The 117,264-nt window shown below is 47.6% G+C and overlaps 2 protein-coding genes across 6 annotated transcripts; one reads left to right on the top strand and one right to left on the bottom strand.

The window, feature by feature from the left end:
- Positions 1 to 955: 955 nt before the first annotated feature.
- Positions 956 to 22,025, bottom strand: C7H3orf18 (chromosome 7 C3orf18 homolog). 3 transcript variants are annotated; one of them, XR_004001286.1, is made up of 7 exons: positions 21,550 to 22,025; positions 15,198 to 15,324; positions 13,698 to 14,105; positions 8,339 to 8,364; positions 6,380 to 6,509; positions 2,832 to 3,163; positions 1,999 to 2,078 (listed from the first exon to the last, which is right to left on the bottom strand). XR_004001286.1 is itself a non-coding variant. In XM_030569675.1 (5 exons), the coding sequence occupies exons 2-5, from the start codon at positions 13,929 to 13,931 to the stop codon at positions 1,998 to 2,000; spliced, it is 471 nt and encodes a 156-aa protein (XP_030425535.1). In that variant the 5' UTR covers positions 13,932 to 14,105; positions 21,550 to 22,025; the 3' UTR covers positions 956 to 1,997. The 3 variants fall into 3 exon arrangements, 1 of the variants encoding a protein (XP_030425535.1); XR_004001285.1 differs by lacking the exon at positions 15,198 to 15,324; XM_030569675.1 differs by lacking the exons at positions 2,832 to 3,163; positions 15,198 to 15,324 and having other exon boundaries at positions 956 to 2,078.
- Positions 22,026 to 23,999: 1,974 nt separating this feature from the next.
- Positions 24,000 to 75,452, top strand: HEMK1 (HemK methyltransferase family member 1). Of its 3 annotated transcripts, none has more exons than XM_030569547.1 (11): positions 24,002 to 24,273; positions 26,182 to 26,685; positions 27,212 to 27,303; positions 28,359 to 28,452; positions 46,874 to 47,035; positions 49,932 to 49,996; positions 65,588 to 65,637; positions 68,664 to 68,769; positions 71,570 to 71,665; positions 74,502 to 74,615; positions 74,958 to 75,452. In XM_030569547.1, exons 2-11 carry the CDS (start codon positions 26,434 to 26,436, stop codon positions 75,055 to 75,057), a joined length of 1,131 nt encoding a protein of 376 aa, XP_030425407.1. In that variant the 5' UTR covers positions 24,002 to 24,273; positions 26,182 to 26,433; the 3' UTR covers positions 75,058 to 75,452. The 3 variants fall into 3 exon arrangements, with proteins under 3 accessions (XP_030425408.1, XP_030425407.1, XP_030425406.1); XM_030569546.1 differs by having other exon boundaries at positions 26,179 to 26,685; XM_030569548.1 differs by lacking the exon at positions 71,570 to 71,665 and having other exon boundaries at positions 24,000 to 24,273; positions 26,179 to 26,685.
- Positions 75,453 to 117,264: the final 41,812 nt, after the last annotated feature.

Genomic DNA, 117,264 nt, shown 5'->3' with positions numbered 1-117,264 from the left:
GATTAGCTGGATCTCTTGAATATATCTATATCGATCCATAGGTACAGACCCATCGTCTAGTATTACAATCTACCTTTGGCATGAATACATCAATCAGGACTTTTGCCCAGGGAGTGGAGGGAGTCACTGAGATTAGACTATCATGGACAGGCAGGGGCTCTCTGATTTGCTAGGTTCCGCCTGTTTCCCGTTTCAGTTTCAGGCTTGGAGAATGGAGCAGGAAAGATAGGGTAGTTGTCTTGTGATCTGGCTGTGTTGGGGAACATGGGTGAAGGAAAACTTACAGACAAGCCTGTTTTTATACTTTCCTACTATCATTGCTTAGGGCCTGCTACTTGCTTTTGATGTTCTCCCTGCAGTGCCTGGCCATATTGCACTTGTTCTTGGTGACTGCCAGAAAGCTCTGCTCATTACAGTGCCAGCTCCATACTGTAGCGTACCAAGGTGGCCAGTGGCAGTGGGGCCTGACAGGCCCCATAACACGACTCTTGCCCAGGGGCTTCCTCTTCAGCACTCATCACTCACCGTATCAGTTAACAATACAGCTGAGAGAGAAGTGCACTAGTGATAAAGGCGAACTGAAAGGATTTGTTTTTACCTACCAAGACCTGAGTTCAAGATCTGGCATTTCATCTGCATTGTTGGCTGATGTGACTGGGACATAAAGCAAAGCATTTTCTTATACTCTGTATGCTGCTTTAGATGGGGTCACCTATTTCTGTAGAAGAAGCAAAGACCTGAATGCAGGTTCTGGCATATAAATAAGTAAGGATCAGACTTTTGACTCAAATTTATTTATCCTGTATTTTCACTGTGGCACCTTATAGCCTAACAGACTTATTGGAGCATGAGCTTTCGTGGGTGAATACCCACTTAGTCAGATGCACCCTTATGCATCCAACGAAGTGGGTATTCAGCCATGAAAGCTCATGCTTCAATACATCTGTTAGTCTATAAAGTGCCACAGGACTCTTTGCTGCTTTTACAGATCCAGACTAACACAGCTACCCCTCTGATATATTTTCACTCACTCTAAGTGTTCTTCCCTCATAAAACTTTACTCTGTAAAAACCATCTTCCTTGGCCGAAGCACAGGAGTGGATGGGAGTATATCCGAGCCCATTTATTTTTATTATATTAATTCTGTGGTATCTGGTCACCAATCACTGCCACTCCTGGCTAAGCCAGAGGGAGATGAGAGGGCCCAGCTTCTAGGAGCTGAGTGGCTTGTCCCTACATTCTTATTACATCATTTATCTGGGACATTAAACCATTTCCTCGCTTTAAATTTATTTAATCAATTTGTTTCTCCAAAGCTCTTTGGTTCACCTTTAAAACTAGTGAAACACCCATGCTGCAGAAACCCTGAGTGCTACCCTGTGAGTGTGTTTCTGAACAATCTAGGCAGCACAAGAGGCAAGACAGATGAGCTTGCCCCGGGGATAACATCATGTGCTCATGGGCACTGCTAAGGAGGCAGGCACAGCTGCCCTGCCTCCCAGCTCAAGGGGGCTTAAGTCACCTCCAGGCAGCTGTCTAAGCTCTGTGGAAACCATTAGATTACACTGCAGGACTCCAATCGTGAGATGTTATGGTAAAAAATCATTGGGAAAGCCCTTCAAAACAAGTGCTCCCACCCCTACCACGATCCCATGACTCGGTAGGGTCCTGCGTTCTGACCGATTTAGCTTCAAGACAGTTTATCTTCATCCCTGCACAGCTTGGTAAGACGGCACTAACCAGGATCGCTCCTGAAATCTGGGCATGGTAGCTCAGAGCCCTTTGGTAGCGATGGACGTACCAAAAGTTGCTGCAGCCAATCACCACCAAGCATTTGCTGCCTGAAGTGTGTAAATGCCCAGAACTGCTCCCCAGTCGCAGCACAAACTGATGGGGTGCTCAGTAGGCTTAGTATCCTCATCCATGCTTGTGGTATGTAACTGGTTGGCTCCGTTCTCCCTGATCTCAGAGTGATCCAGAGCAGGGGCAAGTGTCGTTCATGCATTGATAGTGTTAGCGACATCTGTGAACACAAGACGGCTGGGTCTCTGGACGGTTCCCTGGCTTGTCAGGAGGATCTGCAAAAATGAAGCAGTGAGAGATGAGACAAGGATCTGCAGGGATATATGCAAATCCACATGTCTGTCCATAAACTTACACACTGTATCTTACCTACATTCATCACTAGTGTTAGTCTGATTAGAAAGCACTGGGCTTAACAAGTCTGTGACCCAAATATATATTGGGCCAGATATTGAAGTCAATGGAGACAAGCCAATTTACACCATCAGACAATCTGGAACCTTAGATGTAGTTTATCCAGGCTGCATGGGTTAGCAACATGTAACACTTTCTCTCTCCCTGCACCTTTGAATGGCTTATCTCTTTATCAATATTTGTATGTACAAGGCAGTCCCTTCCAAACTGTTGCAGCCCTATGGCTCTTGCACCATGGAACCTATGAAACCTGCCACACGCTGAACAGTGGCTCCATTTTGGATGTTCTCTCTTACTCTTTTAAACCTTTAAAATTGCCATTTATCATCAGAGGCAGCTGTGAGGTAGCAGGCCCCATGGTGATCTGAGGAGTCCAGCAGCACAGTCTGTCCTAGGCAGTTGCCTTTGGCATTGCTACTGTGCCATTGTTTCCCTCCCTCCCACACTTTATCACTTCAATGAACTCTTTCTTATGCATCTCTTCATGCATCCTGTATTTCTTCTTAGTAGCATTTCAGTCAGAATCCCTACTTTATATATTATTCCTCTTCTTTTCAAAAATAAACATGTTAAACACACAACCCTCTGCCTCCAACAATCCCTCCAAAACATACCCTTTGTATCACTGCTTGTGTGTAAGTGATCCCAGAAGAACCGGTCACCTCAAATGCGGTAACCCAACTCCCTGCTCCATCCTGTCAAGTAGAGTTGGGTTTGAAGAAACATCCCACATTTTGGGGCAGACAACTGGAATCTAAATCCAGACTTGGGTCCAAATTTTGCCACTGGCCTTTATTCCGACAATGGAGCTATCAAAACCCCTTATCCAAAAGCCCTATGAATTTCAGGGCAGTCAGCCTGAAGACCAGAGTTTTGTAGTTTGTGCCCATGTGTATTCTCGTGGACCCTTTGTTAGTTCTGGAAGCAGAATTTTAAGATGGTGACTCTGTGAAGGAGAATATACAGAAGCAAATGCTGGCATTGTTTATTTGTTACCTCAGATGTCTCTACCTGGTCACATTACAGTTTGACGTTACATTTTTACACGTGTGCTTAGGCAATGGGGGCAGTAGCATAGCTAGCAGAGTTCAGGGGAAGCAGCCGCTTCCCCTCAGCACATTTTCAAAAAGCGGTCCCTGCCAGGCTGGCGCTGGCGGCAGCACAGCCGGAGGAGCCAACTGGGGAGGGCTGGTAGGCATGGGCAGAGGAGCGAGGGGACTGGCTCCTCAGCCCTCGCGCCCCATGCTCAGCGCAGCCCCAACATCGCCGCAGCCACCTTCTGCGGCGGCGGCTCAGCGCTCGGCAGCCAAGCGCTCCCCGCCTCTTGCTAATGTGGCGAGGAGAGGCGAAAGGGCCCCTGAGCCTTTAAGGCTGCCTAGCTGGCGAGCCCTGTATGGAGCGCACCGAGCGCCGGGGACAGGCAGCGGCAGCGCAGGACAGAAGGTGAGCAGCGGGGGTCTGGTGCCTTGCACTGAGAGGTCTGGGCAAGGGGCTCCCTGGGGCTGAGCCCGCAATGCAGGGGCGCAGGCCACGCTGTCTGGACGGGGGGCCCTGGTGCGGTGCAGGAGCCTGGAGTGGGGGGTTGGGACCCCACAGGTGAGGCCAGCCGGCACAGCCCAGTGGGGGACACCTGCCCCCCAGTGCCCTGGGCAGGACGGGGGGAGTATCCGCACCCCCGGGGAAGCCCACAGGAGTCATGAGCCGACCCTGGGGTTAATCTGGGGGGGAAACGGGAGGAGCCAAGGGGGCGTGGCCAGAGGAGGAGCCAAGGGGGCGTGGTCAGAAGAGGAGCCAAGGGAGGGCACCTTTTTTATGTTTGCTCCCCCTACACTTAAAACCTGGCTATGCCACTGTATGGATTTTCCTTTGGGGAAAAGGCTTTACAGTTACAGCTTCTACTTATTTTTCCTCTCTCCCTCCCCATCCCCATTAATCTGCTGCCAGTTACTTAAGTATATAAAATGAAGTATGTGTGTGAAAACAAGAGCACTTCCTGCCCCTAAGGAAAAGCTCCACAGGAAATGGGAAGGAATATATGGGCTGGTGGGAACAGCTGAAGAGGAATCTAAGGAAGGGGAGCTGTCTACTTTACAGAGGGGCTTCACCCTCACATCATTCACTCTGAGACATACCTGTTCCAGCCGTCCCTGATGCCTCTGTATTTCATAAGAACTTTTCCCCCCACAAAGAAAACAAAGAACATTGTGAAACTGGCTGACGGTGGTAAGTAGCCCCTTTCCCTGCTCCTCCCACAACCTGGTGCCCTGGGCAAATTGGCACAGAGCTAACATCTTGGCTGAGATACTGCAAGGACTATACCAATAGCAATTGAAAACCACTAGTGGAGACCCTCTTGTCAAAGCACTCCAGTGTAGCAAATCGGCAGCATTGTGGGACTTTGCAGTTGTCATTGTGGCGCATGCCGTGACCATTCAGAGGTCTGCCGCAGCTGTCAAATGTAGAACCTGGGCGCTTCTGCTGAAAAAGCACAAGCCCATCCCACTTGAGCTAAAGGAGAAAATCGCCTCCCAGTCTTTCTTCTAAAGCCCTGTATGTAGTAGCACTCAGGTAACCTGTTTAGCCAAGTCTGCGCATACTTCACCATCACTTGTCTAGTCAGAGATGCCATGTGCGCTAACTGCTATGGTTGGAAACTCACAGGAAACTGCACCACTGCCCCCCACAGCAAGCCTCCTGCTGAGACACACTTCTCCACAGCTGCCTTGTGGGCCAGCCTGAGAGTTAGATTCCTTCATGCAGAAGAGAAATTGGTTGCTCCCTTTGATGGGGTTTAACCCCCATCAGCAGGGCCGGCGCTTCCATTAGGTGACCCCAGGGGGTCGCCTAGGGCGCCAGGATTCGGGGGGCGGCATTTTGTGTGCTCCCCACGGGGCGCATGGGAGCTTACGGTTCCACTCCCGTTGCGCCGCCGAAGAAGGACCTTCTGCCAACATGCCGTGGAAAACAGCAGCAGGCAATTGAGCAGCTGTATGACTGCCGCTGTCACATGTGGCATTTCGGTGGAGGTTCCTTCTTCGGTGGCTCGATGGGAGCAGAACCGGAAGCTCCCACGCGCTGCGTGGGGAGTGCACAAAATGCTGCCCCCTGAATTCTGCCTAGGGCACCAGAAACCCTGACGCTACTCCTGCCCATCAGCTGCAAAGCAAGAGACAGAACTGCAACTAGGCATGCCTCTACTAATTGCTAACTGGCCAGAGGAGGCGGAGCTAGGCCTTATAAATAGTCTGCGGTGTTCAGTTTGGGAGAGACAGCTGAGGTGGCAGATGCTGGTGGAGAGGTACTCTGGGACAGGGTTTAATAGGCAGAAAACAATGGTAGAAGAACCGTAGACTATAGGAGCAGGTTAGATTCCTACAAGGGAACCTGTGAGGTAAAGGAAAATAAGGGAACTACTCTGAAGCCTGAGGGGGCAGAAGGACTATTAGCATGAAGATTTGTTTGGACTTCTATTTAGATTTTGTTTGTGCTCCTGTGGAGGGGGTTTAGACTCTATTTGGTTTGGCTGGATGACCAACCTGCAGAACCCCAGAGAGGGAGTCAGGAGAAGGTGTGGCCTGAGACTGGCCATTCCAGCCTCAGGGAGAGCCCAGAAGGAGGAATGCTAGAGACCAGGACCCTCTGCAATACTGTCACTAGAGAGGACGTGGTGCTCATGAGGTGAGGATGCCCTACTTCATGGCCTGTGTAAGGGCTGCGCACTTGGCCATGCACGTGCTGGGCTCTTTGTCAGCTCCCACTCCCAGCACATACCAGCTCCAACTCCACTTGATGCTCTGCTGGGCACTTGCAGCATGTTGAGAGATTAGCTATAGGAAACTTATCTCCTAACTGCTGAAACCCTCCCTTCCCCCTCTTCTAGCTTGCCAAATTCTGCATTTTCCCTCCCACCATCTCTCTGTAATGACAACCCTCTGACCTCCCCCTTTCCCTGTTACCCTTCAAGCTGCTCTGGCCTTCCACCCCAACCTGTGCCATGTGGCTAGTGAAGTCCCCGAAGGCTCTGTGTGGCTTACTCCACATGCAGTGTTCATTACAAGACTACCTCCAATGCATTTGCCAAGCGCAGTAATAACAGGCCTGCACATCTCTGAGTGGGTTGGGCAGAAAGAAGGGTGATGTGACTGTGGAAGGCAACTACTACCTTGTTCTGGGTGGCCTGAGAAGATGCAGCATCTCTTCCATGCTCCAGCAGCTCTTGTTCCAGCTCGTCTTGTTCTTCTGTGGGGTCGAAATTGTACATGGGCATGAGCTGGTGCCGCAGCTTCTCTAACCTGCCAACAGAAAGAAGAGCATAAGTGCAGCATCAAAACCTGTGGCCGAGGAAAGCGGGAGAATGAAAAACAAACAGTTAGTCTTCCCTTCCCACTCCATTGCTTGGCAGCTGCTGAAGCGTGTGTATGGATGTGAGTGGAGGCATGTGTGGAGGGGTGTATTTTCTATTCTAGGGTGCTTCTTGCTCTGGAGAGTATTTGGCTCTAACTCACTAAGTGATATGTCCCTGTCCAGGGGCAAGGATAAGATCCAACTGCTGCTACCAGCTAACTAGGTTAGACAAAGTGGAAGAGGCCGGTACTGAATGTGCAAGGTTCAGTTACCCCCGGTAACCTGTGGCTTCACAGCAGAGGCCCATATGGGGATTTAAACTGAGCTAGAATCTCAGGATGAGCTTTATGTGGCAGGGGGAGCATGTAACATGCTGGCTCGGTGTGATGTACACCCCCCACACATCCCGCAGTGGCTAGTCCACATGTTGGATAAAAACCTCCTACTGCTGCCAGAATTACATCTTCAGTTCAAGTGGTAGAGGCCTGTGTCTGGTTCTGAGTTCAATCTCTGCCAATAACTTGGGAAGGAGGAATGTGGGATTGGTACATAAAATCCAAAAGGAGCTCTGGAGGGAGCTGATGGACACACAAACACTTTGTAATTCTGTGTGGCTTACCTGCTCTAACCCTAACAATGCAGCCTGACCCCGCAAAGGGTCTCTCTTCGTGCTGGCCTAGACAAAGCAGTGATGAGAGGGACTGCTGACTCCACAAAACAGGCATACTTGTGTGTAGCTGTTGAAGCCCCAGCATATCGTGTGGGTGTCGTTTTGTGGGGAGGAAGACATTCCTGAGCTGTTCCAGGCAGGGTCAGGGTCCCTTTTGGCCAAGGCTCAGATGACATGTTCTCTGCATGACCCTTGCCTGCCTCTGGCTGGGTTCTGTCTACTAAACCATCAGTGTATTTACAGGCTAAATGTTTCAGCACTGCTTTTAGCCTCTTCTGTTTCTCTCAAGTCTCTGCTTTGAGAACCAGCTTGTAGGTTTTCTGCCTAGTGTGTAGCCCAGCATTGCCCACAGCAATCAGTAAGTGAGGCACAGTCCATGGCACAGAAATCCACCTATGTCTGTGTCCATTTCAAAATAGCAGGCGAATCAAGGAGAGATGTCTTTCCCTGTTTGCCTTTCTTCTCCCGATCTTCAGCAGCAAGCTTAATGGGTGGGTGGATGAGTGGGAGACCACTAAGTCTTGAGCTAGGAAACTTAGTATCTTGCAAAACAGGATCCAGGGGAAATTGCCCTGGAAGGCATGGAGTCCAGCATTTCACCTAGCAGCACTGCCATAAACAGAGGAAAGCAGGGGGAAAGGTAGGCCCACTGCCATCGTCAAAGTAAGCCCAAGCTTTTGAGAACTGGGGTCTGGCAGACATAGCCTTGCCAGGCAAACCTCATTATGTAAGGCTGCTGGAGCAGAGGAGCCCTGCCTGTAAGCGTAGCTTTTGGGATTGGCTAAAATGTGACAGACTCCACAGGTCATAGGATATGCCTGTTATATGGATAACAGCTTCTTTGTACAAACTCTCTCTCTTTGACCCTCCGTATATGAGATAGATTAGGTGTTGTGTAGGAAACCTACCATGCATTCAGAGGACTTTCGGCTTCCAAAATGGTAAGGAACTGGCTTTGAAAAGGAAATCTACAATGTGGGGAAGAAAGATAGGGAACTCTGCATTTCCATCTGACTCCATTCCCCTGGCCTCCCTGTCTGCTAGAGATTCCCTGGCCTTTGCCTTAGTTTTGAAGCATTGAGACTCCCCAAAACAGACTGCACTTACCTCTTCCTCTTTCTGATATAGAGAACCTAGAAGAGAAAGAGAAACACTATTAAAACAGTCCCAGTGAGGAGAGGAGCAAGAGATAGTGCCTATCTTTAAAAAGAGGAACAAGGAGGACCTGGGGAATTATAGACCAGTCACCCTAACTTTGATACCTGGAAAAATACTGGAACAAATTATGAAATAATCAGTTTGTAAGCACTTAGAGGATAATAGGGTTATAAGGAATAGCCAGCATGGATTTGTCAAGAACAAACTATGCCAAGCCAAACTAATTTCCTTCTTTTAACAGGGTTACTGGCCTAGTGGATGGGTGAAATAGTAGATATGGTATATCTCAATTTTAGTAAGACTTTTGACACAGTCCCAGGTAACATTCTCATAAGCACAGTAGGGTAATGAGGTCCAGATAAAATTACTATAAATTACTTAACAGCTTGAAAAAACATACTTGGAGTAGTTATGGTTTGCTGTCAACCTGGGAGGGTGTATCTAGAGGGGCCTGCGGGGGTCTGCCCTGGGGCTGGTACTAATCAATATTTTCATTAATGACTTGGATAATGGAGTAGAGAGTGTGCTTATACAATCTTCAGGTGACAACAAACTCAGAGGACAGAATTAGAATTCAAAACAACCTTGACAAATTAGAGGCTTGGTCTCAATTGAACAGGATGAACTTCAGTAAAGACAAGTGCAAAGTACTTCACTTAGGAAGAAAAAAATCAAATTCACAGCTACAAAATGGGGAATAACTGGCTAGGTGTTAGCACTGCTGAAAAGGATCTGGGGCTATAGTGGATCACAAATGGAATGAGTCAACAATGAGAAGTAGTTGCAAAAAAGCTAATAACATCCCGGGGTGTATTAATAGGAGTGTTGTATGTAAAACATGGGAGATAACTGTCTCGCTCTACTAAGAATTGGTGAGGCCTCTGCTGGAGTATTGTGTCGAGTTCTGGGTGCCATACTTTAAGAAAAGATGTGTGTGACTTTGCACTCTATATGATTTTATGGGAATATGCTTCATGCGAAAGGTTTCTTGTAAGGTACCATTATAAAGTTTATAATCTACTGAGTGTGATCATCCTATTTGTATAAATGTACCACTCTTGTATCTGAAACTAGAAATATGAACGATAACTCTTAGGGCCTATTGTAATTATGCAAAGTGTGGGCCATTAATGGTGGTTTGGAATCTTGATGACTCTCATTAACCAGGACAATTGACTGTAGATGACTCTGTTTTACCTGTAAGTCTTCCTGTAAACCTGTGTGCTGGCAAATGGGTAATGAAGGGTATGGCTATACTTGAAATTTCAAAGCACTGCCACGGCAGCGCAGCGCTTTGAAGTGTGTGTGTGGTCGGAGCGCCAGCGCTGGGAGAGAGCTCTCCCAGCGCTGCACGTAAACCACATCCCTTATGGGTGTAGCTTGCAGCGCTGATTACACTGAGGCTTTACAGAGCTGTATCTTGCAGTGCTCAGGGGGGTGTTTTTTCACACCCCCTGAGCGCGAAAGTTGCAGGGCTGTAAAGTGCCAGTGTAGCCAAGGCCGAAGTCTTACAGTGACATGTGATCATGTCACCTGAACTGGAATCCATCTTTTCATTGAGAAGGAGGGGGTGGGAACCCAGAGAAGGACAAAGGATTCCCACCTTATGCAAAAGATATATAAATGGGTGGAACAGAGCAAAGGGGGCAGCTCTCATGAGGAATCCCCTAGCTACCACCTGAGCTGGAACAAGGGCTGTACCAGGGGAAAGGATTGTGCCCAGACTAGGAAGCATCCAGTCTGTGAAAGAAACGTATTGAAACATCTTTCAGGATGAGATATTACCTGTACTCAGTTGTATTACTGTATTAGGCTTAGATTTGCATGTTTTATTTTATTTTGCTTGGTAATTCACTTTGTTCTGTCTGTTACTACTTGGAACCACTTAAACCCTACTTTCTGTATTTAATAAAATCATTTTTTACTTATTAATTAACCCAGAGTATGTGTTAATACCTGGGGGGAGGGGGCAAACAGCTGTGCATATCTCTCAGTGTTATAGAGGGTGAACCAATTTATGAGTTTACCCTATATAAGCTTTATACAGGGTAAAATGGATTTATTTGGGTTTAGACCCCATTGGGAGTTGGACCTCTGAGTGTTAAAGACAAGTGCACTTCCGTAAGCTGCTTTCAGTCAAGTCTGCAGCTTTGGGGCAAGTAATTCAGACCGTGGGTCTGTGTTGGAGCAGACTGGTGTGTCTGGCTCAGCAAGACAGGGTGCTGGATTCCCGAGTTGTCAGGGAAAGCAGGGGCAGAAGTAAGTGTGGCACATCCCTTGGCAACTCTTAAGGGAGTTTCTGTGATCTAACACATCACAATGTGGACAAACTGAAGAGAGTCCAAAGGAGAGCAACAAAAATAAGGAAAGGTTTAGAAAACCTGACCTATGAGGAAAAGTTAAAAAAAAACCAAATAAAACAAACTGGGCATGTTTAGTCTTGAGAAAAGAAAACTGGGAGTGGGAGGGAGGACCTGGTAAGTCTTCAAATATGTTAAGAATTGTTATAAAGAGGATGGTGATCAACTGTTCTCCATGTTAATTGAAGGTGGGACAAGAAGTAATGGGCTTAATCTGCAGCAAGAGCGAGATTAGTTAGAAAGTTTTCCCTAATATCCAACCATAATGGGGCTTGTCTACATCAGAAAGTTGCAGCGCTGGTGAGGGAGTTACAGCGCTGCAACTTAGGAGGTGTACACATCTGCAGGGCACCACCAGCGCTGCAACTCCCTGTTTGCAGCGCTGGCCGTACTCCCGTTTTGTCTCGGGTGTACAGGATCCAGCGCTGGTGATCCAGCGCTGGTAATCAAGTATAGACACTTACCAGCGCTTTTCTTGACCTCCGTGGAATAAGCAGGTATCCCAGCATACCTGAGGAAGCCTCTGGTAATCAAGCTGGTCTCCTTCCCCGGCTTGCTCTCGCGTTCCCCGAACCCCGAGCAAGCAGGTCTCCTTCCCTGCGGTTTGCAGGGTGGTTCAGGGAACGCGAGAGCAAACCGCGGCGAAGCTGGTCTCCTTTCCCGGTTTGCTCTCTCGTTCCCCGAACCCCCGAGCAAGCAGGTCTCCTTCCCTGCGGTTTGCAGGGTGGTTCGGGGAACGCGAGAGCAAACCGCGGCGAAGCTGGTCTCCTTTCCCGGTTTGCTCTCGCGTTCCCCGAACCCCCCTTGAAGCCGCCCAACAGCGCTGCAGTGTGGCCACATCTAACACCACTTGCAGCGCTGGTTGCTGTAAGTGTGGCCACTCTGCAGCGCTGGCCCTATACAGCTGTACTAATACAGCTGTAACAACCAGCGCTGCAAAATTTTAGATGTAGACATGGCCATGGTTGTTAAGTTCTGTAATAGGCTTCCAAGGAAGGTTGTGGAATCCCTATCACTGGAGGTTTTTAAGAGAAGGTTGGACAAACATCTAACAGGGATGGTCTAGATCAGGGGTTCTCAACCAGGGTACATGTATCCCTGGGGGTATACAGAGGTCTTCTGGGGGTACGTCAACTTACCTAGATATTTGCCTAGTTTTACAAAGGGCTACATAAAAAGCACTAGTGAAATCAGTACAAGCAAAAATTGCATACCACTCGTTTATACTGTTCTATATACTATAAACTGAAATGTAAGTACAATATTTATATTCCAATTGATTTATTTTATAATTATATGGTAAAAATGAGAAAGTAGCAATTTTTTAGCAGTAAGGTGCTGTGACACTTTTGTATTTTTACATCTGATTTTGTAAGCAAGTAGTTTTTTAGATGAAATTAGGGGTACAAAAAACAAATCAGACTCCTGAAAGGGAAGGGGTACAGTAGTCTGGAAAGGTTAAGAGCCACTGGTCTAGGCTGACTTGCTTTTTGTCTTTGCACTTAGGCACTTTTGAAAACTTTACCCAAAGTCTGCAAGAAAATTCTGCAGCAGCAAGTTCCACAAATTAACTTGTTGCAGTTTGTAAGGGAAGCTGACCATAAGAACTGATTCTTGTTGTTACCACCCATCTTCTGCTGAAAGGTAAACTAGTTTATTCTATTAGAGAAGGACCACAGCCCTTTGCGCTGCCCTCTTCGTGAGTGACACACCCATTCAGGGATAGGTGAGAAGAAAGGTTTAGAAAGCCACTACCTATAACAGAGATAGAAGGGTTGGCTCTGTGGAGCAGCTGGGGGAATTTTAAGGGTTTGTTCAATATCCTGTGGGAAGAGTGTGACAAACTCCACACCACACACATGGACATACTCATTGTTATGGATAACAGCATCTTTGTACAAACACAGAACCTTCCTCCTTTCTTTAACTCTCCATATGTGAGATGGCTGAGGTGTTATGTAGGAAACCCACCACACATTCAGAAGTCTTTTGACTTCCAGATTGCCAAAGGATCTACTCGGGAGCTGGCTTTGAAAGGAAACATGACAATGGGGGGAAGAAGAGGAGGGGAAATCATTCCCCCCTTAACACTTCACTGCCTAATAATGCATCACCACATGTTATCTGAAGTGCTGACCCACTTATGCTGTGTCCAGTCATATCACAGGAAGCTAGACAGGCCCCCCTAACTTACCCTCAGTCAAGGGAGACAGAACTTTCTGCAGGGGCACAGACTGTGGAATGAACTTCCCCAGGAACCAAGAGCCATCAGAAATCTCACTATCTGCTTCAAGTGCAAGGCACATTTCTCTGACCTTGCCTCTTCTAACACACATGCAATAACAGGTATATTTTTATTAAAAAAAACAGACACCCTACCAGACCAAGATTTTCCACTGCACATGCATGTTCCTCTGGAGGGAGGATGAGAGCATAAACCACAGATGGATAGTCATGTGGCTTAATGCACTATTGGAAGGTGCTTAGATGCCACAGTGATAAGCATGGTATAAAAACCTACATAGGACAGAATAGAGCAACTCAGAGCAGAATCTGCCCCATTTTCTTTTAAATAAACTCCTCAGTTATTTTTAAAATACTGATACTACATATGGGAACTGGTTCCTGGCATCCTCAAAACTACTAGGCACCCAGTCCTGGGAGATCCCAGCAGCACTGATCATTGTGCTGCAATTTGGGTTTCTACTGGGAGCCTATGCACGCCTCCCAGACTTGATTCGTTCTAAGCACTGGATAAAGACAGTTAAAAGTTGTGGATCTCAGAGACTTTCAGTGCCCATAACTTTTGTATGATTGTCCAGTGTGGTGGCTCTTTCTTGGTTCAATCAAGTTATTGGGATTAAAACTGGTGTTGATAAATCACACCCACCCTTCCTACTTTAGAAAGAGAAGTATTTAGAATGCCTGATGGAGTGGGTCTCTCTTACCATTGCTACAGCCAACCCAATCACAGTAATGATTCCAAATGAGAGGAGCATTGTGCTCAGGCCGGGCCCACTGCTGACCACATCTGGAATTTTGCTGCTGTTAAAGTTGGTGGTTTCAGGGCTTACAGTAGCAGTTTCTGGTAGAGCCCTGTCCATGGTTGACCCTGGGTCTGGTTCGGAGGTGGTAGTGGTGCTGCGGTACAAATCATGTACAGAGGGTATGCTGTAACTCATCCTGGACAAGGGCCCCACGTCCTCTCTGACTGAACTGTCTCCACCCACTCAGGATGCCTCGATTTCTGCTACAAAGTCATAGGGTCTCCCCTTCTGTCAAGGACCCTCCTGTGAGCACTGTTGTGCAACATCTTCCTTGTTGGCTCTTCTTTGAGGGAATCCTGTTGCTTCTCCCTGTGTTTTGAGAGAGATAAGCAGAAGCTTTATGAGTCACAGATGCACAAGGTGACATCCTAAAGATACATGACCAACACTTTCTGAAATGGCAACTGTTTCTGAGTATGAGATAGATTAGATATAATTTTGGGGGAGAGGGGAGGCTTAGAGAGTATTTTTGGGTGCTCAACCTGAGATGGAAAGTGGCTGACTTTTCAGAGATGCTGAGCGCCTCCAACTCCAGTTGAAATTAAGTGGGATCTGGGCATGTCAAAATCAGGCCATGAGATTCTCAAGCTGAGCTTCCAAAACCGAAGGCATCCAAAATCAATTGCCACGTTTGTGCTGGGGTCTAGTGGGCTGAGAGTCAGGAGAGCCTGGTTCTTTTCTCTTATCACTTTCAAATTTGACTTGAGTAGGAGCTGTGGGTGATCAGCACCTCTTAAAATCAGACCATTGATTTACGTGCCTAATTTCAGACACCTAGATTTGCATAGGTGCTGACTTGTTTTTGCCAGTGGGTACTTTTGAGGAGGTGTATGTGTCGGCTAGTTTTTGGGGGGAGGCTATTTTCAACATATTTATATACTTATTTCATATTCTAGTTATTGAATGCACCTATATTGGTATCTTTACTATTTTAATAATGATTAAATTGCTATGAACTACATAATTACATTCTCATGAATTACAGTATATTAAAATCATTGCAATCACTTACAAGCTGTCTTTACCAACCTCCAGGAGTGCAAGTAGGGCGGTACCCTCAAGTACGCAGTACTGGCATGAAATTTTTAGTGGGTAGAGGGTACCGGAAAGACTTAGAGCTAGCTCCCTGCTTCAGTGGGGGGAAGGAGGGGAGTTGCACTCTGCTCCTTAAAGGAGCAGAATGTGGCTAGGGAGGGCATTCATTCTTTAAATGGTTTTAACAGCACAATACATATGCTAACATGTCAGGAGTCCTCAAGAGGGGAGGGGTGGGAGGGACGGAAGGTGTTTAAACAGTGTTTTTGATTCTGTTTCTCCACATTTGGTCAGAATTATCCATGACATCCATACTGTATCACATCAAGTCCAAATCATTAGAGGAATGTCTCTGCTTGTACTGACCAGAGTATGTTTGGATTCTGATGTCAGCCCAGTTCTGCAGCCTTATGGGGATCAGGTGTTGTCCCCAGTGTACACAGAATTCTTCTTTGCAGCCAAAATAGTCTAACATGCATTTTGTTAACTGGAACTGGAGCAGCAAAACAAAGAAAACAAATGCCTCATTTTCCAGCTTTGTAGGTGAGCAAACTGTAAGTGAAGATTATAATGATGGACACTGATGGCCTTAAACCAGCTGACTCAGGAATCTGCCAAGAACTTTGCTGAAAATATGTTCCCCATCTTAGCAAAGGAGCTAAGACTTATCACACATCTGCCCACCTTTATTTGAATGAAGTGCCTTCTGATCTGACAGCTCAGGCATTGTCAGTTTCATCCAGAACAATTTACAGACTTGGAACCTAATCCTGTAAACTCTTAATCATTTGATCAATCCCATTGAAGACAATGGGAGTATTTGCATGACTATGGACCACTCTAGTGGAATGGTAAGAGTTTCAGAAGTCTGTTCCTATAAAGTATCAGAGGGGTAGCCATGTTATCTGGATCTGTAAGAAGCAATAAAGAGTCATAGATTCATAGATTCTACGACTGGAAGGGACCTCAAGAGGTCATCGAGTCCAGTCCCCTGTACTCATGGCAGGACCAAATACTGTATAGACCATCCCTGATAGACATTTATCTAACCTACTCTTAAATATCTCCAGAGATGGAGATTCCACAACCTCCCTAAGCAATTTATTCCAGTGTTTAACCACCCTGACAGTTAGGAACTTTTTCCTAATGTCCAACCTAAACCTCCCTTGCTGCAGTTTAAGCCCACTGCTTCTTGTTCTATCCTTAGAGGCTAAGATGAACAAGTTTTCTCCCTTCTCATGACACCCTTTTAGATACCTGAAAACTGCTATCATGTCCCCTCTGTCTTCTTTTTTCCAAACTAAACAAACCCAATTCTTTCAGCCTTCCTTCAGAGTCCTATGGCACCTTATAGACTAACAGCTGTATTGGAGCATAAGCTTTCGTGGGTGAATAGTCACTTCATCAAACGCATGTAAATTTCCATTACATGCGTCTGATGAAGTGGGTATTCACCCACAAAAGCTTATGCTTCAATACATCTGTTAGTCTATAACGTGTCACAGGACTCTTTGTTCCTATAATGGAAGTTGAATCCCCCATTGAAATGAAAAGTTTAGGTACAATACCATAAAGCAGTTTAGGATACAATTCTACATAAAATTTGTCTTTTAATAAGTCATACATATGCTGAAATGGCTCTGCACCCAACTCCCATATTCCATATAAAAAGACTGAAATACTATATATTTGGGGGGAAAGTGAGTAGTTAAGCATGTTGATGTTTGTATATACAAAGACGGGTGTCGGAGGGGACGGGGAGAGCCTATGGGCCCCGGGCTGGGGGTGGGGAGAGATCACACGGGGAGGTCACATGCCCCCCCTTGTGTCCCTCCCATGAGTGCAGTACCAGCAAGAAATTATTTCTATTTGTACCACTCCTAACCTTCCAGTTTAAAGATATCGTGTCTCACTGTAGCTTTCTGGATGAAACTGTCAGCAATCTTATTTACATCTAGTTCCCTGGTCAGGGCCGGCTCTGGCTATTTTGCCGCCCCAGCAAAAAAAAAAAAAAAAAAAAAAGGTAAGAGAGCCGGAGCACCAAAGCAGGGGAAAAAAAACAAAAACAAAAACAAAAACATGGCACAGCTGGAGCAGCAAAACGGGGGGTAGGGGGCAAACACGGCGCAGTTGGAGCAGCAAAGTGGGGGGGAAACACGGCGTGGCTGGAGAGGCAAAGCAGGGGGGTGGGGGGGGAAACACGGCGGAGCTGGAGCGGCAAAGCGCGGGGGGGGGAAACACGGTGCAGCTGGAGTGGCAAAGCACGGGGGGGAATATGGCGCGGCTGGAGCAGCAAAGCTGGGGGGGGGAATAAAACAAAAATGGCGTGGCTGGCAAAGCGGGGCAGGGGGCAACAGCGCAGCCAGCAATCAGGGGGAAAAAATAAAACAAAAAATGCTTCAGGGCAGCTGGAGCCAGAGTGCAGGGGGACTCCCTGTGCTGCAGAGTGCGTGCCCGGTCTAGTGGAGGGAGGGGGAGGGAGTGGGGGGGGAGAGAGAAGGAGGGTGGCCAGCGCTTCAGCGGGGCGCTCGCCACGCAGCCCCAACCCCTGCGCCACCTCCCGGGAGGACTCTGTGCCGCTCCGGTCGGTGGGGAGGGAAGGACACGGGCTGCCCTGCCAAGTTTGCTGCAGGGCGCTCCCCTCCTGTGTGCTGCTGCCCCTTACAGGGCTGCCAGAGCAGTGAAAAAAAAAAAAAAAAGCGGCTGCGCCGCCCTAGGTTTGGGCGGAATGCCGCCCTGTAGAATCTGCCACCCCAAGCACAAGCTTGCTCGGCTGGTGCCTGGAGCCGGCCCTGTCCCTGGTATTGTTTTGATGCACATTAAGGACAGCTACATTATTCAGTTGTGTCAGTTCCATTGATGACTGGAGATGATTTTTAGATCTTCTCAAGCTGGAGAATGAGTTCAGGGTTATACCTGCACAGTTAGAAGGATTCTTATAAATCTGTAGATGACTCCAAGCTCTCTTTCTTGATGGGCAACAGCTAATTTAGGAACCATCATTTTGTATGTATAGTTGGGATTATATTTTGCCATGTGTATTACTTTGTATTTACCATTTAATTTCATCTGCCATTTTGTTGCCAAATCACCCAGTTTTGTGAGATCCCTTTGTAACTCTTAATTAAGTCCAAAGCAGGCTGCAATCTTGAGTATTTACCACGTTTGAAGTGGTAATGAGAGTGGCCCATTTCAGACAGTTGACAAGAAGGTGTGAGTAACAGTAGGGAGACAGGCCAATCCTCGACTGGAGACAGCCCCCTAACCTGAAGCAAATACTCACCAGCAACTACACACCACACAACAAAAACACCAACCCAGGAACCAAACCCTGCTACAAACCCCAGTGCCAACTCTGTCCACATTTCTATTTAAGGGACACCATCATAGGACCTAACCACATCAGCCACACCATCAGGGGCTTGTTTACCTGCAAATCTACCAATGTGATATATGCCAGCAATATCCCTCTGCCATGTACATTGGCCAAATTGGACAGTCTCAACGCAAAAGAATAAATGGATACTAATCTGACATCAGGAATCATAATATTAAAAAAACAATAGGCGAACAGTTCAGTCTCTCTGGTCATTCAATAACAGACCTAAAAGTGGCAATTCTTCAACAAAAAAACTTCAAAAACAGACTTCAACATGAAACTGCAGAACTGGAATTAATTTGCAAACTGGACACCATCAGATTAGGCCCGAATAAAGACTGGGAGTGGTTGGGTCATTACAAAACCTAAACCTAATTTCTCCAATACTAATTTCCCCCTGCTGTTACACACATCTTCTTGTCAACTGTCTGAAATGGGCCACTCTCATTACCACTTCAAAAGTTATTTTTCCTCCCTTGGTAACCTGTTGTTAATTCAATTGTCTCATTAGACTGACCTCACACTTGGTAAGGCAACTCCCATCATTTCATGTATTTATATTTGCTCCTGTATTTTCCCCTCCATGCATCTGAGGAAGTGGGTTCTAGCCCAGGAAAGCTTATGCCCAAATAAATGTGTTAGTCTCTAAGGTGTGTGATACAGCATGGCCAGAGGGCAGCAGGAGAGGGTTAGAAGGGAGACTTATTCCCTCTAAGGGGAAGAAAGTTTGCTATAGATTAACTAGAGTACCTGAAGCCAATTAGAGCACCTGCAGTCAGTCACATGATAAAAAACCCCTGCTTCAATCAGACAGCATGGGAGTTGGAGCAGAAAGGATTGGTGTTGGAGCAGAGAAGAGTTTGAAGGGAAGCAGAGGAAAGTTTGGAGGAGTGATGTGGTGGGCTAAGAAGTCCAAGACCCTAGGTAAGGGGCACCTGGCTTGTGCAGAGGGAGGGCAGGAAGCCTCCCTCCCCAAGCTGAAGGACAGGAGAGGGAAGTAGCCCAGGGGAAGGAACCACCAGTTCAAGTGGTTCACCACTATCCTCAGGGCCCCTGGGCTGGGACCTGGAGAAGAGGCTGGGCCCAGGTCCCTCCCTCTCCACTCCCCTCCTCAAGGACACTAGTGGGGAAATTTAATATTCCAATTCAGGGGCAAGAAAAGGTGCCCTGAACCCCCCCCCCCCAAAGAAGAGCAAGTGTGAGACCCATCATAATAGTGCTGGCAATTTGCCACAGGTGCCACAAGGACTCCTCATTGTTTCTGTGTAATTTTATATCACATTCCACACTCAAGATTTGACTCATGGGTGCTGAGCACCCACTATTTTTTTCCATGGGTGCCTCAGCCCCAGAGCACCCACAGAGTTAGTGCCTATGCAGGTTTGACAATTTTAATATCTCTGTGCTTAGTTCCCCAGCTGGATGGCAGGGACTGATATTTACCAAAAGGATTTGGGATGTCTGGATAAAAAGGACAAGGATTTATTAGGATGTTCATTATTACTCTGGCTGGAACTATCACCCAAGAGAAGTATATTTAATATCAACCACCATCTCTAACAAGTGGTATTTGGTCATTGCAGCCTCATGGGATGTGGGTTTTCAGAGTGAAACCTTGCGGTTTCCTCCTAAACCACCCTATAGGTGGCTGGCCCCTCAGCCTCCTATGTAGTCCTCTGTGGCACAGCCTGACTTCCACAGGCTCCTAGCTGCTCTGGTTACCATCCTTCCACACACAGAGAGAGAGATGCCATCCCTTGAACAGACTTCTATCCTACCCCTCCTCCTACTCCAGGACTGCCATATTGTCTGCCTTTCATCCACTGCTCTCGGGAACATTCATTGCACCTTAAGAAAATTCACCTTGACATCTCTCCACATTGTATTTGGGCAGCAGGCAGGAGAGGGGCTGCCCTGGGGGTACTATTTGCTCACTCTCTGTCCTGAGGTATAACAGGATCTCCCTTAGAAGGTGGTTGAATGGCATCTGCCCAAACCCTACCCTGCAAAGGCTCACAAAAGTTGGATAATTGATTGGTCTGGGAGATGCTGTTGAGCTTGCCAAGTCCATTTCAAGGACTAGAGGAGACAACTGAATTTTGCAGAGATGGCTGCTACAGCAAGGTGATGGGGTCTGAGCAGAGAGGGTTTCAGGGAATTAGCTTCATGGACAGTCACTTCTCCGAGCACTGGGAAATGTCCCTTCAGACTTTTCCAATGAGCCAAGCCTTCCCAACCTGAACCATTTTGGGGCCTTAAGAGATTCTCTTGTGCAGAGGCTGAGACATGTCTCTCCTGGAGGAGAGACTGTTAATCAACATTGCAGTTCTATCAAGATTATCCATGACTGCTGAATTTCAAACCTGACTCCTCTAAATGTCCCTGAAGGCAAGTCTGCCTGTTGTATGAGAGGGTGTCACAAGGGCAATGGGACCAGCCCTGCCTGTGCCATAATTAGCTACCTTGCAGGCGAAGGAGAGAGGATTAATTAATTAATTGTGGTCAAGTGAAAATCTGATGAATACAAAGTCCTCAAAGGGCAGAGAATGCAGTTTAGAGGAGGAACCACAGGGAAAAAGTTGGGTGTCCATGGAAGGGCCTGAAATAGGGGCTGGAAGGAGCAAGGGAGTCAGGGCTTCATTGCAGAGAGATTTAAAAAGAGCCCAGAAGAGACTGGGAACTGAGCCCGGAGGGCAGGCTGAAGAGGAGTCCAAGGGGGGGCAGAAGAACTTTTTGTTTGCATGGACTCTTGTTACCCAGGTTAAGTTTTGGTTAGTGACTTGGATGGAAGACTAACTCCACCCTGTGTGAGGAAGGCTGAAGGGATCCACCTCAGAGGAGGAAATTGAGGCAAGGAACATCTGCAGAGCTCTCCTTTCACTCTTGGTTTCATTCAGTCTTGGGTGGGATTTGACATACTAGAATAAGGGGGATAGGTGGGGGAAATTCATTGCCTGCCTATATTAACTCCAATGTCCTGGCCAAATTCCAGCTCCATCACTTCTATTTCCCCTACATAAAATAGCCTGCACCCCCTGCATTTTTAATTAAAGTTATTCTTCACTCTCTCTTCTAAAAATATCTTTTTACAGTATTGCTGGTACAGGCTGGCTGTCAAATTCCACCCCAGAAGTAGCTGCATTTCCTTGCTGTATGATCCATATTCACACAGCAATATGCTTTCACTCTTTCCGTCCAGGCTGATGCTACTGCTTCTCACACCATCTTTCAATTCCAGTGGCCTGCTCTGGATTCATCCCCCTCCCACGTACTTCCAGTGTAATAAGCTGGTACATGCCCCTCCAATCACCTGAACAAAACCGTGACATCAGCACTTACTTAATTCCTGCCAGATGAGGAATCGAGTCCCCTTCTGGTTCCAGTGTCCGTCTCAGATTGGAAGAGTAGCCCAGGCCAAGCCTCCCGAGCCGGCATGCAGGGGGAGTAGCCACAACCCACGCAGACACAGTAGCCGCTGGCCTCGTCCCCGGAGAGCTGCTGTCTGTTTGTCTAACCTCGTTGTCACCTACCACAACTAGGACGAGCACAAGTGCAAAAGGTTGGGTGATGTGTGTGTGAATGCGTGCACGCTGGGGGACAGAAGCAAATTGCCCCCTCATACAGATAGCTGCTTCCAATGGACAGCAGAGAGCGACTTTAGCAGATGGATAATTTTTGATTTAGTGGAGACAGGGCTGACGAGCCACCTTTGGCACTGGAACTCAGATTGCTTGTGCCGGAGATAGAAGACCCTCGGCTGCTGTTATTGCTCTACTTGCCATTGTATTTTCCAAGATGCCAGGAGCTGCCCACTCCTCCTCCCCTTTCTCTGATCTCCTGCTTTGATCTCTTTTTTGCCGGGGATTGGCGGGGAGAGGATGGGGCTCTGGCTCAGGGTTGGCCAGCCTGTTTGTCACTCATGAGCTTTTGCTGCTGCAGGGAGATTGAGATTAAACAGTGGGAAACTGGGATTTGTAGCACTATGCACTCTCAGTCTGGAAGATGCCACACATGCCATTGCCCCACAGAATTGGCAGGGGTGGCGTGGGGAGATTTTAGCTCCTGTATAACCTTTAGGATTGTGTTTTGCTTTGCAGTGCTCTTGGTTATATGGAATTCCAGCCTTGCCCAAGTCTCCTCAGGGGAAATCCACCAAGAGGTCATTTGTCCCCACCCATAACCACTGTGCCTTTTACTCAGTGCAATTGCCTCATGTCCCTGCCAGTGATGGTCATGACAATTGGTACTTTGCCTTATTGTCTTGCCAGGGGTGCTGGAACAATTTTTACAGTGGGTGTGTTGAAATCAGAAACCATGTATTTTGTTATTACTCCTTCAAGCGAGGGGGTGCTATCCCTAGTTCCAGCACCCGTGTCTTGCATCTTTCATCTGAGGATCTCAAACCAAGACACACACACATAACTTGAACTGGTGCCTTGTATCCAATCTTGTAGTTTCAGCCTCTGTCTGTGGAAAGGAATTTGGAAGATAGCGGCAGTGGAAATCGAGCTCCTTTACGCTGGGGTGTCAGGAGCGGCTTTATGACATTTCACCAGAATGAAATCAACCTGCTCTAAGTGGAAGCAGCATCGGCATCAGATGCATGCATGTTGCTCACCTGTCTATTTAGAAAACATCACTGGACATTGGCAATACCAGGAGAGAGAAGCTGGAGCGCCTTTGAGAAGCGACAGGAAAGTAACTAAAATACTCATCGGATTGCTTGTCCCTCATAAATACAATCCATCCTAAAGTCTCAATTACTGAGGGACAATCTACACTCAATGCTATATTTGCTTTCCACAAGCTACTCTTGGTATAACCTTTTTATGAGTGATGTACCTGAATATCTGGATGTTAATATCTAAACTGTTTTGTTAAATTTATTAACCTTAATTTTGGATATTGCAGATTAGGTACTATATATAGTACCTAATGTTAGTTTGGATCTGTAAAGCAGCAAAGAGTCCTGTGGCACCTTATGAGCTTTCGTGGGTAGTCTATGCTCCAATACGTCTGTTAGTCTATAAGGTGCCACAGCACTCTTTGCTGCTTTTACATATATATTATGACTTTTAAACTAAACTCTGTACTTTTGGACAATTCAAGCATTACACTCTTTCCTTAACCTGTGTATTTGATAATTTTAATATTAGCTTTAATTAAAAAAAAATAAATCTTTCAGTGGACTAACTTCTGTTGTGAGAGAAACTTTTCAGGTTCCACAGAGAAGAGACTCTTGTTAGTGGCTGAAACCAGTCCCCTGAATTATGTTTATTGTTTGCAGTGTGGCTGCCACTAGAGATTTCATGGACGGCTGAGGATTGGAATTGTGCACGTGTAACCACCAAAGGACAATCCCTGCCCCCAAAGGTCTCCAATCTAAGTAGAACAGATCCCATCAGATCCCATGTCTGGACCAGACATGGGATCTGATGGGATCTGCTCTGGATCATGAGGCACGGGGTCTAGTTTTCAAAGGTGGCTGCCTGAGTCTTCCAAGGAAGGGCACTGTTAATTGCATTATGGGGTTTAATGAAACTGATGAATATCTGTTCTGAACTCCTGAAAATACCCCAGCCGGAATGTGGCAGTCACTGTAGCGCAAGCGCCACTGTTCGGGGACGCTCCCTTGTCACCCACCTCTGCACTGGGACCTATTTTCCTGCGCACAAGGGCCGCCGGGGTTGGTGTAGAAGTGGCCCCCTCCCCTGGCTCCCCCGCGCTGCTGGGCGGGACTGTTCGAGCTGCTACTGTGCCGCCGCTTTGCCCTGAGTTCGCCCTTTTCTGCCCCCTAGCAGCCGCTCTGCCTGGAGCCCTGCCGGCTGGGGAACAGTGCAGCGAGGGGAACCGTGCACGGAGGCCGCGGTTGCACCCTGGGTCGCGCTGCCTGCAGCCCCAGCAGGAAGTGCCCTGAGTGCAAGTCGGGGGAAGGTGTCGCTGCCGCGCGCGCCCTAAAGGCTGCGGCCTTTCCCGGAGAATCCCTGACTCAAACCCGCTGGGCGGGCTCGGGTCCCGCACCAGGGAAAAAGCAGCGGGCGCTGCCAGGAGTCTGGGGCGCTGGTACGTTGTAAATAACCTGGTGGCTTTGCTGTCTCAGCACCTGGGCTCCGGAACAGGCGGGAAACCCCAGACTCCCCTCCCCCCTCTGGCTGGCTGTTCGTTTGTTTTGCGTTTCCCTCAGCGCAGCGAGATAAAATCCATGGAGTCCGCCTGGTTCTCTCTGCTTCTAGTCAGTCTTCCTTCCCCCTCGCCGGTCTGTTGCCGGCTGAATGGGGATGCAAATACTGCACAGAGGGGATGCGACAGTGTGTGTCGTTAAAAGCCACTATTCCCACTAGTCTAGTTTTAAAACAAACCAGGGCACGAACATTTCCCTTAGTGAGGTTAGTAAAACTTCCGGGCGTGGGCAGAGGTTACAAAATCCAGCATTTTGGACAGAGGTGGGTTGAATCTGTCCATTTAATTCTCACCTGATTGGTTCCCTCCTGTGTTATTCCTCATAGGAAAACCTTTGTCGTTGTATTCCAGGCCATATTGCAGCTGGGAAAGGTTATTTTGCTTTTCACAATGACCCTCTATGCACGGGGGACAGGCATCTCTTAGGGTGGTTAAGCAGCACCCCTGTCAACCTTCCAAAAAGAAAATGTGGGGGTAAGGGGAAGCCATAGCAGCTGCAGAGAGCAAGGACTGAGAAGGGAGAGCATCCCCTTTCAGAGAAAAATGGGGGAAAGTTTTGGCCTGTGTCCTCCATTAAATCACAGCTCCAAAGTGTGGTATTGAACAACTGTTTTATAGAGTTCTGGCTCCCTTTCTCTTTTTCCTCCTTTTTCCTTCTGGTCTTCCTGTTTCTTTCTCTTCATTCCGTGCATGGATGCAGCTGTTCTTCTCTCCCCAAGATGTGCAGGACTTCCCTCTGGCAGATTTTCCTGTCCTGACTGGCCTTTCTCCTCATTAGCGTGTTTCTTCCCCCCGCCCCCCCCCATTCCTACCCTTCATGAGCCAAGCTATCTTCCATCCCCTCTCCCTCAACTGTCTGTCCTCATTCCTTTCCCATGCCAAACCTCTTCACATGGAGACTGGAGCCCAACTCCTGCTCACTCTCCAATGCAGCTCATGAGAGTGTTTTGGAGGGTGACTGGCAGTGAATTTGCGAGGCTCTCACTCTTTCACTCCAAGTATCATGAGCTCACATTAAGATGGAGAATTTGGGGCAGATTGGAAATAGAGCAAGGGTGGCAGGATACAGAGATGGTATGTTCAGGAGAATAGAACCGAGGCAGCAGGACGCGCTGTCCAATGCAGCCACCTCGTGCTTTGTGGGACAAAAGTTCCAAGACCAAGAAGTGATGGCTATTTAACCATAGCTGTGTACTGGCTTCTCCCCAACCAAAGCCAGAGCCTGGAATCTGTTTATCCACAGCACAATCAACAGCATGCCATGATCCCCACAGACCACCAGCAACACGCCTCAACCCTGCAGCGACTACCTACAGGGGAGTCTGGACTCTCTATCTATTCGCTGCTTCTTCTGTAACGCCAGCAAGAGGGTGGGGAGCACTTTGATCCAGGGATGGTGGCAGTGGTTTGGTGTGTGGATGTTTGTTCACAGGGCAGGGGGCTGAGACTATGGATTCATTTCACACAGGAGTCACCCTTTGGACTGTAACTCTCAGTTGCTACTTTCCAAGGCGAAACAGAGCTGGTGACTTAAGAGGCGAAAAGCCCCATTTCCCACTCCCCATTCCCAGTGTCCTGCCCCTACTAGTTCCCTGCTGTTTAATCTCAGTCCTTTAACCATAGATTCATTTTGTGATAGCATGAATGATCGTTTGTATTTTCCTGTGCACCATGAGCGCCTTTCTGGCTGGGAGTGGGGAAAGCACCCTTCACTCTGGTGGGTGGATTCCCTTTGACTCACTAGCCCATAAGCCACAAGTGCTCTCACTCTCTCCGTCTCTCTCTCAGCAGAGGAATGGTGCCCTGAGCTGGTGTTGTGAGGAGATGCCTGCAGGACGCCTTTCACAACGCCCATGGGCATGAGAAGACTCCTGAAGCAGCAGAGCGTCTGGTGGGCATTTAGCAGCCATGATGTGGAAGTGTCTGGTGGTGAGACCATGCTGCCGGCCCGCTGAGGCTTGAGATTGACTAGGTCTGGTGAAGGTGGCCTGGGAAGGAAGGACACACCTGGCAGCTTGGAAACCATAAGTGGCCTCTGATGAGATGAGGCTCCTCACCAGCCCATTGCGCCGGATGGTGTTGGGCCTCCAGAATCTCTGTGAAGGAGAGGGAGGGAGTCCTCCCAAATGCTGTGTCCTAAACCCCCACCGCCTGCTTCGGAGGCAGAATTTCAGTGCTGAAGTGACAGCCACTGAGCTGGTCAGCTACTGGCGAGGTGTGTTTGAGGCAAATGGGATCCCTGAAGCACAGGAATCCAGCGAGTATATCGTTTCCTACATCTTGGGAGCAAAGACAGTTAAGTAGTGCGGAAGGGATTATGATTGTGTGGTCACAACACTCCTGATTTGTCAACAAACTTGGCGATCTTGAGTAGATTGTTTAATCTCTGTGCCTCTGTTTCCCTAGCTATGAAATGGGGAGGTTGACACTTTCCTGTCTCATACAGGGATGGGGGGGAGTCTAAATTCATTAATTTTTTTAAGTATTTTGCCCTCCTCTAATGATTTCTGTACAGGGATCTGCCAGGGTTAGCACTTGTTGTAGCATGGGAAACATGCACCCAGATTGTGCCCGGACCTGTGGCTGTGTGGCCTTGAATTTGGCCCACTCTCCTGAACCCCAGAACTTATCAGGGGAACTGTTTGAATCAGTCACTTCTAAGTTTCTATGTAGATTCTGCTAACGATTTGGGATCTCAGAGTCTGGAGTGTTATTTATTAGTGAATGTTCCAATACCCTTTTAAAGGTGCTGTTCAGGGACAGGAGAAAGAGATGAGCAAGCTGCACAGTTGGGCAAGTATTAAAGTGATTTCCTCTTCAGTTTCACAGCTTGGGTGCTGGCAGCCTCTCCACCCCACTCACATTAGTGCAGCGGCAGCAGATCCAGCAGTTGAGTATGAAGCGGCTACAAAGGTAGGAGTGTCCCCTTTTAAAATAATCCAGCATCATCTCCTTCTAGTGGGAAGGAAGTAGCAATGGGGGAAACAAACAGAGCAAGGGGGGTTGTGTTCACACTCAAGTGCTAGAGCAGATGCTAGCACCGTTTCGTTGTTGAATGACCAGGGAGTGGCGGTAATAGGAGTTTGCCATTGGAACAAGGAGGATGCATGGGGTGGAACTTACAAAAGAGGCCAGGCCCAGCTGGCTGTTGGCTCTGAGTATCAGTAGTGCCTTGTGCCACCACTCCCCTGTCAGTTTCCGCTAACTATGGTCCTCTTCTCAGCTCCCTGACCTCAACTCTTGTGCAGTGTTGCTGTGCAGTGTTAAATAGTTGTCACATTCCACCCCAGAGATGGCAGATCCAGCCTCTGGGGAATTTTTCTGATGTTGGGAGTCTCCTTGGCTGTTGTAGAGTTGGCAAAACCCAGTATTCCCCTCCCTCCCTCCCCCCCTACAGGATCTATCAGTACAGGGGTGAATTGGGCCTGGTGTCTGCAAGTCACCTGGAACTGGAGATGGTGGGGCAGTCTGTGAGGAGAGGAAATACTTAGGGACTTGGATCATTGAGAAAACTGAGACCTCCAGGAAGGCATCTGGAGTGAGCCTAGAGGAGATATGGAAAAAAACTTAACCCTTTGGATACTGCAGACATACATCCTCCAAATTATCCATGTGACTGGTGGTTATGGAACATGCTTGTATCTTGCAGTGAGGGTTAGCTCTGCAATGCATGACAGGGAGTATGAAGGGGATTCTAGAAGAGGCACTGTGTGTCAGCAGTGGATGCTGGGCTTCATGTATTATGTCCTCACTGCCCACATGTTCATGGATTATCTTGTTAGACCTCTTCAGTCCCACATCCAAGGATCTTTAGCAGTGCCAGGCATTGCCCTCCATCCCCTGAAGCAAAGGTGCTGGCAGTGACAATGCCTATGGCTTGGAGGTTGATAAGAAGATGGTTGAAGGCTTGTCTGTAACAGGGGAGCCTAGTCCTAATGTGATGCATAACCCACTCCCTCCTGTTGCAGGATGCCTGTGCAGTACGTCCTTGGTGAGTGGGATTTCCGGGAACTGACCCTCAAGATGAGACCCCCAGTCTTCATTCCTCGGCCCGAGACAGAGGTAAGACCTTGGAAAGGAGACGTTTAAACTGCTCTTCCATGCACTGCATTGCTACAGATGTGCCCTGTACTGCATGACAGTCTGTCTATAGGTGATGAGATGCCCAGACCGACCACCTCACACTTGCTTTGGGGTGGGGCAGGAGAGGAGGCAGAAAGGAGATATCTGAGACTGTTGTAGGTGAACTTTGCTTCCTGGCCCATGCTCTTGGGGCAGAGACTGTGTTTCTCCCAGCCCCACACTAGGGCAGGCTTTGATAGCAAATCTATTTCACCTTGGCCAGTCACAAGGAAACCCCAAGTGGAAGTAGTTGGAGCATTTTCCTTTTTTTCTGCGATGGTAATGGCTTTCTCCATATCCTAAGGACATTAATAGAGCCCACTGACTTGCTATTTTGATACCAGAATAAGAAGCCTGCAGCTATTCAGAGCTTATGTTAACAAAATCAGCCTGTGATTGAAGGTAGCAATCACTCATCTTGAAATCTCAGGATATTGGTAGTGGGATACCTGGAGCCTATTTGTGTCTTTGCTGCTTCAGATTGAGTCTGGGTTGGTAGAGGATGGAAGCTGTTCCCTTTGGGCAGCTTCTGCCAGACAAGCACTGAAGAAACTGGACTCAGATCATTGACTCATTTCCTAGGCCACCAAACAGATCATTTCTAGCATGGACTGCATTTGAACCAGTGTCCTAGAGACGGTGGGGTCATACCGATCCCTTGAGTCACTCTGTGTTCCTTATCCACCTGGACTGGTGACAGAGTAAGGAAATTGGGTGGCTAAGAGGATTGGCCATGGAGCTTTTCATCTCTAGCTCTCTCGCTCAGATTTGCTCCCAACTGTTAGTAACTAAGTGCTTTTACCAATTGACTACAGCTTGGTGGCCATTATGAACTAAATTGGTGGGTCACTGCTCAGTTCCTCCTAGGTAGGTGCCCATGTCACAAAAGTGACCTATACAATTAGCATCCTTGCTGGTAGTCTCAGAGATGCCAAAGACAGAATAAGGCACGGAAACTGAAATACATAACCCATATAGGACAGATCTGCTAGCTCATGGGTGAGCTGTATTGGGGATCGGGAGTGGGGGGTGAGGAAGACTGTGTGGAAAGCACCTAGATGTACTGTACCTGATCTGTAGGTAAAGAGAGGACCTCCAGTCCCCAGGGTTGTCCATCCTGCTTCTTTCATTAACCAAAAATAAAATATTTGAGAAAAAAATATTTCTATTATTTGGTCAGGCAAGAGTGTAAGGGTCCGATCCAGCTCTTCCTGAAGTCAGTGGCAAAGCTCCCATTGATTTTAATGGAAGGATGAGCAGGCCCTAGGTGAAAAATCCCATGAATGTTCAGCGCTGGAGTCCTAGTCAGTACTGTGACATCAGCACAACCTCATTAGTTTCCTACTAATAGAGCCCTGGAAATCGGTGGATATCTGCATCCGTGGACCATGTTTGCAGATTGTGGATTGGATGCAGATACACATTTTTTTTTTATCCATGCAGAGTTCTACCTACTAGGCAAAATTGCACCAAGATTGCTTTCTCAAAATGTAGTGCTAGCATCCAAGAGTGGAAACTGCCCAAGTTGTGTCTAATGCCTTGCTTTTATTATGCTGGTTATGATGATCCAGTTTGGAGCAGGTGCCCTGAATGATGATTGTTTTCTTAGAGAGCTGCCCCTCAACAGCTACATCCAAAATCAACAGCCAAAAAGTAGAGTACTCCGCCAGCAGGGCCGACTCTACTTTTTTCGCCGCCCCAAGCAGCGTGCCGAATTGCGAAGGGCGGCACGCATGTTTCCACGGCAGCGGCAATTCAGCAGCAGCTTCTGTCTTCATCCAGAAGACAGAAGCTGCGCCGCCACGGACAGCTGAACATAGAAGCTGCCACCGAGTTGCCGCCACCGCGGAAACGCGCGTGCCACCCTAACGGCACACGGACTGCCCCTACCATCCACAGTGGCAACTCGGCACACTGGTTGGGGCCAAAAATGCATGGACTGCTGTCGCTTGCAGGTTGCTGCCCCAAGCACCTGCTTGGAATGCTGGTGTCTGGAGCCGGCCTTGCCCGCCAGTTCTTAAACAAAGGCCTATTGCATACAGAGCAGGCCATGATTGCCAATGCAAGAGAGCATTGGTGGTTGTGCCCATGTGCTTGCATGATTTGGTAAATGCATCTCCACTGGCCCAAATTACAATGCAGTGTGCTGAAACATCCTACATTTAAAGGTGTTCAGCACAGGCAGGAACCTTGTCTACAAGGGAAATTTTTACCATTTAGACCACTATAACCCACTGTGTGGAGACTCCTATTCCAGTATAAGAGTGGCTTTTTGGGGGGGGGGGGTATAGCTTGAATCCCGTCACAAGTGACATAAATTAAACCTAAAGAAGGTCACTGTAAACTGGAATAAGACTGTCCATGTAGGCGTTGATCCTGGTATAACTACAGTGGTTCACACCTTAGGTTATAACAAAAAATCTTTCCCGTGCAGACAAGGCCATAGACGTCCCAGCCACAGTGCCTTTTTAACCAGCAAAATGCAGCCACATTCTTTCATTCCATCCGAGTGAATCCCAGCTGAATTCTCCTCACGGTCACCCGTCTCCTGCACGTGGGCACCGAACCCTTTGTTGGCGCACTCCTAGAAATTCAAAAGGCTTTAAATTTCCCCTTTGTTGAGGTTCCTGGGAATGTTTCTTATGTCAGTGAATTCCTTTGTAGAGAAACATGGCATGTCTTGCCACCCACTAATTTAGATCTAATTTGCCAAGCCTAACTGGAAGGAGGAAGCAATCAGGCAGGCACTTGTGAGAGGCTGGCAAGCAGGTGGTCTGTGCTGCTGCTGAGTTTGGGAGGACAGAGGAGTTGTCCTATGTATCATTTCATCTGGAAATATAAGAGGAAATAACAAAGGATCTGATGAGTGAGGATGATAAGGAGGAGTAGTGGGAGGGTGCTGATGAGTAGGGGTTAGAGGGGAACCTACCCTGTTGCAGAGTAAGTATCTGTCTTACTCAGAAAGCAGACCAGCAGCAGCATATCCCCCAGGCTGCTGCTGCTTCTCTTGTAGCTGCTGCTGTTTCTTGGCTTTCTGTTGTCTCATCATCGTTTCTGTAACGTCATATGCTGGTCAGCAGTGGCATGGTGAGAGATGGTGAGGTATGCTGAGCTTCACTCTTGCTGCTGTGTAAGTCTGTGTATTGCTCAGGTCTGAGTCTGTTGATAATGGGAGCACCTGCTGCTGGCTCTGATGAAGCTGCTGTATTTTGAGGCAGTCACTTCTGGTATCTGATGCAGAGACGGCTGAAGATCTGTGTGTTCTTTCTGCCTGGCCTTAATCCCATCCTCCCCTGTCACCATTCCCAGCCATGCCCTGTAATTTAATATCAAGCTGACAAAAACATTGGGAACTCAGTTGTTTGTCTTCAGAAGGTGTATGGGCAAGACCATTGACATCACAATCACACCAAACACGTGGCCCAGTTATCAGGCTGTTGACACTATGTGGGAGCACTCATGGGCCAGCTTTGGGGGAGTTTAGTTGGATAGGAAGTGGGTGGGGACAGGTCCAGATATTGAGCACCATCCAGCTGGATGATGCTTTGTGCGTGTACTCTTTCCAACACCACATAGTGTGTATAATCTGTTGCACAAACTGAGTAGGTGACCAGCTCTTTTCACTCTGCTGCTTCAGACAGTTAGCTCTGTGTGGTGTATTTCAGGGGTGGGTGTTGCTTTGCATATGTCGCCAATGTAACTTTTCAGGAATTCTATTTTACTTTAAAAATACAACAGAAAAATCTCTAATTTATTTTTTGAGCAAATAATGTAGTCAGTACATTTGAACTGTCTTCCTGCTTGTGATTTGTCTGGAAGCAATTTGCAATGTTCTTATAGCAATTGGTGGTTAGAAATCATTCACCAGATAACGTCTGAATAATTCTTGGTCTGTAGATCATCCACAGGCAGCTCACTGCCAGTAATTGTTATCCCATATTTGAACTGGTTCATTCTGAGTATACGCAAATCATCTGACATGTTTCTGTTCCCTGACTGGCTGAATGTAACTCTTACTATTGAGACTCTGATGCAGATATATTTACAAGTACAAAATGTGCTTCTTATTGCTATTTGGTGAAACTTTGCTGCTTCCACAAATGTTCCTGTCTGTAAACATAGGCACAAGCTAGGAGAAGGAGCTGTCTTTATTACACATTTGTACCACACCTAGTACAATGGGGTCCTGGTTCTTGATTGGGGCCCCAAGGTGCTACATTAATACAAAAAAGAATAAGGAAACAGACATGTAAGGAGTGTAAAACTAGCAAAATCATATTTGATTGTATGAGCGAATATATAAATGAAAAATAAACTCCTTTTTCTGGTTTTGTTTTTCGCCTGTGTGAAATTCATCACTTTCTAGTCTATTCAAGTTCTTATGCTGTACTCATCTCCATGGTGTGTAAATTCTCAACCCACAATTTTTTGCATTCATATCAACTCATACAGTTTCACACCCTTTCTTGTATTTTACATTAGCATTTGGATTTCTTTGAAACCCATCAGAGTGAAGCTGAAATTTCATGTTAATCAGAGTTCTTTTAATCTAATCATTGATTTTGGGTCCATGAGTGCTCGTTCAGTTCAGATCCTTGCCAGATTTCTTTAAGAAACCGATACTAAACTGTCTCAGAAAATTTCTTCCTATTCAAGGGCTGCACAAGATTTCTGAGTTTCAAAATGAAAGACTCAAGACACCAAAAAACGTTTGCAAGCAAGGTGGTTGGCTTTATTTCTGTATTTACACCCCAGATTTACTTGTATTAGCAGTTTGAATGGGTGGAGATTTTCTTGCCAAAGGTTGGCTCTTCTCTACTTTTCATGTATTGTTATTGTTATGTATCTTGTTTTTTGGATTGAAGTGGTGCCTAGTAGTCTCCATCATGGACCAGGACCCATTGTCTTAAGTGCTGTAGAAACACAAAAATACAGTCCCTCCCCCAAACAACTTACAGTCTAGATAGAGTATAATTCCACAATGGGGCCTTAGTCTTTTGGGGAAACACCTTCCACAAATTCCCAGGCTAGATTGTGTGCTGTTCTTCTGCATAGTGTACAGGTGTTTTAGCCTCTTATGGAATAGAGAAAAACAAAATCATGTGAGGGATGTCTCAAGCCAGAGGCAAACCAGATATTATCTTACATGTGTAACCACAGGCTAAATTAAGCCTCATCATAATTTCACATAAAGGAGTTTTTAATCTGGTCCTATTGTTTACCTCCTAGATTATTTTCTTAACATATATCTCACCCCTAGAGGGCACTCTAGGCTCAGATTCACTCCCCGCTACCTAGGTTCCTTTGACTTCCAGGAATTATTTTCCAGTTGCTGATGATTAACAGAGTTTCCGGTGTCTATTTTCCTCCCTGCGTGAGGCTGTATTTTTAGGCAAAGGAAGGCTCGCTTTTAAAAGTAAATATTGTCTCCCTCCAAATCCCTCTCCCCTGAATGTGGCTTTACTGCCAGAGAAGAACAGTCCGGTCCATTCAGAACCTTCTGAAATGCCTTCCTGTGGACTTGCTGAATGGAGAGCCACAGGAAGGGACAACTTTCAGTTATCCTTAGGAAGCTCTATTGTTTTCGCCGCCCCAAGCAGCGCGCCGAATTGCGAAGGGCGGCACGCGCGTTTCCACTGTGACAGCAATTCAGCGACAGCTTCTGTCTTCAGCTAGAAGACAGAAGCTGGTTAACTAGCACTACCACTGACCCTCCCCTTAGACCTTGTCAGGGCTTACCGCCCCACTTGAGCCTTAGGGGATTCATGGGGACAATCTTTGACACCTCCACAGCCCCGTGGCTTGCTGGGATTTCAGCACCATTTCAGAGCTGTAGGAGGCTTTTTAATCCCAGACAAGCATGTCTTAGATTGGTTGTGGGGACTAGATCTTAGAAATAAATCACTGACCTGTAAAGAGGAAAGGATGGAGTCAGGACAAAGGGCTTGGCTACACTTCCAAGTTACAGCACGTTAAAGGAGCCCCGGGCGCACTAGCTCACTCCCTATCCATACTGGCAAGGCAACGTAGAGCACTCTGACTCCACCTCGGCAAGTAGATTAACTTTTGAAGCGCCCCAGCATCAGTGTGAACAAGGTGTTGCATTACTGCACTCTCATCAGCCTCTGGAAATGTTCCATAATCCCCTTAAGTCAAGTGGCCACTCTTGTCATTGTTTTGGATATGCCCTTTGAAAGCTCTGTTTGACAGACGGCTGCTTACCTGCTCCAGGACAAAGCAACCATTACTGTGGAATACTGTGTGTGAGAGAGAGAGGCGAGGGAAAGGGGGAGTCTGCTACTGTCTGAACTTACAAGACAGCATGCTGACATGCTCTCAGCTCCCCCCAACCCACTCCCCCCAATACACACAACATACTCCCTATCACACTTGACCACACCCCCCACATTTGAAATGCACGTTGCAGCCGCTTGCATGCTGGGATAGCTACCACAATGCACTGCTCTCTGTGGCTGTTGCAAGAGCTGCTAATGTGGCCACTCTAGTGTGCTTGAAGCTGTCAGTGCTGACAGACTGCAGCACTTCCCCTACTGTGCTCTATGAAGGCCGGTTTAACTCAAAGCGCTCTACATCTGCAAGTGTAGCCACACCCTAAGAGGCACATTCAGCATGAGAGATGTATGTGTATGAAAAATTGTAAACCCCATCTTCTGTGGTGCACATTTCCGATACTCCACGTGCAAAGACAGAAAAAGGGATGGCCGGCTGGCTAGCATTGTTGTGGGGCAGAGTTAAGGTTTTTTGGTAGAATGTGCATCCTTAGTTGTGCATTTCTTAGGTTTCTGACTTTTTTGTGTTTTGGCAAGAGCAGGGGTATTCTGTTTTATTTATAACTCTGATGTTCTTGAATGGGAGTATGCACTAAAACCACTGCTGTCTACTTGCCCCCTTCAGCTAGCAGTGTGATTCCTAGATTGCAGAGATATACTCACATTAGCTCAAAAGAGTAGTGTAGCCACAGTAGCCTGAGGAATGGTATCATGATCCAGTTGCCCTGATTACGTACCCACAGGGTCCAGGTGGGTTTGTACTCATAGTAACTAGCCTGTGCCGCTGCTCACTGCTGCCCATGTTACTGTTACTACAACCATCGAGCTAGTGAGCTGCTGTGTGGCCCATGACAAATCACTTCCTGCCTCTGTGCCTCTGACTTTCCTGTGTGTGAGGTGGAGATACCAATGCTTGCCCACCTTTGGAAAGGGCTTTGGGATCCTTTGATAAAAGGAGCTATGCTAAGGCAGCTGGGGAGTACCAAAAGAGACTTGGAAATGTCAATTTTTAATTAAAAATCCCCAACCTGTCTTTGCAAACACTATTTGCTCCCCTTGGTGCTGGGCAGAGAGGAGGCAACTTTCCTTTAAGGGCACACATGGACCTGGACATGCTTGGAATGATTTGACTTAATGTATGCTCTGGTTATCACCTCTCCACCATACTAGTTGTTCCTTATATCTCTCAGCTCTCATACCCCACATGGGCTCTTACTTTCTTGCTTTCTAAGCCTCTGCTCCTTTGGAATCCTGTTCTGTTTGAGACTGGGATCTCAGGTCCATGTTCTTCAGGTCCTTAGCTGAGAAGCAGTGTCATTTAGCAGTTAAAGCACAGGGTGGGAAGTCAGGACTAGAGCTGGGTGAAACTACTGCAGAAAAGTAATTGGGGAGAGTCATTTGAATAAAGTCTGCTGGTTAATTTGTACAGAATCCACAACCCATTTCCTTTGTCCCTCACCAACATTAGCCTAAACGGGGTTTTAGGAACACAGGAATTGCCAGACAGGATTGGATCAGTGTTTCATGTCGTCTGGGATCCTGTCTTTGACAATGGCCAGTACTTGCAGCTTCAGAGGAAGCCAGCATTTTGCGGATGTTATGGGGCAGCTATGAGGGGATGAAGATTAATGTTGGAGGCATCCATGTAACTGCCTCCTGGTCTGTTTGGGATCAAAGGTCCCCCTCAGTGGCCTTGTGTTGGGCTGCTGCCCCGAAAGCACTAGTATGGCTGCCTCAGTGCCTCATTGGCATGGGATTGTCTAGGGTCTGTGTGGAAGGCTTGGGGGTATGTGAGGTGTGTCCCTTTCCCCACACTTCCAGCCAGTGGGTGAACTGGGGTTGCTGTGAGCTGTGCTGCCGTCTGAACATGGAGTTGGCCTACAGGCCTAGTGTTTAAAAGGGGCACGGGGGAATTTTCCATGGCTTCCATATGCTCACGTTTCCTGCTTGGCCTCCATGTGCCCTGCTGCAGATCGATTGGGAGCCAGTGGACAAACAAACAGGAAGGGGGTGATCAGATTAGGCTCTGCAGAGAGTCCTGGATTCTTGGAAGTGCAGTTTCTGGGAAAAAAAAAAATCACATGTAAAAACATTCCCAGGAAGCGACAGTGTGTGTTTCTGGGTGTTTGGACAGGGGTGTACACCCAGCCTTCTGTATCCCTTACTGTCTCCCCCCTGCTTCCCAACTCTAACCTGAGAGATTCACAGACCCTCAAACTTCATCTTCCCTTCTCCTTCAGGACACTTGAGCCAGGAATGGTATGACGCAAAGGGATGCTCCCAGGGGGTGCTGAGAAGCATCAAAGCCTGAAGGAAGCATTTGGGGTGCTAAGAGGGTTAACAAGCTATGTCCCTGCCCCTGCAGCTGTTAATTTTATATTTTGTGTTATGTGAAAGAAAAACATGGGGTTACTCTCCAGTTTCTCTGACAGTACTGATTATTATTAATATTTATTACTGTGCTATCATAGTGTATAGGAGCCCCAGTCATAGACCAGGAACTGATTGTGCTAGACGCTGTACAAACACAGAACATTGGGAAAGGCAGTCCGTGTTCCAGTGAGTTTCCAACCTCTAATACTCTGTTATCCCACTGCTGGGCCCACACATAGCTCTGCCAGTACACCTCAGCCCTGGCCTACAACCCACCCTGTGGTACCTGTCCTGCCCTCCAGTATGCACAATATTGAACTGCAGCATCCCTGTCCTACGTCTATTAAGCACAGAGGCTGCCAGCAGCACCTAATTGTTCAGGGTTTATGTGGTACTGTCATACAGCCACCGGAGGACGACTGGATATCAGCGGGCTCTTTTCTCTTGTACCCATAAGATTGCATGAGCCCCCCACCAAAGCCTAAGATGAATCGCTCTCTATACCTCTGCAGACAGCTTTCACACAGCAGTCTCCTAATGCAAATGGGAGGTAGGATGACATCAGCAAAGCAGTGCTTGTCCAAAGTTCACACTGTGTTCCATCCTGGGAGGCAGAGAAGTGCTTGGGCTGAAGAGGTTAGTTACACAGGAGCTTTTCACATTTAACTAGTTTCTTGAAGATGTTTTTCAAATAATTTTGTTCTTGTAATGAGCCTGGACTCAGTGAATAGTTTGTGATGAATAACTTATTCCATGAAATTCAGTTTTTTTTAATTTAATTCACAAATTTCCTGTGAACGGCTTGCAAAATCCTATTAACCTGTCAAATAATTTTCCTGAACAGTCATGGCCCTCGAAACAATCACTAACAGTTCATTGTGATCTTCCATATATGTGATCATTTTGATTGGAAACACACATCACACCCTGTGGTTTCTGTTCCCAAAGTGGATGACCATTAACTCTTAAAGCTTGACTCACTGTGGGTGCTACAGTGGCACAGCTACAGCTGTTTAGCATCATAGTTTAGGTGCTTCCTACAGCAACAGAAGGTTTTTTCCCACCAGTGTAAGTGTGACGAAGTGGGACTGTTCTTTCTGTTTCCTCTGAATACTGTAGGGGTGCCTCACTTCCCCCTATGCATTTCTTAAGTCTCTAGGTGGTAGGATAAAGGCCAGTGTGCATAAATGGCCGACACTGTCTCCTGGCAACTAATGGCCGGGGCCCTTCCCCCCTGCAAGGGGATAGCTAAAGGTGTTGGAGAACAAAGAGATCAGGTGACCTCCTGGCCCAGGAAAGAGACAAAGGCCAGAGAGGAGGGGCTGGAGAGTTTCAGTCTGGAGCTGGCTGGGGAGGAGGAGTGAAGTGCAGATGTGGGTATCTGGTTCACTGCCCCCCAAAAGGGACCTGGCTGAGGTGTCTGTTCTCTGTGTCTACAAGCTCTGTTTTAGACCCTGTTGCTATCATCTAATAAGCCTCAGTTTTACTGGCTGGCTAAGAGTCACGTCTGACTGCGAAGTGGAGGTGCAGGATCCTCTGGCTTCCCCAGGACCCTGCCTGGGCGGACTCGCTGTGGGAAGTGCACAGAGGGACAGAGGATGCTGAATGCTCCAAGGTCAGACCCAGGAAGGTGGAAGCCCTGTGAGTTGCTGGCCCAAAAGACAGTCTGCTCACAGAGAGGAGACTTCACCAGAGTCCTGACTGGCTTCATAGGGAGCAGCTCCAGATCATCGCCCAGGGACTCCGTGACAGTAAGAAATCCACCTCCCTGAGTGGCTGAAACTAGGTTGACAGAAGCATTCTTCCATTGACCTTCCAGCCTGTATACTGGGGGGGTTAGGTCAGTAGAGCTACAACACTCGGGTGTGAATTTTTCATGCTCCTGAGCGTTGTAGCTGGGTTGATCAACATTTTAAGTGTAGTCCAGGCCTAGGAATCAAGTTTCCGAGGTGGATGCTTGTACTTTGAATCTTAGATTTGCTGCTGATGTGAATGTTTTTGCTGTTGGAAAATGAGTAGAGAGAGGACATTCGGTGACCAGTGACAGATTTCCTATCCCTCAGTTCCCTCTCTGTCACACAGGGGTCAAATTTCTTACGGGAGTGTGGTGAGAATAAACCCATTAATGACTGCAAGGAAGTCAGATATCCCGGGGCATATGTAAGCATCTCTCTAGAAGACAGTGGAAAGGGGTGTGAACCTGGCCAGTTCAGATTCAGCATTTTGTTTCTAGCTAATAGTAACAAACAGGGTAAGGTGATTTTTGTTGGTATTTGCTCAGCTCTAGTCATGAGACTCTCAAGTATATTTCCACTTCCCCATCTTTGCATTACAAGCTGCCTGGCCATATGCTGCCTGCCGGATGGAGCTGCACAGGTGGAGAGCTTGTGGTTTGGGTTCTGGCGAGCAGTGCCCTGACTTTCTCTTTATGCAGCTGCAGTTCCAAGAAACACAGTGAACAAGAGACTCGGCCACAGGGAGGGGGAGCTAATACCGAGAACCTGTGAGAATGTGTGTGCTGGAGGGGTGGAGTCAGGGTCCATGGGGAACTGCGGGTGTTTGCAAATATGCACATTTATTTCACAATTAGCTCAGAAAGTGGAAAAAATAAACCATAGCATGAAGTTAGCTGGATTCAGACAGTAAAGTCAAACAAGTCACTGTGGAAAAGCAGCTGAGGGCTCGGTGGGTTGCTTTGTTAAGGCAGGTGAAAGTTCGAGAACCTCAGAATGATGGGTTTCAGCGTAGCAGCCGTGTTAGTCTGTATCCGCAAAAAGAACAGGAGTACTTGTGGCACCTTAGAGACTAATAAATTTATTTGAGCACATCTCCTTGTCAATTGCTGGAAATGGGCCATTTTCATTACCACTCAAACAGCTCTTTTTCTCTCCTGCTGCTAATAGCTCACCTTAACTGATCACTCTCCTTATAGTGTGTATGGTAACACCCATTGTTTCATGTTCTCTGTATGTGTATATATACATCTTCCTACTGTATTTTCCGCTACATACATGTGATGAAGCGGGCTCTAGCCCACGAAAGTTTATGCTCAAATAAATTCGTTAGTCTCTAAGGTGCCACAAGTATTCCTGTTCTTTTTTCAGAATGATGGGAATCAAGCAAGTGAATACACTTTTTTTTTTTTTTCCTGCTTGGTAAAGGAAATTTTTTGGAAAGCTCTTTCCCTCCCGCTAAACTCCAAGGATGCCCTGTTCTATTCCTTTTCCAGTCTCTTCTTAAATTCCCTCCCCGTGTCAAAGATGAGGAGGGGCTGGAAATTGCTGCCTCCAGAGGCTGTGAACAGAACCCCATTTGTCTGCCAAAGGGGTTACTAAAGCAATGTACTCACTGAGCCCAGGGCCCCTGAAGTTCTCCCAGCCTGGTTCAGTGGGGGTGCCAAATTCAGATCCCCACACACAGCAACCCTTTGCCCTTTTCCTACATCCCCAGCCCCTCATCCTATAAATATAGACGATTACATAGTATATGGATAACAGGTATTATGTATGGATCACCATGGATGGGGCTATTATGTATGGATCATCACAGGCTCTCAGAGCCTCTCAAATATTTGTGGATTTATCCCCACACTGCCCCTGTGAGATGAGGAATTATCATTATCGGCACTGTACAGGTGGGAGCCTGAGGTACAAAGAAAGAACATCACTTTCTCATTCTGTGGCAGAGATAGGAATTGAACCATGGTTTCCTGAGTCTCAGCCAGGAACCCTGCCGCAGTGCCATCCATCCTGCACAGGCTAAGCAAAGGCATAGAGCAGAGCTGTGCTGGACGATAGACAGCATGAAGGTGGGCCGTGCCCCTGCTTGCTGGACTTAGAATGAAGCAGATGGGCACTCCTTATGTAGGCAAGGATAGGAGCACTGCAGATTTGGGGCAATAACCTCTGCCCCTGCCCCCCTGGGTGGGACTGGAGGAAACTGGCCTCCTCATCTGGGAGGGAAATTCCCACACTAAATGCACCACTGGTCCAGCCCATCATCTCTACTCTATCCCCTTGTCACTCTTTCCCTCCTGGGGTCAGTATCCTGCCCTTGCCTTACTCCATCTGCTACACTCTAGGGTCACCATCCTCTTCTGTCCCTCCTTTCTGCAGCCTTCCCTTCTGCTGTGGATCACCTTTAGATATCCAGCCTCTGGGAGAAATGTACATCTCTCCTTGAAGGCTGTTAATGGCTTTGTGTGTCCCAGTCCCATTTCCACTGATGAAAGAAGAGGAGTATCTCACAGTCTGTCCCCCCTCTCCCTGCCCCCTCACTCCCTAAAGACTACTGCATGCCAGAGAAAAAGTGCTGGTAGGGGTTATTCTTGGGATTAGATGCAGAATTTTCTTTTAAACAACCTTCCCTCATGCACACTCGGTTGCATAGAAAGGAACATAAATCCAGCAGCTCTGCCGCTATCTGTAGCAGTGATTCAGATCAGCAGGATTTTGAGCGTGTGGGCTGCTCGCACACTGGCTCTGACATTTATTGTAAGCAATAATTTGCATTTTAATAGCCCCATAATTGAGCATTTCTTCATCAAGTGGATAACACATCTCTCCAGTGCCCAGTGATAAATATCTAACTAGGCTGAATATCTAAGGTGAATTGCTAATGTGTGTCTGAGGTTTTTAATATGCAGCAGTAAAAGCAAAACAAAATAATAGTTTGATGGTAACCAAGCACTGTGTTGACATGATGTGCACCATCTGATTCTTACCTTTCTGATCTTCACTTTTCCCAGCCGCCTGAGATAGAGAAACTCAGCACAAGTTTTCAGAGTCATGCCAAAAGGGGGAAAATGGCATAGCCTGGGGCATGGGAGACCTGAGTTCACTTCCCTGTTTTGTCACAGACTTCTTGTGTGACCTCAGACAAGTCACTCAGGCCTGGTCTACACTTAAATTTAGATCAGCCAAGTGTTGTTGCTCAGTTGCTTAGTTAAGCTGACCTAGCCCCCCGAATAGAAGCATTCTTCCATTGATCTAGCTACCACCACTTAGGGAGATGGATTACCTACGTCGATGGAAAAGCCCTATCCAGCAACATAGGAAGCATCTATGCTATGGTGCTACCAGAGCATAGCTACAGCTGTACCACTCTACCTCCCATAGTGTAGACATGGCCTCAGTCTCTTTTTGCCTCAGTTTGTTATCTTTACAATGGGGATAATAGCACTTCCCTACTTCACAGGGGTGTTGTGAGGATAAGTACATTAAATAATGATACGTGCTCACCATATTGTAGTTAATGGGGACATATAAACACCTAAGCTAAATAGGATGACTATATATCCAATTTCTGTAGATTTTAAGAGCACTGTGATTATTTGGTCTGATGTACTGCATGTAGTTCCTGCAGTAGAAGGAATTGCTCTTCCTTTTTATGTAATTGGCACTACTGAGCCAAATAAAGTGTCTGAACTAGAGCATATTTTTTAGAAAGGCATCCAATTCAATCAATTTAGAGACAGCAAGTGATGGAGAATGCACCACATCCCTTGATAATTTGTTCCAAAGGTTAATTACTTTGACTGTTAAAATGTTTCCTGTGATTTCCAATTAGAATTTTCATAACTTCATCTTCCAGCCCTTGGATCTTGTTATGCCTTTGTCTACTAGGTTAGTGGATTGAAATTACTGAAAGGAAATCTGCATTCTATAGCAGTATTTATTAGCTCAGTGAATACTCTCAATATGAGAATAATACTATATACACCTCTACCCCGATATAACGCGACCTGATATAACACGGGTTCGCATATAGCACAGTAACCCCGGGGCTCTGGCAATGGGGCTCGGGCGGTGCTTTAAAGGGCCCAGGCTTCCCACAGTTGCTGGAGCCCTGGGCCCTTTAAATCACCACTGGAGCCCTGCCACCGCTACCCTGGAGCTGTGGCAGCAGGGCTCTGCTGGTGATTTAAAAGGCCCAGGGCTCTGGCTGCTGTGGGGAGCCCCAGGCCCTTTAAATGACGGCTGGATCCCTGCCACCGCTACCCCAATATAACGGGGTTTCACTTATAACGCAGTAGGGATTTTTGACTCCCGAGGACCGCGTTATATCGGGGTAGAGGTGTATTGTATAATTAATATGTAAATCCAATTTAGAAACCTCTATTTCTAGCTTATATTTCTTATACCATGCTCATCACCATAGTATTTGAGCACTTTCCAGTATTTCATTAAGCAGCCTGAAACCTGTCACTTGTTGTTTGTTCTCTCAGCCTCTCCCCAGGGGAGCAGCATGTGCAGTGGAGAGGGTTTTTTGATAGGGTTTAGGAGGGCAGGTGTTAGTATACATATGGCTGTATGTTTATGTTAGGGAATGCAAGGTCAAAGAAATGTAGCTTGTACTTGGAGTGCAGGGTGGTGAGGTTTGTGCTCAGTTTCTCTATGGAAATGTCAAGTGCTGGCATCTCTAATATTTCCATTTTATTGCTACTCCCCAGCTGGAAGCTCCAGTCTGATGCAGAGTAGGATCTGGGGAATGAAGTTCCCATCTGAATACAAGCCTGTTTGCCAAGGGTTTATCTGTGTAGGGATATTGACTGGCAGAGCTGTAGTGGAATATCCTGCTATAGCTATCCCAGTATAACTGCCATTTGTGGACACACTATTCTGGAATAAAGTCACTTTTATTCTGGAATAGTGTCCACAGCGGGGTGTTATAGTGACACAATTAGTGTATGGCTACACTGCAGTTGAACAGCCGCCGCTGGCGCGTGTCAGCTGACACAGACTCGCAGGGCTCAGGCTGTGGAGCTTTAAAATTGCAGTGTAGATATTCAGACTTGGACTGGAGTCTGGGCTCTGGACCCTCCCCCCTTGCAGGGTCCTAAAGCTCGGGTTCCTTCCAGCCCAAGTCCAAACATCTCTATTGCAATTGTAAAGCTGTGTAGCCTGAGCCCCATGAGCCTGAGTCAGCTGACATGGATCAGCCACGCATGTTTAATTGTCATGGAGGCATACCCTTATTCTGGTTTTGCAATGCTGATCCATTTCCCTGTGCAGACAAGACCTTAGTCTCCTGGCTGTGTAATCACATGAGAGCTGATTTCTCCTAGATGAGCATATTTCCTATGTGAAATACCAGGGTGCTTGCCCTGGGATGGCGGTCTGTGAAGGAGAATACTATGCCTTTGAGGGACAGGCTGGAACCTACAGCTGGGGCAGCCTGGGGTAATCCAGAGGGCTTTTCTCCACCCTAGAGCTGGGCTACATAAACAGGAAGAGGAAGCAGAGCAAGAGAGGGAGGAGCGGAAGCCATACAGGCTTCAGGAGGGTGGTGGGGTTGTTTCTGCTCAGGCTCTAGGAAATTGACCTAACTAGAGAAACCTGCAGCTCATAAATATGGCAAATGCCAGGCACTGCACAACATAGATGGTCTGATAGTGGGGACTGCTTGTTCCTTGGATCAAGGAGCACTGGACCTAAAGAAGAAGCAGTGCCGGTGAAGAAGCTGAGACACAATGAGATAGTGAACAGCCAGCTCAAGGAAATAAGTCTTCAGGTCAGCCAAGTCTAGACAGATTTGCAGGCCAAGTTGGAAGAGAGACGTTTCTCCAGGGACAATATTTTGGCTCGATCCATAAAACTGGACCAGGAATATGCCAGCCTGAGGGCAAAAGAAGAAAACAGTGAGCAGCAGCATTTGTTGTTGGAGAGAGACCTGGAAGAGCTTCATGAGGAAATACTCTGGCAATATGAGATCATTGAGGCATAGATTAAGAAGGAACTATTGCTCTGTACTCACTCCCTGTGATTGTCTCCTCTGTGTCACACTGGAGTGTTCCTGTAAGCATCGCCCTTTTGTAAGTGATCAGAGACGGCCAGCATGCAAGGGCACCCTTGCTGACCAAGCTTTCTGGGTACTAACCCCTTCTGAGGATGTGAGGAAGAATGCTGCTTCATGTTTGCAGCCAGCCTCCCTAAAACCAGCTGATTCTGCTCCAAGAGAGGGGCCTTGTCTTCACAACACATGCTTTGCTGGACTAAGTCAGAGTCCCCTAATGAAGGCGCAGCTTATGCCGACAGAAGTTTTTCCGGCAGCATGTTTACACCACCTCCCTGAGTGACATTAGCTAGGTTGACGGGAGCCAAGATATCAGCCAAGTTGCGTCTACGCTGGGTGGGTTTTCTTGTTGGCTGTGGGGCAGTTTTTTCACACCGCTGACGAATGTAGCTATGCCAACAGCACTTTGCAGTGTAGACCTGGCCAGAGACAGCATGCTAGAACACCATACACTGTGTCCTGAGTTCACCTGCATGTGCTCTGACCCTGCTGCAGGAGGAATCCGCAGACAAGGAGCTCCCTTTAAAAATAGGCCAGTCAAACTGCCTTTCCTACAGTCAGGTCCAGGTCAGGGGAACATTGAAACAAGCCAGGCTGCTCATCAACTGCAAGCTCCAGTTCTTGCTCGGGACAGAGTATATGTGGATTTTTTTTCATTAATGGGTTGAAGAGCAGCTCATGCCTTGTACAAAATGTTTCTGGAGGTTTCTTAGGAAGTCAACTGACCTCTCCCAGGTATTTCACCTGCTCGTCTTCCTTTATTGCTAGGGCTAGCTCCCTACTTGGAAATATTATCTTTGTTTCTTAAGGGCTCAACTGCCACAGTTCCTTATTTCTTCACCTGTTTGCAACATCTTAACTGTTTCCACACTAGCTTGCTGTGATGCCACAAACTGGTCTGTGGTATGGAATAACCAGCAGAGACGGATGAACCAAGCTTTTTTGCCTGAGGCCTCCTGTGCTCTCTAATCCACTTTAGGCCTGATTTCCAAAGCAGGGTGTGGGAAAATGCTGGGATGTCCATGCAAATAGGGTTCACTCTGCAGGCAGCTTAATGCTGGCTCCTGAGAAAAATCTAGCATTTTACATAAAGGACTTTGACCTTCCTACCAGTCACGCATTGTTACTTTATGGATTGACATAGAATGCTGCTAGTAAGAATGGGAGGCCTGTAATTTACCCTGGAGCATCTTTCTGCTCATATACCTGTTGGCAAAATCCATGAGGTTCTTTGTTGTGGGTTTTTATATGTGATTCACAATCAAGATCCCAGTGCTGACTTGTCAAAATAAAATAAAAATCCATGCTAGCAGCCAGCCATTCCTGAGTGTCACCCTACAATAACAAACCAGCGTGTGTAGTTGTGCATTGCAAGCCAACACAGGAAGCCCACTTGATTAGGCCATTTACTGTATTTCTTGTCCATCTGTTGGTTGGCCTAATGCTTTAGAGGTTGATCTTAGGGGGTTACATGCTCACCACCAAACTATTTCAAAGCATGAGTAGAGTTTCGACATGGCAAGGCTAAGGCTGGTAAGTAGTGAGGCTTTCAGAGATAAAAGTTAATGAGTGTGGCAAAAGAAGGTGGGGAGGAGAATGTGTGTGTTCCAGCTGCTTATTCTTTTCAAATGTCCTAAAAGATATCAAAGGATCTGTAGGGCACTCGCAGATTTGGTTATAGTCAAAGCACTATGTGGAGCTGAAGTTGTTTTTGGGATCTTAATCCTGCTGCTGCCACGTGTTGCTTTTTTAAAAATAGAGAGATGTATTTGATTTGTTTACAAAGGTGAGAAATGGAGCTCTTTCACCTTCCCTTCCCAAGCTCTCTGGTGTTAGTTTGAGTCATCCTCAGACCCTCCCCCCCCCCCCCCCCCCAAAATAGCTCACTATCTCTTTTCTGCTAGGATCTTGTCTCCTTGGTGTTGGAAGAAGAATTACAGAGGAGCGGGAGCCCTGCAGTTACTGCGGATCACCAGTGCCCCACTGTTGTCCCTCACCCTGTGATCCTGGAGATCGGCTGTGGCTCAGGGGCTATTGCACTGAGTTTACTGAGCAAACTGCCCAAGGTGAGTGAGCTTTTGCTCCTTTGTATTATGGTAGAACTGAGTCCCATTGCGACAGGTGTTGTACTGACGCATAGCAAAAAGATGGTCCCTGCCCCCAAAGAGCTGACAGTCTAGGTATAAGGCAAGAGACAACAGGTGGATACAGACAGACAAAAGAGCACAAGGAAAGAATGAGGCATTTGTGAGCAATGCAATGAGCAGTATTCACAGTTCACCAGCTACCTGATTTCTGCCAAGAGCCCATTTTGGTGCCTGTCCCTTCCCCAGTAACATAATCTGTCACTGGTAAAGGAGGAAACACAGTCACAGAAAGGACTGGGATCTATACGTGACTAAAGCCCCCTTCAGTTTCAGGTTATCAATCACGTTGGATATATCCCACCCCCAACTCAGACCACAGTGGATAATCCCTGCTGAGTGCTCCAGGAGAGGGAGAATGACCCAAGGTCCCTGCCCACATGCCATGGGGAGAAAAAGGCCTTCCTTTGCTCCAGATCCGGAGATCAGTTCATCCCTCAGACTCATCCAGGCTGATTATCACCTGGGAGAAGAATCAGTGGTGTGCCATCTATGTATGCTAGGCATGCTTTACATGCTGACCCATTGTGTGTTGTCCAACTGGTAGCTCGTGGGCTGCATCCGGCCCGCAGAATAACTCCGTCCAGTTCCCATGATGGAGGACACCATGTGGTAGAACAAAATGGCGTCTTCCACACAGCATCATCTTGGCCCATTGGTACATGCGAGGTCACGCTGCATGGAGGACACTATTTTGGATGCTTAAGGCATGTCAGTGAGTTGTTGCATGCTGTAATAAAACTGTCCTGGCAAGCTACTGAGAAGAAGCATCGAGTGTTGGTGTGTAAGGTCTATGGAGGGTCATGCCTGTAGCTCATGTCCCTTCGCCCAGTGACCTGTTGGGCTGATGTTTAGTTTTCACTAGGCCAAATTATAAATTGCTCTGGTTTCCCTACTCAAGCATCACGCTGCTCTCCTTGCCTTTCAGACTTAAATGACTGTGTCAGTCTGTCACGTCAGCCCTTCCCCCAAATGGCCAACATGCATGAGCCTTGAGTGAACAGACCAGCTTAAATCTGTGCTGGCTTTCACACCCCACAACCATACTAGTGTCTATGACATGTATATCAAGACAGGATTTGACCCTAAAGTGCTGTATTAAGATAAAGAACTAGCAACTTGTCATGCATGGTTACAGCGAGGATAGAGCTCTCTGCAGAACAGACTGCGAACCCAGGTCACCTGTCCCAGCATACAGTGTGTCTCCTTTTAAAGCTGGAGTGGATTTCTTAGGGCATGGATTCTCTCTGCATTAGAGATGAGGAACCCATGAAGCTCTTCCCTCTCTACCCTTCACTCTCTCTGTTCTGCTGGGCTGCTCTGTCCCAAGTTACCAGTTGATACCGTCAAGCTGTCTGGAGTGGCTCACAAACATGGGTGCAGCCTCAAGGCAGCCTTACAAATCGGGGCACAAACCCCAAACTGATTATATGTTGTATAATTAGATTTTGCCAACAGAGTATCAACTGTGAACTCCTAAAGCACTATAACAGCCTTATTCTGGAGTCACAGACTGTCCCCCTTGGGCACTCTTGCCTCCCAGACAAGCCTGCCATTGTGATAGATGGTCTCTTACACCAAAAATCACAACAATATTCAGGTTACTTCTGGTCCCAGACACTTACCCCAGGATAATTGTACCTTATCTCTCTCCCTAAAGACAGTGCTTGTAGCCAATTCTGTGATAAACTAACTAAAGATTTATTAACTAGGAAAAGATAAATAAGTTATTTTACAAGATTAAAGCAGGAAAACACACATGGGTGCGCACGCACATGAGTTACAGTCTTAGGTTTCAAAAGGCAATAGAAGCTGCTATAATTTGCAAGCTCTAGATGTCCATTAGGACTTACCGAAGCTAAACAGCTGGGGATCCCTTGCTTATGCTTGGAAGTATTGCCTCCTCCCTGAAGTCCAAACAGCATAGGGACACAGACCCTTCTGGTCAGAGATTTTTATTCCCTTCTCCAGAGTTCAAATTGTTATGGTGTGAGGGTTTGTATATGTCCCCTCTTCCTGGGTGTGGGAGGAGCAATCAGGAAAGTCTTTTGTCTGCTGATGTTACACAGTGGTTCATCTGGTGTCTATAGGCCGCCTTTTGTCGGGCAGGAGATCACACCTCTTGTGATAAACTGGTATCTTACACTTGGTAATGCTTCTCTCCTAACAGTGTGGGTTTCCAGTTTCATAGCCAACATTTAACTATTACCATCTCCCAAATAATAGCTATTATAATTGAGATTAATGCAGGCAGCAACTCATACTCATTTCATTAAGTCCAAACTCTCAATACATTTCTAAAAACTTAACATCTGTTTTAACAATGCTAACACACAGGTGAGCCAGATTGGTTTCCAGCTATGCATTTGTCAATGTTCAGTGTGGCCTAGGGGTCTTGGCATGAGTTAGCACCTGGTCTGCCAGCATCACAGATACATTTAGGACTAAGTCGTTAGCTGATGCAAACCAGTGTAGCTCTTCTGACTCCAGCTGATTCAAGCCAGCAGAAGTCTGTCCCTAAGACTTTTAGTAAGGTAAAATGCTAGCAATGGTAATGAAAATATTCAGTTATCCTGATGGCCTAGCTACAAGTGACTATACAACCTCAAAGTGTCCTTCTACCACGGAAGTCCTAAGATGGATTCTTCAGGGGCTATTTCTGATTTTGGTGTTAGAACGACAGAGGAACCCTTTCCAATACTTTATATTGGCATCGTCTGTCTCGTTTGCCCCTTTTGCCACAGCCTGTATGTCCAGTCATCAGCCAACAGCAATAATGTTGGTGACAAAATGTGTGTTTTGTTTCCTTCTGTGCCAGAGCCGGGTAATCGCTGTGGATAAAGAGGAATCTGCTGTGAATCTCACCAGAGAGAATGCTCAGAGGTAGGAACACATGCATTGCTCATTTTTTCTCTCTTTGAATGTCCATTGCTTCCTAGAACCCCTCACACTGATCCTTGAGACAAGTGAATAGCCACCGAAGTCCTGGCTTATGATTGTCAAATATGCCCAGTGTCTCAGCTCAGGCTGGATATCATGTTCATCACCATCAGGCACCAGCGTGCGTTAAATGCTTTGAACCTCCGGAAAGACCAGAGAAAATTAGGAATTTTTGGAACAAATTTTCCCTGAATTTTTACTTCGGTACAAGAAATCCCTTTTTCTGACCTGTGAATCCCCTTTGCCAGACCACCAGCTGGGAAGGCAATGGAATAATAGCCATGTTTTGTACTTATGTCTCACCTTTCTTGCAAGGAGACCAAATTTGGGTCAGTAGACTTGTCCCTGTTTTGTGAATGGGAAAACTGAGACCTAGTGAATGTCTCAGATTCACAGAGTCTGGTCCATGCCACAGGCTATTACCAGTGCCTTGAGAGTGACCCCTGTAGTGTGCTGGGTCCCAAGGACCCACACAATTCTACAGGACAGGGCTGCAGCCTCAGAAACTGAGAAACTGGGTCTTCGGGCACCAGAGAACCCTGTCTCCTTCCATGGCTCCCTGCAGCAAGTCTAGCCAAGCAGGACTCCTGCAGGAGGCTTGTACTGTAACCATTCAGGGCTCTCTGTGAGGATTTGCGGTGACACTAGGCAGCCTTTTCTAAAACAGTGTAGGGTTTATGAGTTGACTGGAACACAGCATTGGCTATCCTGAGGTGAATGTAGAGAATCTCAGGTTAAGAAATGGTCCAAACTGGCCAAGCCAGTCAGCCAGCCAAGCTGTCATAGATTCCATTCCAGGCTCTCTGTCAGTCCTCGGAGAGAGCTGCTGAGTCCCTCCAAGAACCCAAACTTATCCCCGTCCTGCTGACCCATGCTGAGTTCACATGTTTCTGAGATAATGTCAGTAGGTGCGGCTTCCTTTGTCTTTCTGGATCCTCCGTTGATATGGGTCACTTACAGCCAGTCCTCCAACGATCCATTCATTTCATCCCAGACAGCGAAGTGACACAGAATCTCATAGCCTCCGTTCTGCCCCAAAAGCCACATTCTAACCCTTTTTGCAATCATTGGGTAGCAATTCAAAGTACATGGGGAAACTGAGGAACACAAAGGCATAATAAAAATATTACAGAAAATTGCTACGTGGTCACATCATGTCACAAAGCGAGTCAGTGACAGAGCCAGTAACAGAATCCAGAATGCCTGGCTCCCTCTGACTCACTACACCATATTGACTCCCTTTCCAGACAGGGCCTTGCTTCTCTTCTTACTTCTAGATTTTTATATTGTTCCTCAGGCAGCACCTAGACTTCTGGGTGTGTCAATGTGGTGTCCCACAGCATCCTTCTTCCTCTCTGGGCTGTCGCTAGCACTGACTTGTAACCAAATGAACTATAATCCACAGCAGCCACCTGTGCTGTGGCTTGGTTTTAAGGGCTTCAGAATCAGCTCTGCTCTGCAGCTGTCTAATGCCACAATGCAGTCTCCCATAACTGTCATTTGACAATGAAATCATGGTCAGGACAGTGCTGGTGTCAGAATGACACTGTCTCATTTACTCCTCAGCTCCCTGTGCCAACTCTGCTCTCTGTACACCAGTGGAAATCCAGCGTGACTCCACGTGAGTTAATACAGGTTGTAACTGACACCAGAATCTGGCTTCCTTATGTTTCTTTGCATCATGGGACCTATCCTGTGTAGCACCTGCAGGAAGTACAGTGCAGGGGGAGAGGAGGACAGGTGGTTTGATCATTCCCTTACATCCCCAGGATTCTGGGCTGCTCTAGGTGCTGAAATGGCCCCTGGTATAGATTAGAGTACCTTTGAGGCTGCTCTAATCTACACCAATTTACAGCAGCTTCCTGAGAATTCCCAGAGGGCTGTTCCACAGTCTGGAGCAGTCCCGAATCTTCGTAGTGGTGTGCACTGTGGCGATTCCCCTTTCTACCCTCTATGTGCCTCCCCTGCCTCTTCGCACAGAGACTTACAAAGCGTGGGGCTGGAGGGTGGGGGGAGTGCAACATAGGGCTGCTTAAGTGGCCCTATGCAATGGGGAATTCTGCCCCAGCTCCTTGCAATACAGTTTTGGCCCTTACATGCCAATGGAGTGAGTATAGGGGCTAGAGCACAGAACTGAGTCTGTCCCACCATGTCCACCGCACCCCCCCAACTGTTTCTTCACTCGCACAACCAGCATATCCCGGTGCTGTTCTAGGGGGAGGGGAGGGGGCAAATGAGGTAGAGTAGAATCGACCTCTGCCCAAATGTCAGACACTCTTACAATGGGTTGATGTTGTAATAGGAAGAACGGCAGCTGGATTTTCATCTCCCTGGCTGAGTTTGTAGCTCTGACAGTCAGAGAACTCATCCCCTCGCTCCTTTACTGTGCTAATTCAATCAGGAGTAGTAAACATGGAGCCAAACAATCTCACATGCGCAAACCTGCCACTGTTTTGAAAGAATCCATCCTGTTGTCTGATCAAAGCCACTGTTGTGCTCACCCTCCTTTTAAAGCCCCATGTCACAGGTAACATGCCTAAAAGGGAAGGGGGCTTGGATGAGAATCTTTGTCAGCTAATCATGTCGCTCCCAGGTCACCCAGAGGGGTGCACTGCAGATAGACATGTTACACTCCCTTTGTTCCCCACTGCCAATGTGTGCTGGTCTTTCAGACCACAAGCTGGGGTCTAGGAATGGAACAGGACTCATTCTCACCATGTGGAGCATGGGTAATAAGCAGGAAGAACTGGAAGTGCTAATAAATAAATACAACTATGACATTGTTGGCATTACTGAAACTTGGTGGGATAATACACACGACTGGAATGTTGGTGTGGGTGGGTATAGTTTGCTCAGGAAGGATAGACAGGGGAAAAAGAGAGGAGGTGTTGCCTTATATATTAAAAATGTACACACTTGGACTGAGGTGGAGATGGACATAGGAGACGGAAGTGTTGAGAGTCTCTGGGTTAGGCTAAAAGGGGTAAAAAACACGGGTGATGTCGTGCTGGGAGTCTACTACAGGCCACCTAATCAGGTGGAAAAGGTGGATGAGGCTTTTTTCGAATACCTAACAAAATCATCCGAAAAGATTTGGTGGTGATGGGGGACTTCAACTATCCAGATATATGTTGGGAAAATAACACTGTGGGGCACAGACTATCCAATAAGTTCCTGGACTGCATTGCAGACAACTTTTTATTTCAAAAAGTTGAAAAAGCTACTAGGGGGGAAGCTGTTCTAGACTTGATTTTAACAAATAGGGAGGAACTTGTTGAGAATTTGAAAGTAGAAGGAAGCTTGGGTGAAAGTGATCATGAAATCATAGAGTTTGCAATTCTAAGGAAGGGTAGAAGGGAGTACAGCAGAATAGAGACAATGGATTTCAGGAAGGCGGATTTTGGTAAGCTCAGAGAGCTGATAGGTAAGGTCCCATGGGAATCAAGACTGAGGGGAAAAACAACTGAGGAGAGTTGGCAGTTTTTCAAAGGGACGCTATTAAGGGCCCAAAAGCAAGCTATTCCGATGGTTAGGAAAGATAGAAAATGTGGCAAAAGACCACCTTGGCTTAACCATGAGATCTTGCGTGACCTACAAAATAAAAAGGAGTCATATAAAAAATGGAAACTAGGTCAGATTACAAAGGATGAATATAGGCAAATAACACAGGAATGCAGGGGCAAGATTAGAAAGGCAAAGGCACAAAACGAACTCAAACTAGCTATGGGAATAAAGGGAAACAAGAAGACTTTTTATCAATACATTAGAAGCAAGAGGAAGACCAAGGACAGGGTAGGCCCACTGCTCAGTGAGGAGGGGGAAACAGTAAGGGGAGACTTGGAAATGGCAGAAATGCTTAATGACTTCTTTGTTTCGGTCTTCACTGAGAAGTCTGAAGGAATGTCTAATATAGTGAATGCTTACGGGAAGAGGGTAGGTTTAGAAGATAAAATAAAAAAAGAGCAAGTAAAAAATCACTTAGAAAAGTTAGATGCCTGCAAGTCACCAGGGCCTGATGAAATGCATCCTAGAATACTCAAGGAGTTAATAGAAGAGGTATCTGAGCCTCTAGCTATTATCTTTGGGAAATCATGGGAGACAGGGGAGATTCCAGAAGACTGGAAGGGGGCAAATATAGTGCCCATCTATAAAAAGGAAAATAAAAACAATCCAGGAAACTACAGACCAGTTAGTTTAACTTCTGTGCCAGGGAAGATAATGGAGCAGGTAATTAAAGAAATCATCTGCAAACTCTTGGAAGGTGGTAAGGTGATAGGGAATAGCCAGCATGGATTTGTAAAGAACAAATCGTGTCAAACTAATCTGATAGCTTTCTTTGATAGGATAACGAGCCTTGTGGATAAGGGAGAAGCGGTAGATGTGATATACCTAGACTTTAGTAAGGCATTTGATACGGTCTTGCATGAATTCTTATAGATAAACTAGGAAAGTACAATTTAGATGGGGCTACTATAAGGTGGGTGCATAACTGGCTGGATAACCGTACTCAGAGAGTAGTTGTTAATGGCTCCCAATCCTGCTGGAAAGGTATAACAAGTGGGGTTCCGCAGGGGTCTGTTTTGGGACCGGTTCTGTTCAATATCTTCATCAACGATTTAGATGTTGGCATAGAAAGTACGCTTATTAAGTTTGCGGACGATACCAAACTGGGAGGGATTGCAACTGCTTTGGAGGACAGGGTCAAAATTCAAAATGATCTGGACAAATTGGAGAAATGGTCTGAGGTAAACAGGATGAAGTTCAATAAAGATAAATGCAAAGTGCTCCACTTAGGAAGGAACAATCAGTTCTTCTTCGAGTGATTGCTCATATCCATTCCAGTTAGGTGTGCGCGCCGCGCGTGCACATTCGTCGGAAAACTTTTACCCTAGCAACTCAGTGGGCCGGCAGGTCGCCCCCTAGAGTGGCGCCATCATGGCGCTTGATATATACCCCTGCCGGCCCACCCGCTCCTCAGTTCCTTCTTACCGCCCGTGTCGGTCGTTGGAACAGTGGAGCGCGGCTTAGCTGACCTCCACTTCCCTAGCTACTCGTAGTTCTCGTATATAGTTATGCAGTATAATCCTTTTATATATATATTTGTATAGTTATACGTTTTTTCTTTGCTAACATAGTTAGTTTAGTTAGCGGGGTTCAGGAAGTAGCCCCTTCCATGAACCCGGTGCCGGAGCCCATGCACGGCTCATCGAGTTTTAAAATGGGCTCGGCCTGCCAGAAGCCGATGCCGAAGGGAGATCCACACGACTCCTGTTTGAAGTGCCTCAGGGAATCACACTTGACAGCTAAGTGCCCCATTTGCAAGACTTTTAAGCCGAGAACAGAAAGGAGCGGGACTTTCACTTACCCCTCCACCTTGGGCGCTGAGCGATGATCAAGCGGCTGGCAGAAGCGCCTCATCGGCACCGGACCCCGCCGGTACTACCAAGGCCTTTCGGCACCGGCCGTCGCCGGCACCGAAGTCGACTCGGCACCGCTCCCTTCTTCCGAGGTCGAGAGAGCCTATGATTCCTGCTGGTGCCTGACGGCTCCCCGGCACGCGCCGTGGTTGAGCCCCCTGCTCCTGCTGCTTCCGTGCCACCTGCATCGCAGCCAGAGAGCTCGTCTAAGTTGGATTGCCCGGCACCGACGCCTGCAGAGGCACCCATGACATCAGCACCGTCGATTCCAGTCCCCCAGGGCCACTGAATCCGGTGCCTGACAGCTCCCCGGCACGCGCCGTGGTAGAGCTTATTGCTCCTGCTGCTTCCATGCCAACTGCACCGCAGCCAGAGAGCTCGTGTAAGTCGGATCGCCCGGCACCGACGACGTCGGCACTGTCGATCCCGGTCCCACAAGGGCCGTAGAATCCGGTGCCTGACGGCTCCCCGGCACGCGCCGTGGTTGAGCTACTGCTCCTGCTGCTTACGTGCCAGCGGCACCGCAGCCAGAGAGCTCGTCTAAGTCGGATCGCCCGGCACCGACGACGTCGGCACCGTCGATCCCGGTCCCACAAGGGCCGTAGAATCTGGTGCCTGACGGCTCCCCGGCACGCGCCGTGGTTGAGCTACTGCTCCTGCTGCTTCCGTGCCAACGGCACCGCAGCCAGAGGGCTCGTCTAAGTCGGATTGCCCGGCACCGACAACGTCGGCACCGTCGATTCCAGTCCCACAAGGGCTATTGAATCCGGTGCCTGACGGCTCCCCGGCACGCGCCGTGGTTGAGCTTATTGCTCCTGCTGCTTCCGTGCCGACGGCACCGCAGCCAGACAGCTCATCTAACTCGGATCGCCCGGCACTGACACCTACCGAAGCTCTGACGACCTCGGTACCGTCGATCCCGGTCCCACGAGGGCCGTCGAATCCGGTGCCTGACAGCTCCCCAGTATGCACTGTGGTTGAGCCTGCTGTTCCCTCCACGCCAGAGACGTTATCAACGGCGAGGGATCTCATTGCCATGACAGAGTCGATGCTGCCTGACCCCGGCACCGCCGGTGCGGGTAATGCAGTCTCTTCATGTGACCGTCCTCTGTCAGCACAGCAGAGCGGCACCGTTCATGATCACGGTCCCGCAGACACTCCAGGTCCTGTCGGCACGTCCGACACCACTTGCAGTCCCGGTGCTGTTTTCCTCATCGGTACTGGTCGCACTCGCTGCACCAGTCGGTATCCCGTTCGCCGACCCGCTATCGGCACCGTTCCGACTCCCGGCACCGCGACAGGTACCTTGACTCCTGTAGCCTCTCCCCGAGCCTCAAGATCTCAGTCGACCTCCCGGCATCGTTCTGGTTGCGGGTCTGGATCTCGTTCCAGGTACCGGTATGCCTCCCGGTGCCGGTCCCCGGTGCCGAGTTGGGCATGGTCCGATAGAGTCAGAGACTCTACCTGTGCCTTCTTTTAGTATCTCCATGGCCATCCGGACACGCATCCATGTCATTCCACATGCACAGATTTTATGCTCAGGACCACGATTCTGATATGATGGCCAGCGGGCGCCAGCCCCGAAACCGAAAGAGGCTTGGCGAATGAACCTGCTTGGCCGCCGGGTGTACTCTGCAGAGGCCCTGCAGCTCTGGGTAGCAAAGCAACAAGCCTTGCTTAGCTGCGATAACTATAGCACCTGGGTGAAGGTAGTTTAGTTTATGGAGTTTCTCCCTCAAAACTCCCGCCAGGAGTTCGCTGCCATCTTGGAGGATGGGGGAAAGAAGGTACCCAGAGCGTCCCTCCAGGCCTCGTTGGACGCAGCAGACTCTGCAGCCAGTACTCTGGCCTTTGGTGTCGCCATGAGGTGCATTTCATGGCTTCAGGTTTCAAACCTCCGGCCAGAGCTGCAGTATGCCATTCAGGATTTACCCTTTCTTGGTAAAGACCTCTTCGCGGCAAAGACAGCCCCAGGCTGCGAAGCCTGATGGGCAATAGGGTCCTAATGCACTCTCTCAGCATGCATATGCCAGCGACCAAACGCAGGCCTTTCTGTCCCCAGCCGCCATACTCTGTGCCTAGCCAGAGACAGGACTTTGGCAAACAGCGAGGCCAAGGTGGTCGCAGACGAACGTCAGGACCCCTAAAGAGCCAAGGTCAAGGTCCCTCGCAATTACCACTGGGACCAAAGACGAACCTTCCAAGGTGCGCCTGAGGGCGGTGTCCCAGTCACAGGCCGGGATCCCAATCCCGCTTTCTCCTGGCGTGGCCCCAGTTAATTTCAGATCACTGGGTCCTGCGCACGATGGAGCATAGGTACCACCTCTAATTTGCTCCAGCCCTGTCCCCCTTCAGCAGACGAAAGGGGCAAGGGGTTTTACTCCCGTAATGCCCTAGTCCCCCACTCGAACGCAGGTCTCAGACCTTTCTGGTCCTGCACGGACTCAACCGGTTTAGGATAAGGTTGAAGTGCCGCACGGTATCACTGGGAACCATTATTCCATCCTTGCCTCCTGGGAGCTACTATGCCGCCCTGGATATGAAGGACGCGTACTTTCGCAATGCCATCTTCCCTCCGCACAGGAGATACCTCCGCTTTCTAGCCAACTGTCAGTTCTTCTGGTTTACAGCCATAGTCGCCGCCTACCTTCGCTGATGTCGGATATGCGTTTTTCCGTACCTGGACGATTCGCTTATCCGAGGAGACTCTGAGACACAAACCACTCAGCGCGTGGGCATCGTCACGGTCTTATTCACAGGTCAAGGCCTGATGATTCCTATAGAGCAATCCACTCTGGTTCCCACGCAAAAGTTGGACTTCCTAGGGGCTATCCTGGTCTCCTACCTAGCCGGAGCCTGCTTATCACAACTGCGGTTTTAGGCGATGTCACCAATCATATGAGGTCTGCAGGCTTTCCCAACGACCTCGGCTCGTACTTGTCTCAGTCTTCTGGGTCCATGGTTGCCCGCAAGTTTGTAACCAAACACGCCACGCTCCGCCTCCGTCCTCTCCAAGTCCGGCTCACCTCGGCATACCACCCGGACAGGGAGCCAATGGTCATGGTAGTCACCGTTCCCTCGAGCACCTTAGGCTCCCTAGAGTGGTGGCTAACTCCCTCCCTGGTGTGGGCAGGGATGCGGTTTCATCCGCCCCAGCCCTCACTGCCCCTGACGACGGACGCATCATCTCTCTGCTCAAGTGCTCATGGTCACCTCCGAGCTTAAGGCCTTTGGTCTTCTCGGGAGCTGGCATTCCACATCAATGCCCCAAAAATGAGAGTAGTCCACCTGGCGTGCCAGGGGTTCCAGCGGCAGCTGCGAGGCCGTTGTATCTCGGTGTTTACAGCCAACACAACGGCCATGTGCTTCGTAAGTATCCAGGGAGGGACATAGTCCTCCCCCCTTTTGTCAGGAGGCCATCCATCTCCGGATCTTTTGCATGGCCCACTCGATGGAGCTGGTGACGTCCTTTCTCCCAGGCGTTCAGAACGTCTTGGCACTTTGACTCAGCAGGTCTTTCCCGTCTTACGAGTGATCCCTCTCCCCCATGTGAGGCGTTCTGCTTTCCAGAAGTGGAGATGTTTCCTCACATAGACCTGTTCACTCACCGCGAGAGCAGAAAAGGCCAGATGTTCTGCTCCTTCCAAGGTCTCTCCTCGGGATCGATCTTGGACGCATTCCTGATGCCGTGGAAAGGCCAACTCCATTATGCCTTCCCACTTTCCCACTGGTTCATTAGGTCCTGCTCAAACTTCGCAGGGGCAGAGCGCGCATCATCATGATCACTCCAGAGTGGTCCAGGCAGCACTGATATACCACGTTGCTCGGCCTGTCAATAACAGACCCAATTACCCTTCCACCCCACCCAGACCTCATCACTCAGGGCAATGACAGGCTTCGTCACTCGGACCTGCAGCCTCTTCGCCTCACGGTGTGGCTGCTGCGTAACTGAGCCGGGGTGACAGGCAGCCTTCCACCTGGTCAACGTACCGGGCCAGGTGGAAGCGTTTCTTCTACAGCTGCAATACGCTCGATCTTGCTCCTGCTGAGGTCTCGATCCCCTCTATTTGGCCTGCCTCTGGCCTTCAGCGGCAGGACCTGGCGGTATCATCGCTGAGGATACACTCAGCAGCCATCTCTACCTTCCAGCCAGGCTAAGGTGGACGTTCCGTGTTCTCACGCTCTATGGGTTCGAGGTCCCTCAAGGGCTTGGAGCGCTTGCACCCTCGGGTGCGCCGCCCAGCCCCAACCTGGGACCTCAACCTAGTTTTAACCAGACTTATGTCTCCCCCAGTCGAGCCGTTCACGACCGGCCCTCTGCTATACCTGTCTTGGACGACAACTTTCCTCGTAGCTGTTACATCGGCCAGATGGGTCTCCGAGCTCAGAGCTCTTACGGAGGTTCCACCGTACACTAGGTTTCACAAAGACAAGGTGCAGTTATGACCGCACCCGGCTTTCCTCCCTAAGGTGGTTTTGGCCTTTCATGTTACCCACAGCTCAACGCAATGGGCACAACCATTGCACTCCTTGGACATCTGTGGAGTGCTCGCATTTATATTGTGCTGACAGAACCATTTTGTAAGGTGCCCCAGCTCTGTCACGGTAGCGGGCCAAAGGGAGGGCTTGCTTGTTTTCCTCTCAGAGGATCTCATCTTGGGTGATGGCGGACATCCACACTTGTTATGATTTGGCTCATATTTCCCCAAGCCACATCATCGTGCATTGTACCAGGGCTCAGGCTTCATCTGCCGCCTTGCTGGCTCGTGTTCCTACCCACGAGATCTGTCGCGCAGCTCCATTGGTCCTTGGTCCATACCTTTGCTTCGCAGTATGCCCTGGTTCAACAGTCAAGAGATGCTGTAGCCTCTGGCTCAGCAGTTTTCATTCTGCCACATTTCACTCCGACCCCACCGCCTATGTACGGCTTGGGATTCACCTAACTGGAATGGATATGAGCAATCACTCGAAGAAGAAAAGACGGTTACTCACCTTTGTAACTGTTGTTCTTCAAGATGTGTTGCTCATATCCATTCCACACCCGCCCTCCTTCCCCACTGTCGGAGTAGCCGGCAAGAAGGAACTGAGGAGCGGGTGGGCCGGCAGGGGTATATATCAAGCGCCATGATGGCGCCACTCTAGGGGGCGACCTGCCGACCCACTGAGTTGCTAGGGTAAAAGTTTTCCGACGAATGTGCACGCGCGGCGCGCACACCTAACTGGAATGGATATGAGCAACACATCTCGAAGAACAACAGTTACAAAGGTGAGTAACCGTCTTTTTCACACATACAGAATGGGAAGAGACTGTCTAGGAAGGAGTATGGCAGAAAGAGATCTTGGGGTCATAGTAGACCACAAGCTAAATATGAGTCAACAGTGTGATACTGTTACAAAAAAAGCAAACGTGATTCTGGGATGCATTAACAGGTGTGTTGTAAACAAGACACTAGAAGTCATTCTTCCGCTTTACTCTGCGCTGGTCAGGCCTCAGCTGGAGTATTGTGTCCAGTTCTGGGCACCGCATTTCAAGAAAGATGTGGAAAAATTGGAGAGGGTCCAGAGAAGAGCAACAAGAATGATTAAAGGTCTTGAGAACATGACCTATGAAGGAAGGCTGAAGGAATTGGGTTTGTTTCGTTTGGAAAAGAGAAGACTGAGAGGGGACATGATAGCAGTTTTCAGGTATCTAAAAGGGTGTCATCAGGAGGAGGGAGAAAGCTTGTTCACCTTAGCCTCCAATGATAGAACAAGAAGCAATGGGCTTAAACTGCAGCAAGGGAGATTTAGGTTGGACATTAGGAAAAAGTTCCTAACTGTCAGGGTAGTTAAACACTGGAATAGATTGCCTAGGGAAGTTGTTCAATCTCCACCTCTGGAGATATTTAAGAGTAGGTTAGATAAATGTCTATTAGGGATAGTCTAGACAATATTTGGTCCTGCCATGAGGGCAGGGGACTGGACTCGATGACCTCTCGAGGTCCCTTCCAGTCCTGGAGTCTATGAGTCTATGAAGCCCCCTATGTGTCCCAAATTCATTAGTGCATTGGATAAAAAAGTTGGGGAGGAAAATCCTGGCTGCTGTACATTTTTGTCTGGGTTTTAGTCTATCTGAGTTATTCTTCATGGAGGGAGTGTGTGTATTGGGAGGAGCGGATGGTTTTTGAAAAGCTTCTTCTAACTCAGTGTATAATAGAGTGTAGGGGAATGGGGAGTGTCTTTGGAATCAACACAGAATGCTCTCAGGAACATGCTGACCTGGATGTCACCACTTGCCTGGGTTTCATTCCTCCAGCTAACCTTGAGAAATCCTATGGCTTTGCAAAGAAGTGATCGTCTGGTGTTCAGAAGAGAGAGGTGATTTTGTGATTAAGGTAGACAGCTGGAGGGCACCAGGACTGTTGGGTTCAATTCCTTAGGGCCACTATCTCAGGCCATGTCTACACTATAGGAGCACTTTGCCAGGGATAGCCATACCACTATACTATACCCACAAAGCACTCCTAGTGTGGCTTCAACTTAACCTGGCAAAGCTGTGCTTTTGCTGGTGTAGCTTATTTTCCAGCACCACCATACAACCCCCCTAAACAAAATAAGATAGACTGGTAAAATCACAGTTTTGCTGGTATAACTGCATCAACACTAGCTCTTTTGCTGGCCCAGCTCTGTCAGTCAGGGATCACGTCTTTGCTATGCCGGCAGAAATCTGTAGGGTAGACCTGGCCTCACTCTGCGACTTGGAGCTTGTCACTTCATTGCACTGTGCCTCAATGGCCCCTTCTGTGAAATGGGGTTACTGCCAAGATAGCAGGCTAATTTAATCATAGCTTTCCCACTTCTGGGCCCCCCGTGCTCCACCCCAGCAGCACAAAGGGGATTTACAGTGGTCGTGAAGGTCACAGCTAAGGGTTCCCCTAGGTAAGAGGAATCCTCATCTGGCCCCTAGCATGGGGGACATGGAGCAGGTTTGGAGTGCGCATGGCAGGATTGTGACAGGGTGGGACTGGAGCATAGTGCCTTGTACATCCCCTGGCAGCCCAAGTCTGCTCTGACTTGCAGCAGCTAAGGGGATGGTCTGGCCTCTGGCAGCCTCCAGGATCAGAGGACTTAGAAATGTGTCAGAAAGTCACCTGGGTCTCTCTTCCCCCGTGCCATGTGCTTACTCTCTTGTTCTTCACCAGCAAGAGAGAAGTGCCCCCATCTCCTGCTTCCCTAGGGAATCTAAGTAGTGCAGAGTCCAGTGAGGTTCGGTTCAAGCTGAGAGGCACTGGTACAGTTGTGTGTTCTCTTAGAGGTGCCAGTGGTGGAGGAAGAGCCCACATAAGGTGGGGAGGGATAGCTCAGTGGTTTGAGTATTGGCCTGCTCAACTCAGGGTTGTGAGTTCAATCCCTGAGGGGGCCATTTAGGGAGCTGGGGCAAAAATCTGTCTGGGGATTGGTCTTGCTTTGAGCAGGGGGTTGGATTAGATGACCTCCTGAGGTCCCTTCCAACCCTGATATCCTATGATAAGGATATTGTAACTCAGAAGCCCTAAACAGGGCTGTCGAGAGTTTTCAAGGGGCCTGGGATCTTCGGCGGTGGGGGGGCCCCTGTTTTGGCAGTAATTCGGTGGCAGGGGGTCCTTCCACTCCGGGACCTGCCGCCGAAGTGCCCTGAAGACCCGTGGTGGCGGGCCTCCGCCACCAAATTGCCCCCGAAGACCTGGCACTTCGGCGGCAGGTCCCAGGGCAGAAGGAGCTCCTGCCATGGGTCTTCGGGTCTCCAAACCTTCAGGGCACTTTGGCCGCGGGTCCCAGAGTGGAATGACCTCCCGCCGCCAAATTGCTGCCGAAGACCTGGAGCGGAAGGTGGTCTGGGGCTCCCGGAGCGAGTGAAGGACCCCGCTCCAGGGGCCTCGAAAAACTCTTGTGGGGGCCCCTGCGGGGCCCAGGACCTGGGGCAAATTGCCCCACTTACCTCCCCTCTGGACGGCCCTAACCCTAGAGCCTCTTTCTGTAGCATTGCACCATAGTGGACCTAATCCTGAATAGGTCCCACCCTCTTAGTATGTGTCCTGCCTGGTGAATCAGCTGCATTGTGATGCTTTCATTTTCACACCCTGCCTCACATGGATACATGATATTATCATGTCACTATGACACTGCATGTCAGATGCAAACACCCAAACGTCACTGTGGCCTTAGAGCCAAATACATTCACATTTCACAACTCTTGCAAGGGCCAGGTTTTCAAAGCAGGGTAGAAGAGGCATGCAGAAAAATGTGTGCATGCCCCTTGCACCCACAGAACCCCATTTTTGCATGTCTGAAGCCAGCAATTGGGGGGGGGGGTTTGCAGGTGTGGTGGGTTTGCAGGTAGGAGGTTTTGCAGGCATAATTAATGTACAGATGAGGTGGGGTGGCAAGTGCAGTAGGTGAATATGTATGTGTATGCATGCACAAGGAGAGTTGAGGCTAAAAAGGCATCACGGATCCATAGAATCGGTGCTACACCCCCAACTTTGCAACAGTCTCTAGGAGGAACCCCTTCAATGTGCCAGACCCCCAAGGGGTCTTACCCTTCCTCCAGAACAGGCCGTGCAGCTTCACCACCTCCTGAACTGAACCTCTGGGGCTTCAGTGCTCCTGCTTCACATTATGAGCTCTGTTTGGAGAGTCCAGCTGAAGTAGACTCCTGGTAGAGATGTACACTTGTTGGGGATTAACGCACATTGCCAAGTATTTACAGCACCACTCAGGCAGCGTTATCAGAACAAGAAGGTTTATTAGTCAGCTGGAACACAGCACAGGAAGTCCTTAGTTTAGCACAGAGAATTGAAGGTTAAAATATAGTCTAGTCTGGTTAGCCAAAGCCCGGCCAAGCTGGAGTGAAAGTGAACCCCATTTCAGGCTCTGTCTGCCTCTCTCTGTCTGACCTCCTGGGTCAGTTCCCAGGTGAGAGCCCTGACTCTTTCCAGAGCTGACTCTTATCCCCCACCTCATACCTTCCCAGTCCTTTGTTCTCGAGCTGGGGTACCTGCTTAGCTTCCCTACTGAGAAGTAGGGAAATCCATCTCCCTCTGGGTTGTTTCTTGCTAGGTGTCAATGTCTGGCGACTGGGATCAGCCTTGGTCAGTCCTTTGTAATGACCCATTCAGGCTCAGAGAGCTAGGCAGCACACACACTTGTGTCTCCAAACCTGCCCTGTCTCTCTGAGAGCAAACACTCTTTCCCCCGCCATTGTGTAAAAGTACAACATATAGGGGAAACTGAGGCACACATAGGGGTCACACATATTACAAAAGATTCCCATTTTATCACAAAAAGGTATGCACAGGGGTTTGAAAGGAAATTTTGAGGTGCACAGTGGGCGTATACACAGGTGTTTGTGGGTGCACAGGTTGTGCCGTGCTTTGAATACTTGCACCTAATTGCTTTGCAAGCAAAGAACAGACTCATGACTTCCCTCAGATTTTGTGCTGAGTAGTATTCCTGCTGCATATTGTGGCTGGGGTTTGCATGGATAGGTGTGATATCCTGTATTTAATTATGTGTAAGGCCATGATTTTTTCATGGAGGTCGCAGAAGTCATGGACTCCATGACTTCCAGTGACCTCCGTGAATTCAGCCCTGTCGGCCAGGAGCTGCAGGGTCACTCCTCTGTGGCTCCGCGGAGTGCCCAGCTGCCGTGGGGACTCAGCGGGCATAGTGGGCCCCCTGCAGCTCCCAGTGAACATGGGCCCTGGGAACCCCTCGGAGCTCCCAGCTCCAAGATGCTGCAGGCATACCCCAATGGTCCCAGCTGCCACAGATGGCGAGGGTACCCTGGAGCTCTGAGCCGCTGGGGGTCTTTCAAAGCCCCAGAGCTTAGAGGGGTCCCTGCAGCTGCCCAACCTCTGCAGGCAGTGTGGGGAGCCCACAGCCAGGCTCCCTATTGGGTCAGGGATATTTTTAGTAAAAGTCAGGGACAGGTCACGGGCAATAAAGAAAAATTCATGAAAGCCTGACTACTTATCCCTGACTTTTACGAGATATTTCCATGACAAAATCTTAGCCTTAATTATGTGCCATTGAATGACCTGAGTGTGGTATTGTGTGTATCTCTTACACTCACCTTTCTCTGTTCTTGGGCCTGCAGGTTGCAGCTACAGGACAGGATAAGAATTCTTCACTACAATGTCTTCTCTGGTAATTTCCTTTCATATTTCTACCTCCCCTGATGTTTTCTCCATTTTACTTTACTGACGGAAGGTGGGCATGAAAACAATAGGTACTTGGGGCAGGAATGACCTAATCCTGGCTGATGGGTAGCTCAGGAGAGAGCTCTGGCATGTGCATGTTTCTGATTGTTTCTGCGCTTAGATTTCACCTCACATTATGTGCATGTGGCTGACTGCAAGCTGGTAACACATTGTGCACATGAGAAGGGCACAGGTCCTTACGCTGCTGTAGAATATCAGGTGTTAGTACAGTATTGGAGTAGCAGGAAACATACTGTGAGAACTGAGAGTCAGCCTCTTCAGTGCAAGCTTGTGTCTTCAAAGCTATCCTGGCCAGACTTTGCAGAGGCACCAGTGCACAGAGGAGAATGTGTGCACAACTATGCGCTTAACATTTGCAGATGTAGTGGCTGGAGATGGGTAACTCAGTGGATAAATGGATGCCTTTTTGTGTGTGCAGTAGCATTAATTGTGCATGCAGTTGTGGTGATTGCATATGTAGGGGTAAGTGCACATAGCTGTATTTGGACTTCGAGCCTCCTTTTCTCAAAATGTGGCCCTTAGTGTCAGATACACAGTCTCTGTGCTGGGATATGCAAGGAGGGGTTCCAGGAATTTGCTTCAGCTTTAAAAAACAAATCTGATATTTTTCCCCAAGGGAAAATCTGTCCGTGTGCATCTTCTTTCCAGCTCAGTGCCCATCCTCTGTCCCTCCTTCAGCTCCCCCCAATCCCACAAACATCTTCCCTAGCTCCCAACTCCTTCCCTTTTCTTCCACTCCTTCATGTCCATACTATCTGCAACTTTGTCAGATTTGTTAAAATAAGCTGGGTTGAGCCTGGTCACTGCCTGGCTGGGAGATGTGCAGTGGTGGATTTAGAGTTAGTGGGGCCCTGTATGCAGCTTCATTTTCGGGGCCTCCCCCTTGGGACCCAGCCAAGAAAAAGAACATTCTCTCATCTCCCTCCCTTCCCCTCCCCTCGTTTTTCATTCTGTTTTTTCTTCATCCTTCTCCTATTTTATAAGTCAGGGGTCGGCAACCTTTCAGAAGTGCTGTGCCGAGTCTTCATTTATTCACTTTAATTTAAGGTTTCATGTGCCAGTAATACATTTTAACATTTTTAGAAGGTCTCTTTCTATAAGTCTATAATATATAACTAAACTATTGTATGTAAAATAAATAAGGTTTCTGAAGTGTGTTAGAAGCTTCATTTAAAATTAAAATTAAAATGCAGAGTCCCCTGGACTGGTGGCTAGGACCCAAGCAGCGTGAATACCACTGAAAATCAGCTTGCGTGCCGCAGGTCGCCTACCCCTGTTATAAGTAATAGGAAGTAAATGAAAATAAAGTGAGGTACCTTGACTGGGGTTGGGGTGTAGGCTAGGTGCGGGCTCTGGGCTGGGGCAGGGGTTGGGAGGTAGGAGGGGATGAGGGGTGCGGGCTCTGGGAGGAAGTTTGGGTGTGGGCTCTGGGCTGGGGGTTGGGGTGCAAGAAGGATTGGGGGTCGAGGCTTACCTTGGGTGGCTCAGCTCCCAGAGTGATCAGCACACCCCTCTGGCAGCGGCTCCTATGCGGGGAGACCAGGGGGTCTGTGCACACCACTGCCCGCAGGTGCCGCCCCTGCAGCTTCCATTGGCTGCAGTTCCTGGCCAATGGGAGCTGTGGAGTCAGCACTCAAGGCAGAGGTAACGTACAGAAACATCTCCCCTCCCCATGGGCCACAAGGACATGCTAGCCACTTCTGGAAGCAGTGTGGAGGGAGGGAGGCAGTGCAGGCAGGGAGATGCCTTAGCCTTGCTGCACTGCTGCTGGCACATCTCTGCACGTCCCTTTGGGGGGAGGCGGGCAGCGGGTCTCTGTGCGCTGCCTGGGGCAGGGGCAGCATGCAGAGCCGCCTCCCCCCCACCAAGGGCATGCAGAGTGATGCGATCAGTCCATCAGCTTCCAAGAGCGGCGTGGGGTCACCAGCCGTGGAATGCAGGCAGCCCGCCTGCCTGAGCCTTGCTACGCCCCCGGCAGGGACTTGGGGGCAGTTTGTCAGATTAGATTTGTCCTGCATTTTGGGGGGCCCCATGCCACTGCACTGTTTGTTCAATGGTAAATCCACCTCTGGAGATGTATAAAGAAAATCAGGATGCTGCAGGAAATGGTGTTCGTGAGTCAGTATGTGACACTCTTCTCCCTGAAACTGGCCCCACTTGGGTGATGGGGAGCATTGTGCTGTTGGGGGGGGGTGTCTCACACATACGCATGTAACTGAGGTGCTAACCGTTTGTGCTCCCATAGCTCTTTAAGGAAGAATAGGGGTGCTCTCCCCAGTGTTCTGCCCAAATTCAAACTGTAGTAATTCTGTGCAGCCTAAAATTCTGTTTGTGGATCCAGATGGATACAGTATTTTCACTCTGGATCCAGATGGATTCGATATCCTCCACTGCATCAAAGCATTGTGTTGCAGGACATTGTTTGTGTGAATGACTGGTTCTTTCCATGTGCTTAGCTCTCTGGTATCCTATTCTGTGGGTATGTCTACAAAGCAGCTTGAGGTGCATTTACAGCTTGGGTGGACAGACCTGCTCTAGCATTGCTAAAAATAGCAGGCTAGACCTGATGGGATGGGCTTCAGCATGGGTTGTCCAAGCCCAGCCAGGACCTTGGGTTGGGTATGTACTCTCATTGCTAGCCTGCACTTAAGTCCATGCTGCCATGTCTACATTTCCATTTTTAGCAGTGCTAACATAGATGAAGCAAACACAGACTTGTCTACCCAAGATGCCATCACCTGGGATTGCAATGTAGACATGCTCTTTAAATTAAGGTGGAAAGGTGGACTAATTCAGCTTAGCCTAACAAAATGTGAAATTAAATCCTGTCCACAGAGAGAGCGACAAACCTGTATCTATAGAGTTGCTGTTATCAAGATCTTACTTGGGTAATGAGCTTTGAAGGTATATAGTTATGGCTGATACTTGGTTTTCATTCTTTTTCTGCTGTAGGTTTCTGGGAGCAGCTCCTCCCCTGGGGTCCTGTGGACACTATAGTCAGTAACCCACCTTATGTCTTCCATGGAGACATGAGTCACCTGGCTGAAGAGATCCTCAGGTGGTCAGATAAGACCTTTCTATCTTTCTCTTTCCCATGCATTATTTCACCCTTCTCTGTTCTCTGTAGAGAGGTTTCAGGGGTCTAGTACCAACAAGTTAGGAGATACCCGTTGGGGATGGGGAGTGGTGGAATGCAGTCCAAGAAGGGCAACCACCTGACAATACACTTATTTGGAAGCCCGTCCCTTTCATTCCTGCACAAACTGAGGATCTTGGTATTTTCTCTCCTTGAGACCTAGTTCAGAGATTCCCTCTTGGCCCATTTGTTCCCTGGTGAGCTTGCCTACTTGTGATACCATGAGGAATTGGGCAGAAGACATGTGAAAATGCTTCATGTCTTAGAGAAAGGGTCTGTGAGCTGGAAATGCTTTCTCTTGTTTCTGGGAGAGCAGGAGTGGTGTCGAATGCCTGGCACGTTCCCATGCTAACTCACCGCAGTACGCTCCTGAATGTCTCCTGGCTAATGATACCCACAGGGTTGAATGGAGCAGCTGTAGTAATCAAGCTGCAGCTCAGAGGGGCAAGAGCTTAGAACTGACTTGCTTTCCATTGATAGCTATAACAAGAGCCACCATCTGTTACAAGGCTTTTGTCTAATGAAAAAGCTTTGAGTAAGGCCATTTGGGGACAGTTGGACCAGTGATGTGATGCATCACCTTCCTCTTTGCCTTTGCCTGTTAGTTTCCCACAAAGTTGATTGAACTGGAGGTTAGAACTGGTTCCTCAGTCCATCTGGCATGATGCCAGTCTGCCCCCTTCCCCCCCTAAAAAAAACGAAAAACAAATACAGAACAAAACACCCCCGTCCCTGAAAGGTGGAAACTTCCTGTGGTAATGATGTGCAAATTCAAACTTTTCTGAACTAGGTAGATCCTTCTGTATTGTACCCCACAGTGTGTTAGGTTAGATGGCAGCTCAACTTGGTTGTTGGCAGTGCTTGAGCCAGGAGAAAAAGTGATACGTTGTCCTGCTGCCTACTCACTTTTGCACCAGTGACATAATTCACCTAGCTGCCCAGTTGAAGCACTGAATAATAATAATGCCACCGACTGGCCAAGTGAGCTGTGGTTCTGTTGAGCGCCCTTAGGCTGAGAAGGCAGCGTGGTAGGTACCAGATGGCAAATGCGGAGACCAGGGTTCTAGTCCATGTTCCGCCTTGAATATTCTGTGGCACCTGAAACAAATCATTTAACCTCTCCCCACTCAGTTTACTCATAGTAAAATGGGGGTAAAACATTTATCCACCTTTGTGAAGCACTCAGAGGAAAAGGCCTGTGCCAGAGCTAAGAACTACTATTACAGTAACTCCTCACTTAATGTCCTCCCACTTAACGTTGTTTCAAAGTTACGTCACTGCTCCATTAGGGAACAAACTCGTTTAAAGTTGTGCAATGCTCCCTTATAACGTCTTTTGGTTGACTTTACAAGGGAGCATTGCACAAGTTCCTCTTCTCTGCCTCCTCCCCCTCCTTCCCTCCCAGCGCTTCGCCCGCAACCAAATAGCTATTTGGCAGCGCTTAGGACTTTCTAGGGGGGAGGCAGGGAGCGAGTGAGCTGGAAGCTGCCCCCTCCTCCCCCCCCCCCAGCAGGCAGGGCCACTCGGAACGCAGGGGCTCTATGGGCTGCAGGGCCCTGGTCTAAGGGGGCCCCATGGCCCTGGCCTGCAGCTCTAAAGCCCCTTTCAGAATGCGCCCCTGCGAGCATGGGCCGGAGGACTCAAGAGGAGTAGGGGCAGCCGTGCAGTCAGCGGCCGGAGAGAAGCAGCACTTTCCCCTTCAAAGCTAGCCAGAGAGAAGCAGCGCTTTGAAGGGTAAAGCGCCGCTTTTCTCCGGCCACTGGCTGTGTGGCTGCCCCAGCTCCTCCTGACTCCTCTGGCCCATGCTTGCCGGGCCGCATTCCGAAAGGGGCTTTAGAACTGCAGGCCGGGGCCCCAGGGCTCCCTTAGCTCAGCACCCTGCAGCTCTCTGCATTCTGGGTGACCCTGCCTGCTGGAGGTGGGGGTGTGGGCAGCTCCCAGAATCGTGGCTCCCAGAATCGCAGCCATGGGGGCGGTGCTGCGCTGCACTGAGCCACCTGCACACCCCTTGCACCAAACAGGAGCTGCCCCAGGTAAGTGCTCTGCACTTCCTGCCTGCCCCAGCCCTGAGCCTCCTCCCGCACCCCCACCCTGAGCGCCCTCCTGCACCCTAACTCCCTCCCAGACCCTGCACCCCCAGCCCTGAGCCCCAGGGGTAAGCCAGGGGCATCTCCCCACCACAGTACAATACAGTACTGTACAGTATATAATGCCTTTTGTCTGCCCCAAAAAAATGTCCTTGGAACCTAACCCTCCACATTTACATTAAATCTTATGGGAAAATTGGATTTGTTTAACATTGTTTCACTTAAAGTTGCATTTTTCAGGAACATAACTACAACGTTAGGTTACTGTACTGTTGTTATTAAATGTGACCTGCAGGAGCAGTGCTATAGCTGTCAACAGGAGATCAGGAATGCCTACTGATGTTTGCCCCAAGACTCTGTCAGCCTAGTCTCAGTGGCAATCTCCAAATAACTTCCTCTATTACACATACCACCCATCTGGATTGCCAGAGGGATCTCACAAACTTCCCTCCTTACAGATTCCAAAGTTACTGTGATTTTTCCACTGGGACACAGCCCCACAAGCCATCGCTTTCATGTGCCAAGAGACCCCTCTAGTACTTATTCGCAGTGTGAGATGCTACTAACAACACATTTTACTGTTGTGTGTAATGGTGGGTAATGGAGAGATTTCATCCCTTGCCTTCAACCTCCAGCTATGAGGACCTTGGTGCCCTGGATGGGGGAAATGATGGGATGAGAGTGATCAAAAAAATTCTGGCTCTGGCTCCTTGTATACTGAAGGATCATGGGTAAGCGCTGATGCTGTACTAAAATCCTAATGCCTATATACATTTGACTTTTCATATCTTCTGCCTATTCCCATCTCATATTTTTTATGATCAGAAATATAAGCAAATACGAGGGGGAGTCAAATGCACATAAGAAAAGAGGAAAAAAAAGCCATTCCCTCTTAACATGCATTAGTAAAGAATTACTGATATTAATACACTCAGCCAGGGGATTATACATCATACTGGTGACCCCAGCTGCTTGGTATTCTTGTTTGGTCATTATTTAAGTGGGTACCTAAAGCTTAAAGAAATGAGGAAAAGCAGAGAGAAGAGAATAGCAGGGGAAGAGATGAAAAGGGAGAGCAGAAAAGAAGAAAACAGTTAAGCAGAGAGATATCTAGAGAGAGAAGCACTGTAGACACCCCTGGGTCAGTGATATTTATGGACTGTGTTAAAATACCTTAAACATTCCAGGAGGGGGAAAAAAAACAAACATCCCAGGAGTTGTTTCTTGAGGGATTAATCTTCTCCATGATAAATGACCAGGAGATTCCTTGCTTCCATTCACTACCTTGTGATGTCCCTCATGGGATACTAGAGATCAGCACTGTAGCCCTCAACTTAGTCAGAACATTCTAAGTGTCAGTGTGACAGTCTTGACTTTTTACCAGCTCAAGAGAAAAAATTGAAAATCTCCTGTTGTGCAATGTTGGAACAGGAATATTCAGTGTCATTGTTCTACAGGGGTGCAGACATAGTGTCGTAATCGTTCTTAGAGCTTTGATTGACCACTGAAGCAGAAAATCCTCTTCAGAGTTTCCCAGGATTAAGCTCTGTAGAGTGCTTATTTTGTATTTTAAGGTAGAGCTGATGTTGATGGGAAGGAGTTTTTAAGGTCAGGAATGAGATGCAAATCCAGGCATGTAATTAATTTGGCTGAGGTAAAGAAAGTGTGGGAAGGTTTGGGGATTTTCAGAGGAGCATGTTGTTGGGGTTTGGCTCTTTTTTTTTTTTTTTGTGGTTTGGTGTAGCCTACGAAACTGTCAGGGGCTGCAGTCAGTTCCAGAACACTACGGTTAAATTCAGATAGTTTAGTGATAGCCGTAAACACGCTACCTGTGTACACGGAGAGCTTTATATTCCAAGGTTCCTAGTTTGATACTGGAGTGAATTTACAGCCGCTGAAAGCTGATGTGCCCTAAATATTCCCCAAGCTGGAACAGTAAGAGCAGCGGCAGCACAAACCTCCAACCACATTCCCTGCTGATGTGAGTCATGCGCAACCTGCAGCACCTACATCAATGGATGCAAGACAGAGTATAGAGTCCAGGCCCAGCTAGTCTTTGGCCTCTCTGTTGAGACATCTGGCAAGGAGGCCATCTGGCAAGGTGGTGGCTCTTTTGAGTTGGGTCCCTGTCCAGTAGGAACTGGACTGAGACCAGCACCTCTTGTCAGGTGACCAGATTCAGACAAGCAGCCTGGAGATAAAAGCTCCTGTCACACTGGTGGTGTACCTTAGGAGCTAAGTACCTTCAGTGCGGCTACCCTGATGTGAAGGTGCTGTGAGAGGGGACTCATGTACCTCAGGTCTGGTCAGCCCTCTCCCCTCAGCCTAGTGCCTCAGGCTCACAGTTGTTCATACTGCAATGGCCTCTGTCATCATCCACTCCCTGTTAGCCTCTATTAGGTACTTAGATGCACTCGGATACTATAGTAATGGGGGTCTAGTGAGGCAGGGCAGGGCTCCCATCCCTTTTTAGAGAAGGGACTGTGAGTCCCAGAGAGACTTGCCCAATGTCACACAGAGTCTGTGGCAAAGAAGGGAATTTTCCGCAGTCTCCCAAGTCCCAGGCTAGCAGCCTAACCCCTAGACCATCCTTCCTCCTATCTAGATCCTTTCCCTGTCCTCCTCTCTCTTTTGTACGATCCACTGCTATGTGTTCAACCTGTGAAACTCTTTGCCAGAGGATGTTGTGAAGGCCAAGACTATAACAGGGTTAGAAAAAGAGCTAGATAAATTCCTGGAGGATAGATCCATCAGTGGCTATTAGCCAGGGTGGGCAGGTATGGTGTCCCTAGCCTTGGTTTGCCAGAAGCTGGGAATGGGCGACAGGGGATGGCTCACTTGATAATTACCACTTCTGTTCATTCCCTCAGAAGCACCTGGCATTGGCCACTGTCGTAAGACAGGATACTGGGCTAGATGGATAGTTGGTATGACCTAGTATGGCAGTCTTATGTTCTTATGATTGGTCGTTTTATGAGGGTGATTCTATCAGGCTGAGTTATGAAGAAATTTCCTGTGCAAGGCCCCAAGCTGCTTAGTGGGGATGCTTTGCAGATACAATTATTTTTTATAATTATCCCCCATGGGGATTTGGTGCCACCCAACTGATGCAAGAGGAGAATTGTTACTCCCATCATTCAGTTACAGTTTGTAGCCTAGAACTTGCCCTTCGCCGGCAGCCTACCTTGACCTTAAATCTTTGGCGTCCATAGCTAGTGCTGTCTCTGTTATAGGTTTATTGATTCACAGGCCATAATCCCAAGCCTGCATCTCAGTGGCCGTGCTTTAATTGTGCAGGTTGAATAGAACCTTACTCTATGACGAGTCCTATTGAACTCAGCCTTTAGTATCTTACATTTATTAGCTCCATTACCACTTTGCTTGGACAGTCCAGTGTGGTTGGTTGTTGGGTCACTGGGTTCCAGAGTTTCATAGGCCAAACAAGCTGGTCAGCTGGATCCTTCCACGGAATTATCTGGACCATCCTAGGAAAGAGAGTCTGATATTTCCAAGCTGGTCAAATAAAATGTTATTGTTTCCTCTCCACATCCCCACACATGTTTTCAGGAGTGTGTTTCTAGAAGTTGATCCCAGACACCCAAAGATGGTGGAGAACTGGCTGCAGAATCACCCTGACCTGTCCCTCTCCGTCTCTGCCACTCACAAGGACTTCTTCGGAAAGTAAGTGTTTTCTCTTCCTCCGACTGTTCCCTTCAACTATATGCAATTGCATCCAGTCCTGGGTACAGTCTCCCTCTGCCCCCTCGTGTCTTGAGGTTAAACTCAGAGGGACTCAGTCGCTAAGTTAGTGCACCCCCTTCCTAAACACCTGCATCCTTTGAACTCCTCAAACTTCAGGTTTATCTTGAAGTGGAGGCAGTGCCAAGCATTCCTGACTCATCTTAGTGTTGACATTATCTGATGGGATTATCCTTCATGGAAAATTGTGGTTTTACATGATGGGTGTGGATTCGTATTCTCTCTGGCAAAATGTAATGGCATGTTCATTCTTGTCCCCAACAGGCCAAGGTTCCTACACATCCAAAAGCATAAAGCAGGTGACCGCATCAACAAGAACAGCTTTGCTTGTCCGAGCGTTCATCTCCCTGGAGTTTCTTGCTGAGTCATCTATTGGATCCCTGCACAGCAACAGGAACCTGGCCCTCCACTGCATTTTCCAGCATTCTGATCTCTTCAGATGGTCACTGGTGCATCCATTGCTGACAGAGGATTTCACTTGAAGGATCACTAGAAAGGAGGTGGGGCAGGGGTCTGAGTCTGCAGAGGTGTTTCAGCTCCCGCAGATGGTCGGACACAGATTATTAGCTCAGTCAGCTAAAGCAAGAAATAGGTATGAGAACCTAGCATAGAGGGATCCTCAATTCCAAGCATCTCATCTTGTTGAAGCTGCAAGTACATATGATAAAAATACAACTTCTCCATGTATCAAATGGTGCTATTAGTTTGTAATGAACAACTTAGGTCTTGCCCTGGAAAAAGAACTTAAGATTGTTGGTAGGTCTGTTTCTTTTTTAATTATTATTTTTTAAACAATTTGAAAGTAGAAGGAAGCTAATTTGAAAGTAGAAGGAAGCTTAGGTGAAAGTGATCATGAAATCATAGAGTTTGCAATTCTAAGGAAGGGTAGAAGGGGGTACAGCAAAATAGAGACAATGGATTTCAGGAAGGCAGATTTTGGTAAGCTCAGACAGCTGATAGGTAAGATCCCATGGGAATCAAGACTGAGGGGAAAAACAACTAAGGAGAGTTGGCAGTTTTTCAAAGGGACAGTATTAAGGGCCCAAAAGCAAGCTATTCCGAGGGGTAGGAAAGATAGAAAATGTGGCAAAAGACCACCTTGGCTTAACCACGAGATCTTGCATGACCTACAAAATAAAAAGGAGTCATATAAAAAATAGAAACCAGGTCAGATTACAAAGGATGAATATAGGCAAATAACACAGGAATGCAGGGGCAAGATTAGAAAGGCAAAGGCACAAAATGAGCTCAAACTAGCTATGGGAATAAAGGGAAACAAGAAGACTTTTTTTATCAATACATTAGAAGCAAGAGGAAGACCAAGGACAGGGTAGGCCCACTGCTCAGTGAGGAGGGGGAAACAGTAAGGGGAGACTTGGAAATGGCAGAGATGCTTAATAACTTCTTTGTTTCGGTCTTCACTGAGAAGTCTGAAGGAATGTCTAACATAGTGAATGCTTATGGGAAGGAGGTAGGTTTAGAAGATAAAATAAAAAAAGAGCAAGTTAAAAATCACTTAGAAAAGTTAGATGCCTGCAAGTCACCAGGGCCTGATGAAATGCATCCTAGAATACACAAGGAGTTAATAGAGGAGGTATCTGAGCCTCTAGCTGTTATCTTTGGAAAGTCATGGGAGACGGGAGAGATTCCAGAAGACTGGAAGGGGGAAAATTTAGTACCCACCTATAAAAAGGGAAATAAAAACAACCCAGGAAACTACAGACCAGTTAGCTTAACTTCTGTGCCAGGGAAGATAATGAAGCAAGTAATTAAAGAAATCATCTGCCAACACTTGGAAGGTGGTAAGGTGATAGAGAATAGCCAACATGGATTTGTAAAGAACAAATCGTGTCAAACTAATCTGATAGCTTTCTTTGATAGGATAACGAGCCTTGTGGATAAGGGAGAAGCGGTGGATGTGGTATACCTAGACTTTAGTAAGGCATTTGATACAGTCTCGCATGATATTCTTATAGATAAACTAGGAAAGTACAATTTAGATGGGGCTACTATAAGGTGGGTGCATAACTGGCTGGATAACCATACTCAGAGAGTAGTTGTTAATGGCTCCCAATCCTGCTGGAAAGGTATAACAAGTGGGGTTCCGCAGGGGTCTGTTTTGGGACCGGTTCTGTTCAATATCTTCATCAACGATTTAGATGTTGGCATAGAAAGTACGCTTATTAAGTTCGCGGACGATACCAAACTGGGAGGGATTGCAGCTGCTTTGGAGGACAGGGTCAAAATTCAAAATGATCTGGACAAATTGGAGAAATGGTCTGAGGTAAACCGGATGAAGTTCAATAAAGACAAATGCAAAGTGCTCCACTTAGGAAGGAACAATCAGTTTCACACATACAGAATGGGAAGAGACTGTCTAGGAAGGAGTATGGCAGAAAGAGATCTAGGGGTCATAGTGGACCACAAGCTAAATATGAGTCTACAGTGTGAAACTGTTGCAAAAAAAGCAAACGTGATTCTGGGATGCATTAACAGGTGTGTTGTAAACAAGACACGAGAAGTCATTCTTCCGCTCTACTCTGCGCTGGTTAGGCCTCAACTGGAGTATTGTGTCCAGTTCTGGGCACCACATTTCAAGAAAGATGTGGAGAAATTGGAGAGAGTCCAGAGAAGATCAACAAGAATGATTAAAGGTCTTGAGAACATGACCTATGAAGGAAGGCTGAAAGAATAGGGTTTATTTAGTTTGGAAAAGAGAAGACTGAGAGGGGACATGATAGCAGTTTTCAGGTATCTAAAAGGGTGTCATCAGGAGGAGGGAGAAAACTTGTTCACCTTAGCCTCTAATGATAGAACAAGAAGCAATGGGCTTAAACTGCAGCAAGGGAGGTTTAGGTTAGATATTAGGAAAAAGTTCCTAACTGTCAGGGTGGTTAAACACTGGAATAAATTGCCTAGGAAGGTTGTGGAATCTCCACCTCTGGAGATATTTAAGAGTAGGTTAGATAAATGTCTATCAGGGATGGTCTAGACAGTATTTGGTCCTGCCATGAGGGCAGGGGACTGGACTCGATGACCTCTCGAGGTCCCTTCCAATCCTAGAGTCTATGAATCTGTAAACCTCCACTTTCAAAGCCTACGAATTCTTTTGGCGGGTCTGCTCGGAGGTTCCAGAACTAATGCTTCAGATTCAAGTCTGTCCCCCAGCCCCCAGTGTTCCTGAGTGATCCTACCATGACAAAGAACCAAGTGCAGCCTGTTGCTTCTGAGCAGCCCTCCAAGAACAAGCCAGCGTGCACAGTCTTTGGCCTCTTGAGTGACCTTTCAGTAATAAACCAGCACATTTGCAGCCATTATTCCCAAATGGGCAGTATTCTACAGCTCAGATAATGGGATCCATAATGGAATGCTTTGTGGGAGGGAGCTTGGGTGCAGGAGGGGGCTCTGGGCTGGGGCAGGGAGTTGGGGTGCAGGAGGGGGCTCAGGGATGGGGATTGGGGTGCAGCCTCCCGCCTGGCAGCACTTAACCTCTAGTGGCTCTTGGTTGGCAGTGGGTGCAGCAAGGCTAAGGTAGGCTCCCTGCCTATCCCAGCTCCACACCACTCCCAGAAAGGGCCAACGCGCCCCTGCAGCCCCTGGGAGGGAGGATGCAGGGGGCACTTGGCTCTGCGTGCTGTCTCTCTCTGCAAGCACCGGCCCCGCAGCTCTCCCGGCCAATGGGAGCTGCAGGGGCAAAGCTTGCAGGCAGGAGCAGTACACGGTGGGGGACCCCTGCGCACACGCCCCTAGGGCCATGGGGCTGCTTCTGGGAGTGGTGTGGGGCCAGGGTAGGCAGGGAGTCTGCCTTAGCGGCAGCCACACTGCACTGCTGCCGGAGATCACGACTGACTGTGAGATCCTCTAGGATCGACCGGTTGGTGACCACTGCTCTAGAGGACTGGGAGAAATGCTTCTGATATTCCATTTGAGCTTTCTTTTTATACAGCACCTAGCTCATTATGAATGTTACAGGTAACAAATATAAAAACCTAATAAAACCACTGCTCCATGTTCTGTAGATGGAAATGAGCCTCAGTTCAAACCAGCTCACACAAGAATTGCTGTGTAAAGAATAAAATAATTCTTTTGCATATTGCAGTGGGCCCGAATCAAAACGCTCATCCACACTCCCCATCAGAGAATAATAGCTAGCTCCAATGTAGCATGTTTTACCCATAGATCTCAAAGCACTTTACCAAAGAGGTCACAAGCATTATCCCCATTTTACAGGTGGGGAAACTGAGTCACAGAGCGACATGATTTGCCCAAGATCATGTAGCAGGCCAGTGGCTTAGCCTGGAATTGCAGTCAGGACTCCTGGCTCCTCAACAGTGCAGCTGGAATAACGAAGGTTTATTTCTTTGTTCTGTTTTATCGGGGGGAAGTGACTCAGGCAATAGAGATGTCTGAAAGAGCAGAGTGAGAATTCACTGGAGTGGAGAGCCAGAGCAGATTGTTATAAGTAATGGGAGGATTTAAAGCCAAGTTGATTTTTTGTTTTGCAGTTGGTAGCTCCATTTCTGGCCAGTTTTGGCCAGCAGGAAGGAATAGCAAAGCCGAGTCTGAGCTGATCTCAGAGGAAAGCTGCGAGAGGTCTTCAGAATGTACCACACACTAGTGAGATGGAAATATCCATCTGGTGACCTCTACGGTCTCTGAGCACAGCAGGATGTGCTGCTGGGATATCCTCCAAGGCTGGGCTATGAGTGCCTACTCAGACAGTTACTTGGGGCCTGTGTCAGTGCTGCCCACATCAAGCTTCGGCATATACACTTGGGGCTGTTTAGAAAGCACCACCAGATTCTAAGGGCTTTACTAAACAGCAGCACAATTTCACACTCCCTCTCTCTCTCCACTGCTTTCATGATCACTCTTTCACTCTTGCCCACTGTCAGAGTTTTTCCCCCACTTTGAACTTTAGAGTAAAAATGTGGGGGACCTGCATGGACCCTTCTAAGCTTAATTCCTAGCTTAGATCTGGTACGCTGCCACCAGCTAGAAGTCTGTGTCTGGCACACTTCTGTTCCCCCAAAACCTTCCCTGTGGAACCCAAGACCCAAACCCCTTGGGTCTTGAAACAAGGAGAAATTAACCATCCTCTCTTTCCCCCCAGACTCTCCCCTCCCTGGGTTTCCTTGGGAAGCTTCACACCGATCCAAACTCCTTGGATCTTAAAACAAGGAGGAATTAATCATCCCTTTCCCCCCACCAATCCCTGGTGAGTTTAGACTCAATCCCTTGGATTCTAAAACAGGGAAAAATCAATCGTGTTTTTAAAAAGAAAGCTTTTAATTAAAGAAAGAAAAGGTAAAATTTATCTCTGTAAAATCAGGATTGAAAATGCTTTACAGGGTACTCAGATTCATATAGACTAGAGGGACTCTTCCCTCCCCCCCAGCCTGAGATTCAAAGTTACAGCAAAAAGAGGTAAAAATCCTTCCAGCAAAAAGACACATTTACAAGTTAAGAAAACAAAAATAAGACTAATCCGCCTTGCCTGGCTATACTTACAATTTTGAAACATGAAAGATTGATTCAAAAGATTGGGAACAGCTGGGTATGTGTTTAGTCCCTCTTAGCCCCAAGAGCGAACAAGAACCAAACAAAAAGCACAAAGAAAGACTTCCCTCCACCAAGATTTGAAAGTATCTTGTCCCCCTATTGGTTCTCTGGTCAGGTGTCAGCCAGGTTCACTGAGCTTCTTAACCCTTTACAGGTAAAAGAGACATTAACCCTTAACCATCTGTTTATGACACCCACTCCTTCATTCTCATTTTCCCTCTGGAGCCTTGCATGCAACTTTGCAAGTCACCTCAACCCTAACTGATGTGCCAATGCCCAGACCCCAGCCTGGATCCCATCCAGAGCCCACCCCACCATCCCTCACAGCCCAACCTTTATCTCGGTCCCACTGTTGCCTTTTGCACAATCATGTCCCTGCCCCCTCCTCTCCCCAAAAGTGCATCATGTGGGCCTGCACCACCATTGGAAGTGGCCCCTCTGGTATCCAAAAGCCTTGATAACGAAAAAAGGACCCTCCTTCATGTGAACATGCAAAGAGAAATTTAACGAAAGAGCAGCGGGGAGGGTGGGACTCAGGCTCCATCTGCAGTGATGCTCACCCTGGGTTTGTGAGTTGAGGAACCATGTTTTGTCTTAGTTTTACCCCCATTCCAGCTGAGATGATTCCTAGCAGTTTTGCAGGCCAGTGAGGGAGTGACCAAGCTGTTCAGATAACTTTAAAAAAAACCCTCTTCCACCTAAACTGAGAGCTAGAACTGTCTTTTTAAACTGAATTTAAACCAAGTTCTCCGACTCAGCAATGGGTGCAGCTACTAAATGGTACTTACCTACGGAGCATATAGACAACTGTAACTCACTCCAGCAAGATTTTTAAAAGCATGATTTAATGACTGGGTAATTTAATGATTAGATGAGGTTTCATTGTCATCATACTGCATTCTTCAAGGCATAAGTGGTCACCTGTAGCAGTCCAGAATGAACTGCCCCTGTGCAGGAAAATGAATGGGTGGCAAGGAGCATTATAATTTTCCTCTGAATCATTGATTATTGGCCTCATCCAAGAGCAGGATACTGTACTAGGCAGTACATTCGTCTCTCTTTTTTAGAAAACTGATTACATCACAGCCATTGTGCTGTACTGTGATTCTGTGGTACACAAGATCATGTAACAGTACTGATCTCTGAAGGACAGGAGTGGGGAGAAATCCTGTTCTCTTCCCCATGTGGCTGGACAGCATTTCCCAGCTCAGGGAAGGTGTTTGTCTAGTTTGTTCCATAGTGTCTGATATACCTTTTGGCCAAACTCTTTTTCATGCAGAAACTTTTCAAAATGGCTGTGAGAAGCTGTGAAGGAGCCACTGACACTTCCAGAATTCCTGCTTTCCCAGAGGACTGGGCAGTTATCCACCCAGAGAGGGACGATGCTAACACGTAAACTGTAGGATTTGAGATTAGCTCTCTGAGAAGTTTGCAATTGATTAGTGAAGCTGCAAGAAGACTAACATTTCTGCTTACATTTTACACAATCAAATAATTTATTGGGCTCATTCTCAATTACTTGGCACATGCTTTAATTCCATGGAGTCTTATCAAGGAGGTGGCTTATTCTTCTGAAACAACATTTGAAGAGGTTTGTTTTTTCCTGTGGGGTTGGAGGTTGTGTTTTTAGGGGCTGTTGATGTACCTGCTAGGACCATTTCCTGGAAAAGAGGTTGCAAACCACATGGCCCAGTAGGTGTCGTTGTGATCCCAATCTCAGCTGCATTGGTGTTGGCGACTGCTCTTAAGCAGGAAGATATAGAGACAGAGAACCATTCTGGCCACAGGTATGGTTGCCAACCTTTCAGGATTGTCCTGGAGTCTCCAGGAATTAAAGATTATTTAATTGAAGGTTATGCCATGTGATGAAACCTACAGAAATACATCCAACCAACATTGGCAACCCTCACTACAGGATTGTTATTTGTTTCAGAGTCACCATGTTTTCTGAAAAGTCGGTTCTGAAATACAGACACTATTGTTTATAACATTCTAATCTAGATACTATGGTGATGACGGCTATTTGAGCACCTGATAGTCATTAATCCGGGGCTCTCAGCCGCTGTGGGCAGCAGCAGGGACCCCGGAGCCCTAGCAATGGTGGGTGCTGGACCCTCCTCCCTCCCTATTTTGGCACAGTTATTTTTAGTAAAAAGTCATGGACAGGTCACAGGCTTCTGTGAATTTTTGTTTATTGCCAGTGACCTTTCTGTGACTTTTACTAAAAATAGTCATGACAAAATTTTATTCTTAGGGATGAGCCATTTCATGAACAGTAAGAGCCAACCCCAAACTCACACTGCTTTTTCTTTGAGGTTTGAGAAGTTGTTTAATTTTGTTTAAAAGATAAATTTTGTGCCCTGCTTGTGCTCCAGGCTGCATCCAGAGGCTGGAATATTGAAATACAGTGAGGTAAGCTGCCCTTGCATGGCCAAACCAGGGAGTGCTGGAATCTCAAGTCTGATCTGGCCAGACTTCAAGCCCAATATCTCTTTCAGAGAGGTTTGGATACTCTCTGGATGGGCATCTCAACTTTCAGATGCTTCTCCAACCTGAGGAGGGCCAAAGGTACAGTCCCGCTCCAGTCCCTTACAGTTGAAATGGTCTGCATTTCCCCCAGCTTGGAGGAGTCCCCAGAGGGCATAGGGCTGGCATAATCATCACACCCACTTCTTCCAGCCCAGGTGTTGGGAACATGGCCAGAACATGCTGTGCACATGCTGTCCCCAGCTTGCAGGCTGTCCTTCTGAAGCTTGCCAGGTGGCTACGGTGACCTCCAGGGCACTCTAGCATGTGCTGTGACCGAGATGAATAATAACCAGCTGCCACACGCCCTGAATCCCTAAAAATACCAAGCAGTTTTTGGCTACAGCAGAGAATCTGGATCTAGAACCTCTTTGAGGGTTGCCCTTTGTCAGAGGCTTGTCTCTTTCATCTGCACCTGCTGGTGGTGAGAGTGGTTTACAGGTTACTGCTCTTGATGTGCTGGCTGCTGCTCAGCCCTGAGAACACACAGATTCCTAGATTTCAAGGCCAGAAGGGACCATTGTGATAATCTAGTCTGATCTACATATGCACAGGCCAGAGAACTCCAAAATAATCTCTAGAGCAGAGCCTTTAGAAAAACATCATCTTGTTTTAAACATTGTCAGTGATGGAGAATCCGCCATGACTCTTGGTAAATTGTTCAAATCAGGGCCAGCTTTAGCAAGTGCGGGGCCCAATTCGAACAGTTTCGACAGGGCCCTGGCAGGGATGACTGAAAAACAAAACAAAACCCACCTTTCATTTCTTCCATGTATTATTTACATGTATCATTTACTTTCCATGACTGTATACATAATAACAAAATTATATATTACATACATTACATCATATTGTATATGGCTCTTTTCTTACTCCCACTTGGGTACTTTCTACTGATATCTCTTGATCTCTTGCCCATATTGATAGAAGTCACCACATTCTAAAAGAATATTAATTATAGATTTTCACTTTCATATTAGGAAAATAATTTGTTTCGATAGTTGTACAACTGATTTTCTTCAATAATGTTTATTTTATGCCCCCTCCTTCCCCCCAGCACCACCCGCCTCGCAGAAACAAACCCTCCTTCCTCAGCGCCACCCTGTCAAAACAGCTGTGGGCCAAAGAGGAAGGTTGGGGGAGGGGGTGGAGAAACAGCACACATAGACAAAAAGAAGTATTCCGTTCTATTCATCCAAAGAAGTGGGCTGTAGCCCATGAAAGCTTATGTTGAAATAAATTTGTTAGTCTCTAAGGTGCCACAATTACTCCTGTTCTTTTTGCAGATACAGACTAACATGGCTGCTACTCTGAAACCTGGCACACACAGGGTGACCAGATCACAGCAGTAAAATAGGACCCGCCTCCTCCCCACTCAGCCCCACCATCGCACCTCTCTTCACCCCCTAGTCCCCCACTGACTTGCTGCGTTCCTCCTAGTCAGTCCCTCACCACCACTTGCCTCCTTTCACTTTCTCCCTCCCCTGCCAGAAACCCCTGTGCCTGCCCCTAGAACTCCTGCTGGCTCACTGCTTGCCCACCCGCTCGCCCCCGACTCACTGCTGCACACCCCCCCCCGAGTATATAGCCTCATTCAGAGACCCAGGGGTCACTATATTACTGCACACAGCAGTCAATGCAGTTGTAGATAAATCTCTGCATTATGCATTTTTGTATAACTTTTACATGACTTTGTATTGAACCTTGGTAATATGTTATAGCGGGCCCCTAAGGTAGTATATAAGGTAAAAGAAAAATGTCTTTTTGCTAGAAGTAGAATAAGATCTTTCCTCCACTTTTTAATCAATTGCCCTATTGAATGAATGAGGTGTGAAGGAAGGTGTGGAAGGCAGGCACCTCCAGACAGCGGCAACCCTTGGAGAGGGGCTGGGAGCCAGACCAAGGAGCTTTGCCCAGGGCTGAGTGTGATGGAATTTGGGTGCTGGGTGCAGGCATGGGGTGGGGTGCAGGAAGGTTGGAGGGGTCCAGGCTCTGGGAGGGAGTGTGGAGGGGTGGGTGCAGGCTTTGGGACAGAGTTTGGGGGCTGGAGGGGCGTGCTGGGCGGAAGGGACTGCCATGTGGCTTCCTTCCTCCCCTGATGCCCCTCACCATAGCCTCAGTGGGGGATGGAGCTGCCCCTTCCCCAGTGTTTGCAGGAGTGGTGGCTGGGGGGAAACCCAGTCAAACTCTGGTTTTACTCTTTTGCTGATGGGTCACTTAAACCCCTTACAAACTCCTTCCCACCTCTCTCACTCTCCTTTTCTACTGGGCTTGTTTGATCTTTTCGGTGGAGCCAGATGAAAACCACAAACTCCAGTGAGAGCAACAGGCTGGAAGACTAGACAACCCACCACCCAGCCTAGTCCATCCCAGAGCCCAGGATTGAGGGCAATGTCCCCTCACTCCCAGGCCACCTGCTTCCACTTCTGGCCTTTCCCAGCACTGCCAGTGATTCTGTGTGGCTGCATCGGGTGGGATTTCAAGCGGACCCCCCCAACCTCCCGCTAAATTCACCCGTTTTGCGACCACTCTGCACCAAGAGCACCTTCCTTCCCTGCCCTAGAGCTGCTGATTCCCTGCCCTAGAAAGCTGAGCTGGGCATTTGATCTAGAATATTATCATGCCCCTCCTCAAAAAAATCTTAATATCCACACAGCTTTTAGGGGGGGCTATTCACCCCCCCAAAAGCCGGTCTATTTTATTGTTGCAGGGCAAATGAAGGAGCCATAGTTTAATGGAAATATTCAGCCCCTACAGCGGTCTTGCAGCCGGGAAAGCAGAGTTGATGGGAAGGGAACTGGTTTGAATAGGAGCCCTAGTCCCCTTCCTTTGCAAAATAATTTGGAGAGGGAATCAGATCACGCTGTGCCTCAGTTTCCCCGTCTGTGGTGGGGTGGGGGGGAGATAAAAGTCTCAGCCTGCCATGCCATGTTGCAGACCTTTCGCATTCTCCTCTCTTGCTGTATTTGATTTCCTCCAAACCTCCCTCTCTCTCTCACCTGGAGTTCACAGCACTAAGTACCAGCTGGGGGCTTTTTTCCTGGGTTACATTCAATGATCCCAACTTTAGTTTCGAAACAGATACAGGCAGGCACAAACTCACCCTCAAACAGCAACACCACAAAAACCACAAAACCAACGCAATATTACAAACCTACGGGGAATCACAGGGTCAGATACTCACCGTTGGAAGCCCCAGCAGCTGCTCAGGTAGGTGAGGTTCACTGCAGAGATTCCTGTCTCCCACCGGACCAGAAGCTCCCTCTGCGTCTCCCCCAGGTGAGTGCTGGGGGGAGGGGAGGGGAAGGAAGGCTGCAAAACACGTGTGCCTTCTCCCCCATCTCCCTTTCCCCTCCTGACCTGCAACACCCATGCGGCTGCCTCTGCCTCAGCCTCAGCCCTCTGCCGGCCAGCGTCTCTCATTGCCTAGCAGCAAGAGCTGCTGCTTCCGGGAGACGCAGAACTTTGCTTCCGGGAGACAGCGAGCGCAGGGCCCCTTCAGGCGCGGGGCCCGATTCGGGGGAATCAGGCAAATTGGCCTAAAGCCGGCCCTGGTTCCAATGTTTGTCACTCTCACCGTTAAAAATTTACGCTTTGTTTCCAGTCTGAATTTGTCTAGCTTCAACTTTTAGTCATTAATCATGTTACACATTTCTCTGCTAGACTGAAAAGCCCATTATTAAATATTTGTTCCCCATGTAGGTACTTAAAGATTACAATCAAGTCATCTCTTAATCTTCTCTTTGTTAAACCATACAGATTGAATGCCTTGAGTCTATCACTATAAGACAGATTTTCTAATCCTTTAACCCTTCTCGTGGTTCTTTTCTGAACCATCTCCAATTTATCAATATCCTTCTTGAATTGTGAGCACCAGAACCAGACAGTATTCCGCCAGCGGTTGCATCAGTGCCAAAGACACACGTAAAATAACCTCTCTCCACCTGTGTTGGTGTCACTCTGGCATAACCCTAGGTAACTCAGAAAGGTAATAGACCACAAGTGTCAATAAAGCCCTTCTGCTGTAGGCCTTAATAAACCAATGTTCCTCCATGTTAAACACTTTGTGTAACCTAGTGTAACCTAATGTACTAATAGCTGCAAAAATGTAGTATTGTTAGCTTTTAATTATAATAGCCAGTTCTCTGCTGTAACACATTAAAGCTAGGCTAAAGCATGTTCAAGGTCGTTTTAAAATACTGTATACATGTCTCAGCAGCAAAAAAAAAAAAGTTAAAAAATTAACTAAAAAAAATACTGCAGCTAAATAAAAAAGTACAAAAAAGTAAAAAATCAGGTAGTCAGCAAAAAAGTTTTGTAGTAAACATCTAAAATATATTAAAAAAAACTGCTTGTTTTAGGTGTGCAAAATCTAAAATTGTTATTTCTCCCTGGCACCTTATTTAAGCTCAAATAAATTTGGTTGTTTGCTTCTCCACCCTGGTGTGTTTATTGGCGCTTAAGCACTCTAGGCAACAAACCACTGTTGCTTGCCTCTGGCACTGCTGTGTCTGCAACAGTTTTTGGCGTCCCTGGGTGGGCTGAGGCAAAAATTAGCCTTGCCTGGATCCCTCCTGGAGGTCAACGGATCGCGGTAACGACCGACGCCCAGTGCACACCGGTGACTTCACTGGGGGCCTCGGCAGAGACGCGGTGTAAGCGACCCCAAAGGGCACAACGGTGCAACGCGCTCAATTAGTGGAGAAGCAGTTGTGGGCGACGGTGTGAAACCGGTCCCTTGGATAAGGTAGGAACAGTCCGATTGTCCGGACTTTCTCTATTAAAATCTGGGAACGCCCAGCATCTACCTGCGACACGGGGCAGGGGCAAAGCAAGGTGAAAAAGGCAAGGTGCTCCCCCCTAAAATGCATTCTGAAAAATTAAAAGGTGTTTAAATCAAATCCGTTATCCAAAAATAGGTTACAAAGGTTTTGTACAGTGAACTGGCCTCAGTACAAATTAAAGGGTCAAAAAAGGTGGCCACCTAAAAAATCAGTAAATTTACAGTACAATTACTCCTGTTTTGTCAGTAAACAGGTAGGTTCTAAAACTGTTTGTATAAAAAGCTCTGGGGGGGGAAAAAAAAAAAAGGGCAAGTATAAGTAACTGTTACCAAAAAACGCCCAAAGTACCCTGTAAAGCAAAAGCTCGTGACCAGGACTACTCTAACGCAAGCCCGGTAACTAGTAAATCTTTAAAAGGTCCAACCCATGGTGGGCTAACTCGGCCTGGCATCATCTGGTAAAAAAGCTACCTGGGTCTAGGAGTGTGTGTACTCATCTTCCCTCCCCCTTTCCTTTCCGTGTGGGCTACTAACAGTCTAATCATCTCACTGAATGCAATCAAAGTAAGCGGCGCCGTCTCCCAAAAACTAGCCAACGCTCTTTGCTGAAGGGAGGTGTAAAAGGGTCATGGCCATCCTCCTTAGCCTCTCCTGTGTAAGTACCCTGTAAAAAAAAATCCTTAGTTTATAAGCCGCTAGCGCGAACAGGGCACCCTCCCTGTGTGTGTAAGTAAAAAATAAAAAAGGGGCAGTCTAAACATTCCATCTCACCCCCTAAAAGTACCCCAGCATATTACATGTACGTACATTATGGTTCAACAACCTGCAGGTATTTAAAAAATTAAAATATTTACATGCGTAAAAATCCATCTAAACAATGCCCACTAAAAGGTACTTCAATCTAAATAAAATCATACATCGAAGAGGAGCGTTTAATCACCAAAAAGCCCTGACACAACGTAAGCAAATTTGTCTATTAAAAAAAAAACGGGTTAATTTAAAAATCATCTTGGCCCAAAAATAAAAGGGGTGGGGGTTGCTCTGCATTGAGGGTCAAAAATCGGCACAAACTGTGCTTGGTGCAGGGAGGGGCTGCTTTCAGCCCCAGCTGGCTGTAAAAAAATATAAACAAAAACAAACCAAAGGCAATACAAGTTATAAAATTAAAATTACATTTGCAAAGCTTAACTGTCCAGTAAGTGTGCCTTTGTAACCCTAAAGTCGGTGTGGCTTGGTAACACCAAAAAAGCCACAGGCAGCCAACCTGGACTGAGATTCCCCTGTTTATCTTTCTCAAGATTGCCGCAGTGTCACACTGGGAGCTCTTGTTCAGCTGATTATTTACCCCCAAATCTTTTTCAGAGTCACTGCTTCCCAGGATTGGGTTCCCCATATTCTAAGTATGCCCTGCATTCTTTGTTTGTAGATACATACATTTACATTTAGCCATATTAAAACACATATTGTTTGCTTATGCCCAGTTTACCAAGCAATCCAGATGGCTCAGAATCAATAACTTGCCCTCTTCATTATTTACCACCTCCCCAATTTTTGTAATCTGCAAACTTTATCATTTATGAGTTTGTTTTCTTCCAGATCATTAATAAAAATGTTAAGTAGCATAGGGCCAAGAACCAATCCCTCTAGGACCCCACTGGAAATACACCCACTCGATGGATGATTCCCCATTTACCATTATATTTTGAGATCTATCAGTTAACCACTTTTTAATCCATTTAATGTGTGGCATGTTAACTTTATATCATTCAATTTTTTTAATCAAAATGTTGTGTGGTACTAAGTAAAACACCCTACAGAAGTCTAAGTATGTTGTATCAATACTATTACCTTTATCAAGCAAGCCTGTAATCTCATCAAACAAAGATATCAAGTTAGTTTGACAGGATGTCCTTTAACCCTTGTTGATTTGCATTAATTACTTTACCCTCCTTTAGTTCTTCTTAGCTCTATTAATCGAGTGCTCTGTCAGCCAATCCATTATCTTCCCTGGGAATCATTGTCAGGCTGACAGGCTTATAATTACCTGAGTCACACAATTTACCCTTTTCAAAAATTGGCACAACTTAAGCTTTCTTATTGAAAATCAACATTAATCGTCCTGCGAGCTCGTCAGCCAGGTCTTTTAAAATTCTTGGATGCAAGTTATCTGGACCTACTAATTTAAAAATGTTTACATCACCCGCCTTCTCTTTTAAAAATGTCTATCTTTAGTAGCTTCTGTGTGTGATTGACAAGCTGTGATCACCCGAGCTGCATTAAGAAGGGGCTAGAATAGCACAAACTAGTTGCTGAATTTTTAATTAGTTGTTTATTCATTTCTTTCATGCCATTTTATTAGCTCTTGACTTGTTCTTCTACGTAAATGACAACATATCAACAATATTGGCTTACAAAAATAATGTGTACCTGAAAAGATGGGGACCAAAACACATGCTATCCCAATCAGGTAAGTGTCAGATAAGAAAAGGTCTGGTTAAGAAAAGTGTTTGTAATGAGACAGGGACCCTGTCCTATTTAAATGCCTACCTTGCAGTTCCATCCCGATGACTGCTAGTTCTAAGCCTTTTTTTAAAAGTCCAGTCTTTTTCTGAGTGGCAGTTTGTTTTTCAGTTCAGCACGTATTGCTGTGTTTCAGTGCTCAGACAAGTAATATGCGGGAGAAAAGATTGTGGCTTTAAGCCATTACCCACTGGCAGCAGCTCCCTGACATGAGCAACTTGTGCCTGAGTGGGCCTTGCTACAACCAGTAACAGAGTGTAGCTTGCACTCTCCGACCCTGCCAGATGGTGCAGAAGGGAGGCAAGGCCACTGGCCCTTCTTTGTATCTGTTGTGAAATTTAACTCTGCTATCTGCCCTAGGGCTGGTCTACACTATGGGGGAAAATCGATCTTAGATACACAACTTCAGCTACGTGAATAACGTAGCTGAAGTCGAAGTATCTAAGATTGAATTACTCACCATCCTCACGGCGCGGGATCAATGTCCGTGGCTCCTCCTGTCGATTCCGCAACTCCGTTCGGGTTGGTGGAGTTACAGAATCGATATAAGCGCGTTCGGGGATCGATATATCACATCTAGATGAGATGCGATATATCGATCCCCGAGCAATCGATTGTAACCTGCCGATACGGTGGGTAGTGAAGACGTACCCCTAGACTTGACAGACCTCAGGTGGTGAGATCAAGGTGAGAGGGATGATAGTTAGTGTGCTAGCCTGGCACTCAGCAAACCTGGGTTCAGTTGCTTGCTACTCCAGAGACTTCCTGTGTGACCTTGGGCAAGTCACTTAACCCTTCTGTGCCTCAATTTCCCCATCTGTACGGTGGGGATAATAGTTCTGCCCTGCCATACAGGGATGTTGTGAGGGTAAATACATTAAAGATTGGAAAGCGGTCAGCTACTACGATAACGAGAGGCACATAAGTACCTTATATAGACAGACCACAGCTACTACGATAACGAGGGGCACATAAGTACCTTATATAGACAGACCAAAAGGGCCATGACCATACCTGTTAACCACCCTCCCTTACTGCACATCCATACGGGGCTGGGCATAATCTAACCCTCATTAAATATGTCTCCTGGGCTGCCTAGTGCCCTGTGCATGCCCACTGCAGAGATGGGGTCATGAATGGTACATTATTATCACTGTACTAATTCCAAGAAATTTTGTGTGTGCCGATGCAAAACCAAAGGATGTGGGAGCAAGTTGTCTTGTCACTGCTTGCTTTTCTAAAACAATTATCTTTCTGTAAGTGCATGAGAACATGACATGCAGACATAAACCAGCCTACTGCCGAGTGCTGAGAAAGTTGAGCCTACATCCTGTTCGCAAAAACAGTGGTGTTTTTACAGTGCATAAGCCGGTTTGTCTAATATCTCATTGGTATAAATAACAGCTGAGAGAAATGCTGGTACACAATGTGGTCTGTCTAGCACTCGTGTGTGGTTAGAAAAGTAACAATGTTAAAGTGGTACCTTCTGACTCTGAGTGTCTCCTTGCTTACCTACAAAAACGATGCCTTTTGTTGCCCATGCAGCCCAGTAATGGGACAGTGAGCTAGTCTCTATTCTGCTTCATACATTGTAATCAACAAAAGCATCAGCTGAATTCCAGTTCCACAATCAGCATTATTGGTGAGGATATAAGAGACAGACAGAACCCGGGGGATCGTCAGATCCCAGGTTTGGATCTGCCCCTCTGTCAATTAGAATATCTGTCACCTGACTTATATGCAGGAGATTAGATCTGGCATAAGCAAATAAATATACAGCCACACACAGGCGTTTGTGTTCATTTCATAGCGTGTAAATATTGTTGTGAAGGTTTGATGCCTCAGTATGGTGTGGTCTAGAATAGTGCCTGAAGGTTCCAATCAAGAGCAGTTCCCAGCTGCACTAAGCACTGTACAAACGTAATTAGAGGTGATCCCTGACATAAAGAGTTGTACAATCTAAATAGATAAGACAAACACAGAGTGGGATGGCATTGCAAAGGGAAGTGACTTGCCCAAAGTCACCCAAGAGGTTGGCGGCTTGGAACAGAGCACCGCCAATCTGGTGTCCTACCTACTGGATTGTCTTATATGCTCTTTTCAAGTCCTTTGTTAAAGCAGTGCATCTGGGTATTCCCTGCCATTTGTCACCCTGGACCTGCTATTCTGGGAGGATGCTAGTGCTGTGGGAGCAGGAGAATCTCATTCTTACTCCTCTTTATATAGGGAAAATGGGAGAATTTATCACTCAAAGACATGTTGAGTGTCACTGCATCCCTTGCTCTCAGTATTTGTCATAAGAATGACTTTCGCAGCATGGATTGCTATGAGAGCCACTGCCAAATACCCCGGATCTAAACAGACAAAAATGGGAAGAGCAGGCTTCATCATTTTGTCACATGATAGAATGGGAAAGGAACTGGTGGTAAGAACAAGGCACATGGTCAGTATGGAGAAGGCCAAGCCGCTTTAGGAAATGCTGGCTGATGTGATATGTTAGGGGTTTGGAAGAGGTATCCCCTTCTAATGAATTTAGGGTTGCCAACCCTCCAGGACTGTCATGTGATGAAACTCCCAGGAATATGTCCAACCAAAATTGGCAACCTTAGAATATATTCCTTCTCTGCTTCCCAGAGATGACAGTGGTAGGGCTCTGGGTCTCACAAACTGCAGACCACATATTGGAGATGAGTGCCCCACCCCATTAACCCCTCCTGGGGAAGGATGTGCAAAGGAGGGAACCAGTCCTCTTGTCCTGTTAGACTGGCAGCTTGGCCTAGGTTTTAAATAGGGAGAGAGTCCCATGACAGACACAGCACAACGTCATGGGGGTTGGTATCTGCTACTCCCCTGGAATTGGCGAAGGCATGGGAACACTGTTTAAAGTATGTGTTTCATTTCTGTAAGCAGCAATTGCATTGTCGGCATTAGTTCTTGGCAGGCTGTATGGGACTCAGTAGCTAACCTTTCCTCACTAGGGACCATCTTGTACTTAGTGATGTGGTGTCTTGAGCAACCTCTTCCTGGCAGACTGCTATGATTACTAAGTCTTATGCAAACACACCTGTCCTTAGGTTACTTTGGTTCATCCTTCTACACTCCCTTTGTCAGTTTCTGCATCACTTGTGTCTTGTCTAAAAACTATATTGTGAGCTCTCTGGGGCACAAACTCTCTGTGCGGTGGTTTGTTTGCATCATGCCTAGTACAATGGGGCCTCATGCCTGTGCTGGGATCCTCCTACTTAGCCATCATAGAAATAGTAAATAATGATAACTAACAGAAAACCGGCTTCTCCGCTGTAGCTTCTCAGTGTCTGTTACAGAGATTTGTCTGAGTGCCATCAACAAAGCTGTTGGCATTTGCCTCACTCTGGTGTATAGAGACGTTTGCAGAAATTGCAACATTCCCAGCTGTCATTTGGGTTATGGTTAATTAGTAATGTTTGCAAGGTGCCTTTGATGTTCCAGGACCAAATTCAGAACAGGTATAAGTGAGTACAACTCCATTGCCTTCAGTGGAGCTGCAGCCTCCTACTCCACATTCGAATTTGGCCCCCAGCAGGATGAAGTAACCACCCTGCTATTGTTTTTGAACCTGTCTGGGGACTTGCCACAGCTGATCTCACAGACATTCTCTCTCCTTTCCACACTCTCTCTGCTTATCTAGAAGTGGCTTCTTCTCTCTCCCTTTGGACAGCCTGTTTCCTGCTGCTACTGTAAGACCCTTCTCTGTGGCTCCTGACATCTGGAATTGCCTTCCTAGCTCTCTCCTCTTTGTCCCCCTTCCATCTTTCTTCAAGTTTCCAAAGGAGACTTGTCATTTCTCCCTTGCCAGTATCTCCTCTTGTATCTCCCCTGCTCTCACACTTATCCAGTCCAATCATAAACAGTATCACTTAATCCTAGATAATTTGAGGATATGTTTTGTACAAAAAGCTCTACCAAAGAAAGCGTTGCATTGCTCTTGATGTGATTATGTAGGGATGGGGCTTCTTGGGATTGGAGCTGTGCTGCTAACAGTTTACCAGCACTCATGCTCTTCATGCTCAGACATAGCAGATTAAGATCAGACTTTGCTTGAATGAGATCTCTTCCATCCATCCATATGGGCAGGGTTACTCAGGCTGCGAACAGGTGTTGTGCTTCAGCTGCTAGGTCAGTGATTTTGTGTTGGTGTGTTTGTTTATTTGTACCAGCAAAGTCCACAGTTTTCATTCCTGTAGTGGCTTAAGCTGTGTGATTCTGGAACTTGTGCAATTTAAGGCACTGCTTGAGTGTGTAGTATGTTTGGTCAGTAATGGCAATGCCAGGAAAACAGAGGTGACTGTCCCAGGGCATGTCCCTCCATTTGGACTGACTGTGATAAGAGGTAGAAGTCAATGTGGGAGAAAGGGAGAGAGTAGACTCCCTGTCTTTGGAAAGGGTTGCCTTCTTCCCAGCCAAGGCCTGTGGCAGTAGTAAGTTCTTCCCTCTTTTACAAGGAGAGAGCCAGGGATAAGGGGTGAGTTAAAAGAGCAAGTACCTCTAGCGGCACAACATCCTCTAGTTCCTCATACAAGACTGGAACTCGAGGCCTTCTCTGATCCTACAGTGTGAGCTTCTGGTCTCCAGGCTTTGCACTGGTAGATTCTGGATTTTGCCTAAGTATTTACTATTGCTCATAGCCTATACCTAATGTCCCAGACAGGAGCAGGACAGGTGGAAATCATCAGGGAGAGAGGTCTATGTGCTGCTGATGATGAGGGATTCCTGCCCACCCCTGAAGAGGATAGGTCTTTTCTGCAGAGGCATGTGCGGGCATTTAACATTTTAGCTTCAGGTACATGACATAGGTGAAATGTGCAGTCTCCCACACAAAGGGTGTGACCTTTCCTGTGTAAAGGGAGCTCAGAGTTGCTGCTACTTTGGTGGTGGTTGGGAGAACAGAGAAGGCTGCTGGTTTGCCTGCAGGGGAGAAAGGGAAAATAAAACTGTGATTGGGTAATCTGCCCCTTAAGGGTGATGGAGCCTAATGGTCAGCCCACCCCATCATGTGGTATGGCCCTTTAAGGGGCTGAATGATCCGACTACATATATAAAGACCTGGGAAATATTGGGAGAGAGGAAGTGGTCCCGGGAGTAAGAAGTGTTCAGAAGGAAAATTCTTTTCCTGCTTCTTTAAGGAGCTGGGGCCAGTAGCCTTGCAGAGAGTGTAGGGCAAGGTTCTCTTCTCCCCCAACCAACTGAGGATGAGCTGGGAGACAGGGACCAGCATAAATGCTGCCTCCTTCGTAGGGAGTCAGACACCAGCAGGAGAAGATGAGCCTGCTGTGCACTCCTGAGGACTAATGAGGGAAGAAAGGGCTAGCTAGGGAGAAGCTGGCTAAAGCCCTACAGTGGGTGAAATTACAGTCCAGTTCCAGGAGAGCTGGAGATTTGTGGTTTAAGGAGAGGGATAATAATTGCCCAGCTCCAGGAGGGCTGGGACTCCTGCCTGAAGGAGAGACAGAGGGCTGGAACAGAGCTCAGAGGACAGGCTTCTGAGGAGCCCTGAAAGCCACAAGGACCTTTTGGTTATTTGGGACTTTCCAGGACTGTTTTGTATGGGGTTTTGTAATAAACCAGCCCCAAGGAAGGTAATAGTGACTCAAGAGGGTCCAAAGTGGAGTTATTGTCTTCCTGTGAGGAGAAATGTTGGCAGGTGTCACCTGCAAGGTCATGCCTGACTGAAAGGGGATACACAGGGTGACCTCCCCACTATCACAAAAACCTACCTTCATCAATAGCTACAAATTACTCCAGCTGCTGCTAATGTGGGGTAATTTTAGCGCTTGTGAAAGAGTGACACTCTCAGTGCTGGTTTGAGACAGACATAGTGCCACACAGCTTTGCCACTGCAGCTCCATCTTGACTAGCATCTCCAACTGCTGTTCTAGTCCTGGGATCTTCCCCCCACCCCCACCATAAAGCTCTGCTAATGCACTTCATTCCTGACCTGTAGGCCCCCTGCTAGTCCAGTCCTTATCCTCTCACCCTCCTCCATCTGCTCTGCTAATTCACTTCTACCTGCGCTGTAACAACCTTGGTATTCAAGTCTTGAATCCCTACGTAAATACCTCAGTCCTGATCCTCAGCATCACTTACTAGTTCCTGTCATGTGTCCTTAGAAATGTTTGGCCAGTGCTCCTCACTGCTAACCAGTGTCATTCTAGCTCCTGGACCCCTCCAGCAAAGGCATTGAGAATGATGCCACAGAGGGTTTGTGATATGAACATACTGGACGTAGACAACCAATCAGATTTTCATTTCTGGTCTGAGTCAGGATTTAAGCCTGGACTCTAGTGAAGGGCTAGTGCACTCACCCACTGCATCAGTCATATCTTTCCTCTGCCCTCCATAATGTGTTTTAGTGCTGCTTGTAATGTCTCGTGTCTGCCCTGGCATTGGTTCCTGTGAGATAAACTCTTCATATCCTGGGGCAGAAGCATGCTGTTCAGATTCTTTGTGCCCTAACTTGGAAAGGAGACCCGCATGCTCTCACCCCCAGGTATGTTTCATAATCATGGTATCTCAGAACTCAGGAAGGTAGAAAACTTAGAAGACTCTGTCCCTCTCTTTCCAGGCCACTTACAGGTACTGCCCAAACAAGCAAGACAAATGCATTCCAAAAAATGAAATACAAGGGGAGCCAGAAAGCTGGGGATGCTGCACACAGTTTGGAGGCTGCAGTAATTGATAGATCAAAGATTTTCCTTTCCCATCATGCCTTGGGTGAATGTGTTGTAATTTGATGCTTAACTGTTTGGTCACTGGTTTGCTGCTGATATGGTGGGAGCTGTTTATGAAGTTACCTTTCTGTGATTATCACTTTTATTCAAGAAAGGCCTAGGATTGGAATAGCTGGACTGAGGTGCATTGGCACCAGGACTGGGATGGCAGCAGGGTTGGGCAGACAGGATTTTGCACTGAAAAAACATTCCATTTCTCATCTCCTTTTGCACAATACATCACAGCACACCAGTATTTTAAAGGTATAAAGAATCTTGGGTAAGCTTGCATTGTGCCTGCTTGTGTTGGCCTGGCCTTATACAGTGAGGGTTGCTAGTTTCGCAATGCTATAAATATTTGAAAAGCCTTTTCAATGGTACCAGCATAGGGGACTCTATTGTGCTAGAGAGAGGGCTGATTCATCAGGCAAAGACCTGCAACAAGGAGGAATGGAAATGCCAACAGCTAGACAGGAATGAGCCCCAGTTAAAGACCTGGTAACAGCAGGACCTGGCACATAGGAGGAGGAAAAAGATAGCAGCATTTGAGTCAAGGCTAATGTATTCTTATAACATAAAAACCTGGTTCCACTGGCACCAGGGAGACAGGCATGGTGGGAGCTAGCCTATAGGAGCAGCTGCTGAACCTATGCTAATAAAATAGCCAAGGACCTGTTTCCAGGAGTGTGCTCAACCAGATTCACTTTCCATAAAACAGCATATGTTCTTTGTTCCCCTTTTCATGACAGCAAATAGGAGTTTGGATAATATAAGAATTTTTTTCTCCCCAGACCTTTGTTCAGAATTTAATCACAGCCAAACAGGAAAATATTTTCACTTGTCTTTAAACTACAGTGGATTGCACTTAGTAGCAACCTTTCAGTTCCCAGAAGAAAGTTGCGATTATTGAAGAGTTGCCAATAAGTGAAAGTTACGTTTGTGGGGCTGCAGCCAGGGAAGAAAGTCCTGGGATGTGTTTGGTCTGCACATCCTAGCATTTCTTGTCCTGGTGGCAGCCTCACAAACCTGTCTCCAGCTGGGACCTTTCTTCCACAAAATCATTGTGAATCCCATTAACATTAGATTCAGTGGGATGGGATCAGTTCCTGGTAAAAGTTGCTAATATTGGGACTGCTGTTAAGCAGCATCCACTATATGTATATATTTATTTATTGCACCATTTTTCTTTGGGTTTTGGCTAAGAGCAGAAGTTTCAAACACCAGTAGAAAACCAATTCTCAGAGGAGGTTAAGTGCAGAGGACATGGGACTGAAATTCAGGAAACCTGTGGTAAATCTCTGGCTCCAATGTAGTCAATGGGAGTTTTGTCACTATGATAGATTGACACCCTCCACCCCCGTACATGGTCTTACATCGCTGACTTCAATGGGGCCAGGATCCACCGCTGGTTTCTGTTCTGTCCCGGTGCTGATCTGCAGCGTGACATTGGGAATGTCACTTTACCTCTCTGTGCCCCCATTTCCCCACCTATAATGGTTTATGAGACTGATACCCACCTTTGTGAAGCATTTTGAAATCTGTGGATGAAAGGTGGTGTACTATAAATGCTGGGAGCAAAATTAGAGGGGCTGAGAATGTCACGAGAGCCTGTTGGTATGCAATTGCAGACCTAAGATGCTAAGATGTGGTTCAGCTAAACACCCGCACTTGGGGTTCTACCCAGTGGAATCTTTAAACTGTTTGCAGTTTTCCCTATTTTCACCATTCTTCAGTGGCAACCTCCTGCAGTGAAACAGTATGATGACAAAAGGGGAAAGTGAGGGTGTAAAAGAGCATATGTTAGAGATTCCTGAGAAGAGAGGCTAAGCCCCTTGCAAAAACCCACATGTTGGCTGAAAGCAGAAGCTTGGCTGAAAGAATCATCTGGGGAGGTTTTGGGGTTTGTGGGCAATTGAAAAAATTGTTCCTTGAAGTTTTCTTTCTGCACAATGTTCTACCTCAACTTGGGCTTAGGAACAGTGTGAGCAGCCTGGACTGTGGCACCACCGAACCCTCTCTGTCCCACCAATCTGGGCTGCCTCTCACACTTTGATGCTATTGCCAAGCTACAAATCTCTGACAGGTGCTGCACTTTCACAGATAGCCACAGGCAGGGATACACTCAACTGAGTTACATGCATGCTTCTCCCAGCCACTCATGAACCAACAATAGAGAGGCTCCAGCCACTTCTCCACAGTTTTGCACCCCAGAACTGTACTGTCTTGCACTGGTCAGAAGCCTGACCAGTGTAAGTTCATTACCCAGTCCGCCCCTCCTTTGATGTAGAGTGGACATATACTAGCCTTTGCACTTCAACCAAAACACTGTTTTATGTAAAATATAAAACAGATTTACTAACTATGGAAAGTTAGATTTTAGTAAGCATAGAAATCCAAGTTGGTTACCAAAAAATAAAAGTAAATTCACAGTCTGAGTTCTATAAACTAAACAGGATTTGAATCAAGCAGTGTGTCGCCCTGATAGATGGTACAAACAGGTCACTGATCTTCAGTACACAGGCTGGAACTGCCTTCCAGCCTGGGACCACCCTCTCCAGTTCAGTCTTTGTCCTCCAGATGTGTTTCCAGCTGTTTAGTTGTGGGGGGAGTGAGGCCAAGTCATGATGTCATTTCCCCTCTTTATAATTTCTTCCAGTTTTTTGGAAAGACGTTTTGCTATGAGGTCAAGCAGTCTCCATTGTCTATGTGCTCTCCCTGAGAAGTTTCCATTGTAGACAGTTCCTTGGATAGTGGATTCTCTTTAATGGGCTATCAGCACATCTGGCTACTCTATTGTTGTACCTGAAAGACTGGATGTGGGTGTTCCCAACCTCACAACATATTTCAGTAACATATGCAGCAATATTTTAACCTCACATACAGTGATAGCACATACAATCCAACAGGATATTAATGTTCAACAGGTCAAGACTTTTACAATGATACCTCACAAGGCATACTGTGCACAAAATATATCATAATTATATGACAGTGTTGAATATGGGGGTTCCTGGGTATAGCTTTGAGTGCTACAAACATTCTCCTGTAGGATAATCTGAACCTTTGGATGACAGAAAATGGAAGGGTAATGTGAACAGCCACGCCAGAAAACTAGCTCCCAGTACAAAAAGGTAAAGAGGTGTTTCTGAGAATGCAAACAAATTTGTTAGGAGACAGAATTAGCCCAGAAATAGAAGGGTTGCAAGAAGGAAGCACTGTCCCTGTATGTGACTGGGAGAAGAACATGGGGGGTGGAGGAAGGAACAGTATATGAAGCAGGTGGCTGCCTCAGTTCCCCTTGACAAATTTTAATGTCCAGGGCAAATACTTTGCTTCCCATTCCCTCCAAGTACCAAGTACAAAGTACTACAGAGTGCTGAGTGCCTCTCATCTCCCTTTGAAGTCAACTGGAGTTGAGGATGCTCAGCACCTCACAGGAGTAGCCTCTTTCTTGGTGGGTGCGGAGGATTCTGGCCCTGAGAATTGTAAAGGGATGTGCAACCAAGAGTTGACCCAGCAGGTGTCAGGAGCATCTCAAGGGAGGCTGGAGAAAAAGTTTCTCATCTGGCAACAATCTACTTTTCTCTTGGTTCCTGATAAAATGTCCATCTGCAGCTCTGCTTAATTTTCACTTCCTTGCATGCTTTCTCTGTGACTCATGAGCAGACACAAGGTATTTGGTCTCATGCCTGATGCTGGCTTGGCTGTCAGACAAATTGCATAAGTAAAGCAGCTTAAATGTTGCCATTAATGGCTGATACAGGCCAGAGAGAGAGATGCTAAGGGAGAAAGTGACTAGGAAAAATTCCACACCTCCCAGGAGGCTTGGGTGGAATCAAAGAATTCTGGTAATAACTTATCAGGGGGAAGGGTAATCTGGCCTTGTCAGTCTTGCTTTTTGACACCTCCCTGAGTCATACTGTCCCCACATTTTCAAAAGCTCTTTCTGTTAGAAGCAGAGATTTCATTGGGAGGGAATCCTAGGGGCTGAGCCCAGCATGATCTGATAGAAGCTCCACCAGTTAACAAACTGCTCTCTTCTTCAACCTAACCAAAGGTCCATCTCCCTTACCCTCACTCCCAGGAAGCACACACTTTAGGGTTCAGAGACCTTGGAGCACTTCTCCCTTTGGAGTGAAGTTCACTCTCAAGGCAGATATCGATTTGATCCTTTGGTTTCTGTACAATTCTTTCCCCCCATCATATTACTGTGGTTGTGCATGAGTGACCTGAGGAAGCTAGACATTGGTGAGGAGCTCCGGTACCTTCCAGAGCATTGCTTGCCCCTGCTGGCTGCCTCTTTGCAGTACCCACTCCAGCTGCCAGGCAGGCTTTTAGAAGCGTTCTCCCATGTTGCTCTGTGACCTCCCCAGGGCCCTCTTCTGCATACGGTAAAGGCAAAGAGACAGAACTGAAGCCTAAGTCTCATTTTACACACACAAAGATGAGCAAGGAGCCAATGCGCTCAGTCTATTGAGAGCAGTTTTCACAGCCCTGTATCTCACAGCCCTGTCACCAGCACTTGAAGGCCGGCAGTTTCAACAGTTACTGAAAGACAAGGAGTGTTCCTCACCAGCTGGAGACTGTCAACTCTAGCAGCTCTGAATTTGTCAAGAGAGAATAATTCCCACAACATTATGTCAGCTTTGTAGTTTGGGGTTCTAAGCATTCTAGATACCAAGATGCCAAGGTATGGAGTCTGGGTGCATTTCTGTCTGCTTGCAAGATGTTCACAGATGAGATTCATGTGTGGTCGGCCTGGATCTGTAATCCTTGGGTAGCAGGGATTTCATTTTAGCTTCATTTGAAAGATGTTAACAATTTGTTCTCTCTCAGAATTATTTAATTTTGTTTGCCTCTGTGTCAGAAGATGCTGACCCCTCATCCACTTGGCCAAATGGTGCCCATTACCCCATTCCAGTGTAGTTTAGAAAACCTGCCTGAGCAGCAGTGAGTTTACATGATATAGGAAAGATCAAGATTCTCTCTTTAAGTGAATGGGAGCAGAGGATCTACTCCAGGGGTCGGCAACCTATGACATGGGTGCCGAAGGCGGCACGTAAGCTGATTTTCAGTGGCACTCACAGTGCCCGGATCCTGGCCACCGGTCCGGGGAGATCTGCATTTTAATTTAATTTTAAATGAAGCTTCTTAAATATTTTAAAAACCTTATTTACTTTACAGACAACAATAGCTTAGTTATATATTATAGACTTATAGAAAGAGACCTTCTAAAAACATTAAAATATATTATTTAAATTTAATAATATAAACCTTAAATTAGAGTGAATAAATGAAGATTTGGCACACCACTTCTGAAAGGCTGCCGACCCCTGATCTACTCAATACTTCGAATAGAGAACATTTTCCTCATAGGTAAGAAAAAGTAACCTGAAGGAATTCTCTCTCTCTTAAGAGCTTTTACAAACTTTCACAATGTAGTCTGTACAGCATCTACCAAGGAGTAGCAAAATCACACTTCTATAGCTCTCTATCCACTTAACCTTTCTGTTTCTCTCTCTTCCTTTGCTACGCCACTCTCTCTGACAGCTTAAGTCAAATCCGTTCGAGTGCCTTATATTGAAGTACTGATTCAACCAAATTGGTTTGTAAACTCTGTTAGTTAAATTGTTGAACTTCTGTATGTAGACAAACCCTTACGTATCCTCCTGGCACCTGCTTCAGTAACCCAGCAAATAGCAATGGCGAAGACAGAAGGCCCAATTCTCACTTATCCTACACTTTGTGTAGCTATTTACACCCAATCAGAATGGTAGTTTTTCACATCCCCTTTACCCTGCCTCTTGGGCAGTTCTTTACATCTGTGCAATGGAGAAGCAGGCATTGAGTCATTAGCATGGCACATGCTCCACTTGTCTGTTGTGTTAGTGTTGGTTGTCTTTGGCTATGTGTATGCCACTCTTTGCCCTTACAGTGTATTGAGTGTTGTTGTTTTTTAGTTTGCACTTAGCTGATGTTTCCACTTCTGTACTGACTCCTTATAAAGGTTTAGAAACTGCTTCAGAGTAATCCACAAAGGTCAGAATATATGTTTGGGGCTCTGAAAACCTGACCCTGCTTCCATTTAAGTAATCAGCAACACTGTCCATTTCAGTGGTGCGCAGAATCCAGCTAATAGGCAGTATTTTGAGAGGAAACTTTAAGTGAACTTTCGGAAAAAGTATCATTCCCTTTTTATTTTTCCTAAGCCCTGTGTCCACTTTTGCAGCCTGAGTTCCTGCAGAGAGCCTGAGCACTATGCAGCTGCTTTTCACGCATGCTGAGCTTCCACAATTACAACTCTGCTACTACTTGAAGTCAGTGGAAGTTGCTCATGCTCAGCAATCCTGTAACTCATGCTCAGTAGAGCTCAGATTGGGCACCAAACACAACAATTCCCCTAAATCATTAGCTACTTGGAAAATATCTGAAGTGTCTTGTCCAAAGTCAATGTCAGAGCCAGGAATAAAACTCACATCTTCTAGCTGCTGATCGTGTGCTTTAGCTGCAGGACCAGACTTCATCTGAGACAGAGCAATTGGCTCAGCTAGATCTCCTATTAACACATTCTTGTGTGGCTTTGTTTTCCCACTTTAGGTTGATGAAATAGTAACAAAAATGGGTAACCTCTCCTTCTTCTTCGAGTGATTGCTCATATCCATTCCAGGTAGGTGTGCGCGCCGCGCGTGCACGTTTGCTGGAAACTTTTTTACCCTAGCAACTCCAGTGGGCCGGCAGGTTGCCCCCTACAGTGGCGCCACTATGGCACTTTATATATACCCCTTCCGGCCCATCCGCTTCTCAGTTCCTTCTTACCGCCGTGTCGGTTGCTGGAACTGTGGAGTGCGGCTTGCTGTCCTCCACGTACCTAGCTCTCTTGTACACTGTTCGTAGTCGTAGTTGTAAATAGTTTTATAAACAGTTTAAAGTAGTATATTAGTTAGTTGTTTATTGTATATAGTTGTATAACTTGTTCGCGGGTGGGCTGTTGCCCTTCCCGGCGCCCGGCACCGGGCTCATGCCTGGTTCGCCGGGCTTCAAGCAGTGCTCGGCATGCAAGAAGCCGATGCCGACTAGCGATCCCCACGACGCGTGCCTCAAGTGCCTGGGGGAATCGCACATCATTGAGAAGTGTCGTATATGCAAGGCCTTTAAGCCTCGCCCAAAGAAGGAGAGGGATCAAAGACTCCGCGCTCTCCTAATGGAAGCGGCACTGACTCCGGTACCGGCGGCGCAACCGGCCACTTCTACTCCGGCACCGGACCGCGCCGGCACCGGCAAGACTCCCCGGCACCATCCATCCCCGGCACCGGGAGCAGATCCAAGACCCTCGACGTCTGCAACACCATCTAGGCAGGCTCAAGTGGAACGCCCGGCACCTACCTTGGCCGCGGCACCGCCTGCAGGGCTGCTGTCGACTCCGGGTCCAGAAGGTCCGTCGAGTCCAGCCCCTCCTAGCTCCCCCTTGAGATCAGGGTTCGAGCTGTTAGTCCCATCTATGCCGGAGACCTTTGCCTCGGCACGGGACTTGATAGCACTCACGGAGCCATCGCAGCCTCAAACCACGGCACCCCCGGGACGGGTAACCTCCAGAGGCAAACCGATGCTGAGAGCACTGTCTCCGGAGTCCAGGCACCGATCGCACCGGAGACGTGAACGCTCGCGCTCGGGACGCCGCTCGCAGTCCCGGCACTGTTCTCCTCGGCGGTACCGGTCGCACTCGCGGCACCGATCAGCATCTGCACGGTCCCGGTCTGGCTCTTCTTACCACCGGCACCGAGACTCTAGGAGCCGTTCACCTCGGCGTTCAGCTCCTTGGTCGATCTCCCAGCACCGAGCCGGTGGTAGGTCCCGATCCCGTCGACCTCCCAGCACTGCGTCGGTGGCAGGTCCCGGTCCCCACTGCCATCCCGGCACTGCGCTGAACGAAGATAGCGGTCCTGCTCTCGGCACCGACCTCGAGGCAGATCCCGATCCGGATCCCGGCACCGACTACTACGCCGTTCCCGATCCCGGCACCAGTATGGCTCGCGGTATCGATCCTCGGCACCGAGGAGATTGTCAGCGTCGGCATATAGAGAGGTCTATCAAACTGGCTCAGCGCCTCCGTGGCCTTCAAGGGAACCATCCGTGTCCTCTCAGGCAGAGAGCGCCTATACGCTGGGCCAGGACAGACACTCGGCCCTGTTTCAGGACCCTCCACCTCAGGAATGAGGGCTTCAACAGTGGGGGTTTTGGACCCCATGGGCGTACCGCCAAGCCCAGGGTCCGCAACATATCACTCCCCGCCCTGCGGCGGAACGCAGGCCACCAGAGGCAACGGTGTCTAGACCCCCTCCCTCCCCAGAAGCAGAAGACAGGTCCAGCCACCAAGACCCAGAGCTCCCTCCAGTGACGGAGGTGCAGCCCCAGACAGAACCCCCCGTGGACGCTCTGTTGCCAGGGGTTTCCTCGTCGTCTTCCCCTGATGAGGCAGTGGCGGGTACCTCGTCCTCCAGTCCTCCCCCTCTAGATCTTAGGGCACACCAGGACCTCCTCCGACGCGTGGCACAAAACCTGGACATTCAAGCAGAGGAGGTCTCTGAAATCAGGGACCCTGTGGTGAGCATCCTCTCCGCCGATGCGCCCACCAGAGTGGCCCTGCCTTTCATCAAGACTATTCAGGCCAACGCCGCTATTATCTGGCAGTCACCGGCCTCCATCCCTCCGACCGCTCGAGGAGTGGAAAGGAAGTACATGGCCCCCTCGAAGGGCTATGAATACCTGCACGTTCACCCGACACCCTGCTCCCTTGTGGTCCAGTCGGTGAACGACAGGGAGCGCCATGGTCAAGAGGCCCCGGCACCCAAGTCTAAGGAGGTGAGGCGGATGGACCTCCTGGGCCACAAGGTCTATTCAGCGGGGGCGCTACAGCTCAAGGTCTCGAACCAGCAGGCCCTCCTTAGCCGCTACTCCTTTAACTCTTGGGTGGCGGCGGGAAAATTTGCAGAGCTGTTACTGCAGGACGCCCATCAGGAGTTTACCACCATTCTGGATGAGGGCAAAAAGGTAGCGAGGACCTCGCTACAAGCCTCCTTAGATGCTGCGGACTCGGCCGCTCGGACCCTTGCCTCGGGACTTATGATGCGTCACGTTTCCTGGCTTCAGTTCTCTGGCCTTCCACCAGAGCTCCAGCATACTATCCAGGACCTCCCCTTCGAAGGCCAGGACCTGTTTTCTGCTAAGACAGACCCCATACTAAAGGACCTTAAAGACAATAGGGTCATAATACGGTCTTTGGGGATGCATACGCCTGCGACACAGCGCAGGCCATTCCGGCAGCAGAACCAACAACAGCAGCGTCGGCCGTATTCTCAGTTCCGTCCGCAGCAGGACCTCACTAGGCGCTGCGGCAGGAACAACCGACGCAGACAGTCAGGTGGCCAAACGGGGCAAAACCAAGGCTCCGCCAAGGCCCCTCCTGGACCCAAGCCTTCATTTTGAAGGTGCACCCGAGGGCGCAGTACCAGTTTCCCCTCCGGATCCTTCCCCGCAGTTTTCCAACCGTCTTTCATTTTTCCTCCCGTCATGGACCCAAATAACATCGGACAGTTGGGTCTTGCGCACTGTGCAGGCCGGTTATTGCCTGCAGTTTTCATCGCCCCCCCCCCACCACCCTCGTCCCTCTTCAGGGACCCCTCTCACAAGCAATTCCTTCGTCAGGAGGTGCAGACGCTCCTCGTCAAGGGAGCCATAGAGGAGGTTCCAGAGAGCGAGAAGGGCAAGGGGTTTTATTCCCGCTACTTTCTAATCCCCAAGTCCAAGGGGGGGCCTCAGGCCTATCCTCGACCTGCGGGAACTCAACAAGTATATGGTAAAGTTGAAGTTCCGTATGGTATCCCTTGGAACCATCATCCCATCCCTGGATCCCGGAGACTGGTACGCCGCCCTCGACATGCAGGATGCTTACTTCCATATCGCCATCTCCCCCCAGCACAGGCATTTCCTCCGCTTTGTGGTCAACCGCCAACATTATCAATTTGCGGTCCTCCTGTTTGGCCTCTCTACGGCCCCGAGGGTGTTCACGAAATGCATGGCAGTCGTCGCTGCATACCTTCGGCGCGGCTGCATTCACTGTTCCCCTACCTCGACGACTGGCTGATCCGGGGCACATCGGAGCTGCAGGTCCGCGACCACGTCCGCAGGATCAGCAGCCTCTTTGCTGCCCTAGGCCTCGTGATCAACGTGGACAAGTCTACTCTGCTCCCCACGCAGAGGATGGGGTTCATCGGGGCCGTTCTGGACTCTACCCTAGCTAGGGCCTTGCTACCCTTGCCCAGCTTCCAGTCGCTGTCGGCCATCATTCTGCGCTTGCAGGCGGCCCCGCTGACCTCTCTAAGAACATGTCTGGCCCTCCTGGGACATATGGCGGCCTGTACGTTCGTGACAGCATATGCCCGACTCCGCATGAGTGACTGCTCACTCCACCAGAGCACAGGCGTCATCGCTGGCTTTCCTTGCCCACGTGCTGATCCAAGACATTTGTAGGGCAGCGACCTGGTCATCGGTCCACACATTCTCTTCCCATTACGCCCTGGTTCAGCAGTCCAGAGATGATGCGGCCTTTGGCTCTGCAGTGCTCCAGGCCGCGACTTCTCACTCCGACCCCACCACCTAGGTAAGGCTTGGGATTCACCTACCTGGAATGGATATGAGCAATCACTCGAAGGAGAAAAGACGGTTACTTACCTTGTAACTGGTGTTCTTCGAGATGTGTTGCTCATATCCATTCCACACCCGCCCTCCTTCCCCACTGTCGGAGTAGCCGGCAAGAAGGAACTGAGGAGCGGGCGGGCCGGCAGGGGTATATATCAAGTGCCATAGTGGCGCCACTCTAGGGGGCGACCTGCCGGCCCACTGGAGTTGCTAGGGTAAAAAAGTTTCCGGCAAACGTGCACGTGCGGCGCGCACACCTACCTGGAATGGATATGAGCAACACATCTCAAAGAACACCAGTTACAAGGTGAGTAACCGTCTTTTTGTGGTGCCCAGGATTCCTCAGATCTCAGTGCAGAGCAGGCTAATGCAGGCAAGTGGCAACACAATCAATTACATGACCACGTTCACCGGAGCTATCCCAGTGACATGATGGCATGGTGCCAGCCCTCACCCCCAAGATGTTGGAAGAATAGATGTTCCTGGAGCTACCCAGTCAGTTTTCTCCAATAAAAGGAAACTGGAAGCTATTTGGTAACTAGCCAAGATGGTCATGTTGAAAGAAATGAGGTTTTTTAAATCAACAGATGAGTTTTTCCACACACAAGTGCAGTCCTAGCCCCTCAGGATGTGGCATGAAACAAAACCCTGGCCCAAGAAGGCAAGACTAAATTCCTCTCCTTCCCACACCTTGAGAGAGTATAACCCTCTCCTAGTCTCAGTTGGAGATTTACTTGCAGAACAGTCAAGAGGAAACCCTGTGTTGAGTAACCCCAAAGAGTGAATTCCTCTCTTCACCCAGGAGAGGCTGTGTCCCCCAGGTGGTGCTGGGCAACCACTGATAGACAGGACATGAGAAGCCAGATTTGAATGCATATTGATTTAAGAGAACCCCTCTTTCCATTCTATAATTCTAACACCCTTCGCATTTGCTGAATGTCATCTCTGTCAGCCCTAGCAGCTGAGGCCACTTTCAGAGGGAGATCACTACAGTGTGATTGCTTGCAGAAAGCCAGGCACCCTGCCATCCTGGAGAAAAGGTTATGGCTGAAAAGGAGCTTTGCCATCATCAGGAAGGCACGAGGAGCTTTGTGCCTCTTTTCCTTTCTCTCCTTCCTTGCAGAACTCAAAGGACTAGCAGACTGGATCTTGCAGCCTTTCCTGAAAGAGGAGCCAGCCACAATAGGTTATAAATACCCCTTTTATTGCTCTTTCAGGGGAGGGAACACAGCAACACCCAAACCCAATCCCTTTAGCTTGGCTCAGCATCAAGTGACATGATGCTATCCTTTAGTCATTTCACCTTTTGCTTGCAACAGAGGGTCAGATTCCACCATGGCTAGGAGCAGAGTCTGGTCTGGAGAGGCAGATTCTGCCCATAGCTTGCTGGATGTGGAGAGATGGTTGGTAGCAGAATCAGTTCAGTCAGGACCCCCGAAGCACTCACAGCATAGGGCAGTGGTCCCCAACGTGGTGCCCGCGGGTGCCATGGTGTCTGCCGGGGCATTTATGTGCGCCCGCCTAGTGCCCAGCAGGGGACCTGCTGGGGACAGAGAACTCAGGCTGCAGGCGTGGTGTTCTCTGTTCCCAGCAGGTGCAGGGCCTGCCTAGTTCCCAGCAGGGGAGAGAAGCTACGGCCCCACACCTGCCAGGGACAAAGAACTCTGGGGCTGCAGGCGCTGGTGTTCTCAGTCCCCGGCAGGTGCGGGGCCCAGCTCGTGCCCAGCAGAGAAGAGAATCTGGGGCCCCGTGCCTGCTGGGGACAGAGTACTCCAGGGCTGCGGGCACTGGTGTTCTCTGTCCTCCTGGCTTTTCTCCAGCTTCTCTTCTCTCTGGATTCATATATTATGTAATATTAAATAAGTTTTTTTGTATTATTTAATGCAGAAATACAAAATAAGCCTTGAAAAATTGTTGGCGCCTGCCACGCTCTTCTAAAAACATGAATGTGCTACTGGTCACAAAAAGATTGGGAACCACTGGCAAAGGGTGTCCGATTGGACTCAAGAGGTGGACAGAATAGACCAAGGGAGTGGGAGGGTGAGCTGACAAAATGAACTGAGTAAGGAATGCTAGGCCCACTAAGGTTACCCTGCTCTTCTCCCTCATGGATCAGAGGAAACCTTCTGACAACCACCGTCCCCAGCAGAGAGTCCCAGTGCCCAGACAAGATACTTGCACTGGATTTGACCCTGAGTGTCCTCTTATCCTGTGTCTGACTCGCCAAAAGACTGACCGGAGAAGCTGTCTTACCACAGAGGCGCATTGCCGATTGGCATCAAGAGACCTGTAACAAGGATGGATGCCCCTGCTGTCAACAGGCATGTCCCAAAAATGACCAGATTTCCTTTTAACATCTCAGGGTAAGTGAAGCTAGGATCACAGGCTTCTCACTGCACTAAAATTATACTGACAAATAGATGCACAGTGTAAGGAGGGGACCAGGAAGGGTCTGGGTTTGGAGCGGAAGGTGGTGCCTGGCAAGGAGAGGAGATCAGGCACAGCAGAAGTCAACAAAAACAATGTAAGATTCTGAGAAAAACCCCACAAGTCAGGGAAACAGAGTCAGGGCTGCCACTCTGTCTTTAACCCTTCCTGTGCTGCCAATGTACATGGAGTGAAATCCAACCACCACTGAAATCAGTGGGAGTTTTTCCATTTATTTCAAGAGGCCAGAATTTCAACCATGGCAAGTATCATCCCTCACTCAGATCTTTGCTGTGTAGACAACACAGTGCAGCCTTTTGTAGCTCACTGCCAGATGCGGACCTCACTGGACACATTTCTTCACAGCCAAATGCGATCAAGTTTCCAATTCTCTGTTCTGCACCCAACCCCCACCATTTCCCTCACATGTTTACTATCTGCCCTTCTCTTTTACACTGCCTTTTGAGTCCCCATTCTGCCTCTACTTCTTGAGTCATAGCAGAAGTTGGGCTATTGCTACTACCACTTCTCCAGTCTGCACTAGGTTATCTTTCTTACCCATTTATTAATTCTGGATTTCCATGTGAGACAATGGTCTGTTGTTGTTTAATATTTACATTAGAGGAGAGCCTAGAGGCCCTGATCTCTTTGTGCACAAGAGGTGTGGGGGAGAAAAACACAATAAAATAAAACCATTTTTTAATCTAAGTATGTATATCAGCAATATTTTTTCTGATATTTATTATAACGTGCACATGTAGCAATGCCCATTACTGGGGTTGCCAAACACTTCCCGCTATGACCTCTTTTTCTAACTGCTTATAACATTGCTAAACTGAAATGTTTACTGTCACAGACTGATCTGTTGCCTGTCAACCCTTGCTCACAATTTCTCACAATTTTGGGTTGAACGTGTTGCTTCTAGAATGGGTTTAAAGGAGGTTGGCTGTTGGAAAGAGAATCATAAGTGATTAGTGACCTCCTTGTTTGCTTGACCAGTTCTGATAGATTCTCTGTAAGGAAGAATTTGGAGGGCTGCTGCTTTGGTATCTGCATAATTTCTCAAAATGTGGATGCTCTTTCTTTTTACACTTGTATCTGCTAGTGATTATTGACATCTTGTTGAAAGCTCTGGCTGGAACATATCAGACCCTGCTCCACACTGTGACATCACAGCTACCACAAGAGCAGGGAACAACCCATAGGGGCTGTACTTAGCGGTGTTTTGCTTGTTTTATTTAATAGTCTCTTATGTTTCCTGTGTTGTATCTCTAATAGTATCAAGCAATCTTAAAAACAACCAATCACATGAGAATAACCCATTTCCTGAGTCCCTGTAGGCTGTCACCAGCAAGGCTTCATGGTTATTTAACATGGTGCATGCTGGGATGTTGTAGTGGACCAGGAGCTAGCGAGTGTGGTCTATAGTGCATTTTAAATGGCTGAGGCTGGAGTCTGAGTCACACGGCAAATGGCCCTGTTTGTCTGATGTGGGATGCCAAATGCCCATATTACACCTGCTGCTTGAGTCATTCAGAATCTAATGGTATGTTAGAAAGAGAAATCAGATGTATGTCTCCATTAAGAGCACATAAAGTAACCTGGGCCTTATTCTCATTTGCATTAAGGCTGGATCACACCACTCTGTCAGGTCACGTATTAAATTTGTACCCACTTTACGGTGCAACCTTTGCATTGCCAGAGCAGCGTAAAAGGGCCTTAATGTAAACAGGAATCAGGCTCATTAATTCTGAACATCATGGTGGTTGAACTGGGACATTAATGTGCTAATAAGATGGAGCTGTGACAGCCCAGGGGCTATGTCTGTGTCAACTTATGAATTCCATTTTTATTTTGTGAAAGTCTGTTGTATTTCAACCTCTATTTTGACTGTTATATTTAGTGGACTTTGAGCATTCATACTGTAGTCGGAACTTGACTCCTAGTGCAGAGATTGCCTGGAAAGTGGTGACAGAGCAATCCAGGGTCATCAACGTAAACAACTCTTCCCTACTGGAGCAGTGGGGTTTCAACTGGCAGGACTGCTGGCTTTGAATGACTCTTCCCAGAAGTTTGGTCGTGGGATTGTGGAGTTGGTGAATGGAAAATCCCGTGCAAGGCCAGACAAGAGTGAGGACAGAAAAGGTGTCAGAGGCTGTTTTAGAAGAGGCATACTTCCTCAGTGAAACGAGCCATCTTACCACCAGAAATGGAAGTCCTAGCCAGAGAAAGTGAAGGCAGGAAGGTCTTGTCCCTCCCCCCATAGAGGATCTAGACCAAACCCAAAGACTCACAAAAGATCTGACCAAGGGTATTAAATTCAATAATGTGTTGTTTTCTACAGATCTGCAACTCTTCTAAGTGATATAAGACTAAAGTGTGTGTGTTTAGGAAATTCCTTTGCTAAGCCTGTGTTTCCTGGCTTTACTGAAAGGATTAGTGAGCAAAATATAGCTCGTATAGCCAGGTGAACACTGGAAGGAATGTGCCTAAGCAACTGGGGGCTGAGGAGGGCTGAGATACTGGTTCCAGGATCTTGGCAGCTGGGCTGCAGGGTCCCAGTGTCCAAGAAGGGTCTCAGACACTGGGCTGTGTATCTTGGTGTTTGCCTGCAAGATCCCAGAGCTAGGGATAATGACCGTCACTTAACAGCTCTTCAGATTCAGCAGTTGCCATCACAGATTGGTGTACACACAAAGAGAGACAAACTGAGCCAGGTGATGATAGGGGCTATATTAAGTTTGTTGAATTGTATTCTTAACTCTTCCTATGGCATTCCCATCATGTTTAAAGAGTCAAGGAGTGAAAAGCGTAGAATTCTACATAACTTCCTTTTTTTTTTAAGTTGTGGTTCATTGCACAACATTCTGAAACACTACCAGTGCAGAAATAACTTCCCCCTGCATCCAGCTTTTCCTGCTGCTTTATTATGTCAATATGTATGAATAAATTGTGAGCTTGACAGGACGGCAGCGTCAGCATGGGAGACTTTTTGCTTTGTCTGTCTTTAGATCATGTGTTTAATAAAAATAGTCTTGCTGGCTGATGTGTGCTAAAAATGGCATTTTGAATGCACTTAGCATTGGCTTAACTCTTATCACTGATTTCACTGGGATTAAACTCCCCTTCATTTCCATGGGAGCAAAGTTAGACCAACACAGACTGCTTTTGAAAAATCTGACTCCAAAGTAATATAAAAATATACATTTTGATAGATATAAGAAGAGAAGGTCCTTATTAGACCAAGTTAAAAATGCCATTTTTTCCTTTGCAAAAAACCTGAAAACAAATCAACCTCCCTTAAAATTTTAAATTTTTTATTTTAGTCATTTTAGCTCTGCTCCTCATTATTAATTGTGTGTTGCTCTAGCAGCATATTAGGTGCTATGAGTGCCTAATATGTGTGAGTTAATTACTGTAGAATAATAGATCAGCAGGTCTCAAACTGTGGGTTGGGACCCCAAAATGGGTCGTGACCTTGTTTTAATCGGGTCACCAGGGCTGGTTTAAATTTGCTGGAGTGGTGGGGCTCAAGTTACAGGCCCCTTGCCTAGGGCTGAAGCTCTTGGGCTTGGGCTTTGGCCTCCTGCACCAGGGGTGGCAGGGCTTGGACAGGCTCAGGCTTCCTTCTCTCCTCCTGGGGTTATGTAGTAATTTTTGTTGTCAGAAGGGGGCTGCGGTGCAATGAAGTTTGGGAACCCCTGGAATAGATCCTTCAGAGAGGCACTAAAAGTTATATAGTCTTTGTGCTTTACTACCCATTTCAGAGTGGCAATGGCTAGTTAAGATAAAATCTCCACTCTATTTTTTGTATCTAATAAGAGGTACAAGAGAGTGGAAAATACTAGTCTTTTGTTCTTTAAACATTGAGCCAGTCACATGACAGGCATGAACAGGATCAAATTACAAAAGAGATGTAAAAACTCAGGAGTTCTGAGAGTATTGGGAAAAGCAAAGTCTCTGTAAAAGTAAATATGGTTTAGGGTTTCGAGGCAATGTGCCAAATTCACCCCTAGTGTATTCACTGTGTGCTATGGAGTCCAAATAAAAACTGATATTTTCTTTCTTGAATTATAGCCCTGGATTTGCAAGTTAAGCATATTCTGGTCAGAAGCGGGATCCCACACAGGTTGCAAATAATACCATGTGTATCTGTGCTAGAATGTAGATTTCTGAGCTTTTTGTTTTTCTTCTTGGAGATGAAGTGAAAGGTTCCAGATGAACAGCTCTTGCGAATGCAGCCCTCTGTCTATCCCCGCAAAGTAAGTATAGCATGAGCAACAACAGTCCAGGCTTGCCTGCACCACATTGCTGAGGTGTCCTGAACCTTCAGGAATCTTCTCTAGGGCAATGGTTCTCAATCTTTTCAGACTATTGTACCCCTTTCAGGAGTCTGATTTGTCTTGCATACGCCAAGTTTCATCTTCCTTAAAAATTACTTGCTTATAAAATCAGACATAAAAATACAAAAGTGTCACAGCACACTACTACTGAAAACTTGCTGACTTCCTCATGTTTACTATATAATTATAAAATAAATCAATTGGAATATAAATATTGTACTTACAATTTAGTGTATAGTATGTAGAGCAGTATTAACAAGTCATTGTCTGTATGAAACTTTAGTTTATACTGACTTCGCTGGTGCTTTTTATGTAGCCTGTTGTAAAACCAGGCAAATATCTAGATAAACTGATGCATCCCCTGGAAGACCTCTGCATAGCTCCAGGGGTATGTGTACCCCTGGCTATGAACCACTGCTTTAGGAGACAGAGTATTATTCACTTTCCAAGTCCATTCAGTCCTCTGCCTTCCTATTGAGTTTGCCAACAGTGATTCGACTGGTCCACTTTTGCAATGCTGGCTTCCACAAGAAAATGGATACCCTACTGGAAATTCACTTAGGTTCTTTTTGAATTGTTCATTTGGCTTCCATTGAACAATTCAGTGGGAGACAAACAGGCCCATTTAGCTCGTTCAAAACCTGTTTGGGTACTTGGAAAAAGGAAGCTTTTTAAACTGGACTATCCTCTAGGGCTGAGACCAGCTTCTTTCAGAGAGGTCACTGGATAGCCATTAGATGGCAAATTAGGTGGCATTAAATGTCACCATAAACTAAGGCCAGATTTGTTCTGGTGCCCTACAAGTGACTGGTGCTCTGTGACTCATTATCAATCAACCAAACTCAACTAGCCTCCCTGATAGGCAGCAGACGGTAAACCTGAAGAGTGAAGTAAGAGGGATTGGGCATTTTACCCTAATTTTCCAGGACATTCATAATGGTCAGTTGACCACTGTCTGCCATCACATGCCATCCAGAGAATCCTTCTATGTTCTCCAGCTATTGTTCATGCCAGGGAGCTGTACAAGTACAAATACAGGCAGACCACCACCATAATACATACACCAACAGCATTTTTACAGGGTTCTAAAATGGTCCTTTTCCTCTACCTCCGAGCCCTCTATAATAGCCCATGGGGTATTAAAGCCCCTTAGCTTTACTTGCAGAGGAGGTTAAAAAACAGTCTAACAAAAACACCTCTCTCAAATATTTCTAAACTAGCTCATTTGTAAAATGTGGTATATGCACACAATGTGGTAGAGTGGGATAAAGGTTGTCTCAGCATTCGTTTGGGATGATTTGCATAACTCATTCTCTTGTGGCTTTGATGTTTATGAGTAATGCAGCCATCCTAAACTTGTGCTAATACGTCTCTGACTGCACGTTACAGCACCACATACTGTATAAATCTCCAAGGGCTTAGTTTTAAATTGAAGCCAGTTAAGAAAGACAGAGCTATATTTATCACTAATGCTTTTAAGTGTTTCTCTCTATTTCTCTTCTGCTTAATAATTTTTTTTTCAAACGTGTTTCCATTAAGTCATTCATTCTGGAATGATCCATCCTGTTTGGAGAAGAACAGGAACGGAATGGGTTCTGGGTGCAGCTTCTGGGAGGAAAAGTACCTGGTCAGAGTGCTCCTGGAAACAATGCTGAGTGTAGCTCCTGAGAGGAGAGAAGCAAGTGCTTATAGCTCCAGAGCAACGGGTTAAGCATGTGCTGTTTCAGAACTCTTGCTTTTTGCATGGAGCCCTCTGAAGCACATGCACTGTGTTTACACTGAACATGGTCTGTAAGCACAGTCCTCTCCTTCCCTCTTCTGTTATATGAAAGTCTTGCTGTGTTTCATCCGAAATTAAAAGAGGCAGAAAAGATGTAAAATATCTAATTATATATTCACAGATTGAGGCTTTTTATGACTGTTGCATAAAGCAAACAAAGAAGCACCTGAGGAGGTTAGCAGCAGCTAAGACAGACACTTCTCCTGGTGCTTGTTCTTGCTGAGTGTCTTTTATGGTGAGCTGAGTCAACAGGATTCATACCAAGCGTACCAAGAGAGCTCCCAGGAGCCTCTTAGTATGTATACCAGGGGTGACTGCATTATCTCACTCTAACAAAATTCCTGCTGGTGGAGCACCCACTCAGCTGCTGTTTAAACAGCAGTACCTGCTCTGTGTTTCTGTCCCACCTGAGGCCTCCATAGGTGGGAGGTTTAGAAAAGAGGCTCGGCACCTTGATTGTGAGCAGTGCTAAGAACGGGTCATGTTCCCACTGGAGGAGAGCATTCGAGGGCAGCCTGTGTTATGGGGTAGAACAGAGAACCCAGTGCAAAGCAAAGAGAGATGAGGCTGGCATAGTCCCCAGCTGATACCAATTGGTAAATCTAGGTTTTTATACTTTTCTCACTACCCCAGTATCAGTGTAGAGAAACTTTCATCTTGTTCTAAAGAGGCTGAGTAACAAATTGAAGGAGAGAAGGCTGCAGAGAATCACATGGGCCAGTTGGCCATGCTTTTCAAAAAGAGAGGCTTAAATTTAGGCTCCTAGAGTAAAATTCACCAAGAGCCCAACTTACTTAGGAGCCTTTCAGTGGGACATAGGCTCCTGAGTCAGTTAGGTGTGTTGGAAATTTTTACTCAGAAGTGCTGAGTACCCATTGGGTGTGTCTACACAGCCAGTTGTCATGAGCCTCCAAGTCTAGATCGATAGACTGAGGCCATGTCTACATCTAAAATTTTGCAGCGCTGGTTGTTACAGCTGTATTAGTACAGCTGTATAGGGCCAGCACTGCAGAGTGGCCACACTTACAGCAACCAGCGCTGCAAGTGGTGTTAGATGTGGCCACACTGCAGCGCTGTTGGGCGGCTTCAAGGGGGGTTCCGGGAACGCGAGAGCAAACCGGGAAAGGAGACCAGCTTCGCCGCGGTTTGCTCTCGTGTTCCCTGAACCACCCTGCAAACCGCAGGGAAG

This window comes from Gopherus evgoodei, chromosome 7 (assembly GCF_007399415.2).
Source record: "Gopherus evgoodei ecotype Sinaloan lineage chromosome 7, rGopEvg1_v1.p, whole genome shotgun sequence".
Classification (NCBI taxonomy): Eukaryota; Metazoa; Chordata; order Testudines; family Testudinidae; genus Gopherus; species Gopherus evgoodei.
This window is presented reverse-complemented; position numbering and strand designations above follow the sequence as displayed.

Bases quoted from the DNA above. Each gene is read 5' to 3' on its own strand.
- C7H3orf18 (XM_030569675.1), bottom strand. From the start codon at position 13,931: ATGAGTTACAGCATACCCTCTGTACATGATTTGTACCGCAGCACCACT. The intron at 6,510-8,338 runs GTAAGTGCAGTC...TTCTGTTGGCAG, and splicing joins TATATCAGAAAGAGGAAGAG to GTTAGAGAAGCTGCGGCACC. The intron at 2,079-6,379 runs GTAGTAGTTGCC...TCATTTTTGCAG, and splicing joins CTCAGGCCACCCAGAACAAG to ATCCTCCTGACAAGCCAGGG.
- HEMK1 (XM_030569547.1), top strand. From the start codon at position 26,434: ATGAGGCTCCTCACCAGCCCATTGCGCCGGATGGTGTTGGGCCTCCAG. The intron at 28,453-46,873 runs GTAAGACCTTGG...CTTTTCTGCTAG, and splicing joins TTCCTCGGCCCGAGACAGAG to GATCTTGTCTCCTTGGTGTT. The intron at 65,638-68,663 runs GTAATTTCCTTT...TTTCTGCTGTAG, and splicing joins TCACTACAATGTCTTCTCTG to GTTTCTGGGAGCAGCTCCTC.